The 126,311-nt window shown below is 42.1% G+C and overlaps 4 protein-coding genes across 6 annotated transcripts in view; 2 read left to right on the plus strand and 2 right to left on the minus strand.

Annotated features, from left to right (window-relative positions):
- Positions 1-20,535, plus strand: part of DLC1 (DLC1 Rho GTPase activating protein) — a 206,540-nt gene extending 186,005 nt beyond the window's left edge. For all 3 annotated transcript variants that reach the window (XM_051965913.1, XM_051965915.1, XM_051965916.1), the window contains 10 exons: positions 1-878; positions 1,403-1,570; positions 3,834-3,993; positions 4,096-4,294; positions 4,597-4,810; positions 10,065-10,179; positions 10,493-10,711; positions 16,445-16,662; positions 18,207-18,380; positions 18,921-20,535. The exon at positions 1-878 is cut by the window's left edge and continues 456 nt beyond it. In XM_051965913.1, coding sequence (XP_051821873.1) covers positions 1-878; positions 1,403-1,570; positions 3,834-3,993; positions 4,096-4,294; positions 4,597-4,810; positions 10,065-10,179; positions 10,493-10,711; positions 16,445-16,662; positions 18,207-18,380; positions 18,921-19,041 — 2,466 coding nt within the window. In that variant the 3' untranslated portion in view covers positions 19,042-20,535. The remainder of the gene's footprint in view (positions 879-1,402; positions 1,571-3,833; positions 3,994-4,095; positions 4,295-4,596; positions 4,811-10,064; positions 10,180-10,492; positions 10,712-16,444; positions 16,663-18,206; positions 18,381-18,920) is intronic.
- Positions 20,536-56,699: 36,164 nt separating this feature from the next.
- On the minus strand, positions 56,700-58,089 carry LOC127541494 (ras-like protein). Its single transcript, XM_051966733.1, has 2 exons — positions 57,987-58,089; positions 56,700-57,301 (listed from the first exon to the last, which is right to left on the minus strand). The coding sequence occupies exons 1-2, from the start codon at positions 58,087-58,089 to the stop codon at positions 56,700-56,702; spliced, it is 705 nt and encodes a 234-aa protein (XP_051822693.1).
- A 25,345-nt stretch (positions 58,090-83,434) lies between these two features.
- On the plus strand, positions 83,435-84,204 carry LOC127541495 (ras-like protein). The gene has a single exon (XM_051966734.1). The coding sequence runs from the start codon at positions 83,435-83,437 to the stop codon at positions 84,008-84,010; it is 576 nt and encodes a 191-aa protein (XP_051822694.1). The 3' UTR covers positions 84,011-84,204.
- A 24,225-nt stretch (positions 84,205-108,429) lies between these two features.
- TRMT9B (tRNA methyltransferase 9B (putative)) lies at positions 108,430-121,517 on the minus strand. Its single transcript, XM_051965826.1, has 3 exons — positions 121,217-121,517; positions 118,874-119,047; positions 108,430-112,223 (listed from the first exon to the last, which is right to left on the minus strand). The coding sequence occupies exons 1-3, from the start codon at positions 121,446-121,448 to the stop codon at positions 111,214-111,216; spliced, it is 1,416 nt and encodes a 471-aa protein (XP_051821786.1). The 5' UTR covers positions 121,449-121,517; the 3' UTR covers positions 108,430-111,213.
- Positions 121,518-126,311: the final 4,794 nt, after the last annotated feature.

Genomic DNA, 126,311 nt, shown 5'->3' on the forward strand with positions numbered 1-126,311 from the left:
CTGGGCCTGGTCATCAGCGGCCCCGTGCTGCAGGAGGGCCAGGAGAAGCTCAAGCACCTGCCCTGCGTGGAGATCTCCAGCCTGGCCGGCGTCCGCAAGAGGAGCATCTCCAACTCCACGCAGACCAGCAGCAGCAGCAGCAGCCAGTCGGAGAGCGGCAGCGCCGTCAGCACGCCCAGCCCCGTGTCGCGGACGCGCAGCCTCAGCACCTGCCACAAGAGGGCCGGCATGTACCTGGAGGGCTTCGACCCCTTCGACCAGGCCGCCTTCGACAGCGTGCTGGAGCAGAACCTGCGCAACCGCGAGAGCCGCGGCGACGACGCCGTGTTCTACATCCCCGAGGACCACAAGCCGGGCACCTTCCCCAAGGCCCTCTCCAACGGCCGCTTCCCCGCCGCGGGGAAGGAAAGCGCGGCCCCCGGCTGGAGGGCGGGGAGCTTCCACGGCCGCGAAGGGGCCAAGGGGCTGCGGAGGCGCAACTCCTCCTGCTCCGTGAGCAGCCGCCTCAGCGTCTACGACAACGTGCCCGGCTCCGGCCTCTACTCCAGCTCCGGGGACCTCGCCGACCTCGCCGACCTCGCGCAGGAGGACATCTTCCCCGAGCTCGACGACATCTTGTACCACGTGAAGGGGATGCAGAGGATCGTCAACCAGTGGTCAGAAAAGTTCTCCGACGAGGGGGACTCGGACTCGGCCCTGGACTCCGTTTCCCCCTGCCCTTCTTCTCCAAAGCAGATCCACCTCGAGGGCGACAACGACCGCACCTCGCCCAGCGACCTGGACAGCGTGGGGAACTCTCTGAATGAGACCGAGGAGCCCGCCGACATCCAGGAAAGGAGGGACTCCGGCGTGGGCGCCTCCCTGACGCGCTCCAACAGGTGAGAAGGCCGCCTTGTCCGCCAAGGGAGGGTCTGGTCATCTCCAGACAGGTGTGGGTGGGAAAGGAGGGACTCTGACCCCTCCAACAGGTGAGAAGGCCGCCTTGTCCGCCAAGGGAGGGTCTGGTCATCTCCTGACAGGTGTGGGTGGGAAAGGAGGGGCTCTGACGCGCTCCAACAGGTGAGAAGGCCACCTTGTCCGCCAAGGGAGGGTCTGGTCATCTCCTGACAAGTGTGGGTGGGAAAGGAGGGACTCTGACCCCTCCAACAGGTGAGAAGGCCGCCTTGTCCGCCAAGGGAGGGTCTGGTCATCTCCTGACAGGTGTGGGTGGGAAAGGAGGGACTCCGGCATGGGCGCCTCCATGACGCGCTCCAACAGGTGAGAAGGCCGCCTTGTCCGCCGAGGGAAGGTCTGGTCATCTCCAGACAGGTGTGAGCCAAAGAAATCAGACATAGATAAAATGCTTTGTAAATGCTTGATTGCTGCTGTGACCGGCTCCTTATGGCCTCCTTGCTCGTCCCAGGCCCAGACTGAGCTGGCAGAGCTCCCGGCGGCTCAGCGCGGGCTCGGCCGCGCCCCAGATCAGCTGCCAGTCCGTGGCTCAGATGAACCTGCTGCAGAAGTATTCGCTCCTCAAGCTGACGGCCCTGCTGGAGAGGTACACGCCATCCAACAAGCACGGCTTTGGCTGGTGAGTGCAGGGGCCCAGCGGCTCCCAGTAACCGACCTGGGGGAGGATGGGTGAGGGGACAGCAGGGCGGCCGGCGTATGTGTATGCAGCGTGGACAGAACTGAGGGACGAGGTAAGGGCAGCAGAATGGCGGTCGTTGGCTCCTGGGGGAGAAGGGAAAGGTTGACTCCCAAGAGCCCAAAATTTAGGTGTCGGTTTGTCGAGATGAGGGACTTCCCTGTTTTCAGAGGCTTAGGCACCTATGGGTGCTAGAGCATAGGCTGGATCTCCAGGGAAGCAGCAGCCCCTTCCCCTTCTGGTTAATACAAAAGTGGAGAAATAAGCTTGTTTCCTATGATGCGAGCAGAAAGGTGAGGGGCGTCGGAGCTGGGGAGGGCCTGGTGGTCCCTCTTCCCACTTTCTAACAAGAAAGCTGAGAACCAAAGGTGTTGTCACTGTGGAGTGACCAGCACAGACCCGGTGTGTGGTAAAACAAGGCTTTGTGGTTCAACCCTCTACCGGATTTTGTAGAGAGAAAGGACATCTTTGGCTGCGGTGCAAATACTGGATTCAGGGAAGCCTGGATGGTTTCAGAAGCCAAAGCATCCATTGGGCAGGCCTTAGGCCATTGCTGTCAACATTGGGCCCCTGTGGGCCTGACTCAGTGGGGGCAACTTTCCTTGTAATAAGGATGTGAGCCCTAAAGTGGGGGTGGGGAGAAGAGGCCCCATTTAAACCCATAAGGGTGAAACAACAGCAGGAGGGGCCACTAATCCTGTGGCCCCCCTGGCCAGAGGATGCCCTGCCTACTGTGGCTCTCCCGGGGCCACTTCGGGCACATCACCAAGCCTGGAAGAAAGCGTCTCTGTTCCACGACTGTGCTTTGGGGAGCCTTGTGGCACACAGGAGCCGTTTGTTCCAAATGACTGAAATAAATAAGTCCTGGGCAGCTCTCCCCGTGTGCCTGAGATTCCCGCTGAAGACCATCCGCTGTGCCTCCCGAATTCCGCCCTTGACGCCAGGCGGCCTCTCTCCCCTCACAGAGCGGTCATTGTGTGCTTTGGATCAGTAATGCTCGAGGCCACACCCTGTGGAAACCCACCTCTGATGCCCCATAAACCCCAGAGATCTAGGACGGCTTAGGCTGGACATGAGGCTTAGTGGGACTTTAATGCAATGTAGTGTACCCTGAAACTCAAGAATAACATACTTTTGAAATATCATTTAAAGGAGAAAACCCTTTTTTCCTCTTCCTCCTCCCCATTTATAGTCCAATTTAAATGTGTCTCTGAATTAGGAGATCAGAAAAGTGTTCAAATGGGTTGAGATTGGGGGATGGGGTATTCTTGATTCCTTCTTCCTAATCTTAGCCTTTCTTATTCTTCTCACTCCCTCTCTCCACAGGATCATGGGTAGGGTTGACATATCTGTTTGATAATCTTATATGGATGATACCAATTTCTTGAGAGTCCCCCTTTCAGAAGCTTACAGAGCCCAAAGTAGACACCAAATATATGATGTGCTTTCTTCATTTCTGGGGCCATGAGCAAGAGACTCTTGGGTCAGTTAGCCGGGGACTTCCCCATTTTACTGCTTCACAAGAGTGAAAATCCAAAGATATAATTGGTCATTTTAAAGATGTTAAATCTTTTTTTTTTTTAATTATCTCCTTATCTCCCCTTTCCATCTACCTTGGCTCCCACGTGCATTTTAAAAGAATATTTAAAGATAAATAAATTATTCCTTCAATGGTGCTGTATAGTCTGGCAAAGCAAATTCTCATCTTGGGAATATCCAAAAATATATGAAGAGAAATAATATGTGTAAAGTGCTTTCCTATTATTATTACCGTGATCATGATGATGGTAAAGTCAGATCTAACATTGCTTAATTCATAAAATTAAGCTAGCAGGGATTTTTAGATGTAGAACTCTGGTCCCTAGTCATTTTACAGAGGTGGAAACAGACCCACCTACAGGGAAAATCAAATGAAATCAGTCACACAGGTGATATTAATGAAAACTTAGGTGTCTACACACATCAAGATTTTCAAATGCAACATATAAGGGTCATAGGAATTTTAACTCCATCGTAGAAATGAATAAGATTAGGATTTGAGAGGAGAAGTGATCAGTATTTGATGCTAATTAATAAAGCTGGGGCTTGTCCAGGCTCTATGACTTTGGATGGAATGCTGGTTCTGTCTCCCCATCCTCTTAAGTTGGAAGAATCGCTTGGGACCCGCAAAGGATAACTGTTTCTTCCTCTTGTGTTCCCAACCCAGGGCAGTGCCCAAGTTCATGAAAAGGCTTAAGGTCCCAGACTACAAGGACCGGAGCGTGTTTGGTGTCCCACTCTCTGTCAATGTGCAAAGGACAGGGCAGCCCCTTCCCCAGAGCATCCAGCAGGCCATGGGCTACCTGCATAGCCAGTGCTTGGATCAGGTCAGTTCCGTGCTCACTGCGGGTGAGAGGGTGGGGGAGGCCGGCAAAAGGAGCGTTTCCTTAGCGTGTCCTCAAACTGCTTCCCTCCCTGGGCCATAACAGGTTGGGCTCTTCAGAAAGTCGGGCGTCAAGTCCAGAATCCAGGCCTTGCGCCAGATGAACGAGGGCTCCACGGCGCACGTGAGCTACGACGGGCAGTCTGCGTACGATGTGGCAGACATGCTGAAGCAATACTTCCGAGACCTTCCAGAGCCTCTGATGACCAACAAGCTCTCGGAGACCTTCTTACAGATCTACCAGTGTGAGTGGGAGCCTGACCCTGGTGGGGATGAGGAGGTGGGCGGTCAGGGTCTTCTTCTCTCATGAGCCTTGGAGGGCCCTCTCATGAATGGCAAGCTCTTCCATAGGGCCAAGGCCGTTGAACTAAGAGCACAAAGAAGAGGAAGAGACCTTCCTGGCCACTGCTCCTTACTGCCTCTTAATTCCTCCTTAAAATAGGAGATGCATTTTGTAACTGTCCGTGTTTTTCTTGGTGCAACCTTAAACTGGGTAGGGGGGCCACTTGCTTGAGACTGATGGAGGTTAAATGTTGCTATTGCACAGATGTGCCCAAGGACCAGCGTCTCCAGGCCATCCAGGCGGCCATCATGCTTCTCCCAGATGAGAACAGGGAGGTCCTTCAAACCCTGCTCTATTTCCTGAGCGAGGTCACTGCTGCCGTGAAGGAAAACCAGATGACGCCCACCAACCTGGCCGTGTGCTTGGCGCCGTCCCTTTTCCACCTCAACACCCTTAAAAGGGAAAATTCTTCTCCGAGGTACATCCTTCCCTCATCTTGTCCCTGTCTCCCCTTCCTCGTCCTTGCTACACACACCACACACACACACACACACACACACACACACACTCACACTCACCATTGCATTATATTTTATGTGATTCAAGCAGCTGAGATGTCTCCATTCTTGGGCAGTCTATATATCTTCTGGGGTTCCCCCCTCCCTTGTTCACCTCAGACTACACCGACAGAGTAGTGCTAGAAAGTCGTCCCAGAGTGGACAGGCTCCAGAGCTGATCAGGAGAAAGGGATGCCAGGTTTGAGCCCTGTTGGCAGAGAACCAATCTCATAAGTTGGCAGTCAGCAACTTTTTTGTTGTAATGTGACAAATTTTTCTAGGAAAGTCTTAGAAGGAAAGAGCCTCAGGGGTTATTGGATGCAAACTTTTCATTTTTTGGGTGGGTTCTCCCAGGCAGAGTGAGGTTAAAAGCCTGGCCCAGCAACACCCAGGTAGGTTACTGAGGCATAATTTGAACCCAAGACTTCTTGACTCTTCACTACCTGTTTTCGTCCATGGCAATGTTCAAAAACCATAGTCTTAGTTACAGAAAGTTATAATCTTTGTGAATGGAAGGGAAGGACCCAGGCCTTTGGGATGACACCTCTGGAAGAATGCCAGTAATTTCTAGACCTGCTTTTACTATCCAAAGTGTTTGTATTGCCCCCTCTCTGCTGGCATTCTGTGACCTACATTTGACTTTCTTTTTTTTTAATTAAAGCTTTTTATTTTCAAAATATGCATGGATCATTTTCAACATTCATCCTTGCAAACCCTTGTGTTCCAAATTTTTTTCTCTCCCTTCCCTCCATCCCTTTCCCTTGATGGCAAGTAATCTAATATATATTAAAGATGTGCAGTTCTTTTTTTTTTTTTAAGCTGATAATTTTTTTAAATTAAATCTTTTTATTTACAGAAATATGCATGGGTAATTTTTCGACATTGACCCTTGCAAAAGCTTCTGTTCCAAATTTTCCCCTCCTTCCCTCCATTCCCTCTCCTGCATGACAGGTAATCCAATACGTGTTAAATATATTAAAATATATGTTAAATCAAGAAGGAAAAAAAATGAGAAAGAAATCAATTCATATTTACATATTTTCACAATACATTTGACTTTTTTTTTTTTTTTTTTTTTTTTTGCATAGCTGGCATTCTGTTTGCTCTCCTGATCTTGCTCTGGCTTATGTTTGTGTCTGAGTCTTAGCATGTTTCTAAATCACAGAAAAGTGACCCCAGAGGAATGGTCCCAATCAGGCTGATCATCCAGTCTTAGCTGAGGAACCTGGGGGATTTGGAGGCCCTCACTACCTCCAAGAGCAGCCCTTCCCTCCTCTGAGACTGCTCTCCTGGTGAGGAAGTTAGTTATTCCTAACATTCAGCCTGGGTTGATTGGCCTCCAGCAACTTCCCCCAATTGTTCCCCACTCTGCCTTCTGAGGCCAAACAAAGCATATCCAATCCCTCTTCCAAGTGACATCACCGCCTTTATTCCTGGAAGCCATGCCTCTTGATGCAATCCAAAAATCACATCAAGCATTTATTTCCTCTTCCTTTAACTCTCCCACACCCCCTGAATTGGAAAACAAAGGAAAAAGAGAACTCTTGTATCCAGTGTGAATAGTCAAAGGAACCAAATCCCCACTTTGCTCATGTCCCCGAGTGTTTGTCTCCTGCAAGTGGGGAGGGGAGGCAGACATCCTCTCTGGTCCTCTGGAATAGATTCATTCATTCCCGTTTCACTGCCAAATCACCCTGTTAACTCTTGAATTTGCAGTCAATTTAAAATCCCTACGACTTTTCAGACTGTTCTCTTTCCCTTGAGAAATTGATTGTTTGAACCCATGTGGAGGTTTTTAGCATTGATTTCTTTGGAAGTTTCTCTTATGAGATTTTAGTTCATTGATCAGGGTGAGCAGTTCACAAAGTGTGGTGGAGGGGGCTCCGAGGGTCCAACCACCAGAGATGTTTTCAGGGGATCTAGAAGGGGTCATTGATTTGAGAACCTACTACGAAGATATTTTTGGACCTTAATTATCTTAAATGGTGTTGAGAGATTCAGTCTAGACCAAGAAAATGCAAGTTCAAATCTAACCTCAGATACTTACAGGCTGTGTGATGCTGAACTAATCACTTCACTTCAGTTTTCCTTAGTTTCTTTAACTATACAATGAGAATAACAATAGCAACAAGATTGCTCTGAGGATCAAATGAAATAACAAATGTAAAGTGCTCAGCCCAGAATCTGCCACATTGTAGGTGCTTAATAAACATTTGTTTCCTTTTTTCTCCTCTATAACTTGTATCATCTTCAGATTTGATGGACATATCATCCATGTCTTTATCCAAATCCTTGATAATTTTTTTTTCTTCCTGAGGCAGTTGGGGTTAAGTAACTTGCCCAGGATCACACAGCTAGGAAGTGTTAAGTGTCTGAGACCAGATTTGAAACTCAGGTCCTCCCCATTTCAGGGCTGGTGCTCTATCCTCTATACTACTGAGCTGCCCCATTGATAAAAAAAATTAAACAGCCCTGGGCCAACCATAGAGCCCTGGGATATTCCACTAAAGACTCCTGCCATTTTCCTATTGAACCATCCAAATGTGGCTAAATTGGTCAGCTCTGAATGCATTTATTTGCATTATTATCTAGGCCATACCTCCCTGGTCTTCTTCAAAAGAATAGTCTGAGATGTAGCAGCTACTGCTTAAAATCTAAGGAATGAATCCAGGTATGTGGTATTCCACTCATCTCTCTTGTTTACTAACCCTGTCAAAAAGGGAGAGAGATAAGGTTAGTCTGGCATCTTGATGCAATTGGGCTGGCTTTTTGGAGTCTCTGCTTGCCTTTCTAACTCTTCTCCAACATCTCTTTAAATACCCATTCTAGAATTTTTCCAGGAGCTAAAGTGAAACTCAGTTGCCCATTGTTTTGAGAAGGGCGATATTCCAAAAAAAGGAAGAAAAAAGATCTTTGTTGCTTCTCCCAGTTTCCATGATCTTTTAGATGTCATTGAGACTTGTCACTTATTTTATTTCTGGATGCAAGAATCAAGTTTATCTGGGCCTGGGGACTTGAATTCATTAAGGGAAGTCAAAGTTCCCTATAGCTTTATGCTTTAAAAAAAAAAAAGAAAGAAAGAAAGAAAAGGAAAGGAAAGGGGAAAAAAAGGTGACTAAAATGCCCAAACCTTTAACTCCCAAGTCCTGAGCCTTAAGAACAAACAAACAAAAAACAAAACAAAACAAAACAAAAACAAAAACAAAAAAAAAAAAAACAGTTCCTCTATAACAAAATGCTAATGGCAGTGCTTTCTGTAGCCAAATTAATGTTCAACCATTTGGAAAATGACTAAATCCATTTTGGTGCATGCTTATTTGGAAGATTTAACACCTAATTATTAGATTATTATCTAAGAAACAATGAATGAGGATTCAGAGACAGGAAGGAAACTTTATATGAAGGAATACTGTGTACAGTTGTCTGAACCAGGAAAACAAAGTCCCTAAACCACTTTATTCTGGGGACCAAGTCTGGCGCATACTGTAAAAGGGAGGCGGTGGATCCATATTATGAATTTGAATAGGGAATTTCCTGGGGAGGACACTCCCTCTACTAAAGCAGATTAGCATCTTTTCTGCAAATTCTTGACTTGCAGAGTTGCCTAAGGACACTGAGAGGTTCAGGGTCACTTAGCCAGTACTTTCAGAAACAGACCTGAAAGCCAGGTCTTCCCTGCACTGTTTCTTTCTACATTGTAAAGGGTGAGGGATTCTGGGTGTGTAATATCAAATATATTCATTTCCAGATAAGTCAGTAGGTTGGTGAGTTTTGCTTGACTTGCTGTTTTTCTCTCTTTTTTCTTTGTGACAAATAATGGTTCCCTAAGGCATCCCTATGCGGGAACTAGAAATGAAAGAGATATAGAAGCACAAGAGATAAATAACAAGTAATTTTTTTTTTTTTAAAGGAAAGTTCTGGGGCAGTGGATAGAGCACCAGCCCTGACATCAGAAGGACCTGAATTCAAATCCGGTCTCAGACACTTAACACTTCCCTGGCTGTGTGACCTTGGGCACTTAACTCCAATTGCCTCAGCAAAAACTAAAATAATAAGGGAAGTTCTTCTGGGGAAGGAGGTATAGGAGACCTGGCTCTACTTTGATGAGAATGGGAACTAGTTGGGTCTTTAAACAGGTTACTTTCCCCTTCTAGGCTGTCTTGGATTCTTTATCTATAAAATCAGGTGGTGGACCTAGAACACTAAATGGAAAACACACCTAAATTTTAGGCACTGTGGGCTTTGGGGGAGGCAAGACTTTGGAGTCTTTGTCTATGAAATTACATATTGGGCCTAGAATACTGTTCCTGGAAAACGCACGTCCCAACTTTGGGCTTTGGGGGAGGGAGGGGAGGCTTCTGAGTTGGAGAAGATTCTGGACAAAGGCCGTTTCTTTTGGTTCCCGGAAGGTCCTGGGTGGGGGGCTCTAAGAGGAGGCCCCGGAAGCGATAAGATAAGGGCTGTAGCCGCCCACGCGGTGGGGCACACCTGGAAGGCAGCCAGGCCGCCCGACCAGCTGCCTTTGGAAAGGGCACTGTTTGTTTACAGCGGAAGGAAGCAAGGCTGGAGGGTGGGGGGACCCCCTCTCCCTTCCTCCCCTATTATCCAGGCCAAAGAAACCCGAATCCTATAGGGCAGACCGAAGGATGGCCCCCAGTCCACTTCCTCATTTGTAATGGCTTCTTTCTATTTTGCAAAAAGCCCTTGGGGATGAAATTGGCTCCCTTGGTCTCTGCACAGGAAGACACCTCCACTATTCAAGTCTCTCTGGCTCTCCCTCCTCACTGGGGGAGGGGAGGGCACCATATTGCCCAGAGTTCTGATCCAGCTTTGTGACCCAAACCAAGTCACTCCCTCCTCCTCTGCCTGCCTTGGTTTCCCCAACTATAAAATAAAAACATTAATGGCCTCTACTTACCAGGGCTGTTGTGATGAGAAGAGTAAGGTATTTGTGAAGCACTCTGCAAACCTTCAAGTTCCTATAAACGCTCGTTTTCCTAAGGCCTTCCTCTTGTTCCTTGGCGCTCTGCAGCAGTCTCTCCAAACCTGCAGCGTTGCCCAGGCCTCTGTGCCATGGGGCACCCCAGGCCCAGCTGCTGCCCTGTCTCCCAGGCGGGCACCCCTTCCCCTGGCTACCTTGCAGGATTCTCACCTCTTTTCCTTCCTTTGACCCAGGGTGATGCAGAGAAAGCAGAGTCTGGGCAAACCCGACCAGAAGGACCTCAATGAAAATCTGGCAGCGACTCAAGGCCTGGCACACATGATCGCAGAATGCCACAAGCTCTTCCAGGTGGGCCGGGGTGCCCTGGGCATGGGCGGCTCGGGCAGCTTCTTAGAAGGAAAACCCTTCTGTGGGTACAGAGTCCACCCGAGGGGTCAGCTCCTCACAAGATCCTATGCCCATTTTACAGATGAGGAAGCTGAGGCTCAGGGAACTGAGATGAATTACAGAGGTCTGTGCCCTGAATCAAGGATGGGTTTGCGCGTCTACCCCCCACCCCTCTTCCCACAAAGAGCAGCTAGTACAGATGTGAGAAGCCAAGGAAAGTTAGGGAGTTGAGGTGCTGAGGGGCTAAATATGGGCCGGGTCTCCTTCCTCCTAGGTCCCCGAGGAAATGAGCCGGTGTCGGAACTCCTACTCGGAGCAGGAGCTGCGGCCCCTCAGCCTGGAGGCCTTGGGCCACCTGAGTGGCCAGGCCTCTGCTGACTATCGCCACTTCCTCCAAGACTGCATGGACAGCCTGTTTAAGGAGGTCAAGGACAAGTTCAAAGGTTGGGTCAGCCATCCCACCTCGGAGCCTGCAGAGCTGGCTTATAAGAAGGTAATTGGTGGTGTCTCATTGCTGGGGATGGAGAGAGGGAGGGAGGGACATCCAGAGTCCCTGTCTTCAAAGGCTGGGGCTCACACCTTCAAATGTAGCAAAACCTAGTCAGCATTTCATCTTCCTGGACCTCAATTTTCCTCATCTGTGAAGTGGGGTGAATGGAAGGGCAGAGCCTCTAAGGTCCCTTCTGTCTCTCAGCCCTGTAGATTTAAGTGTTCTGGGAAGCGGGGGGAGCTTTCCCCTCATTTTAAGTTTGTCCAGGACATTAAGCATCCAGCTTCTTTTCTGCCCCATGTTTGACATCACCTTGTGCTGAGAGCACACAGGGTGAGTGTAGATAGAGCTCCATCATCCCTCAGGGATGAACAATTTCTTAAAAATCCATATAACAAATATACATAGTTTAGAAAAACAGACTCCTCCACCATCAGATCTGAAATTGTTTGAGTCGTGCATTTTAAGTCTGTCCCTTTTCTGGCAGGAGGTGGATGAAGTGATTCATCTTGTTCTCTAGCCTTATCATAACTACATTACTACAGACATGAATTCTAAAATCTTTCCAGGTTGTTTTTCTTTATAATGTTAGGCAATCAGTAAACATATATTAAGCACCTACTATGTGCCAGACATTGGATTAAGTTCTAGGAATACAAATAAAGGCAGGAGGATAGTCCTTGACCTTGAACAGCTCACCATCTAATGGAGGAGACAACACAAAAAAAAAAACTAAATACAAACAAGCTGGAAATAATCCCTCGAGGAAGGCTAGTCTAGAATTAAGGGGAATACATCATTCTTCTGGCTCTGCATCCTTTGTATTTCATCAATTTATAAGTCCACCCAGTTTCCTCTACACCCATTTTGTTATGTTGTGGTACATAATATTCTATTACATCCATTATACATTATTTAGACATTCCCCAATAGGACACTTCTTAATTATTGGTTTAGGGGACTATAGAAAGAGCTGCGATAAATACTTTTGTTTCTAAGGGTTCTTTCCCTCTTTCTTGGATCTTTTTAGAATGTGGATCTAGTTACAGCATAGCAGATTCAAAGGATATTCATAGTTTAGTAATTTAGAGGACCAAGTTAGAAATGGCTTCTCAGATTGGAGGGATTCACAGCTCTACCCATAATGCATTAATGTAGTCATTTCCCCCCTCCCCCAACAGTCCTTCCAATAATTGGCCAAAAAATTGGCCAAAGAGAAATGACCATCCATTGGGATGAGTATAAGGATGAATCTCGAGAATTTCTTTCATTTGTAATTCTCTAAATAGAGCATTTTCGGTAAAGTTGTTGCCAGTTTAGATTTCTTTCTTTTTTTGTTTTTGTTGGTGTTATACCCTTTAATAGAATTGGACCAGTTTGTTTGACAACTCAATCACTTTATGTCAGTGTATGTATTTCTAGTTCTAAATACTGATGTGTTATGCAAATAGTCAGTAAGCCTACACTTAACACTACCCACTCTGCTACTTTAGATTTCACTCTTGTGGAGAAGGAAAGCTTCTATTGACATAACAAGAAGTTTTTCTCCTACACTGTTGTAGCTGCCTTTTTTTTTTTTAATGTCAGTTTAGTTACTAATTTAATGCTTCATACTCACAATAACATTATTCTCTAAAAGTTAGAGGACTCAAATTCATCTGATATGCTATTTAAATTTTTTTTTTCATTGAAGCTTTTTATTTTCAAAACATGCAAGGACAACTTTCCCACATTAACCTTGCAAAACCTTGTGTTCCAATCCCCCCCCCCCCCATATCCCCTCTTCTAGATGGCAAGTGATCCAATATGTTAAACCTGGTGAAAACATAATATATATGCCTATATTGGATTTACATTTTTATACGGTTATCTTGCTGTACAAGAAGAATCAGATCAAAAAGGGAAAAAAAGAGAAAGAAAATAAAATACAAACAACAAAAGTGAAAATCTAACTTGGATTTCTTAATGTGAAAACTACATATTTAAATCCTGATCATTTATCCATTGGACTTTTTATTTCCCCTTTATTTTTTTCTCATAAATTTGAATCAATTCTTTATCTCTTGGATATGAGACCTTCATCAAAGAAACCTATTATAATGGTTCCCCCCACACATCTATTTCCCTTCTAATTTTAGTTGCATTGGGTTTTGAACAAAACAAATCTTTATATATTCATAATTGTCTCTTATTTGATTTTGGACTCTGCCCTACCTTTGTTTCCTTTCTCATTTGGGATGTCACCTTTTTTGTTTAAATCATGGATCATCTGGAGTTTATCTTAGTATCTAGGGTGAGAAGCTGCAAGTCAATAAGTAATTTCTGCCCCACTGCTTTCCCATTCTCTGTAGTTTGGGTCAAATTGGGAGTCCTTCCCCCATTAACTGGAGTCTTTGAGTTTAGCAAACACTCCTAGGCTTTTGTTTGTTTGTTTCTGTCTGTTGTGTGCCTGGATCTGTTTTGCTAATCACCCTGTCTATTCTTTAACCGGAGACCCTGTTGCTTTGATGATTTTTGCTTTGTTGGAGAGCTTGAGATCTGCATTTGTTTTAAACGCTGCAAAGGAGAACCCCCACCACTGTTCCTGTCTCTGTCCCTGGGGCTTTATTTCTGTGGCTCCTCCTCCCTCATTCACACTTTCTGCTCCTGCTCTAATGTGGCACTGGGAGAGTCCTCCTATCCTAGTGTATCATCTTCTTCCAGTTTTCTCCTCATGGCTGTGCCCGCCGTCCCCCAGTGATCCTTCGTCCTGCCCCTCTCTTCACAGCAGCCCATCCTCCACTATCCTAAACTTGTCACCCCTACCCCCAGGAGCTTCAGGGGCTCCCTTTAACCTCCAGGATCAAATCAAAGATCCCATTTGGCATTGAAAGCCTTTCAGAAATAACCTGGCCTCTCTCAGAATAATCCCACCTCCACCCAGATAGACACACATACACACACACACTCTGTGTGTGTCTTTCTCTTTGTCTCTGTCTCTCTGTGTGTGTTTCTGTCTGTCTCTGTGTCCGTCCTTTGTCTCTTTTTTTGTTTCTGTGTTTCTCTTTGTCTGCTCTCTCTATCTCTCTGTATGTGTGTCTCTTTTTCTGTTTCTGTGTTTCTCTTTGCCTCTCTATCTCTCTGTATGTGTGTCTCTTTTTCTGTTTCTGTGTTTCTCTTTACCTCTCTATCTCTCTATATGTGTGTCTCTTTTTCTGTTTCTGTGTTTCTCTTTACCTCTCTATCTCTCTGTATGTGTGTCTCTTTTTCTGTTTCTGTGTTTCTCTTTGTCTGCCTCTCTGTCTCTCGGTGTGTCTCTTTTTCTGTTTCTGTGTTTCTCTTTGCCTCTCTCTATCTCTGTGTGTCTCTTTCTGTTTCTGTGTTTCTCTTTGTCTGCCTCTCTCTGTCTCTTTTTCTGTTTCTGTGTTTCTCTTTATGTCTTTGTCTGCCTCTGTCTCTGTGTGTGTGTCTCTGTATGTGCGTCTCTTTTTCTGTGTATCCTTCTCTCTTTTCTTCTATGTCTGTGTTTGTCTATCTCTGTGTCTGTCTGTTTCTGTGTCTCTGTCTCTCTTTTTCTCTTTATGTGTCTGTTTCTTTCTCTGTTTTTGTGTTTCTCTATGTCTTTCTGTCTATCTCTGCATGTTGTGTGTGTGTGTGTGTGTGTCTGTCTGTCTGTCTCTGTGTGTACCTGTCTGTCTGGTCTTTGTCTCTTTCTGTCTCTGCTTCCCTCTGTATGTGTGTGTGTCTGTCTCCGTCCCCAGTCTGCTGGCCTCTCTCCTCCCTTTGTCCTGCCTAGATCTCTTTGCCCCTGGGACTCTTATTTCCCCTCACCTTCCTTCTGGCTTCTGCTTAGATCCTAGCCTTGGTGGGATGTCCTTCCAGCTAGCTACTGGTTTTCCCTACTTGTTTATATTCTCTATATATTTTGTATCATCTTATTAATACTGTTGCTTTCCCCTATTGGAATGGGAGCTCCCTTAGAACAGTATCTCTGCTTATGTGTCATAATTCCTTTCACAAAATGAATGTTTTTTCTGTGTTGATTGAGTACCCAATTTGAGGACTTCAGTACCACAGAATTAGTTTCCCAGTCTCTCTCTATACTCAACTCCTTTCCTCATTCCCAATAGTCCAGGTCCATTAGTCCCTCCTATGATCTAACCTCTCGACACACACCATGTACAGAGATGACCATACCTTGTGATCTTGCCATCTCTCCAAGGGTTTCCCTTCCATGATTAAGAATTCCACATTTCCTTTATCTCCAACCATAACTTCCTGCTGCCCCATTCCATCTTATTCCACCTCATCATCTTCTTCATCCTCCATCATTTACTTTCCTTTCCTTCATGCCCAATCTTTAGATTAGCCTTAGATGAATCAGTCTAATGTTCTGCTAGCATCTCTCTAAACTTTCATAGCTTTTCTGTCCTGTTTTTGCTCAGCTTGCTGCTGAATGTTCCTGGAAGCAGTCACTAAAGGGGCAAGTACATAAACAAGTTTTAGAAACTCTGGTCCAGTGTTAACTTCCCTCAAAAGCATCCCTAACAAGTGACGAGTGACTTTGAGGAAGTATTTTTTAGTAATTTTTTTTTCCTTTTTGAGATGAAATTTATATTAAAGACAAAATTTGTGTCTTTGCATCATTCACCCCTGGCTACTGATTCTTCCCTTATGACCAAGTCAAATGCATCTGATCCCTCTTCCATTTGACATATTTTTTGGCTCCTTGAAGATAGCTAGGATGAGTTTCTCTAGACTTATTTACCTCAACAGCATAGTCCCCAATCCCCTGCCAGGGAGGAGTTATGATTTATTAACATCATATCTGAAATGTGGTGCCCAGAATTAAGCCGAACACCTTAATATTGGGAGCATGAGATCCAGAGTTAAATATTGGGCTTGCTCTTTTCTCTGTGTGTTAACCATGAGCAAGACAGAAAAATTTTCTCAACTGTAAAATAAGAGGTTTGGATTTGCTCCTCTCTAAGATTCCTTTTAACTAACATTATGTTAATATCATTAGTCAAAGATTATGTTCCTTTGATCTCTTTTCTGTTGAATCATCGAGGTATATTTTCAGTCAGTGAGCATAACAGATATTGATCTAGCTCTTTAAAGGTTATAATGCACTTTGAAGATTTTTATTTAATTCCCACGATCATCCTTATAGGTAAAAACCATACTTAATCTCAGTTTATAGAAATTGAAATGAGAGGATAATAAATACACTAGCTTAGGGTTGTACAAACAGATAGTTGCCAAGATGGGATTCAAACTCAATTATACCAACTAGCAAGGAACTTTTTTTTTTTTTTTTTTTTGGCAATGGGGGTTAAGTGACTTACCTAGGGATACACAGCTAGGAACTGTTAAGTGTCTGAGACCAGATTTGAACTCAGATCCTCCTGACTTCAAGGTTAGTGTTCTATCCACAGAACTCTTTAATTCTTAATGCTTTTTGGTCCAATGCTAGTGATCATCTCAGGACCTAATTTCTGCTCATAATTTCTAGTTACTCCCTCACTAGAATTTTTCTCTGCCAGGTAGAAACTTTACTTTATCTCTCACTGCCTTATTATTTCCTGTGGGAAAACTAATGAATTGTCAGCTTACCAAGTCTGCTTCTTCCTGGGGAAAGGAGGATCTGAGGATCTGAATGCACTCAATTCCTTACCTACAGACCTGCCATTTCTGTTAACTTTGGCTGAGCGTAAGGGTCCCCAGCAGTAACAAGTGGGTTTGTGTTTTATTTAGGTTAGTGAAGGACCCCCACTCCGACTGTGGAAGTCGACAATCGAAGTCCCTGCCAAACCTGAGGACGTTTTAAATCGCCTCCTGAAGGAGCAACATATCTGGGATCCGGATCTCTTGGATGCCAAAGTGATTGAAGTCCTGGATAGCCAGACGGAAATCTACCAGTTTGTCCGGAGTAGTATGGTGCCCCATCCTGCCAGGGACCACGTGGTGCTGAGGTGAGAGTCCCCCCTGAAGGCCCAAACAGCCTGGTAGGAACAATAGCTTCTGTTTAGTGAAGTCTCAGGACATTGATCAAACATCCACCATGTAGGTTCTGGGGACAGAAAGGTGATCCCTGCCTTCTAGGAGCTCACGTCCTGGGGTACAGAGCCACTTTCCACAAAAGGCAGTCTGGAGCAGGAGAGGGACGGGAAGACCCGTCTACCTTGGACACCTCCTCTCCATGTAATTTGCTTAAGCTCTCAGGGCTTTAGTCAACATTATAATACTCTAAGTTCCAGAGAAGGTGCTTTGGAGGAAGGAGAGTCCCTGTGCCGAGAACCTCACAGTACAGTCTTAATCTCTGTTCTGTACAGACTATATAGGAAAGGAATACGTGGCCCTTCTAGGAAGGGCAGGAAAGGCTTCTTGGGGAAGGTGGGACTCACAGGGAGCCAGGCAGGTTGACGCTAGGGCTGAGGAGGAAGAGCATCTCCAGGATGGGGACAGCCAGGGCAAAGACGCTCTAGTAGAGAAATAGCATATTTCATGGAGAAGGTCTCTGGACCAGAGTTGATGAGAGCAATAAGGTAAAAGAAGCTTGGGAAAGTAGGAGAGTTCCAGAAAAAGCCTTAAAAAGTCAAACAGGGAATTTTAGAATGGATGGTAAACCACTAGATCTGGTTTTGGAGGGGAAAAAAGTCTATTGATAGCAGTATAGAGGATGAACTGGGAGGGAGAGAGGGGTTCCATGAAGCTGGAGGACCAGGGGAAAAGCAGGGGTGATTATGTGGGTGAGCTACTGTTCCTAGTAGACTGATGGGCTGGGAGTCAGGAATCCCACCTGTGTGCCTCCTCCTGCAGCACCAGGACCACTCACTCCACTTCTGCAAACCCCAGTTTCCACATTTTTTTTTCTTTGCTGAGGGGTTAAGTGAGTTGCCGAGAGTCACACAGCTGGGAAGTGTTAAATGTCTAAGACCAGATTTGAACTCAGGTCTTCCTGACTTTAGAACAGGTGCTCTGTCCACTGTACCACCTGGCTGGCCCAGTTTCCACATTTGTAAACAAATGATTCTGCTCACAGGGCTGCTATGGGGCCCGGTGCCCTAACATGTAGAGTACTTTACAGACCCTGAAAGAGAGCCAGGGTTGTTGGCTATTATTTTTTTCTTTTTACTGATAATAAATCATGAAGAAACTTATTTTAGAATAATTCTTTGATATACATATAATTTCACCATTTATTAAAGACATAAGTAAATCTACATACTAACATACTAATGAGGTAATAGGCTTGTTTATTTTTGCATCAAGAATTGAATATTGGCAGAATACTTGATACCTTTTACTATTGCCAAATTTTTTATAACTCCCACATTCAATTATGTGTGATTTATAGTTTAAGAATCTTTGCTCTAGACCCATAAGCCAAATCTAAATCAAATTATGTCTAGGAAATTATCATTGTAAAGTTTGATAATTGGTTTAAAAAAAAAATCAAGGGAATTGTTGGTTATTGCAATCACCATTCTTAGGTTCAAAGTTTGTGTCTCCACAGAACATGGAGGACCAACTTGCCCAGGGGGGCCTGCATGCTGTTGCTCACCTCCGTGGATCACGCCCAGGCCCCTGTGATTGGGGTACGGGTAAACGTGCTGTTGGCCCGATACCTGGTTGAACCCTGTGGGTCCGGGAGATCCAAGCTCACCTACTTGTGCCGGAGTGACTTGAGGTACGTACTAGTGTCCCAGCCCTTGGGGGAGAAGGGGCAGAGGTCAAACCAGACCTGGTTTTGATGACATGAAGCGTCTTGACCTCCTTCATTAGATCTTCCCATTGGGGATCATTGCTCATGAATTGTGAAAGCAGAAAACCCGAGTTCTCTGCTCAATCCAGAGTACCTTTTTGCTAGATAGCTCTAAGGGCTTGACCAGTGTTCTTTAGTAACGAGGTTTGGGAACTCATGAAACAAAAAGGAAGCCTTCTGGGAAAGCTTTCTCTTTCCCCCCCATCTCATCCTCCCCTGATTGGGGGCTAATGCCCCCTTTCAAAGCAGGCATGGATAATTCTTTGACATTAATCCTTGCAAAACTTGTGTTCCAATTTGTCCCCTTTTCCCCACCCCTCAGATGACAAGTAATCCAATATATGCACACATATTCATAGAATTATCTTCATACTAAGTTTAGAATCATAAGAGTAATAAAGTGTTCTGTTGGGAATGAATCCAGACTTCTGAAGTCCCATCACCTTTCTTGTCCCTTCACTTTAGGGGCCACATACCAGAATGGTACACAAAGGCATTTGGACATTTGTGTGTAGCTGAAGTAGTGAAGATCCGAGATTCTTTCACTCGTCCAAGCACGGATCCCAAAGATGGGAAATCCAGGTGACGACACACCTACAGGCCGAGACTCTGCATCTGGCCCGAGACCGCCGAGAATTTTGTTTAGAAATAAATGGGCCGATCCTGGGCAGGATGGATTAAACCAGAAACCAGGAACCAATCTGGGCTGTGATCTACAATGGCTGTACCACACAAGAGCTGATCTTGACTGGAACACATGGCCCTGTGGAAAAACAGAAGTTGTACTAGGTGGAGATTGCTTCTGCGAAGCAGGACTCTTAAAGGGAATAAAATGAAGAGAATCTGTTCTCCTGGGATATTGCCCTTGACTGGACCCAGGCAAGCAGGACAGGAGAGCCGCCGTAGGAGGGACTATTGTTGTTTGTTTTGGGAATGGAGGGTGTCTCTGACACCAGCAATGAAAAACGAGTTTCCTTAAGATGTGTGTGTGGGTGAATGTCCCATGACTGAATGCAGAGCAGATCCAGGGAATGGGCTCTGCTAGGTTGGCAGGCCACCAAAATTGGGGAAACATTTCAAATTGTATTATTCCAGGGAGGAATGTGGGATAACCTTCGTGCGTAAGGGGGTCCTGTAAATTTCTCCAGTGAATCCCTTTCCTTCCTTTTTATTTAGGAGAGCCAGTATGGGAGATTCCATCCTGAAAGGACCCCTTCCATCCATGTCTGTTAGATGTTTCATTCTGACGATCCCATTTCTGTACTGTAGTGAATTCATTCTTACCGTAGATAATCCCACACTGAAGGTCCTCTCTCTCTCTCTCCTGATTGGCTTTAAATCACAAAAATCAGAATCCAGCAATAAAAGCATTTTGGTTTTTTGATTTGTTTTAGAAAGAGCACAGATTAAAATAAAGATGAAGACTTAATTCCAAAGCTAAAATCAGGAGAGCCATACTTTCTGATATACCCCATTTTCGGTTCTTTCATCTCTTGGGTTTCCAGAAAGTTTAGGCTGTATTCCAAAGAGCTCTGTTGGCCAAGAGCTCTTCCTCCGTCATGGCAGGATCAGCATGGGACGTTCACCTGTGAGTGAACATGTCAGGAAGGGTTGTACCTGGCTGATTGCGTGCCTCAGTTACCGTTGTCAGTGTTAACTTCTTGATGAAGAAACTTCATGTTGTGTGTGTGGATGTGTGTGAGTGAGGGGGGGAGCGGATCGGATTCAGCCACGAGTGCCGTCAGGGCTCCGGACCACGTGCTCCTTGTGAATTCCTAGATCTTGTAGATTCCGTCTAAAATCTCTTACGTGGAAGATTGTATGTTGAACATACCGTCCCATTGAGTAACACAAGTAACGCATGATACAGAGTATTATTTAAAATAGACTTGTATTTATACATCAGTCTTTGGGTTTTATACCTCAGCTCAACATGTTTGTGTTTTTTTTTCCCTTTTATTGTAAATAAAGCTTTTCATGATTACCATGGAAGTGACTGAACAAAGAAAAGGTTTATAACTTGCTATGAATGACTGTACAGAATATAATCAACAATTGCACTATTAAATGTTTAACATGAGGGACAGTCTGGCCTTTGTTCATTTTCCCTGATAATTCAAGTCTTTAAAAAAAAAAAAAACCCTATCCCACTAGGATCATCAGCTTGGAGGATGCGATCCAAAGGGAGTAGTGGCCTGGTGGAGCGTGCTCAGGAGCCTAAGGAAAGAAGGATATAGTCTCCAAATTGAGGAGTAACTGGGGAAATTGAGAAAGGAAGAATAGTGAAGATGAACTTCAGTTTCTGCTGTTTGTCTAAAATAGAGGGCTTTGCTTTGAGCTGGCCTTTCTCGTTGACATTTGGCGAGATAAATATTCAAGAGGGAGAAATATTTAATAACAATAATACATATTTACAGCCAGAAAAGTTCTTAGGGGCCACCACGCCCAACTTATTAATTCTCCAGGTGAGGAAACGGCCCCAGAGAAATCATGTCACTTGGTCCAAATCACACAGTGTTTTGGTCAGTGTGAGAATTGAAATGGTCTTTAGCCACTTTCCACTTAAAAGTCCAGCTTTTTCCATGGCAAAAGCCTTCCTGGCAAACCGTGATCCTCATAATCTCCCCATGAAGCTGGTGTCTTGAACTGGAGCTCTCTGGGGCATCAGCAGATATGTTTTTCAGTGTGGACAAGGGGCATTTGACAGAACTCTAACCTGCCACCCTGCTCTCCCTCCTGTCCAGTGGTTAGATCAAACTACTTTGAGTGATGGTGGATCTCATTTCAGAGACCCTGTAGGACTCTGACATGACCAGCCCAGGATCTGGTGGGAGTGAGTCCTCTCCACAGATGCTCTCTTCCATTTGAGCTGTGAAACTCTTAGTGGATTGTAGAACAGATACCCTTGTGGAGACAGTCGCTAAACATTTTATCCTTCCTTTAGAAAGACTATTTGGAGGGTGGGTCATAAAGCAAATAGTATTTATTGTCATGTCCTCTAAGACAGGAATTCTTGACCTTTTTGGAGATGACAGATGGCACAGATGACACTGGTGGGCTCCTCTTCAGAATACATCAAGTTAAATATAAAAGAGAACCCATAAGGTTCTATAAGATTGCTTGAACATATTCTCAGAGTTACTAACTTCTTCAGCCCCCACTCATATATGCAATCAACAATCAGCCAGTTGATTCCATTGGCTTTTAGAAAAAGAATTAACTATTTTTTTTCCTGAGGAAATTGGGGTTAAATGACTTGCCCAGGGTCACACAGCTGGGAAGTGCTAAGTGTCTGAGGTTAGATTTGAACTCAGGTCCTCCTGACTTCAGGGCTGGTGCTCTACCCACTGGACCACTTAACTGTCTCAAAGATATGCTTTTTTTCCCTTCTTTTTTTAAAAAAAGTTAAACAGCAAATCTCACCTGCAGAATCTTTGAATGATCAACACTTCCCTTCTCTCACTATCCCCTTCCACTGTTAGCGTTTTTCCTGAGTGTGCTTTTCTGCACTGTATATCTGACATATATATGCTAGTCTAATTCCTTTAACATTATTTATGATTATATTTTTAGTTATTTTTAATATAAAACACATCTAATGTAGTGAATAGAGCTGGCTCTGGAGGTAGGAAGGCTTGGATTAAGTCCTATCTATGCAAACCTGGGCAAATCGCTTAACCTTTCATTGCTCTGGGAGAAAAAGTGTAAATCAACTAGTATTTCTTGAATGCTTACTTAACATGATTACATAATTAAATAAACTGTGGTGCATAAAGCATTTAGTATAGAACCTGCCACATGGTAGGTACTTAATAAATACTTGATCCTAGGTGGTACAATGGATGGAGCACCAGCCCTGAATTCAGGAGGACCTGAGTTCAAATGTGATCTCAGACATTTAGCACTTCCTGGCTGTGTGACCCTGGGCAGGTTTTGCCTCAGAAAAAAAAAAAAAAAACAAATAAATACTTGATCCTCTTCTTCCTCTCCCCACCTCCCATTATGTGCTAGGTACTCTGCTAAACTCTTGAGATAGATTTTTTTTTTTAAAGACAAAAACAAAACAAAACAACAACAACAACAACAACAACAACAAAACCAATAAAATCCAATGGGGAACAATTCTGTATGATAAATAAATACAGGATAAATTAGATGTAATTTCAGAAGAAACACTTTAGTGTTGAGGAGGATAGGAAAGGCTTCTTGGAGAAGGTGGGATTTTATGTGGAGCTTGAAGGAGCCAGAGAAACCAGAGGATATGAGGAGGGAGAGCATTCTAGGAATGGGGCACAGCTAATACAAAAGGCCAGGAGTCTCAAGATAGAATGTGATGTACAAGGAAGAGCAAGGAGGCCATTATCACTGCATCAGAGAACGATGGATGAAATTGGATGGAAGGAGTGTGAGAGAAGATTGGAAAGTTAGAAAAGAGCTGGATTATAAAGAGCTTTAAAAGCCAAAGAGAGCTGTCCCCCCCCCCAACCTCAACGCAAACAAATTTCTACAGTTTTACAGCTTTGTATTGTTAAATAATACTGTCAACATTTTGTAAATCAAAAAAGCTACTCTTCTGTACATATGTAGTCTAAGTCCTGTACATATATAATAGTCTTAAGTCCAAGGTTTCTTGCAGAGCAATGCAAACATGTCCCAGTGATTGATTGTCCATGGTTCAGCTTAAAATAGTTCCCTTTGATTTCTGAAGGAATGCAGATAAAGATAATGGCGAATACCGATGAGCATCTGGCATTGTGGCTTGATAATTCTACATGTCGTTTTGCTGGCAAGTCTGATCAAAGAGAGCCTTTTGTCGAGCCTGGAGTCCGGAAGACCAGAATTCAAATCCAACCTCTGTTGTGATCCTGAGCAAGTCACTTAATAGCTGTTTGCCTCAGTTTCCTCATGTGTAAAATGGGAATTTTACAACTACTTCCTAGGATGGTTGTGAGGATTAAAAGATACAGTATTTATAAAGCATAGTATCTGGCACATATTAAGGGCTATACCAATAATTATTATTTGATATTTTCTCCTGAAGGTAATAGTCACTGGAGTTGATTAGGGTGGGGACAGGCTCAGGCCTGAGGTTTAGAAAGATCAGTTGACAACTGTGTAGAGGTGACCTGGAGTAAGGAGGAACTTAAAATAAACAGATCACTGCCCCCCATCTCCCTCAGCAGGTATAATGATAGTTCAGGTAGGAGGTGATAAGGAGGGGTAGCAGGGTCAGAGGAGAGAAGGGGGCATATATAAGAAATATTTTGAAGGCAAAATTATAACAGAGCTCAAGATTTGATGGGGGAGGGAAGGAGTTAAGGAGGGCATTGTGTCTGGGGGATCTGGGAGGATGGTGTTACCTTCCACAGGGACAGAGAAGTTAGGAAAAAGAAATGGATTCGGGAAAAAACCAACTGAATTTACTGAGTTGGAAATGTCATCCAATTTGGGATATCCTTTCGGCAATTGTAGATGTGAAAATGGAAGTCAGGGGAAAGGGAAGAGTCGAGAAAGAAGGTGAAAAAGACAAGAATTTAGTATCAAAGAGCTGACAGAATCATAGCACAGAGGAAGGACAAAAGGTGGTGAAGATAGAGCCTTGGAAAGCACACACACGGTGAGCGGGCAGGAATTGGGTGGGATTCAGCAAAGGAAGCTGAGAAGCGGTGGTCAGATGAGGAGGAGAATTAGGAGAGAAGGAGATCACGAAGGCAGCATCAGGCCAGATACTAGAATGGCCCAACGTCAAAGGCCACAGAAAGGCCCAAAAGGATGAGGACTGAGCAAAGGCCAGTGGATTTGGCCGTCAGGAACCGAGTGTATTTGGTTCTTTCCCAGGCATTTAGCTATAAAAGGGGAAGAGATGTAGGACAGGAGTTTTTGAAGGTGGACCTGAGACACAGATATGTTTGTAGACAGGAGGGTAGCAGTCAGTGGCGAGTAGGATGTTGACTCTATGAGGGAAGACTATGTTTAAGAAAATGCACAATCTGTATCGGTAGAAGGCATTTCCTCACCTGAAAGTTCTCTCTGCCAATGAAATCACAGGCTCAAGCCTTATAGCTTGTCTTAAATATAGTTTCAACCCAAAGGCTTCAGTAAACATTTTGGCTTCAAATTTTAAGCCAAATTCTCAAGGAATGCTAAGGAATATTTGCTAGGACCAATCGGGCAGCTAGGTAAAGCAAAAGGGAGAGAGCTAGACCTGGAATCAAGAAGGCTCATCTTCCTGAGTTCAAATCCAATCTAAAACAGCCTGAAAAAGCCATTTAATTCTTTTTACCTCAAGCTTCTCATCTGTAAAATGAGCTGGAGAAGTGCTTCTGCTCCAGTATCTTTGCAAAAGAAAATCTCAAATGAGATTATGAAGAATTGGACAAGAATGAAACAACTGAACAATAACAACCAAAAGGACAAATCAGGGGCTAAATCCTCTAATGTTCTATACATTTCTGACCAGGAAAAGGAGTCCCAAGGTCCTAGAAGCCCAAGGTCTCCTTTGTGACTTGTCTTCAGTTTACTCTCAGGTAAATGTATGTGAATACACATATTAATACATTTCTATTTTTTTCCACTTTAAAAATAATTTTATTACTGTTTCCAGTTAATTTGCTAAAGGTACCAAACATGAGACATGAATGTTTAGAAACAGACCCCAAGTCCTTTGGAGAGGAGGTCATGACTGAGAAGGGAACCAGCTTTGGTCTATGCTTTAGAGTTCTATATACTCTCCTTTATGGTCTCCACCACAGCTGGGGATATACTCAATCTCACAAAACAAGAGAATTCAGGGGGCCATCTGATCTGTGAATTCTAACCTAGTCTCCTGAAGAGTTCAAATACAGCACTTTTCTTCTCTCCTGGGAGTTTAGCAAGACCACAATTCACCTGGAAGGTATTACTTCCCCTGGCTCCGGCCCTTCTTACCTCAGAGGCACCAGGTATAGGAAGAGAAGTCAGTTTCTAGAACTGTGGCTTTATTGAGATGAGGGATGGAGATTGGGACCTGGGAAACGAAGAAGCTGAAGGAAGCCAGAAAGGAGTTCTGGTCAAGGGAGATGTTCTTCAGCAATGATGCTGAAACTGTAACTGAAAATGACAATTCCACTTTCATCTCGAGATCCTCCCTTTGTGCAGAGAAGGGATTACATAGAAACAGGCAGAGAACGAGGGGGACAGAATGAAGAAAGGCTGATTAAGTACAAGGGGAATTTCTGATGAATCAGTGTCATTCAGACTGGCTTGCTGACCCCCCAGTCTGAGTGCTCTTCCCCAAAGTCCAGCCCTGTGATGGGTCCTCTGGGACATACAGCAGCCAGCAATGGGGCTCAGGCTAGCCCTTCCCCTCCAGGACAATCCCATGGAAGGAATTCATCTGCTAACATTGTGAGACAGTGAGGGTGCAATGCAATCGAAGGCCACAGAGTGGCAACATTGAATAGGAAATAATCAGAAACGATGGCTGTTTGAAGGTTGGAATGAGCTCTCGGCCAATCCCATCTCTTGCCTTCCTCAATTAAAAGAACCGAGTTCTGCTGGAAACCGAGTGGATGCCCATCAGTTGGGGAATGGCTGAATAAACTGTGGTATATGTATTTTATGGAATATTATTGTTCTGTAAAAAATGACCAGCAGGATGAATACAGAGAGGCTTAGAGATACTTACAGGAACTGATGCTGAGTGAAATGAGCAGGATCAGGAGATCATTGTACATGAGAACAGCAAGATTATATGACGGACTTGGCTATTTTCCACAATGAGGTGATTCAAGACAATTCCGATAAATTGGAATGTAATGGAAAGTGCTATCAGCATCCAGAGAGAGAACAATGGAGATTCAATGTGGATCAAAGCATCCACAATTTAATTAAAAAAAAAAGCTGAATTACAGCCCTACTTGTAACTTACTCAATGTGTGACCTCGTGTACCTCAGTTTCCTCACCTGTCTGATGAGGAGAAAAGTTGGACTTTGGAGGAGGATTGGGGAGGAATACTCTCCCAGGCTCTGAAGGGGCAGGGACAATCCAATCTCCAGGCCCTACTTCTGACAAAACCATGCTCGGAGCACCCATTGCCTTGCCCACTACACCCTTCCAGCCCCACCACGTCTCTCTCTTCCCAGAAATCATTAATCTTTTTACCTGTATTTGTACCCCTGCACTTAATACATCTGGCACACAGTAAGTACTTAATCAATGCTTATTTCTTTTCCTTCCTTTCCAAATCACTATCTCTTCCCAGACCCCTCACTTGCTTGCTTCCTCCTATCCCTCCCTCAGCATCTTTCCAGGTCAGTTTTTCTTTGCCCTGCCAGGACAAAGGGGGCAGTACCAATCTGTGTGCAGGAAGCAGTAAGACCAAGAGGACTAGGTAGAGGGGAATGTGTGTCTGTGTGTGTACACCCTTGCACACTTCTCTCAGCATCTTCTCTGCTTTCTCCCTGTGTTTCTAACCTCTTTTAACCAGTCTGGCCATTTTTGCCTTTGACCCAAGATCCCCAATGTCCTTGTCCCCCTCCCATCCCTCTAACTCTGCTCGAGGCTGTATGTAGCTCTCACTATCTTTCCAGTTTTACCAATTTTTTAAACCTCTCAACCAAGTGACTTACTAAAAAAGTTTGATTTTCAAGGTGTAACACTAGCAATATACCTAGAACAACTTGGCAAGCCCTCACACCAGAGAAGCTCATCCTCCTTGAATACCCTTGGTATCCACCTGCATTCAACTCTCTCCATGACTCCAAGAGAGATCACCCTTAATGGCTCACTCTCCCACTCTCCCCACAGCAAATCTACCAAACCTTCTCACTCCTGGAACCTTTCACTGCGTGTCTCCCTCAACTCTCTCAATTAAGAATCTTATACCTCATTTTTAAAAATAGCCTTTTATTTACAAATTATATGTGTGGGTAATTTTACAGCATTGACAATTGCAAAACCTTTTGTTCCAGTTTTTCCCCTCCTTCCCCCAACCTCCTCCCCTAGATGGTAGGATGATCAGTAGATGTTAAATATATTAAAATTATACCTCATTTTTACAGGAAAAAAATTAAGGGGATTCTCCATGAGCTCCTCCTTCTCTCCTCTTCCAAATCTCCCATGTCTTTTACCCACATTGGGCCTCCTATATAGAATGTCATGAGCCAGGATACTGGTGCTACTTGTCAGATGGAACAAATTTAGATTCTTGGGATATAGAGTTGGTGCTTCTCTAACTTTTCAAGCCACTACACAGCCAAATGATAATATTCTCTAGCAATTTGAGACAGACAAGAAAGGCATTTTACAGGGAAAAAAATAGTAGAGGAAAAAAAAAGGAATCAGCCAAAGAAGAAAATAAAAACATTTGGAAGATAATTGGTAAGAGTTATTATCAAGATAAGAAGAGATTCCCCATTCAAGGGCAGAGATTAAAGGAAAAAAAGACAAAGTAATTTTACAATTGTAGAAGCTATTCTTTTAGACAAAACCACAAGATCTTTTATCCAAAAGCAGCAAATATTTGCTTCAATGGTGGATAAGACCATCTGCTTTATCATATCTTTGCATAGAAGTAGGGAATTTTTCAGTAATTGGCCACCAAGTAGTTGATTCAGGCAAGGGGGTCATCCATCCAAATATTATAAAATGATTGTGCTTCCTGTTCTTCCCCCACACCACTTTGTTGCATCACCCCTGACTAAAAAACTATGGTTTTTCAGGTAAGGGAGGAAGCCAAAAGTCCCTCCCCATATTGGGTGATTTCACTTCCCAATACTTCCTAGACTACTTCCTCCTATACGTGGATCCTAATTCTCTCCTCCCTTTGCTAGCCCCGACATGCTGGTAGATGGTAGCTTATAACAAGGTCCAGCAGGTCCATTTGATACCTGTCACCCTCTGTATCAACTCTTGATTGCTCGGAGAAGCTAAACAGATCTGTGTAGTCCATCAGCACAAAGGATAGCAAGGAGAGATTTCATCCTGTAGCTTCCTTGAAAGTTGGACTTCCATCTAAAATGACCACAATAATTGCTATCACAAACTCTGTGCCCATCTTGGATCTCTCAAAGACAAAGTAGGTGTTCTCCCTGGTCTGCCCAGAGACTTTGGTGTGGGCCATTCTACTCTGAGTCTGGGGAGTGAGGTGAGGAAGTGACAGTCAGAAAAAAATGGCTAGAAAAGAAGAAACTTTATGTAGTTCATCTGAACTAGAGAACCATGAGAAACTAGGTTTCTGCAGAAGGTACTACAGAGACCAGGAAAAGGGAAATAGATGGGACTGGGCATCCAGACCCTCCTTCTCCTGGGACCTCACAATTCTTAAGGAATCACAGGGGACTCTCCATAAAAGAGAAATTATTGGATAGAAGATGAATGGAGTTAGGTCTACTCATTCATCCACAACTTACCTAGATGGCTAGAAATTACATCTCCATTTCCCTCTTGTGTCACCTAATGACCTCATTATCAAGCACACCATGAAAATTGTATTCCTTAAAAGAAATGGAGACAAATCTAGTAAATCAGAGTCCAATTCCAGGACAGGAAGCAGCAATAGATGCAAAATAGCTCAGTCCTCTTGGTAATATCTCAGAAGGGAAGAACAGGGGTATGTGTCAACTTTGTGGGAGAAAAGAAGGAGGCAAGTTCTTCCTCAGCCAAACCAGTTACAAGCCAAGCTGATGGACTGCCTTGTCCTGGATGTGCTCCATGACAAGCCCGTGGCCACTTAATCTTCTGATCCCCACACGAAAGAGGCTAGGATGATTGTGATCTTGAGCATCAAAAATGGTGCTTGTGAACAGTAGAATATCATAACACTAAGGGCCAAGCAGGGTGGGAAATACCCTTAGCAGGCAATAGAAAGCAAGGGGATCATCCAGAATCCAGGTCTGAGGGTTGATCTATTTGCTGCGTATGACAATTTCTTAAGGAAAAACTACATCATCAGGGTTTCCTGGGTTCAACCCCATAGCAAATCATTAGCTATTTTCCTACGGAGCAGGCTGATCTAAAAGCTGTCTTTTTCTTAACTTGCTATTCTCAAAGAATGAGAAAGCCAGAGGCATAGGAAACTAGTTGTTTCCCATATATCTATATCTATATCTATCTATCTATCTATATCTATATCTATATATGATTCAAGGTTTACAGTGTTTTTTTTATCCCAAAAGATTACCCAATCTTTTATTCCATGTATTTGTCTTTATTTCACTAAATTTATTTGTAAGAAGTTGTTTTCTTCAGTTAAGCTGTTGGCTTTTTTCTCCAAATTTTCATAACTCTTCTACCTAGCCCCTTAAAAGAGAAGATTTTTATATTTGATCATCTCAGTAACAGGGAGCCACTAGAGTTTGAGAAGGGGAAGTAATCTGCCTTTCATTTCCATCAGTTGCAACATGGGAATGGACTGTAATTAGGAATTCCTTATGGGTTAGCCTCCCATGAAAATCAGCCAACAAGGCAGATGCCAAAAAATACTTTATCCTTCAGGAACCTGAGATGTGCAGAGAAAATAGCTTTTCTCTAGGGCCTGCCCAGAAACTCTAATGTAGAATCAGCCATCCCATAGAAAGAATCATAAAGCCAGAAAAAAATACTGGAAAATGAGAAAATCCATGTAGTTCATTTGGAATGATAACCATAGATGAGAAATGCTTGCAAAGAAATTTCTCCAAGGAACATTCCATTTACTTTCATATATTCTCTTTTCCAGCCCAGTTGGGCTCTAAGTTATTCTCCAAACTAGTCTTGTACTTTCCCACACCTATGAGCATTCACATATACTATTCCTCAGGCTTGAAGGCACTCTTTCTGGCCCACAAAATTCTTCACTTCTTCCACATCTCTTTCTCAAAGCCTTTCTAAATCCTACTTAAGACTGAGGGGTAGATGGAACCTTAAAGTTTACCCCTTTTCTTCTACAAGTAATGAAAATAATGTCTACTAAGGCTAAACCATCTAGATCCTAGACGAGTATAGGCAGCTGTCAGAGGGAGAATTCCAAAGTAAATCCCTGTGACATTAAATCCACTGTTCTTTCTCCTATATCATTACTGCCTCTCCTTCATGCTTAAGTTCCTGCTAAATATCCCTAGCACATAGCACAGATCATTGTGCTTGAAAATGGCATGAATTTATTATGGAATAAAGTCAGAGAGGCTGATATTGGGATAAAACCCACGTCTTTAAGTGGGAAGGGCATTACAAAAACTTCTTTTGAAGGTCAAAAGGGCTGAACATAGAAATGTACATCTCCATGAATGATACATGCATGCTTTTTCAAAGGACTCAGCTGACCTAGACACAGGACAGTCATTCTTTTAGAGACAATCCAGGATCATGAACAAAGATTAGCAAGACTAGTCACTGAAACCTTCACCTCGTCTTGCAAATGTTCTCTGCTATGGAAACAGACTATAGGAAACACTTAGTTCCTACCACTATAATAATGTTCACTGAGTCATGGACATGGATGGGGTTATGACTTCTCTTCAATTAGCCAAAGGGGAGGACCTTCTTAGTCCAATATGGTAGGACTAAAGGGAAGGAGGGAGAGGAGGGGAGGGGAAAAAAGCAAGAGAGAGAGAGAGACAGAGACAGAGAGAAGCCCTTCTAGAAGAGACGTTTCTGAACTTATTATTTTCTGGTGAAGAAGACACCAACTTCCAACTTTTCAATGTGGATAGATATTGTATTTTTTATATTTTGGGAAGTTGACTATAAAAGGTGTCTATGATCAAGGAAAAGTCAGGCAGGCCACTTGGAATTTTGATCCTTGACTCTCCCATCTGTATCCTTCCTCTGTGGGTAAAATCCCCCGTGAGTCATTCTTCCCTCTAAAGCTTCTGTTTCTGTGCTTTCCTCATTATTGTTTCCAGTTTCCCAGAAAACCCAGATTTCCCCTCATCCTTGCTTGATGACATGAATCTGCTCTAACATGGAAATAATCTGGCAGCAGAGGCCTGGTTTTAGAAGTCACCTGGATACTTAGCAATATTCTCTAAGTGTCTTGAAGTGACTAAGGACAAATTATTCTCTAGCTTTTTTCAAATCCCAGCTAAGTATCACATTCTATCAGGAGTCTTTCCTAATCCCTATTCTCCTTTGATATGTATGCTTCCCTCTATTTCCTTTTTTCAAGTCTATAATCTCACCTAGAAATGATGGCTATTCTTTTAGTAATAACTCAGGACCATGGACAGAGGCTACCCACACCAGCCACAGGAACTTGCTAATTTTCTTTGCTATGAAAACAGACTCTGTGTGTGTGTGTGTGTGTGTGTGTGGTGTGTGTGTGTGTGTGTAAATATAGACATTATACATATACACACCCATAAACTATATAATTTGTAGATAGATAATATTTGCACATAACTGTTTGCATGCTTTCTTCCTGTTTAGATTGAACTGCTTGAGTAGGGAGTGGTTTGGGTTTTTTTTTTTTTTCTTTTCTTCTCCTTGTATCCTCAGGGCTTGGCAGTGTGACACAAAGTAAGCAATTAATAAAATGCTTGTTGATAAAATCAATTGTTCAGATATGTTGCTTTGGGTTCTTTTTAATAAACATAGAGCCAAAAACATAGGGAAATGATTGAAACCAAAATTGCCATGAATAGTTCGATTTCACTTGAAGATAATAAATAAAATTCCTGTATTATATATTATGCACAAATGATAAGACAAGGAGAGGAGAAAAGTCTTCATATGAGATACTACCCTCTTCTAATGAAAACATATTGAATGGGGATGGGGAAACATGTGAGACAGAGAGCCAGCTTGATGAGAAACAGAAAGCTTTTGGGAAGTCTTGAGAAAGCTCAAACTCTAACTTTAATTCAATTAATTTCTAACTCTTAGAAACAAAAGCTCTGACTGATAGAAACATGGCTGTTGTGTATGGTATTCCAGCAACTATTTCACACAACTATTTTTAGAGCTATGGAGTGTGTAGTTGGGAAACAATTGACTGGAGAAAAATCTCTGCATCAATTATCTGTAATAAAGATCTTTTTCAATATAATCAATTCAAATATATGACAAGAGCAAATTCTGTAATTAATAAATTGTCAAGAAAACGGATAACCTAGCAGTTTTCAAAAGAAGAATCCAGCCACATGAAAAAATGCATCGCCCAAAAATTCATAAGGGATTTAAAAAAATGTTCCAAATCATTAATAACTGGAAACATACAAACTGTAATGTTCTACCTCATAGATTGACAAAAGTTGACCAAAAAAGGGAAAACATCAAATGTAAGGAACTCTATTAAAAAACTAACACAGTAACAGACTTTTGGTGGAGCTATAAGTTGGTGTAACGAATCTGTAAAGCAATTTGAAATTATACCTAAAAAGTCACACAAAAATCTGAAAGATGTGAGAACTATTAATAGGAACATGACCAATCATGATTCAAAATGACTGATGGTGAGCCATGGTCCCCACAGAGAGGGAATGGATTCAAGAATGAGACTTTTTTTCTCTTTTTACACATTGCCAAAGGGGGAAATTTTTTTTGAATGTGTAGATTTCCCCCACATATCATTTTGGGGAGAAGTAACATGAGGAGGATTAGTGATATGGTTCCTCTCCCCCAAATTAAAACTTATGAGAAGAAAGACAGCCAGAAGGAACTACAGATAAATAGGACAACTTTTAAAATTATGTTTAAATTTATTATAGTTTAAGTAAAAGAGCAAACTCTGCAAAGAATCTTAGTTTTAAGACAGTCTGATACTCCAGTATATAGAAAAGTATTTGGGAAACACCTCAGAGGCTTGTCTTAATTGACCTTTAAAGTTCTTGGTAGCTTGAGAAAGAAAAAATCCTCAAAGCCTTAAGAGTAGACCCCAAATCTTTGCAAATCCCAGGCTCAGCAGACCTGCTTTCTGCTTAGAAGTTAAAGTTGTCTTAGTATCCAGTAGCCAAGAAAGCTGAGCTGGGCTCAGAACTTCACATGAAGGCTATTACTTGGTGAAGGAGCTTAACCCTACTTCAGTGATCCCTGGGTAGCAAAGGAGTGCCTTCATTAAGCAGGTGATCAGCGCAATCCAAAAGAACAATTCTACCTCAGAGTTGAACACTTGTTGTTTATTCCCAGAACAAACCAAGCACATGAAAGCCTTCAACCAATAGTAGCACTTTGCCCTGGACACATGTTTCTACTCACATTTCTCCCTTTTCGGTTTCCGTAAAATTTGTTGTATTCTCTCCACCTTAGAAATTCTACCATCATGGGAATGACTCAAGTTTACAGTTCGACTACCACAATTATCACCTCTTTGGGTCTATAAAGTAATTTTTCATAATTAATTACTTCTATTAGGGCATGTTTCCTGAACTACATATTAAAATAGTTTAGATTACAACAGGTGATAGAGGACTGGAGGGTGGAACTTAGAAAGAAAAGTCTAGATCCAGAGAAGAAAGCTCACTATGACTCCTGACTAGCATTTATATAGCTGTTCACAAACATTATTTCATTCATCCATTACAGATGGATGAGCCATAATTATCTAGGAGGCAGCTGCTGTAACACAAAGATCCTGATCAAAGGCTGAAGGACAGGATTTGTGTTTAGGCTCATAGGAGAGTCATTAAAGCAAAAGTTTATGTGATTGGGAGGAAGGAAGGTCATACTCAGAGAGGCGAGGTGAGAGGAAAAAAGCAAATATTTCATATTGTGGCTATTTTTCATCTGCAAGTGCAGATTTTATTTATGAGGCTCAGACATCTCTTGGGACTCTAAGCTGCACTCTGATGAAGTATCATTTGTGGGTTCATCTGGTAGTCCCTGATTTTCCAAGAATGGATGGAAATTTAGGATTCTTAAAATGCTTCAGTAATCTACACTCCTGGGAACAAAGCAGACCTGCCATAGTCAGATACACCTTCTTAGGTGAAGATAAAAGAACAAGAAGCCACATCAAGAAAAATGCTGAAAGAGAGTATGAGAAAAAGGAGTCTCTATTAAAGGCAATCAAGGAAGAAATTTCTAGGCAACAGATACTCAACAAGCTGATCTGCCTCAGAAATTAATGGGTTTCCTGTCATTTGAAGTATTTAAGAAGAGCATTACATAGCTAGAGTACATATACTCTAAAGTGTCCTATAACTCTGTAGATTTCCATGAATCCCTGTAATGAGAGGGAGCCTCTATCAGCTCTCTAGGCGTCCCTCCTCCAGTGCGGCCAGCTCTATACTCTTCCTTGAATCAAAGTCTCATTTCCCCAGTCAGAGCTGCTTACAGAGCTTTTTAAACTTCGTTCCTGGAAACTTGCTTTCTCAGACAGTCACAAAGATGAATTGCCTAACAACAGATTATTCTAGGAATTCTGAGAAAACACACTTTTTCCCATCTCTTCAACTACTGTTAGTCTGAGAACCCTCAGTCTCAGTTTGTTTTTTCCAATCTTTGAGTCTCCTTCTATAAAGAACATTAAAGTCACTCAGGAATCAAGGCAAGTTTATTTCCTTAGGAAAAAGGGAAGAGAAAAATGCCAGCCTATCATCTCTCTGCCCCCCTCCCAACACACAGATAAAGGTAACAAACAGGGAACAAACAGACCTGCTTAAGAGGCATTTTACTCAGATGAACTCTAAAGAGACCTACAAGAAAAAAAGAGATTTTATTTTGAACTCCAAAGGACTTTTTTTTTAATTTAAACAAATACAAAATAGAAAAAGAAAAATATTGCCTTGTGCACAGCAGAACATAAAAGGGCATTCAAAATACAAAGCAAATAATTTCCATTTCAAAAAACCTATAAATAAATACCATGCATTGTGTTAAGAAACTATTCATCTTTTCTTTGCTTCCCAGTAGGTTTTCTTTTGTTCTCTATTCTTCCTCCCCTCATTTTCCCCAAGAGGGCTACAATTAAGCATGTATTAAGCATATACACATATATACACACATTATGAAAATAAATTATAGTTTTCATAATTATTGATATGTGTAATAAATGCACTAATAATTTAGAATTTCTCAAAGTTGTCTTTTCTGACTTGGGAATATGCAAGGTGAAACAATTTCTTGACAACCTTCTCTTGTCTATGTTAAATGAAGGGAATCAAAGATTGCAGAATCTATTTCCTTCACAGAACTCTTGTCCCGTCCCCCACCAAGTAACAACTACTGAGATTTGAAGTCACTTAACCGTTCCCATAGGACTGGAGGAAAACCTTCATTGTCCTATACTTTGTGGGCTTGTCCTGAGAAACCACTGAAAATGATTGCTTTGTAATCCACCTTCCCCCTCCCTTCCCGTTTATGATTTGTGTATAAAATCTCTTCTTTTACTCCAACAGGTGGGTCTGTTACCTAAGAGAACTTCCAATTTTCAAACTGTCTTCCTCATTCTGTTCGTGATTAATTAAACTGCTACTCGAGCTCTACAACCTACCTCAAGCCTTTTAGGTAGATAGATAAAAAAAGCAAGCCCCCAGGGCATCATGGTCTACAGGTGGGCTTAGTTCTCCCCCCTACCTCCCCCTCCTCTATTCTGCCTCATTATTCCTATTTTTAAAGGAAAAGTGGCTTTTAAAAAAATAAACAAACATGCAAGTGAACAAATAAACAAATGAAAGCAAGCTCCAGGGGCACCACAGTCTGCAGGTGGGCTTAATCTTCACCACCATTCTCCTCCCTCATCTTTGTAACCCCGTGTTCCACATGCCCCCTTCAGCTTTCTCAGGTGAGGGGCTGAGTGTGTAAAGGGGGTTGGAGAGGAAACCACTGAAAAGGGGAGTTCCTGGGAGCCTATAAAAGGGTGAATTAGAGGAAGACGTTCCCAGAAGCATTAGGGGATGGGGAAAGTGGCTATGGCTTTCTGCTACTTTGCTCCTGCACCAAGTTTTAGCTATAAAAAAAAACCAAACTTTCCTCTCTCCCTTTATATTACTAGGCTAGACATTCTTTGACCTTTTTCTTTCAAGCCTTATTTGGAACTCTGCCCCAACAAGCTTAGGGTCCTCTGGACCTCTGAAGCAAAAATACTTCCTCTCCTTTCTCTAAAAACAAACTTTTCTTTAGAAGATAAGGGGAGAGAAGTATTGATAAAACCTCATTTGGGAGGCAGAATGGAGGTAGGAATTTTTTTTTTCCTTCCCTCCCCCCTTTTTTTTTCCTGAGGCAATTGGGATTGTGACTTGCCCAGGAATATACAGCTAAGAAGTGTTAAGTGTCTAAGATCAAATTTTAGCTCGGGTCCTCCTGACTTCAGGGCTGGTGCTCTAGGGACTATTCTTTGTTCCTGAATTCCCAGCTCAGTGTGTCCTAGCAGATGTCTAATAGCTTCTGGTATGTGAATGGACTTAAGTTAATCGGGCAAACTCCTTTTCCTTTCTAGGCCCAGTATTTCTCACTTCCCAAAGGAGACTGTTGGAAATAGATGGTCTTTAAGAACATTTCTCTCTCGCTCCCCAAACCCTTCTAGTTCAAGCAGAACTTATTCAAAGGATTATTTAAATGCCAACTGGCCCAGTTGATTGGGGAGAAATGGGTGGGCAGGAGTGAAAGGTTACCATCTGGGCTATTCAAGGTTGTTTTTCCTTGTTGCTTTTTGAGTTGATGACTTATTTAGAGAAGGCTGATAAAGGAGATACCTTGGATTTTGAACCTCCACTTTAAAGAACTATTAGGTCAGTTAGGCAATCCAGTACAATTGTTTTTGCAGCTGAGAATGAAGGTAAAGTGATTAGGGGCAAGGTCACACAACTTGGTAAGACCAGGGATCTTAACCTAGAGACACCCCCTTAGTAAAAATCTAGCATATCTAGTTCTGTAACACGTTTGAATTCCTTAATTCTCAAAATTATTTAAGGAGGTCCCCCTCCTCAAAAAGTCAAGAGCTGGATATCCCTTGTTTAGTCGGATATGGTGAGGGACCCTAACTAGGGATTCCACTTCCTGAAGTGCCTCTGAGTGTCTTCTGGGATTGAGGGGAGGGAGTCATTCCTTAGTTATCAGACACGACAGTGGCTACCTAATCCTTGCCAATTTAGCCAAGTAAATTATGGGAAACTCATCTGTCAGAGGATCTACTTAACCCCTGATATGCTGAGATAGCCAATATCCCCACAATCTGAGCTTTAGATTTCCCTTGGTGTAGGAAACTTCTAGTATGGAGACTCCATCTGTAGGAACAAATTGATTACCCGTCTGGCTTAGTTTAAGGGCAGCTAGAAAGTGTAGTAGATAAGAATGCTGGGCCTGGAATCGGATAGACGTGCCTTTGAGTTTTAAATCCAGTCTCAGACACTTACTAGCTGTGATCGAGTCACTTTACCTCTTTTGCCTCAGTTTCCTCATTTATAAAGTGAAGCTGGAAAAGGAAATGGCAAAACTACTGCAGTATCTTCCCCCCACCCCCCAAAAAACCTGAAAATGGGGTTATGAAGAATCTGCTGAAATGACTAAATAACAAACTAGCTTAGTTTAAGGGCTTGGTGTGTCCCTGAGGAATAAGACTATGGTTGTACAACTAGGTCGTTAGCAGGATTTTTTTTTTTTGTTTGTTTATGAAAACAAAAGTCCTCCATTTTATTTTCTGACAAATAGGTTTGCCCCATTCATTCTTATATCACTAGTCTTTTTTCAACAAATTGGGTCAATTGATACTTTATGCTCATTTCTTCCCTCCCCATTGGATGTCCTAGATGTTATGTGTTTTTTTTTTTTTTTCTGGGTCATGTGTTAGCAGGACTTTGAATCCAGTCTTCTCAATTCCAAAGCTGCCCTTTGGTACTAAGCTTATGCTGCCTCCCTAAAAGCCCTTGATTTTTCTCATTACCACTGTGTGAGAAAGATCCTTATATTGAGCTCACAGCTTGAAAAGGGCATTGTCAGGACTGTGATGGAGGGTGGGGAAAATCTTCAAGGGAGACTCTTACCTCTCAGAAATGAGGTACCCAAGTGATCCTGTCCCCAGCAAATGTAAGGAATTCAGTACAAGGCACAAAGGGGAAACAATAAAACCAAAAACTTCATCTCCTTCCCTATGTAGAAGAAAAATATATTCATTTTCTTGGCTTTACCCAACTCCAGGGTTTGGTGGGAAAAGGCCTGGGTTTTGCCTTCTGCTTTAAACTTTAGTAGTCATAGCTCTTTGGTGGAGAGCTTTTCCCCCTGCTCTAACATCCCAAGAGATACTTGAAAATTTCAAAATAATCCTCTTGTGTATGAGCCAAGACTTCTGATCCACTTTCATCTCTGAGCCCCCATCTTGCCAAAATAAACTGAGAATGTCCAATTTCCCAAAAGAATGAGCACAATTTTTTAGGTTATCACTTTTTAAAATGCTAAGTTCAATTTTCCCATTTTCTATTTTCTATCCATTCTATATGAAATCAAGTAAAACATTTCCATACCTGCACTCAGTTTCAATTCTCTCTCTGAAGGTAGATAGTATATTTATCATGAGTTCTCTGGAATTGTTATTGATAATTCAAATTTTTTCATAGTCAATAAAAAAATAGTGTACAATGTTCTCCTGACTGTTCATTTTGCTTTGTTGTCAGTTCATATAAAATTTCCCAAGCTATCATGAAACTACCCCCTTTCAATATCTTTTTCTTTCTTTCTTTCTTTTTTTTTTTGCTTGAGCCAATTGGGGTTAAGTGACTTACCCAGGGTCACACAGCTAGGAAGTATCCAAGACCAGATATGAATTCAGGTCCCCCTAACTTTAGGGCTGATCCTCTTATCTTACTGCACCAACTAATTGCCCCCTTTCAATATTTCTTTTAGCAAAACAGTATCTCATATCATAACTTAATCAGATTCCCCAACTGATGGGCATCTACTCATTTTCTATTTCTTTGCTGCCACAAAGAGCTGCTACAAACATATTTTCACATGTGGATCCTCTTCCCTCCTTTATCATTTTCTTGGGACACAAACCCAGGAATGACACTACCGGGTCAAGGGGTATACATAGTTTTATAGCCAATTATCCATCTTTCTACAATCCTTTTCTGCTTGGTTGTAAATTCTTCCCCCATCCATAGATCTGACGAGTAAACTCCCTAACTTGTTCATGATACCACCCTTTATGCCTAAACCATAGTCATTTTGATCTTGGTATCCAGTATGAAATCCTGTTCTGCCATATACTGCTTTCTTGTTTTTCTGGAAGTAATTCAGGTAGAAATGTGACTTGAAGCATATTAAATTGGCCTATTCCTAAGCAAATTGACTTTTTTTTCCCATTATTCTGTTTTTGTGAGAAGTATTATGTAATCATGCGTATATGTGGTTCTCCAGTATCTTAGCAGGTGGACTCCTAAATATTTTATACTGTCTGAAGGTATTTTAAATGGAATTTCTCCCTCTTTTGGGGTTTTTTGTAATATACTGTGAGGGATGTAGAAGACCCTTACCCAAAATGACTACACGGATCTCTCAGTAGAAAGCAGAAAAGTTATTTATTAATAAATTCTCATGAGAATGAGCAATTCTACTGCGAGGAGGAAGAGAGCTCGCAGTAGAAGGGCTAAAAATTTAGGAAAGACATGGTTTTTATAGGTTTGGTTACAGAGGATTAAATCATAGGTTGGGGAGTATTAAGAAATAGGCGCCCTCTCCCCTAATTGAATGTTAAACATTGGTGCCAAAGGCAGGTTAGAACAAAATGCTTTGTCTCCCTGATTCAGAGAGGAATCATCAGTCAGGCCTTCAAACTTCAGATTACTGAACTGACGGCATTTAATAATCTAAATATTGATAACATTGAACAAGGATAAATGTCATCATTTCTGGTTAAGTAAATATATCTAGTTTTAAGTAAATATTGCCTTGTAAGCACTGTACTTATGCAGGTCACAGAGACATAGAAATAATAAAAAATACAGAAAAAGAATTTAAACATTCCTGTAAGTTCTTCACTTTCTCTCCCTTCCACACAATACTGAATTGCTTAATGAGTTCTCAGAGTTGGAGCACTGATCTCATAACTGGAGATCCCTGTTCCCAGAAACCCCTGTTCCACACTAGCCCTTCATCCATTCAGTGGCGGTGTAATGTCAACCTCATGGCTATAGTGCTGCCCTGATCTTTGTTAGTATTTGCAAGACCGTTGTTCTCCAGAGACTTGTTATCCTTGCTGCAGCCCCAAAGAATAGTGGTGATAAGCTCTGAGTGTCCTTGGTCCTACAAGGATAGGGGCAGGACATTTCTTTCTAGCTCTCAGGTGTTGGATCATTTCTCTGCTAAACTGAGATGCTGGGTCTTTATATGCTCCAGAATCCATGGGTCAGGAATGGAATGTTAGGGCTGTATGTGCACAGGTGTGGAGAGTGTTTAAGTACTTGCTGTGTATGTCTGAGGCACTTCTAAGTTCTTTTTTGTTTTTTTTTTTTTAAATAGACTTTTATTTACAAGTTATATGCATGCCTGTTTGTAGTGGCTAGAAGCTGGAAAATGAAAGGATGCCCATCAATTGGAGAATGGTTGAGTAAATTGTGGTATATGAACGTTATGGAATATTATTTTTTTATTTTTTATTTATTTTTTTTTAATTTTAAATTTTATTTTATTGAATAATAACTTTGTATTGACAGAATCCATACCAGGATAATTTTTTTTATAACATTATCCCTTACACTCACTTATGTTTCGTTTTTTCCCCGCCCCAAGATGGCAAGCAGTCCTATATATGTTAGATATGTTGCAGTATATCCTAGATACGATACATATTTGCAGAACTGAACAGTTCTCCCACCGCACAGGGAGAATTGGATTCAGAAGGTAAAAATAACTCGGGAAGAAAATCAAAAATGCAAATAGTTCACATTCATTTCCCAGTGTTCCTTCTTTGGGTGTAGCTGTTTCTGTCCGTCATTTATCCATTGAAACTCAGGTCTTTGTCATAGAAATCCACTTCCATCAGAATACATCCTCATACAATATCGTTGTCGAAGTGTATAATGATCTCCTGGTTCTGCTCATCTCACTCAGCATCAGTCCATGTAGGTCTCTCCAAGCCTCTCTGTATTCATCCTGCTGGTCATTCCTTACAGAGCAATAATATTCCACGTTACGGAATATTATTGCTCTGTAAGGAACGACCAGCAGGATGAATACAGAGAGGACTGGCAAGACTTACATGAACTGATGCTGAGTGCAATGAGCAGAACCAGGAGATCATTATATACCTCAACAACGATACTGTTTGAGGATGTATTCTGATGGAAGTGGATCTCTTCGATAAAGAGAGCCTTAATTGATCAAAGATGGACAGAAGCAGCTACACCCAGAGAAAGAACACTGGAAATGAATATAAACTGCTTGCATTTATGTTTTTCCTCCCGGGTTATTTATACCTTCTGAATTCAATTCTCCCTGTGCAACAAGAAAACTGTTTGGTTCTGCACACATATTGTATCTAGGATATACTGCAACCCATTCAACATGTAAAGGACTCTTGCCATCTGGGGGAAGGGGTGGAGGGAGGGGAAAAATCGGAACAGAAGTGAATGCAAGGGATAATGCTGTAAAAAAAAATTACCCTGGCATGTGTTCTATCAATAAAAAAATTATTAAAAAATTTAAAAAAACCAAGTTATATGCATGGGTAATTTTTCAGCATTGACAATTTTAAGACCTTTTGTTCCAACTTTTCCCCTCCTTCCCTCCACCCCTTCCCCCAGATGGCAGGTTGACCAATACAAGTTAAAGTATAGCACTTTAAGTTCTAAGGTTAGAAACAAAAATGCAGTTATGCAGAGATCTAATGGAAGACAATAAAAGGGAGACTTGGAAAAGTGATTGTAAGAAGGCTCACTTTGAAATGGAAAGTGGAGATCAAGTTTGGGGTTTAAAACAAGCTCAATTTCAATTAAGGATGGACAGAAGCAGCTACACCCAAAGAAAGAACACTGGGAAATGAATGTTAAACTGCTTGCATTTGTTTTTCTTCCCGGGTTATTTCTACCTTCTGAATCCAATTCTCCATGTGCAACAAGAGAACTGTTCGGTTCTGCACACATATATTGTATCTAGGATATACTGTAACCTATTTAACATGTAAAGAACTGCTTGCCATCTAGGGGAGGGGGTGGAGGGAGGGAGGGGAAAAACAGGAACAGAAGTGAGTGCAAGGGATAATGTTGTAAAAAATTACCCTGGCATGGATTCTGTCAATAAATAAAACAATCTCAACACCCAGAAGAGACAGCTTCTAATCATTTGGGCTCTAATTCTCAAAAGGGAATCCCCACTCCTGCTCACCGAGATCCAGAAGTCTGGCTCTAGAGAAGTCCTAGAGCCACAAAAAATTGAACAAGTTATTGTACATGCTGCTATTTCTTCACAGAATTGTCTTCTGCCTGCCAACTGGGGGCAAAAGGGGTGGCAGGGGCATGGAGAAATCTCATGCACAACTCAAATTCTGCTACATATGGAATTGGGATCCAGAAAAAGCTTGGTCATATGGATGGAATAATCAGCTGTCCAAATGCTGGGCTGAGGCTTCTGGTGGCTCTGTCCCATTCTTTCTGTAAAATGAATAAACTCTGCGCTTTCCCCAGAGACATTCAGGGATGGACATTTCTAATGACTTGGCTTTGGGTGGCTCAGTGACAGCACCTCCTGCTCTGCTTTTGGGGGCTTTTGCCCATGTAGGCAAGGCAAAACTAGCCACTTTTGGCTTTGCATTCTGGATACAAGTCTGCCCCTGTATAAAACTCCTGATGAGGCTCTACAGGATATTACTGAAATGTGCTGTTCTATTTGGGCCAATAGCTCACAACCTTACTACTGCTGCTACCTAGACCTTTTTACGTTCTTGTTCCTCTTCCTTTTCCATCTTCTAAAGACAGTAGCCAGATTAAGGCTACTCGGGCCCTAATTCACTGACCCACTGAGGAGGCACCTGCTTTTTTCTGATTCCTAAGAATGGTCCCCTGGACCCAAATGCTGACAGTGTCACTGTTTCACCTCCCTGATTATCTGCAGACTCTGTCCTTCATCTCTTATTCCACCTCTGCTGAAAGACCATGTCACCAGTATTATAGCTGAGAGAATGAGTGAATTCCTTTGCTGAAATAATGGATCTTGAGAGGAGATGACTGCTGGGTTCAGGCCTTCCTTGTTCATGTCCATTATCTTGAATATGTCTCGTTTTTATTCATCTGGGACGCCCAGAGCTTCTGCAGTGGCTGCCAAATCAAGTTGAGAATCCATTTGCTGAAAGGCACAGAAGAACAGCTTTCTAAGTTTTCTGGAGGAAAAGTAGGTATTGGTACAGGCTGTGACCCAGGGTCAACTTGAGAAGTATCTGGTTCCCTTCCCCACTCTCTGCTCTGCTGAGGACAGTCTGTTAGCCCAAAGAGAGCACAATAATGGATAACGGTTATTTTGCCTTGGGGGCTAGGAAACCTGCTCTAGGGACACAGATGTCAGCCCTCCCAATGAGCTACTTCTGTCCTTCCTCCCCACCCAGGGGTGTTCTCTGAAATGGTTGTAAAGGTCTTTGGTAAGGAATGTTTGACTACCAAAAAGATGGGTGTGCTTGAAATTGGACCCCACATTGATGGTTTAAGTAATTCAGGAAAAAAAAACACAGGATTTGAATTCCTGTCCCAAATCAAAAATATAATCTGAAATATCTAGTCCTGGTACAAACCAAAGCACATTGTTGTACAATATTTGTATCTGACATCATTGACCTTCTTTTAAGATGACCCATAAGCAGAGGGCACAAAACGACCATTTGTTAACTATATTAGTCATGATTGATTTGGTGGGGGGGGGGGTGTTCCCCCTTAGGTAAGTGCTACATTGATTTTTTTTTTTTAAGTCTCCTCTAACGCCTGTATGCTAGAATCTTTTCTGAGGGGAAAAATGCTTCTATGCCCAGACCATCTAGGAGCCACCATAGTCCCTGTCTCTGGAAGAAATTTGGAGATTTTTTTCCCTATTTAAGGTGTTCAAAGGTCATCTGTTCATCTCAAGTGCACATTTGTCACTTATTCTAGGACCATCTTGAAGGAAATGGGTAAAGCAGGGAAAGTTGTTAGAATGAAGATTTTGCTAACAAGGTGTTTCTGGACCTACGAGCCCTTTAGGAGAAAGGTGAAGTCTGTTTGCCATGTGGCACAATGGCTAGAGCATCCGGGGTGGTCAGAAAGAATCAAGTTCAAATCTGACCTCAGACACTTACTATAGATATGACTGATCAAGTGACTTAATCTGTTTGCCTCCTTTCCTCCTCTGTAGGAGGATAACCTCTGTAAATAAGAATAACCAACTTTCTAGAATTGTGAAGATCAAAGGAGATTATAATTATAAAGCATTTAGCACAGTGCCCGGCACATAGCAGGTACTTGATAAATGCTAGTTATTAAGTGATATAGCTATAAAGAGACCAGAACATGGTTCTCGCACACGCCCAAGCCTATTATTGAGGCTTCTTATGGGATACTTCTGTGCTTTGCAGAATACTTCATGGATTACTTTTCCTTTTCTTGATGACTTTTTTCCCCTTAAGCTTTATCTATCTCCTATTTGATAGTAACATCCCCAGGAAATAAATGGAAGGCTAGAGCAATTCTCCATGTATTCATCTCCTTGTAAACTCTCCAGTGGCCATTATATTGATGTGAAGATGTCATTTACCAATGGTCAGCTGGGTCCTGTTTCAGGTTCCTAACCTTTGTTGAGCATCCATTTGGATGCTCTAGCTCATTTAGCTGAGAATGGTGGGTGAAGCAGAGGCCGGTGTTGATTTTATTCCTTGGTTCCTGGTACTTTACAAGGAGCAAGACCATCCTCAGCAAGACTTTATTAAACTACCATATACATTCTCTCTATAGAAGAGGCAGGTATTCCATGGACCAGGGTAACTAACTCTTTATTTTCCACGTTTCTAGGGAAGTCATCATTTTGGTCTTTGATCCATCTTTCCTGAGGATAGATAGGCTCAGATACCAAGTCCACCAAACCCCCCCCCCCCCCAATCTAGTGACTTCTGACCCACTTTCCAAATTTGGTCTCTTAGTCCCTATTCCGAGGACCTAATAAAGCCTCAGGAAAGAGAGGGAGAGAGCCCTTTTTACTCCCAAGGCCAAGAAAGACTTCATCAGGTTTGAGCCGCCTATGCAACCAGAGTCTAATGGTACAGGGTGGAGAAAGGGTCATCTTGCTAGGGAGCAACCAGTGGGATCTCTAGTGGGGAAAATATCTATTCTATAGTCGGAGAGCCAGGTTGAAATGTCATTTTGCTTGACTACCTGTGCAACCTTATGATGAGCCACTCATCTGCTCTGGGATGTGATGGAACAACCTAACCTCCAAAGTCCCTTCCAGAGGGAGAGCTCTGATTCTATTTCCTAGGATGTTTATAAATGATCTGTATTTAGTTTTTCATTCTTGTCTCCAAATTCTCCAAATTTAGGAAGATAGAATGAAAAGTATACCTATTACCTGTATGTGCCAAAATGTTTGTGGCGGCCCTGTTTGTAGTGGCTAGAAACTGGAAACTGAATGGATGCCCATCAATTGGAGAATGGTTGGGTAAATTGTAGTATATGAATGTTATGGAATATTATTGTTCTGTAAGGAATGACCAGCAGGATGAATACAGAGAGGACTGGCGAGACTTACAGGAACTGATGCTAAGTGAAATGAGCAGAACCAGGAGATCATTATATACTTCAGCAACGATACTCTTTGAGGATGTATTCTGATGGAAGTGGATCTCTTCGATAAAGAGAGCTAATTCAGTTTCAATTGATTTGAAGCTCTCAGCTTTCCTGTGAGAATGGGCACAGTGAACTATGAGTAATTATAGGTACTAATCATGAGTCATTTAAGTATCTATTCCCCACCAAGTGCAACCTGTAGAGAATACCAGTATTCACAAAGAACCCTCCCCTCGAGCTGGGATTTGCTCCTGGATCTCCATTCCCCAATCATGGGTCAAATTCTCTCCTTGTTTTATGTCTAGTTATTGGCAGTCATCAGACGTAATTTCTGATGTTTCTTCACTTAACCTTGAATAATTTTGATTTAGGGGTTGGAGCCCATGTAGACTAGAAAAGATCTAAGATGGTATGTGGTTCTATTGAAACAACAAATGCTATTTGTGGGATGGAGAAGAGCTATAGAATAGTAGAGAGCAGGAAAGTTTTCACAAGGGCTAAAGAATGACCTCACTGGAAGGACTCAATCCATGTAGAAACGAATCCATTTGAGACTTTGTATTGATAGAAGAGACTTCTGGATCAAAATGGCCAGTCATTTCTGCTGGATTTGGGATTAAGAAGGCCTGAAATGTTCTGTCAAGGCTTTAGATCTTTCCCTCCTTCAGATAACTTGTGTGTCAGGACCTTACTGCCTTCTCAATTCTATCTTTCTCACATGGATCTTATGTATTTAAAGATAAGGAAAGAAAAGCTTCAAGCTACACGAAATCAGTGTGTGGTACCTCTGGCCCTATAACAGAAGAAGCAAGGTGGATTTTGGCAGGGATGTGAACAGGAAGATAACAGCCTGTAGCAAAGGTGAAGGGGTGAGGAAGGACAGAGCTACCTCCTGATGAAGAATGTCAGGGCTTGAAGGAAAGAGTCTAAAAATGTATTGGCTATGAAGATAGACAAAGACCAGGAAAATCAATGAGAACTTTGTAATGAAAAGTAGCTATCACTTGTCTACAAGTCCAAGTGGACTTGGACATCACAAATAAAACCTTGTGGGTCGACAGTCCAGTCACATGGTCCCCTTGAGTTTGCTGCCTCTTTCTATGGGTCTTTGTTTTGACCCCAATCCCAAAGAGTCTTCCCACCTCCTCTTCCCCCCCAGCTTGATTCCTTCTTTTTTCTGCCTAGATTAAAAAAGGCCATTCTTTATCTCATTTCCTTCTTATCTATTCTTAAACAGATCTGTTAAAAACCTTAGCTTAAAGGCCAAGGTTCCCCACTGCACCCAGGACCATCTCCAGTCCTCCCGATCTGTATCTGGCGCCTGGACCCAGAGGGCTCTGGAGGGGAAGGTGAGGCAGGTGACCTCATACAGACTCCCTCACTTAAATCCAATTCATGCGCATGTCATGGCATCTCCCTGATGTCATGGAACTCTCTGAGAATGAAGAGCAAATAGCAAACTTTACAGGAACTGGAACTGGAGCAAGACAGGGAGAGCAATCATAGCCACACTCATACATTCATTATTTCATCACATATTACTGAAAGTAGCTTTCTACCCGGAAACACTAATAATTCATATCTTCTGGGGGGAAAGGAGATTTAAGCCAAGATTGGCCATGATCCCACCTTAGGCTAAATAAGCCCTAGGAAAAAAGGCCCTTTTTTTCTTCTAAGATCATTCCCATAGTGGGAAATTCTTCTTTGTTTCTTATCACCTAAGCCTCTCCTCCTATTCATGGTAGAGGAAAATCCAGGCTGAGATGTATTTGCTTCTCTCTTGCCAATAAGCCATTTATTATGAATGGAATTCCCTCCCAGAGAAAAAGGTAACTGGAAACAAATCTTCAAAGTGAATGCTTCCACACATTTTTCCTATCCTCTGATCCTTTACTCCAGTCCTATCCAGGAAGACAAACACATCTTTCTTTGTTTACCTGGTAATTCTCAACCACCAGGTGTTAAGATCAAAAGAAGTAATATGATAGAACCTTGGGTTCTATATTGGTAAAGCTGGATATTATTTGAGGGACTCTATGGAGAAACCTGATGTTTTTTCACAAGAAAAAGTTCAACATTGCCTTTGCTACTTATGCCAAAGTTAGAAGGGAAAGGGCATGAAGCTTCATTTCAGTAGTTGGGCTCTGTCATACAAACATTCTGACCTTGAAAAATCAAGGCAATTGTCTCTATAGGATCACCTAAATCACCTTTGAAGTTTAAAGAAGATCAACAACTGGGAAAATAGATATAGGGCTAAAGTAGAGGAGGAAGACTTTTCTAATGAAATTTGCTGTCCCTGACAAATTAGGGTATACTTTTTTCCAGTCCTCATCCTAGGTTCAGAACAGTTCTCTGTGAGCTCTGAATGTCCTTTCTGTTGCTTCCTCAGAGTTATTCAGTAAAATCTCAAAGATCATATGAAATCCCACAGATAAGAGATAAAAATTACAATAATTTCCAAATACAGAAAATTAGATTTGCAGAAGAAACGTTCCACAAAGTTCTAAAAAATCAACAAAAATAAGAAGCATTTTTACAAAGTTGACCAAATTTTTCTGCTTACTTAGCTTAGGTTTTATTAGCCCTTTAGGATTTTTTTTTCAACTTACAAGTGAAAAAGAGCAAAGGCAAAACTAGCTTTCATCTTGAATGGAAACCTTGGTCCATAGAGAGATTTCCAACCTACAAAGAGCTCTCCCTACAGGAACTCTCAGCATCAATTTAGTGTTGGTTCTTTCTCAAATGAAAACTGTTGTGAATAGAATTTTTTTTTGCAGTGATTCCCTTTTTGTAAGAGTCTCCAAATAGGGTCTGTATATGTCCCTTTCTACACACATCACATCAAAATTTTTAGAGCCCTTTCTAGCAAGGCAATCCCCATAGAAGTTCAGGTAATCTCCATCAGACCTTTTAGCCTTAAAAGGCACCCAAAATTCCTCCATAGAGCTACACTTACTGCTAGAGTAAATCAGCAGCTGGACCTCAACTCTGAGGATGAGCACAAATCATTCAACTAGAGAAAAAATAAAATATGGCTATTTGTGGATTGAAAAGCATAGACTTTCTTAGCAAAACGCCCTACAGCATTTTAGAATTTCACAAAAGCAAAACAGGCTAGGATTATTTAAATGCAAAAAGAATATGAAAATTTCTACTACACTGCAGCAATCTGGTGATGTAAGATTTCTCACAGTAAACTTAATACTGGTACTTATGTCCTACATAAGAGTCCTACATATCAATATGCTAATCCTCATGCAGAATTCAATAATACTGGATTTAATATTTTGAAGCAATTTTCCTTTATAATTTCTTGAAATAGGATAACTAGTTTTTTTTGTTTGTTTGTTTTTTGCTGAGCCATTGCGATTTGCCCAAGATCACACGGCTAAGTAAGCGTTAAGTGTATAACATTATTAAATGGGAACTCAGCTCTTCCTGACTTCAGGACTCGTGCTCTATCTATTGCGCCACCTAGCCGCCCCTAGGCTTTCCAAAAAAATGACTTTCAGATAGTCCAATAATTCTTAAATTATTTCCACTCAAATTATTTTTCAGGTCATTTATTTTTTATGACATTTTATATTTTCTTTTGACTTTTGCTCTTTACCTCATGGAGTCATTAGGAAATCATTTTTTAATTTTTTTTTTTTAAAGCAGAAAAGAAACAAAAGAAAAAAAACAAACCAGAACCACTGTCATGTGCCAGCAGAACATCAGGGAGAATTCAAAATACATAACAAGGAACAGTTCAAGAGAGGATATGTAATAGTACAAGAAATTATATTTGAGTGTCCAGCTTCTTACAGATTTTGTGCTCTGTACTTTATTTATTTATTTTACTTTTTTTTTTTTCCCCGTTTCATCCCCTCCACCTTCCCCAAACAGGCTATAGTTAAGAACCATATACATATACATATATATATATACACACACACATGCACATATCTTTCCTATCCCTGCTAATTCTTTCCTTTTATTTTGCTCCTTAACTTGCCTTGATATTAACCTCCCCCCACCCATGGATCCTTCTCTTGTCTTCCCCTCCTTCATCTGTCCTTCCTCATTTCTTTATAGATTTTGGAAGTTGCTACATCCTTTATATGGTATTGTGTAGTCTTGCCTATCTAAACCCACTGCCGATGTCAATTGGTTGTCAGAACTAAAAGCCTTTCTCCCTTCTCTAACATACCTGTGTCTATTCTTCCTCTGCACCTTATTTGTATAACAATTACTATTTTTACCTTAACTGCCCCAATCTTTCTTTTGAGCTTACCCTATTGCTGATGTCAATTTTAAACATATGGTATATGTGTAAAGACATAACCAATTTATCCAATGTTCCTTGAACTTGATCTTTGATATTGAGTTTTATATGTTAAAAGTTTCTATTGAATTTGGGTTTGGTTGCTAGAAAGTTATGGAACTCTGCAGGTTCATTAAATGTCCTCCCCCCCCCCCCCCATTCAAAAATGACTTATTCTAGGAAATTTTCTTTAGCAAGTTCTTGTACCTCTTTTGCCATTTGGGCCAGTTCTGCTTTAAAGAGTGCTTTTCTTTTCTTTTTTCTTGCTGAGGCAATTGTCACACAGCTAGGAAGTGTTAAGTGTCTAAGGCCGGATTTTTTTTTTTTTTTTTTTTTTTTTTTTTTGGGAAACAGAAAAATTGGTATTTATTGGCTATGGGAGGTTTATAATGATAATAGCCCATATTTATATAGCATTTTATTTATTTATTTTTTTAAAAAAATATTATTTAAAAAAATATTATTTTTATAAATTTATTTAAAATTATTTATTTATTTATTTATTTTATTATTTATTTAAATTTTTTATTTAATAATTACTTTATATTGACACTCGTTTCTGTTCCGATTTTTTTTTTCCCCTCCCTCCCTCCACCCCCTCCCCTAGATGGCAAGCAGTCCTTTATATGTTGGATATGTTGCAGTATATCCTAGATACAATATATGTTTGCAGAACCGAACAGTTCTCTTGTTGCTTAGGGAGAATTGGATTCAGAAGGTATAAATAACCCGGGAAGAAAAACAAAAATGCAGATAGTTTACATTCGTTTCCCAGTGTTCTTTCTTTGGGTGTAGCTGCTTTTGTCCGTCATTTATCAATTGAAACTCAGGTCTCTTTGTCAAAGAAATCCACTTCCATCAAAATATGTCCTCATACAACATCGTTGTCGAAGTGTATAATGATCTCCTGGTTCTGCTCATTTCACTTAGCATCAGTTCATGTAAGTCTCGCCAGTCCTCTCTGTATTCATCCTGCTGGTCGTTCCTTACAGAACAATAATATTCCATAACATTCATATACCACAATTTACCCAGCCATTCTCCAATTGATGGGCATCCATTCATTTTCCAGTTTCTAGCCACTACAAACAGGCTGCTACAAACATTTTGGCACATACAGGTCCCTTTCCCTTCTTTAGTATTTCTTTGGGATATAAGCCCAATAAAACACTGCTGGATCAAAGGGTATGCACAATTTGATAATTTTTTGGCATAATTCCAGATTGCTCTCCAGAATGGTTGGATTCGTTCACAACTCCACCAACAATGCAATAGTGTCCCAGTTTTCCCGCATCCCCTCCAACATTCATCATTATTTTTTCCTGTCATCTTAGCCAATCTGACAGGTGTGTAGTGGTATCTCAGAGTTGTCTTAATTTGCATTTCTCTGATCAATAATGATTTGGAACACTCTTTCATATGAGTGGTAATAGTTTCAATCTCATCCTCTGAAAATTGTCTGTTCATATCCTTTGACCATTTATCAATTGGAGAATGGCTTGATTTCTTATAAATTTGAGTCAGTTCTCTATATATTTTGGAAATGAGGCCTTTATCAGAACCTTTAACTGTGAAAATGTTTTCCCAGTTTGTTGCTTCCTAAGGCCGGATTTGAACGTAAGGGCTGGTGCTCTATCTACTGCACCACCTAGCTGCCCTCTTCCTTCCCCCCTCCCCCCCCAGTGACTTTTTGTACCTTTTTTTGATGTAATTTTAGAAAATACTTTAAAATACACAGAATTAGAGTAAATGGGAATATTGACTTGTGTGTCTAACAGTAATAATCATCTGTATATTGCTACTTAAAAATTTGGCATAGTGTAAAGAATTTAAAATATGAACAAAAGTGTATGAAAGAACTTACAGGCCCTGAAGAATTACAACACATGTAGAGTGTAATCTGATAAAGTGTTTTAAACTAAGTCCTGCGATATAGGTCTTGACTGTTATTTCTAGTCCAATACTATAATTTTTGATTAATGCACATTCATTTTCCAGGAAGCATAAAATAAACCTTTTACATATTGCAATTTAGTCTACTTTTTAATGTTAGATTATAATCTAAATTGAAAGCAAATATGTCTTTAAAAGTCCCTAGAGATTTTTGGGTTTATTTTGTTTTAAATGGCTTGTGGAATTCCTTCCTGTATAACAGAAGCCAATCTGAATGAAACTCCTTTAGGGGGGAAAAAATTTTGTGTAGTTGCAGCTGTACCTGAAATAAAAACATTATATATTCATGGCGCATTTACCTTCCTCTCGTATCTCCCTTTTTCTGAAATGTCCAAACATATTGTCCTGTGCTATCCTATCTTTTATTCCATTATCTCACATGCTGTCAGTATCTCATGTCTCAGGTACGATGTTGATATGTCAGCCTCCTAACTATTCTCACAGTTCATCATCCTATGTATAATCAAAATCTGAGCCAGCTCCATATCATACTTACATGCAGCTCTACTGACTCCAAATCCCATCCTCTTTTTCCAGTGTTGGGCTCAAATATGAAGCATTTGGGGCCCTGCCTCTCCAGTTGGTCTTACAAGGTGGCAGAGACCCACATAGAAGACAGAGAGGGATCCTCATAGAGTGCTATGTTGTGTGAAGCCATAGCCAAGAGTTTCTCAACTTAAATTCTCCCTCATAGCCTTTAAATTTCCTTTAAGTTACAGGTAAGATTTATCCATTTTTATGTCTCCTTACTGTGCCTAGCCCAGAGTTTTGCCCAAAGAAGTTATTAGTGTTTAAAAAAAAATTTTTTTTAACAAGGTATTATAATTATTGCAAAACATTCAGACCCTGGGGTTGTGTGTGTACAAGAACTGGACCCATGGTTTTAGTAGCAAAGTGAACTCTTAAACCAATGGGTGAGGAAACTTCCTCTGATGATCCATCCAGATCAGCCACTTCTCTGGTACTTGCCCTTGAGAAGGGGCCTACGGCACTGAAACGAAATTACTTACCCAGGGCCATAAAGTCAAGCTGCCTTCTGGCTCCAAGGCAAGGTTCCCATCCACAAATACCACGCTGTCTCTTATGGATACGTATACTTATGCTTTAGCCATCGTTAAACCACAGCCTCATTCTGCTTGGGCCAAGAGGACAAAATCGAGAGCAATAGATATCAGTGGTAGATGTAGTTCTGAGCTAGTACCTCAGATTAAACCCCAAGACTTCTGGGATAAGAACTCACTATTTGACAAACTGAAGGGAAAATTGGACACAAATTATGTATAGAGACAGTATCCCTTACTTTATATTAAGATAAGGTCTGAAATCCCTCTATTTTTGTGTGCCTGCATTTTTGACCTCCTTCACAGGATTAGGAGGGGAAAAATTGGAACAAAAGGTTTGGCAATTGTCAATGCTGTGTAAAATTACCCATCTATATAATTTGTAAATAAAAGCTATAATAAAAAAATAAGGTCTGAATGATTTTAGATAAAAGGGGGATGACAAGCAAATTAAAAGAGCAAAAAATAATCTATTGGACCTATGAGAAGAAGAAATAGTTTTGATCAAATAGAATATTACAAAATGCAAAATTATCTTGATTATTAAATTTTAAGAGCTTTTATACAGACCAAACCAAATGCTACCAAGACTAGAAAGCAGAAAGCTGTTAATACTTACAGTATTTCTATCAGAGATATCTCATTTGTGAAATATGAGCCAAATTTCTAAGAATAAAAATTATTCCCCAATAGATAAATCAAAGGATATGAACAGGCAGATTTCAAATGAAATAATCAAAGCTATCTATAGAAATATGAAAAAGTATTCTAAATCTCTGTATTAAAGAAATACAAATTAAAATAAGTTTGAAACATCCATTTTTGATTTGGAACTATACCCAAAGAGCAACCAAAATGTGCATACACTTGGACTCTGCAATACCACTCCTAGGTCTGTATCCCAAAGAGATCCTTTAAAAAAAAGAAAAAAGGAAAAAATATAACTATATACAAAAATATTTACAGCAGTCTTTTTTTTTTTTTTTTTTTGTGGTGGCAAAATGTTTCAAATTGAGGGGAAAACCCATCAATTGGGGAATGGTTGAATGTTGTGGTTTATGAAATATAAAGGAATATTATTGTGCACTAAGAAATGAATAGGCAGACTTCAGAAAAACCTGGAAAGACTTGTACAAATTGATATAAAGTGAAATGAGCAAAACCAGGAAGACATTGTGCAAAGCATCAGCAATATTGTATGATCAACTATAAGTAACTCTGCTCTTAGCACACAATGAATGCTATCCATATCTAGATAAAGAACTGAACTCTGAATGCAGATTGAAGCATTTTTCTTCTTGTTTTTTTTTCCTATTGAAGGGAAATATAGTATCATGACTGGAAAAAAATTTTACATCAAGTTTTTCTAATAAAGATCTCTCCCATATCCTATAGAGAATTGAGTCAAATTTTAAAAAATACAAATATTTCCCAATTGTTGAATGATCAAAAGCAGTTTTCAGATGAAGAAATAAGTTATCTATAGTCATATGAAAAAATCTTCTAAATCACCAATTAGAGAAATGCAAATTAAAACAACTGTGAATCTATCGCACCACACCTGATTTATTTTTCTTTTGTCATATTAGCCAGTGTTGAAGAGAATGTGGGGGGAAAATTGGAGCACCAATGCACTGTGGATTGTTCCAACCATTCTGTAGAACAATTTGACTACGGCTAACATTCAATGGGCTCCCCATGACAAGTCCTTGGGGCACAGTTCCTTGGGGTAGGGACTTCAAAACTTTCTAAATCAGTCAAATATGAGCTGTATGAGAGAAGAACCATGGGTCCTTCATCTTGGCACCTCTTGCATTCCAAGAGGCTGGCAGACAACATTGGTGAATTATCAGGGAGAGCGCGCCAAGGGCAGAGCTTGTAACCCCCGCATTTGGCTCCACTGTCTAATATGGACTCCAAGGAGTGAAGGATCTCAAAGGCTCCCTAATCTGATCCACCCTCCACCCCTAAAGAAGAATGCCATCTACAGACACCCTGAGCAATTAAAACTAAGAACGCATTTTTGAATGATTGAAACCAGCAGCTTTCAGCAAAACCAGATAATTACTCTGCAAGTCCCAAGTGCAAAATGGAAAAGGTCTGTGTCTGTGTGCGTTGGTCTGTGTCCATACCAACCCATAAGAAACTCCGGAAACACTTATGAACAAATCAAAAACTTTTATTTGTAAGAAATCCTAGAAAAATAATCAACTTTGAATCGAAAGTGTGAAGGAAGTTCTATTTAAAATGAATCTCTCTTCCTATTCACCACCTCCCCCCCCCCCCCAAAGCCAAACAGGTAGCTCGAGAATCTTAATACTTTCAAGTGAAATGGGAGAATCTCCCACCTGCCCCTTTCTCCCAGAACTCCTGAGGTAGTACAGAGATGCCCAGGTCAGAAGGCTCCTAAGTTGGACTCCCACCTGACTTGTAGCTGTGAGGTATCTGCTAACACTTGCAGCCAGGGTCCTTTACCCTACTTCTCTTGGAGGCAATTAAAATACTGCAACTTGCAATGTCTAAAGTGGGGTTTATCTGGGAGCTAAAGCATAAATAATATTAATGGCACTTATGTCCAAAGGCACCCTCCTGGTAGAAGGTAGCCCCATTCCACCCCAAACTCATTGCTATCAAAAGTGCTCCAGAAGATATGCAAGTTGAGAATAAGGGGTGACTTACTCAATGTGAGTAACAACAACAACAAAACCCTCCAGTTTGGTCTTTTGAGGGTCACTGAATGGGGGGACCACTTCAGAGCAGGGCTCCTCACCCTCACACAACAGTCTTCTGGGCCACGATGGGGTGGTGACTTGGCCCCAGATAGCATCAAGCCCAGGGGAAGGGAGAATCACTACTACCTGGTTTCCAGAGCCAGGATCTCTGGGGAAGCAGGGGAAAGCCTAATGAAGAAAATCCCACACACAGCCTCAAGGAAGGCAGAGAAAGGAGGCTGCTGATGAATGAAAGAAAGCAGCCAGAGACCTGGCTGTGTCTGGGGCTTCTGGCAGCCAGAGAGGTTGGGGGCGGCTGTACACTCAAGGAGGGACGAAGTCTTTTTTTGCCTGGTCAGGATACCAAGGCAGTGAGGCAGTCATTCCTTCTCAAAAGGGGAAACAAAAGCAAAAATCCAAAAAGAACTTAATAACGGAGAACCGCAGACGGGGGGTCCCTCCACGAAGCTCTGGGAGAAATCCCAATAAGACCCAAATGGGCTTGGCAGTGAAGAGCAGGCAGAAGGAAAGGTATTCTGAAAGGGTAAAGGAGGGGCAGGATCGGTGTAAAGGGTGCACCTGCTCACAGGATTGTGCAATGCTTGAACACGCAGGCCTGCCTCTTCTTAGTAGTAGGGAGATTCTTGAGCTCCTTCTCCTCAGCTTGTATCCGTCGAATTTCGCGAACCAGCTCGTGGAAGGCTTGCTCCACACCTTGCCCAGTCTTGGCTGATGTCTCCACGAAAGGGACCCCAAAGCTCCTGGCCACCACCTTGCCCAGTGTGGGGTCCACCATCCTGTTGGCCATGTCTACTTTGTTGGCCACCAACACCATGGGTATGTGGTTGGTGTCCTTGAGCCTCCTCAGATGGTCCCAGAAGACATTCACATTCTTAAAAGAGTTGAAGTCATTCACTGCATAGACAAAGAGGAAGCCCTCCCCCCAGTGTATGAACTGGTCCCTCAGAGGGCGATACTCTTCAATGCCCGTGGTGTCGAGGATGTCCAGCTGGCACGGCTCTTTGTCCACCACCATTTGCTTACGGTAGGAGTCTTCGATGGTAGGGTCATATTCTGCCACAAATCGATTCTTAATAAGCCGAATGGTCAGTGCGCTCTTGCCCACACAACTGGGGCCCATCACCACCAATTTATATGTCTTGGTTCTGCATTTGTCTCTATCATCTGTGGGGGGTATAGACACCAATTAATCAGAAGCCATGAGAACTAGAAAGGACTCGAGTGGGTCCCTAGTCTACTTTCAAGGCTGCAAGGAGGGGCTTCAATAAGTCAGTCCATTTCACTGGAGGTCACCTCTCAGGAGGAAGACTTTCCTCCAGCTGACCCAGGCCGCCAGGGCGATTTGGGGAACCCTGCCCCTAAGCAACAAAAGCTCCTGGGAACCAAGCTCCACTCCTTTGGGATGTGGGGAAGCTCATTTTGGAAACTCCACCCCTAAAGAACTTGGGGAGCCCTACCTCTTACTACCCTTGCTGGAGCTTTGAAGATCCCTGTTTTTGGAGCTCAGGAAACTACTGCAACAGTACGACGATTTTCCCTCATCCTTGGGAGTTGGGTGAAACCCCACATATATACCACAAGGGTTATTAGCCCCAGTCCCCACAAGGCATACTGGGAACCTAGATAGTTATCTCCCTGGGATTCCAGCTATCATCCTTAGGTTGGCAGCCAGAGCTTCTGGACCAAAAGATAGTGCTCACAAATCTTCAGTCCTCAGAAGCCAGGCTTTGACTTTTTAGATTACACCCCACTCTTAGCCCCTGAGCTCCTCATTCTCTCTCATCCTTTTTCCACCTCCAAATCCATTCCTCCCTCCATCCTTCCCCAAAACGACTCTGGGCAATCTTACCTTTTTCCTTCCATCCACTGTAGCGTCTGAGTCTGACGTCCCTTCTCTCTGTAATCTCCTCGGTTTTTCCGATCTCCTTCAACTTCAGGTATGCTTTTTTCATGTTGTTTTCCTGGCCTGTGCCAAGCCTCTTTGGGGAGGGTTTCTTCCTCAGAACTCCTAGGACAAGACATGTTTGACCCTTCTTTTAGGGGTCTAAGTACACATCGACCACTTTTTATACTTAAATCAAGGACCAGGTGTTTTGAAGCTCCAGAGCCTAGAGTCCTAAACTCCAGTTGTCTCTTCTTAAATTAAAAAAAAAAAACACCCCTTTCTTATGTCTTTTGGCTTTGTCACATTTCTTTCACTACATTCTCCAATAAAAGTGGTACCCAACTGCTGACAACCTAAGGAGCCAGCCATCAGTGACTGACAGGCCATACACCATTCTGTACCTGCAGTCAGTCCCCCAGATTGTGTCCAAAGAAAGAAGTTACAGGCTCCATTTTCCCAGCCACAAGTAACAGTTCCAATCAGAAAAAGTTTGGTCTAATGGTCTCTGCACTGGCATTGTTGAAGTCAGGATTCATTTGTTTACTTCTCTGCTTCCTCATTCTCTGGGTCAGTCCTATGGGGACTTTTACTGTTTTTTCAGAATTCCTCAAAATCCCCGTTTTTGACAGTAAAATAATATTCCATGCCATGCTTTGAACATAATTAATGAAACAATTTGCCCAATGATGGGTGTAATGCTGGAGAAACTGAGCAAGACAGAGGCTAAAAGACAAATTTTATAGTTTATTAAATGGAGAGATACTGGGAGCAAATGGATCTTGGTCCCAGGGCTGGATGAGATAATCATCTCAAAGAATGCAGCCCTAAATATCGGACAGCAAGACTCTTATAGGATATCAAGAACAATGACATAATGGGGAGGGTACCTGGATGGGGATAACCTAATGGGGGGATGCATGTAGGATGACATAATGGGAGGTACTGAAGAGGCTCCTGATATGCTAATGATGTCTAAAATGGATAAAGACCTTTATCCCATTAAACATTAAGAGGGGAAAATAAGTATAACCTAAAGTCTAAAATATAAGACCTTTATCCTATCAAACATTAAGAGGGAAAGGTTATAACCTGAGGCAGATAGGACAATGGGGAAACTAGGTCAGGACGTCAGAAGGGAACTGCGGCACAACAATGGGCACCCACTTTGCTTTCAGTTTTTGGCTGCCATAAATGTTGCTGGGATTTCCTTCTCCAGGTGTCCAAAAAAGAATCCCCTTCTCCATCACAGGTGGAAAACTCATCTTTATCCTTTATCAAGAAAATTGTGAAAACACTTGCTGCGAATTCCTCTTCTTCCTTGCTCCTCATCTCACAACTTTTTGACATGATCTATGTTCCCATCCTTTATTCCATTCTCAAATGCAGAAGTGTCCCCTCCCCTTGTCCTTCTCTATGCACCCTCCATGCCATCCCCTCCTGCCTTCTCCCCAGACAGCCTATCATCCCTATTCTTTCTCTCCCTAATTACCAACTGCTTCCCTGCTGGCTACAAATATCCCCAGTTCTCCCTAACCCTTAAACTCTCATTAGAAAACGGAGAAGAAACAAACAAAAAAATAGGATGAAAAGAAATATAGTAATCCAAACTGCATGTTAAGGCAATGAATTCATTCATAAAATAAATCAGAAGTAGAAACCATTTTTTTTACCCCCTTAATAAGACACCCTTAAAACAGAGTTAAAATAAGGGGCTAGGTAAAATCTATTTGGCTGAAACAAAAAAGGGTAAGTTTAACAATTGAGCTCAAATGAAACAAACAAAAATAGATCTAATGAAAAGAGGAAAATTACATTTTGTTAAAAGTTACCATAGACAACAAAGTCAAATTAAATACTTTTGTATATCGACCTTTTCAAATAAGCCTCACCTCCTAAAGAGTATAGAACTGAATCAAATTTACAAATTGACATTCCCCAATTGATAAATGGCCAGATTTAACAATCGGGCAACTTTTAGAAGGAGAAATTAAAACTACTTATATAAAAGGCCTCATTTCCAAAATATATAGAGAATTGACTCTATAAGAAATCAAGCCATTCTCCAATTGATAAATGGTCAAAGGATATGAACAGACAATTCTCAAAGAAATTAAAACTATAGCCATATGAAAATATGTTCCAAATCATTATTAATCAGAGAAATGCAAATTAAAACAATTCTGAGATACCACTACACATGTGTCAGATTGGCTAGAATGACAGGGAAAGATAATGTGGAATGTTGAGGGGATGTGGGAAAAGAGGAACACTGATACATTGTTGTTGGAATTGTGAACACATCCAGCCATTCTGGAGAACGATTTGGAACTATGCTCAAAAAGTTATCAAACTGTGCATACCCTTTAATCCAGCAGTGTTTCTACTGGGCTTATACCCCAAAGAAATACTAAAGAAGGGAAAGGGACCTGTATGTGCCAAAATGTTTGTGGCAGCCCTGTTTGTAGTGGCTAGGAGCTGGAAAATGAATGGATGCCCATCAATTGGAGAATGGTTGGGTAAATTGTGGTATGTGAATGTTATGGAATATTATTGTTCTATAAGAAATGACCAGCAGGATGAATACAGAGAGGACTGGCGAGACTTACATGAACTGATACTAATGAAATGAGCAGAATTAGGAAGATCGTTATATACCTCAACAACAATATTGTTTGAGGATGTATTCTGATGGAAGTGGATCTCCTCTATTAAAGAGAGCGGAGTAATATTGTGCTATATGAAATGAAGGTTGTTTCAGAAGAACATGGCAAGACTGAATGAACTGATGCAAAGTGAAATAAGAACCAAGAGATTATTATATGAAGTAATATCAATGTTGTAGTGATGATCAACTATGAAATATCTGATTACTCTGATCAAAACAATGATCTGAAGACAATTCCAAAAGTCTTTAATGAAAAAATGTTGTTCACTTAGAGAGAGAGAACTGATGGATTATGTACATAAAATACAATTTTCTCACTTTATTTTTCTTGGTTTGGCTAATGTGAAATCATGTAAAATTTCCATGATTACTATATTGATTGCCTGCTCAGTGAGTAGGGGAAAGCATAAGGAGAAAAATTGGAACTTGAAATTTAAATAGAAAAGGTTTAAAATAAATAATAAATTAAAAGATTTTTTAAATCTCTCAAATTTAACTATTTCCAAAATGGTTATCCTAATTTTTTTTTAAGTGAAAACTATTTGAAATAAGATCACTCATTGCCTGGGACTTCTCTTCATTCCTCTATTTTGTCTGTTTCAACTGACACTGAACCAGAGTTATCAATGATCTCCTGACTCCAGACTTAATGGCCTCTTATCAATCCCCTCCTCATTGTTGATGTCTCACAGCATCCAATGCTGTCACCCTCTTCTATTGGATACATTCTCCTCTCTTCTGATTATCCTCCTGCCTGTCCAACTGCTACCTCTGAGTCTTATCTCCCGGCTCATCACTTAAGTTTCAAGCATTATTACTTATTGGTATCCTCCATCCCAGGTCTCATTATAATCAGTATTCATTTATTTATTTATTTTTATTTTATTTTATTTAATAACTTTTTATTGATAGAATCCATACCAGAGTAATTTTTTTACAACATTATCCCTCGCATTCACTTCTGTTCCGATTTTTCCCCTCCCTCTCTCCACCCCCTCCCCCAGATGGCAAGCAGTCCTTTACATGTTGAATAGGTTACAGTATATCCTAGATACAATATTCGTGTGCAGAATTGAACAGTTTTCTTGTTGCACAGGGAGAATTGAATTCAGAAGGTATAAATAACCCGGGAAGAAAAACAAAAATGCAAGCAGTTTATATTCATTTCCCAGTATTCTTTCTTTGGGTGTAGATGCTTCTGTCCATCTTTGATCTATTGAAACTGAATTAGCTCTCTTTATCAAAGAGATCCACTTCCATCAGATATAATCAGTATTTAACAATATTCTGTCATTAATAATTTTGTAATTTGCCCCATCCTTCCCCCCCGCCATATATCCATCTATGTTTCAAACTACTATTTGCTTTTCTTAGTAATAATCTTATTTCTCCTTTAGGTTTTATTTTATCTTGGCGAAATATACTGAGGCAAAGGGATTATTTGATTAAAAAACAGCATATTGTGTGTTGCTCTAATGAACTTCTTGGAAATGTTTGGAACTTCCAGCTTCTCTGTGAGAGAATACAGGTAACTGAAATCTTTGTGTCCAGAGACAATTGAATAATGGTTTTCTTTTTTTAATCCCCTGGGGAAAATGACAACAGGCAATCATTCTGCCTTTGACAAGACCAGGGTCCCTATGACCCCTGCTTAATCACTGGTCATAACTGATAACGTGATGAAATGGGATTTCCCAGTTTTATCTAAAGAGAACATAGAGGCAGAATGTTTTACTTTGAAATTCTATGCTTGGTTTGGGGTTCAACAGATGGACCCCGGGCCATGGCTACCATCCCTCTCTTTGTGTATGGGAATATACACACAATAATTGAAGACAAGAAACAATACATTGTTTGAAAATGGACATTTTGACGATTTTCTACACATTTCTATGCATTTTCTATCTGACTCTCTTACTGTGAGATTTTTACATTAGGGTGTAATTTTAGAAATCAGAAAAATAAGTATGTGGATTGAAATCTTCTACTTATTTGTGATGGCTTAAGGTTTTTGGTGTAGGTTTGAAACTATTTGACCTGAGACTTGGTTGAGAACTCAGCCATCTTCTCTCCCAAAAGACTGGCAGGCACATGACCTAGGCTGCCAATTTTCCCTGTTTTGGGCCCTATGCTGTGCCCTTTGATCACCCGTTCTATTTAACCTCTTTGACCCACTTTCCTTAACTGATGGTCCCAGAGACACAAACTCGAACCCCTGTAGACATGCCTATCAACTGTGAGCTTTCCCCACAACTTCTTATGGCTCAAGATCCAAACTGGCTTCTCTGTCCCCTGCTCCTGTTGTCCTTTCCATTCTCAGGAGGTTAGAATGCTTTTCTATTTCACCTCTGCTTAGCAGGTAACTCATAATATCCATGTGTTTGGATTGATTAATGTGCGTACAACCAACATGTAGCTTTTCAGTTTCAAATGTATTTTTTTCTTTTCTCCCTCCAAGAAAGTTATGTGCAATGATTTATAGAAACTTGATAGAAGCCAATCTGTCAGGTAAGTTGTTTTAATATTTTATTTTTCCCAAATACTTTCAAAGATAGTTTTCAACATTGACCTTTGCAAAACCTTGCGTTCTAATTTTTTTTAACTCTTCCCTTTCCCCCCTTCCCAAACAAGCTGATATAGACTAAATGTGCAGTTCTTCTAACCATATTTCTATATTCATCATTCTGCACAAGAAATCGGATCAAAAAGGGAAAAACATGAGGGGGGAAAAAACTGCAACCAAAAAAAGGTGAAAATGCTAGGCTTTAACCTACATTCAGTCTCCATTTCTGTGTGCAAATGGCATTTTCCATTACAAATCTATTGGAATTACCTTGACTCTACCTCATTGTTGAAATTAGTTGATCATCATATTCTTGTTACTACGTACGTTGTTCTCTGCTCACTTCAGATCAGTGCATGTAAGTCTTCCCAGTTTTTCTGAAATCTGCTCATTTTTTAAGAACAATAATATTTCATTACATCCATATAACGTAACTTATACAGCCATTCTCCATTTGAGGGGCATCCACTCAATTTCCAGTTCCTTGCCAAGGTAAGTTAACTTTAAAAAAGCATAGATGTAGATTCTACAACTTCGTAATTGCGCTTTTTTTCCCTAAAACGTTGTATAATTTGGTGGAGTAATTTTAGTTGCTTGATAATGGTGTAATGTAAGGAGAAGGTACCAGTTCACTGAAATCGCATGTCAAACATATGAACAAACTTGAGTATTGATTGGTATTGAAAGTTGGGTAGCTCACTCTTTCTGTTTGCTTGCATTTGTATTTTTTCAGGTTTTTACCTTTCTAAATACGACTTTGTGTGTGTGTGTGTGTGTGTGTGTGTGCGCGTGCAATAAGAGAACTGTATAAATATATGCACATATATTGTATTTAAGATATACTTTAACATGTTTAACCCGAATGAGACTGCTTGCCATGGGGGGCGGAGGGGGAAGAAGGAGGGGAAAAGTTGGAACAGAAATGTTTGCAAGGATCAATGTTGAAAAATTACCCATGCGTATGTTCTGTCAATAAAAAGCTATAATTTTAAAATTTCAAAAAAAAAGTTGGGCAGCTTCTGAAAACTTTGGTGAATTGAAGTGAATCAGGAGAGCCCAAAGTAGAAGTCGATTGATGAGCAGATTTCAGGTTGTGGTAGTAGAACAGACACTTGGCTAGGATTTTCAGATTGAGTCTTTATCTTTTTTTTTTTTTCTTTTTTTTCCATTGAACCAAGCTGCCCAGTGTCCTTAAAGGAAACAGATACACTGTCCTGGGATCCCTTTTGCTTGAACTTTGGAGTCCTGGGAACTTAGCATGGTGCACAGGGCTGGACCAGACCAGATTTTTCCTGCTTGAAAGAGAGGCTGTTGGGCTGAAACATGGGGGAGGCTGTAGGGAACTCTGCCTGATCCTAAAAAGTTCTTGGAAGCCATCAGTTTTTGGTAGAAAAGTATCCCTGAGCCTTACAGTATGGGCATATTAGGAAGTAAAACTAGTACTATTGAAGGCAAACCACTTGGAGTGAAGATCTGGGCCTTCTTCCCTCATCCCAGTGAAAGCATAATTAATTTTTATTAATAAACATTAAGTCCTATGGAACGAAGGGGGAGGCCCCTGAAACAAACCTTATGAGGGTCCCAGAATTAGAGCCTTAGTGGGGCAAAAGGAAACTTCTGCCGTCTTGATTTGTCCCTAAATGCAGATGCATTATTTGGGCCAGACTATGAGAGTCCCCAGGGATTTCTCCAAGACTTCATTGGTAGAAAAACTCCATTTGTGTCATCCTTGCTTTTCTAGGCCATACTTCTTGGATAGCTTGTAGTTGCTCTTTTCCAGGGTGTTGGGCTGGGAGCCAAACCCCTTGTTTACAAAACATTAAAAGAGCAAGCCTGGAGGGCTGAAGTACCAAGTCCCCCACCTCAAGGGCAAGTACACTCCTTGTTGTCCCCAAGCTCCCTGCCTCCCTTAGCCTGGCAGCCTTAGGCCAAAATCACAGGATCCCACAGACCCAGCTACCTGGAGACAAGCTCATTCCTTTCATCTTTTCCCTAAATGCCAGAAGACTTTTTTTTAAATTAAATGAAAATAAAAACAGTGAGAAAATTAAATTATTGGATTTATGTTGTTTGTGAATCTTGGTTCCTGATTTTCTAGGCAATGAGTCTGCCTTCTTTTCCCAAGAACAGTGGAGAGTGCAGGGCCTGTAGCCTGAAAGGTCCGAGTGCATACTCAGACATGAATTGTGTGACTTTGTGGAAGTCCTCTGTGTCTCCATCTGCCTCAATTTCCTCAGCTATAAAATAGAGACAATAATAATACCTCCTTTCCAGAGATGTTCCAAGGCTCAAATGAGATATTTGTAAAGCACTGAGTACAAGTGCCTGGCTATGTAAAAACAGATTTATTAATGTTGTCTGTAGTTGTTAGAACCTGAACAAGTTCCTCCTTCCGGGCTCCTGCTCTTCTGACTGCCATCCTGCCCACAATGTGACTCAGAAAAGGAGAGGATCTAATTAATGATCCCCAAATGGACAATAACAAGTTGTACGGTAACATTCTTAGTAATGTGTGTGTGAATTGTCCTAGTTAGAGCCCTTTGCCCTTCCAAGATGGGAACTCTACATTATTATTAAGACCAGTTAATATTCATGGAGGAATTTAACATTAACTCATTGAATTCTCCAACAGTTCTGGGAGTCAGAGTAGAAATTTGCAAAATAACAGCACTAAGGTAGAGGAGAAATGATTTGCCCAACCAACTAGGGGACTACCCGAGACATCATTCTAACCAGGGCCTTCCTGGCACTCTGCTAGGCCCCATAGCTGCTGCTTTAGGTATTTAAGCATCTGAAATGGTATTTCTCTTGTTCAGAGACGTGTAATGGTCAGAAAACTTGGCAAGAAGCTGTCACAATTAGCAGCACCGAGACAGACACCTCCACACACTTTTCTCTCCCATAATAAAATAATATTAACAAGAACGTGAAAATCTTGCTACTTTATTGGGTGACTGTGTCGAAGTCATGTTGGTAGGATTAGTCATACTATGTATCTATACTGTTATATATGTTACATTGAAACTTCAGCACTGGGAGTGAGTCTGCAGGCAGGAATATGCCCATTTAAATGAAGGAAGAAATTGAAGCTTAAATACACGTTTTCGCACATCTTCCAACACTTAGCAATGCTTTCTTCGGGTCCAGTACCACACTTCTAGATTTCATGGGGAAAAGTACTTTTTTGAAAAACATTCAGTGCTCTTTAAGAGAATCCTGTTGGATAAGATTTAACTGTATGAAGTTGAACTTGTAGCCATTAATAATTGATTCTCTTCCATGAAACCCTTCTTCATGTAATTTTTTTTTTCTTTAGAATCTGATAGTCCAGCTGGGTCAGGAGAGAAACCAGAAACTTGCTTGAATTAGGGAGTGAATGGAAGATGAGCTTGTAATTCAAGTTTCACACAAATTTTCACATTTCACTGGGCTATTCAATACAGAAATTGTTGGATATTAGAGGAAAACTGCATCTGACTAGTGTTCTTCAGCCTAATTTCTTTCTTTATATTTTGTACTTAGGAATCAGTGCAAGAACTATGGGAAGAACAGCCATCCTCTGAAGTGGGTACTAGATCATCTGTCTCCTCTGAAAGAAGATCACCAAGGGAAAGAGGTATTCACTGATACTTGAATTATAGATCTTTTTTCCCCCCAATCTGAGCTAGTAAAATCTTCAATGTTTATCATGGTTGACTTCCAATCATTGCTGGAAGGAGACTTGATAGAATTTTCTTATTTTTCTGTTTTGATGTTTAATTGGGAGCAGGGTTATTTGCTATCTTTCTGAGTTTTATTTTCCCAAGAAATTATCCATATCCTCTTTCCAATTATTGTTTGCATGTCACTGTTACCTTTCTTGGTCCACAGGCCTTTAAATATAAATCTTTTGGTGAAACTAAAGAGTTGCTTTAAATAATCCTAACTTTGTAATTTCTTATATTTGTCTGAATTGACTCCATTTTTTCCTTGCAGAGAAGACAGTGTAGATGAGTTGCCTTGTTTACAATCAAAAAATCAACAGAAATCAGGGAGCCAGCCTTGTCTTCTCATTGAATGGATGTGATGTGGTCAGTAGCACATGTCCTAGATGGAGCAGTCGAGTCTCTCGGGATCCATCACTTTAACTCTGGTAATCATTGCTTGAGTCAAAGAGATAAGCACTTTGAAGTCAAAAGGGAGGGGAATGGTGGAGAAGCAGGAATGGTTATTTTTTTTTTCCCCAAAGGACAAGTGTGAGGTTTTAAACCAAAGGTTCTTTACCTTGAGTCTGGAAATTTGTTTTTAATATTTTGAGTAACAAAATTACATTAAAATGGGATTCTTCTATCATACATCCTTTATTTTATGCATCTAAACCCATAATTTTGAGAAGGGATCCTTAAAAGTTCTGTTGTGCTTTACCAGACTACCAAAGGAAAGTTTTTAATAAAAAAAAGTTTCACTAACACCGTTAAATAAAATGGCTGTATAAAAAAAAAATGTCCTTTTAAAGAGTACAATGGATAAATTGGAGTGTAGAGTTGAAAATATCCTTTTATAAATGTGGTGATTGCTTCCTTATGTTGAACCAAAATCGTTTTTCCCCTTTTGGTGACTAGCCTTCATTCTGCTCTTTTGGTGGCCAAGCAAAAAAGGATCCCTCACTCAACCAGATGGCCCTTCTCGTGTCTGCAGATCTGATGGGTGCTCCTCCTCTGTGCTCAGTGAAACTTTCCTAGGTCCTTTCACTGGTCCTGGAATAATGGCATGGTCACTTTCTCAGATTGCCACAGTTGGAAAGGACAATCCCAATAATTGCTGACAGAGGCAGAGGATGTTGGAGTTTTCCCTTTTTCTGTGGAAAACTCTCCTTTGTTCTCTCCATTGGTCTGAATGCATGAGCCATCTATGAAGACGGATGGGCAACTGCTCTGCAACTTGGGGATCCTGATGGCTCCAGAGACTTTCCTTGGGTCAGAGAACTTCTGCGTGTATGTTTGAAAACAGAAGGAATTGAACACCTAAAGGAGACCTCTACAGCTAACTGGTGTTCTTCAGCCTTGTTCTCCAGAGTCAGCATGAGAACCATGGGAAGAACATCCATCCCCCATTGTGGACACTACACCATCTACCTCTTCTGGAAAAAAACACAACTGAAATGGGTATCCCCTGATACTCGCATGAATTGGGACCTGTTGCTTCATTCTGCTCCCAGAATTAACTTTAATTTTTTTCATTGTTGATGACTATGATCATTGCTGGAAGGGGGCTCTTGGTGGCTAGATCTCTGAATTATTTTCTCCCTCTTTTCATATGTGATTTGTCCTAAGATGTATGACACTATTTGTATAACATTGTCCAATTTTTGTCACCTACTGTGTTTCTCCAATTGCATTTTGCATCCTAAAATTGGTTTATAGCACACAACTTCTCATTTAGTTAAAATGAAAGTATCTTTCAATTAAAAAGAAATGGATAGAAATGCTGAGAAATAGAAAGATCCAAAGGAAGGGGAGGGGAAAATTTGGAACAAAAATTTTTGCAAGGGTCAACATTTGAAAAATTACCCATGCATGTTTTGTCAATATACTCAGAAATGAAAAAAGACAAAACTTAAAGACAAAAAGAACAATTTATAAATATTTTCTATGTTGTAATTGTTTTTCTTCTTTTCAGTCAAAAAAGACAGTTTGAGTTGTCTTGTGGATAGCAGACAGCTGAGAAAATTGAAGCAATCTGATAGCATTTCTTCCTCATTTGATGGATGTGGTATATTTAGTGGCATGTGTGCTGGATAAAGAAGTAACTCTCTGTGACCTTCCCTTCAACTATGGTAATTGCTGATTTTGGGGTTTTGAATTTTATTTTTAGATTAGATTTTTTGTTGTTGTTAATTCAAAAATTGGGGAACGGGTTGGCAGGGAAGCCTTTATCAGAAACAGAGACTGCAAAATTTTTTCCCAGCTTTGTGTGCTTCTCTTTTATGTTGCTTTTGTTTGTGCAAAATTTTTTTAAATTTAAGGTAATCAAAGTTGTCCATTTTGTATTTCATAAGGCTGTCAAGTTCTTCTTTGGTTATAAATTAGGGTGGCCAATTCTTTTTTTTCAAAGGCTAATAAATGTGAGTTTTTAAACTAATGGTTCTTCACCTGGAGTTGGAAACCTAATCTTTTAATATCTTGGTAAGTAGATTACTTTAAAATTAATCTTAAAATTAATTTTGAAAAGGGATCCTAAAGGGATCCTCTCATGCTTTACCAGACTGCTAAAGGGAAAATTTTAATTTAAAAAATTTCATGAATCCTTTTAAATGAAACAGCTGTATAAAAATGGCCTTTTAGGGACAGCTAGATGGTGCAAGGGATAGAACGCAGGCCCTGGAGTTCAGGACACAAGTTCAAATCTGATCTCAGACACTTACAGCAGTAGTAAGTAGCTGAGTAATCCTGGGCAAGTCAATTAATCCCAATTGTCTTGCAAAAAGAAAAAAAGATATTTTTAAAAATTAAAATGTCTTTTTAAAAAGAGTACAATGGATAGATATCATGGCATCCCCTCCCTATGATCTCATCCCCTTGAGAACAAAAGACAAACAACAAAGTCCCAATAGGAACAAAGTTACTGTTGAATTTTACTTGGTTCTCCATATTCTGATATAGTCTACTGCAAAGAACAGACTCATGGAGGGAATGCAATAAAATAGCAGACATTTAATAAACGTTTTTTAATTATTGCTATGTGCTGGGCATTGTGGCGAGTGCTTTTCAGGTATCTAATCCTGATAATACCAACCCTGGGATATAGATGCTATTGTAATGCTGGTTTTACAGTTGATCCTGAGTCAGATTGTGATCAGCCCACGATCACACAGCTTAATATGTGTCTGGAACTGAATTTGAATTCAGGTCTTCATGATTCTAGACCCAGCATTCAATCCATTGAGCCACCTATTTGGGAATTAATGGCAAAGATTAATCCTTCGGCCTCTAGTTTGGGTTGGGAAACACATCAATATCCACCAGGGTCTGTCAGTGATTGGAAGGTGAATACAGAGTGAGCCCAAAAAATCTGCATTTGACTATAATGTTCGTAAACACGAGAAGGGGTCGGATAACTACAGGAGGCCCTGACGGGCATTCTTTAGCCTCAATTATTTAGTTTATTTGTGTCCTATGCACAGGAATCTGCCCAAGAAGAGTGGGAAGAGAATCCATTCCCTCATGTGGACACTAGACCATCTATCTCCTTGGGAAGATTACTACTCGAAATAAGGATCCACTGATCTTTTTGCCTGAACAGGAACCTTTTGCCCCAGGTTTGGGTTTGAAGGAGTCCAAGCATTCTGCTCAATAATGCTTTTCTGATTGCACCTGCCCTTCAGTAAGAAGCACCCAAGCCAAAGTTCTTTTAGAGTCTAGGTACAAGGACTGTGAAGTTTCTTTTAGTCCTCAGGCCTCTGAAGGTTCATGTACATGAACCCACCTTCCCCATTTATTGGAAATTGTTTTAATTTAACTATCTTTCTCTTAACAGAAAAAACCTTCCTTGTGAATGAGATGGCTTGTTGGACCAGTAGGAAACCTTAAATCGGAGAATAACCATCTCCCACCCATGTGAATGAGGATTCTGCGCGGCACTGGCCCTCTCTGTGGCCTGCATTTTTCAGTCCGGTAAGCCCTGTCCTCTTCAGATAGATTAGTCAGGAGAGGGGGAATGGAGAAGAGCTATTCTCCTAAACCCTGTCCTCTTCAAATAAATTAATCAGAAGGGGAACTAATGAGCATCCTTCCAAAGAGGTGGGCAAGGAGGAATTATGGGCTCCTTATCTTATGAAGGGAGAGAATCTGATCTAAATGGATGTAATATAAGCTGCCCAACCTAGACTGCCATGGGCAATTACTTTGTTACTCTTTCCTGTTTTCTACAAGTTACTCTATGAATGGATATCCCCCTGAAGACTGGCTTGAGACCCCAGCAACAGGATTCCTTCTAATTAGCCATTTTGAGCCACAAGGCTTCAATCCTTACCAAAGGAATATAAGCAAGCAAATAAGTGTCCTTGCTAACCTCATTGTGCTTTTAAGGGATTTTTTTTTAGTTTTGCAATGTCATCTCTATATAAGAGGACATTCCCTTTTTTTTGTGTGTCCCTAATGTTCTCTGCAGTCTTGTGAACTTTTTTTTTTAATTTAAAACAATGAAAGTGTCCATAGGCTTCCTTCAAATGGTCAAAATACAGAAGCTCAAAACTTCCTTTTTAAAACTTTATGACTTCATTTAATAAGGTTTTAAAATAATATCATTTTTAAAAAATGTATTATGCTATGGTGCTCTTGAACACGGGAAGGTATCAGGTACCTAAAGGAGACCTGTAGCTAATTCACATTCTTCAGTGGTAGTTTTTGTCCCATATTCTCAGGAATCGGTATAAGGACCATGGGAAGAACATCCATCCCCCATTGTGAACACTAGACTATCTCCTTCTTCTGGAAGAAGACCACCAAGAGAAAAACAGGTACCCATTGATACTCTCCTAACTGGAACCTTCTGTTTCATTCTGTCCTCGGAATTAACTTTTTCATGGTTGATAAATATGATCATTGCTGGAAGGGGGGGATCTTGGTGGGGAGAAAAAAGGGAAATGGATGGAAGTGATGAGAAATAGATAAGATCCAAAGCATTACACGTAACATTCCACTTGACAGGATAGAAATGCTCAGCCCCTAAATTGTCGTGCCCTTTTCCCTTGAGGCAATTGGGATTAAGTGACTGGCCCAAGGTCACACACCTAGCAAGTGTTAAATGTCTGAGGTCGCATTTGAACTCGGGTCCTCCTGACTTCAGGGCAGGAGCTCTACCCACTGCATCATCTAGCTGCCCCTGTGCTCTTCTTTGGATGCCAGATGTGTGAGTTGTATCTACTTATGAATTAAGTCTGTTATAAAATGTATTCTAAAATTTAAATATAAAAAGACATCATGATGAAATTAAGAAGTTTATAAATATTTATTTTAACTTATCAGTAGTACTTAGTTTTGCTTTGCCCTAGACATGATAAATAGCAATTATTACCATCAAGAAATTTTTAATGAGAACAGTGTGATTTGAATGGGCTTTGTCTTTTTTGAAAATCTGGGTCTAATCCAAGAGTTCTTAATCCTTGATAATCATATTAAATCTCTGACTCATTCTCTGAAGCATGTTTTGAAAGGCATTCATGAAAGGAAAACTAATGTGATTATCACGATATTTTACAAAACCATGTCTTAGAATTTGGATCAGGAACCAATGAGCTAACCCACACTTTGGGAAGCCATAGAGTAAAGATCTGCTTTAAGGGTGGGTGGGATTTGATAATCTGTTTATCAAATACAAAACTGTTTAATCCCTACCTGCCCTACCCCTTACCCCCTGCATTTTTTTTATTTTTATTTTTTCCACTTAATAGTATTTTATTTTTTCCATTTGCATGAAAAGGTAGTTTTCAACATTCATTTTTGTAAAATTGAGTACCAATTTCCCCCCCTTGCCTCTCCCCTCCCCAAGATAAGAATCTGATATGAGTTATGTGTACAATCATTTAAAACGTATTTTAAATCCTATTTAAATATAGTCATATTCTGAAAGAAAAAAATCAGAATAAAAGCGAAAAACCATGAGGAAGAAAAATCCAACAAAAAAGTCAAAGTAGTATGCTTTGATCTGTATTCAGAGTCCCCTAATTATTTTTCAAGACATCTGCCTCATTATGAAAATGCACTTTTCAGAATGTAGCTAGGAAAATTGGCATTTTTCATGGTGTTAGCCAGTTCTCTTGTTATCGTAATTGGAAGGTGTTTCATGTTTGTTTGTGGCAAGTCGAAAACCCATAGAAACTCTCCACTCAGAACACTTGTCAAAAGGCTAAAAGTTGTCCAAATTTTTCCAGTGTAGTAAATCTTTCTTAGGGTCTTTCTATTTGTGATGACTTCTTAGGGTCAGTGGTTCATGTGAATGAGGGATGGAAATTAAATTTCACATCCTTTTGGTAATTTCCAATGTGGGGGATTGACTTCTTGTCCAAACTGATCAGATAGATTCTTATCATCTTTACCTAACATGGCTAATTTAGAACTCGGTCTGGTTGTCCATATGTTACAAGTGTTCTTTGCCATCATTTCAAACTTGAATATTTTGTGGGGGAAACAAACTCACAGTATCATCTCCTTTCCCTATTATCTATAGATTTAAACAGGTCTTGTGCTGAGCAGGAAAGGAGGACCCTCGTTTTTTTTTTTTTGTTTTTTTGTTTTTAATATAGCTTTTTATTTACAAATATATGCATAGGTAATTTTTCAGCCTTGACAATTGCAAATCCTTTTGTTCCAACTTTTCCCCTCCTTCCCCCCCATCCCTTCCCCAGATGGCAGGTTGACCAATACATGTTAAATATGTTAAAGTATAAGTTAAATACAATATATGTATACATGTCCAAACAGTTTTTTGACTGTATAAAAAGTCGGACTTTGAAATATTGTACAATTAGCCTGTGAAGGAAATCAAAAATGCAGGTGGATAAAAATAGAGGGATTGGGAATTCTATGCAATGGTTCATAGTCATCTCCCAGAGTCCTTTCACTGGTTTAGTTCATTACTGCTCTATTGGAACTGATTTAGTTCATCTCATTGTTTAAGAGGGCCACGTCCATCAGAATTGATCATCATATAGTATTGTTGTTGAAGTAAATAATGATTTTCTGAGGACCCACATTGTTACTGTCATGGGGAGGTACCCATGGTGTCAGTGTCATGAGCATGACATGTAACTGGCCAGCTGGTAGTACCAGCCATCAAGGAAATGGTAAGAAAGTCTCCTTCCTTTTTTAAAAAAAGTTATTTTTTAAAAATGCAAACAATCCATTTTACATCCCAGTGTGGAGCATCTTACACAAGCCACTCTACTAGACTCCCCAGGGCTAGACATTACAACCCCTAGAAATCAGCCAGGCTCTTTTTTGTAGAGTCCACCTATGCTGGTTTCTGGGGCTAAAGAATTTCAGTCTTTAAAAATACATCCTCAATATGTGACTTGAGGATGGGGACATTCTTTGTAGGCCACCAAAAGTTGCTTTCCCAGAGTACTAGATTGAGTTTTGATGTTGAACATTTAGGAGTCTTTAGAGGAAAGGAAAAGGAAATGAAAAGGATATTCCTAAATCATCATTTATTAAATATCAAACTCTTTGAAGGTGATGAGTCTTAAAAGTCTCACCCTGAGAGATTGTTACAATCATTTTAAACATATTTTAAATCCTATTTAAATATAGTCATGTTGCAACAGGAAGGAAAAACAATTAAAAAGTGAACTTTTTTTTTCTTTTAATCACTATTTGCATGGCAAATTCCTAGATTTCTTTTAGGACCCAGGTCTCTTATGTCAGAACCATTTCTGTTCAATATTTACTATCACTAAGTCCTATCTTTCCAGGTCACTGGCAGTTATCTAAATTAACTTATTTTTCATACCAAAAAAGTAAGCATGGACAAACTGCCTTGTGGACAGTTGGGAGACCTTCAGAAATCACAAAGCAACAGTTCTCATGTGGCTGCTCTAGAAGCTGTGAATTCTCCAAAACAGCAGCTGTGTGTCAGTGGCCACCCCTTCAAGTCTGATAATTGTTCTGTTTTAATAGACTAGACCCCTTGTTAAATCATTAGTGAGAAGTAGACAGAAGTGGGGGAGAGGGCCTAGGAAAAGCTGTTCTTAAGTGTACAGGTGAGTTCCTAGACCAGTGACTCCTTAAATAGTGTGGGAATTTTTTTTTTTAACTTTAAAATTTTTTTTAGTATTTTGATGACTTGAAATTTCAGCATAATGAATTTTTTTTCTGTAATCCTATGTATCTACAACTGTAACTTTGAGGGAAAAGTCTGTACTTAGCACAGTCTGTCATAGTCAGCCCAAAATAGATGCTAAATTCTGATGATGGAAATACAAGCCCCCCCCCCCAAAAAAAAAGTCCTTATCCTTAAATGAGAGATGACTGCCTATAAGGAGCTAAGGAGCTGAGAAGCAGGAAGGGCACAGGAGACTATCTCTGAACCTGAACCAAATTGGATTCAGAGGCAGAGCCAAGACGGGGAACGAAGCCTGGCTGGCCTGAGCCTCCCTAAGCCACCATAAAACCCAGGACACAAGCCAAGCTGGGAATTTTTGTTCTCAATTTGATTAGTTACCCCTTTTCTTTGAAATAGGACACATACATGGGGATGGACAAGCAAAAACATTGCATTATCAAGCAGGTGTCAAACGTGCCTGTTGAAATAAGCTGCTTCTTAGAAGTCTAGGAGCAGTTTGTCTAAAGCACAGGTGTGTCAAGATGAAATATGTTCATTTTCTTATTTTTATTTTTTTATTTTGCCTTTTTTTTTTACTGAGGCAGTTGGGGTAAATTGACTTGCCCAGGGTCACACAGCCAGGAAGTATAAAGTGTCTGAGGCCAAATTTGAGCTCGGGTCCTCCTGACTTCAGGGCTGCTGTTCCATCCACTGTGCCACCCAGCTGCCCTTCCCTGCCCCCCCCATTTTTTTTAAATTAAGGGTTAAGAAATGCAATTTATTAAGCTAACTATTCACAAAAAGCCAAGGTTTTCTGTTGTCCATGTCAGGGTGACAGACATGTCATGAAACCTATTGAGCGTTGCACACTGGTAGGTCTTGGGAGAGATTATCCCCAACTCATCCCATTTCTGAAGATGTTGGAGGTCTGTCTTCTGTCTCTTTGAAGTGACCAGGATTCTCCTAACACATCTCCTGTGACACTTATCAAAGAGAGCATCATCAGCCTGGAGTGGAACACCTGCCAGATCCGCCAGCCCAAACGATGCCCATCGTGATTTCTTGTACTCTGTATCCCCAGGAGGAAGCCCCCCAGCCAGAGCCCCTTCATCTCTAAGTCGGGACATGCTGCCTCTGATTATTTGGAGGTGCTTTTACTTCTTGTATTCTCCAGCCTTTGGATGTGACCAAACATTACAGGGCACTTTGGAGTGAGTGGATTCAGTGGGATGGTGAGGTCAGAAAAGCCAGACGGAGGAAGCAAAGGCAGCTCTTGTAGATGCCCTCAAGGAGAGTTACCCAAAATAGGGACGACCGGAGGTAGAAAAATGAGAAAGGATGAGGCAGATTTGGGCACGTTTATAGCCAGAGACAGGTGGGAGGCAGGGTAACGGGCTCACTGGAGTGACCTGACTTCCCAGAAAAGCTTGTTAATGGAGGGGGGGTTCAATGCCTAGGGTTCAATGTTAGCAGACTTTGAATGACCGAAAGAATTGGAGGCTAGAGCATCATCTTTATTTCAGATCACTTCTTATAACTATGTCTACTGAGAGCATCACCGTGGGATGGAGGTTTGGGAATGTCCTGGAGGAAGCCAGGGTTTCCCTTATAAATTAGAATAACAGCTGGTCTTGACTGGACATGAGGTTTTATATCTGAATTATTATATATTATAATATGGAAGGTGGGTTCTCATCTCATCCTTGCCACAGCCTTCCCGCTCAGTACCAGGATACGTTTAAGTACCTTGGCCCAGGTGGTTCGGCTAGTAAGAGTTGAAGACGAGATTTGACCATAAGGCTCTGCTGATCCGAAATCTTTCAGGACATCCAGGGAACAGGTCAGTGGGAGTGAGTGAGGAAGATGGAGTATTGAACCCATTTGCTTGGGAACTGATTAATGGGATTGCAGCAATGGGGTTACTACAGACCTTCAGGTACCTTTAGGAGTCCAAGATAAGCCAAAACTCTCTAGTGGGCTTCCTGCCATGGACAGGAATCGATAGAAGGGAATATTTTAAGGCAGCCAGCTAATGCCGTGGAGCCTGGAGCTGGACCTGGGGTGAGCCCGCATTCACCACTCTTAGTAGTTGTGTGACTGGCCAAGTCATTGGTACCAGCCTGCTTCAATCTCCTCATCTCTGAAAGGGGGATATTATAGCTTTTACCTTCCAAGATTGTTGGGGGGTCAAATGAGATCCTATTCCCAAAGGGCTTTTCGAGTCTTAAAACACTAGAAATGCTAGTTCTCTCCCGCCTCGGCGTGGCCCCCTATTGGATATATAACGTTCCATTCTGCGGCCCTTCCCTTTTCCCCCAGCAGATGCACAACGTTCCATCCATCTGTAGCTGCTAAAAGTAGATCTGGGCCATTAGGGATCCAGAGGCCCTGAAAGGATTGGGGGAAACCCTGACCCACCAAACTTGGAGTCCAACAGGGTTAGATCTAGAATCTGGGACTAAAAGTAGATTAGAGATCCAGAGGCCCTGAAAGGATTGGGGGAAACCTTGACCCACCAATCTAAGAAAGATCCTTGAGCTGAAAGTATAGGAAGAATTAGTGTCTTACTTGGTGTCTGAAAGTAGGGCTAGGAACTAGTAAAGAATGGGAAGAGAAGTACAAACGGGTCAGCTAAGATAACTAAGACTGAGTTATTTTAGCTGTTATAGCAGGGGTCCTGGCTGCGCTTCTTAGGGATCTCCAAGCAGAAGTTGGAGTACCATTTGCATCATTTCTACAGCACATGGTTAGGGGGGAATGGCCCCTGGGATCCCTTTAGTTCCTAAGCCAGAAGACCCCTTGTTGGGTCACTTTAACAGCACGTGGGGAGGTATGGGTGGCCACTGAGGTCCCTCCAGCTCTCATGGTCCTCCCTTTGGTGTCACATCCCCAGGTAATCGGATGTGAAGGCCAGATGCGGTACAAATTGGTTTTGATGGACAGCTGTGGCGTGGGCAAGAGTGCACCAATCATCCAACTAGTCAAGAATCACTGTGTGACAGACCATGACCCGGCCATTAAAGACTTCTACACCCAAATAGTGGTGGCTGGCGCTGTAAATCCTGGACGCCGCAGGCAATGAGGAGAACCCAAATGGGTTCCTGGAGTTCACGCGCTGGGGGACGGTTTCCTGTGTCTATGCAGTGGATGACGTCAAATCCTTTGTGGATGGGAACCTCCACTGGGACCAGCAGCAGAGGGTAAAGGACACTGACCTCGTTCCCCTCGTCCTGGTGGCCAATGAGACCAACATTGCCAACTGCACAGTGACCCCCACGCGAGGCTGAGCAATGGCCGAGAACTTCTGGTGCCCTTTGTGGAGACCTCGGCTGTGGCTCGTCAGAGCATGGAAGGAGCTCTTCATGAGCTGGTTCGCGAAATTTGCAGAATGCCGCCAGGAGCTCGGGCACCTCCCTAATGCTGAGCAGGACTCGGGCTGTGGGTTCAGGCACTACAGTCATGTGAGCAGTTGTACCCTGCGCCCGCAGCCTCCCCGCCTCCATCGGGAGCCTTCCTTCTGCCTCCTCGGGGGCCAGGCCCTTCTGGGACTCACCAGGGTTTCTCCAGGAGCTTCTTGGGATTCAGTGTTTCTCCACTAGGCTTTTTTAGAGTTTTGCTTAGAAAAGACTCCTTCCCTGAGCCTGTCTGCAGCCTCCCCTGGCCTCTTTGGCCACTGGCACCATCATTTTCAGGAGCTTCCTCTCCCCTTCAGGGGTCTTTGTGCTGCCTTTTCTTTCTTGGGCGGGAAATCGTGTTCCCCCAACAGAGAGACCCTGCTGCCAGAAACCAGGACACTAGTGATTCTCCTCCTTGCTCTGGGCTTGGTACATTTGATTGGTGCTCGAGGACCTCATTGTTGAGGAGGAGGTCCCGCTCAGGAGTTCCCATTCAGTGTTCCCAAGACCAGACTGGGAGAGAGCTCAGTGTCATACTTGCACTCGCCCTAGCAGCGAGGAGATGAGGGGTCTGCACTGGCTTGTGCCCCTCAGGAGAAGAAGAGGGGGATTCAGGCTGTGAATGTTCTTAGCAGACACTCCACAGCTGCAGGTCAGGAGGGCCCTGGACCCTCCTTAGGGTTTTCTGACATGAGCATCTCTGTATTACCTTGGGAGTGTTGGTGAAAAGGGTTCCTCCAAAAGCCGCTTGCTTTGGGGTGGGGGATTCATTTGAAAGCGACTTCCCTCATCCTCTCATCCAAAGTTGTAAACCTATAATTTCTTAAGTTCTAGAACTTATTACAAATAAAAGTTGCTGCTTTGTTTAAGTGTGCTGCTGGGGGTCTCTCTCAGGGGCTTGGTGGGCTTTGAGGTAGGAATAACTGGAGTGTAGAGAGGCCTAGTGGAGAGAGAGCTGGGTTTGGGAGCTATCAGCTCTTGGGCCTCAGTTTCCCCATCAGTAAGATTGGGGATGAGGGGAAAGGGTTTAGGTGGCCTCTGTTACTTTCCAGCTCTGAGTCAGTAGGGGCCTCAGGGTACCTGAGCCTGAACTGTCTGACACATTTCCTTGGTCTTGATACATCAGTCCATGTAAATTAAAAAACTTGGCAGAAGTTAATTCAAGCGATACCTGACCAAATGTGGATCCCACCCAAATAAACCCCAGATTGTCGAATCAGTCAATTTAACAATGATTGTTGAAAGGCCCTGACTGATTGGGGAGGGGGGAGAATCCACCATCTTCCCGGAGATGACCCTTCTTCCCTTTCGAAGTGACCTGTGCTATATCAGTTACCTATTGCGTCTGGATTTTCCCTCAGGAGCCCCCTCCAGCTGTACCCCAGACACAGCAGTGACCACAGTAAGGAGCTGGCCTGGGAGGGGGTAGCAGGGTCGGGCCCTCAGCCCTGACCACAAAAAGCTCCATCTGCACCCAGGGCCAAACCAGTGTGAGCCCTAAAGCTAGGCTAGCCTAAGTCTGGTTCATTTTTTTTTTTTTGGGGGGGGGACGGTGTCTAAATCCACCTTCATAAGATGAGGGCAGGACAGGGGATAAGTCAGAATCCTTGGGAAGCCAGTAGCCAGTTCAGATCAGGAGGCAAGTGGGAGGAAGGGCCTTCTTTGCTCATCAGGGCCCCAGAAAGGAGATACCTGTGATAGATGATTCTTTCACCCTCTAGACCTGTGATGTCTATCTCATTGATTATAATTCCCTCCTTTTAATCGATTATCTCCAATTTTTATTTGTAATAGTACAATAAACTGCCTGGTGCTTTGGGAGATTTCTCCTTCAGTCACATAAAAATGACCCTCTACTTCTAATTACATCCTCCTCCCCTGTCTCGACCTGAAAATTTGGTTTTCTGTAAAATAGCAACTTGATGAGTCAGTCATCTGAATATGAAAGCTTGGTGTTCCACCCACTCTGCTTATTAAAAAGGGGATAGAAATCAGCTGTTCTATCCTATATTTGTTTTTGTTTGACCTTCAAGTCGTGTCCGAGTCTTCACGTGATTCCATTTGGGGTTTCATTTGCAGAGGCGCCGGAGTGATTGGCCATTTCTTTCTCCAGTTCATTTTACAGGATGAGGAAACTGAGGCAAATGGGGGTAAAGTGACTTAGCCAATACATCCAGTAAAGTTCAAGTCCAAGTCTTCCTTCAAGCCTGGTGCTTTAAAATCCATTTCATCACCTAGTTGCCCCTCTCCCACCTATAATCCATTATAAAAGTGTTTTATCTACAAAAGCATTTAGATAAAAAAAGGTAAACAATCCTGTTTTTTTCTGTAACAGGATTCAAGTTGATAAGGTGGGCTTCCATCCTTTCTAAGCAGTTTATGAGCAGCTCTATGACACATTCCTTGGCCCTGGTGCCCTTTCAGGCCAGAGAAATTCAATAATACCTGGGAGAGGCCAAAGTGATGGCTCAGGTAAATAGGGAGGGTTTTCAATGTTTAAGGACCACCCATATTCTAACTGGGATGTGCCTCTTTAGAGAAGCTGTCCTTAGGGGTTGGGAGAACTCAAGGTGTTCCAGATGGACTCCGTGACCTGGGTGGGGGAGGTATCTAAAATGGCAGCACTTTCTTCCCTCCCAAAGTGTGGTTCTTAATCATGGACGCAGTCGTGACAGTCTTGGAAAAGGGGAGAGGGCTGTCTGCTTTCAAAATAGGGCCCTTTTATTTAGTATTGGTGAAATGAGGACCTTGAACTGAGGGTTTCAAATTATAGTCCACAGCAGCTGCAGCTTTCACAAAGAATTTGAATGAGAACATCAAATAAATTCCTATTTGTCAGGCCCATATTAGGCACTTGATAAAGGTTTATTCTCTTCTCCTTAATAAAAGCTGAAAAAATTAATGTATTAAAAAAAAAAAAAACCTTGATAAAATTTTGGCATTAAACCCAAATTAACGAGAGGAATTAGAAAATGACCAAAAAAGGCACTGCTAATTTTGACAAAAGGCTTAGAATTAGTGTTTACTAAACTTTGCACATCTTATGTAGCTGAAGTTACCACATAAAAGAAATATTGGAAAAAAAAATCCCCGGGTCAGGGGAATGAGATGGGATTAGGGACTGAGGTGGGGTCCAAAGAAATTAAGCAAACTGCCCATATTATACAGATGGCAAGGACTGGGGTGGGATTTGAACTCAGCTCCATCCACAATCTACTAATAAGAAAACTGTTGCAGCCTGAAAGCCTCAACTAGGGTCTACAGCAGTCCTAGGGTCCTTCTGGCTGTGGGAGTGAGGGTCGGGACGGAGAAGTGATGATTTGGCCCCCAACCGGATATATGGGGTGAAGGAGAAGACTTAGAATGATATCTAGTGGGAATGACCGGAGAAGTATGTTAAGGGATGGGAGAATCTGGGGAGAAAAGGGGAGGGGGCACGGGTAAGGGGCACCCCTGCCTGAGGATGGCCTGCAGGAGAGAGAGGGATGCGGTCCAGAGATGAGCAGGGGGAGTTCCAGGCAAATGGCTCCCAGTTTCTTGGCAAAGCGCAGAGCTGAAGTTCCCCGCTGAGACTGGGAGAAGGGGATGCTGTAGAGTTTAGGGGAGAGAAGAGAATGGTCCATCCCTGTTCGTTTTGGGGCAATTCTGAAAGAGGCTGGGGAGCAGAAGCAGGGGAAGGAGCAAACGGACCCGACTACAGTAAGGCCTGTGCAAAGGCCGTCAAATCAAACTCACTGGGACCAGTCGGGATGGGAAAGTGGAGCCCCAACTCCCTCTGGGGCAGCGAGTTGGGGGGTGCTGCGGGTGCGGAATAGCACGGGCGGAATAGCGCGTGCTCTATTATATGGCTTGTGCATGGTACTTGGGGAGGCGCTCTGATTCCTTAATGCAACGGGGCTGTTAGAATGCCCCGAAATTGTTATAGGGCTCCTCAAGGTCCCAGGCGGGAACCCTGAGAAACCCCGGCGGTCTGAGGGGTGGGTTTCCCAACTTTCCTGAGGGGGCGGGGCTGAGATGCGAGCGGTGGGTGTGGGGAGAGGGCGGATTTCCCGGGAGGCTCCGTGGTGGGTGGGGAGGGGTGGGGGATTGGGGGATTGGGGGCCCTCACTCAGCCCTTCAAGTTGGTGGGAGTGCAGGGTTCTGGAGTCTTTCTGCAGCCGGCTTGCTGACCTCTGTGTCTCTACAGCCTCTCGGACCCGGGATCCCGACCCCCAGCCAGGCTTCCCCACCAGCCCCATTAGCAATTCGGAAAGGGTAAGTAGAGGCAGTAAGAACTGGGGCAAGACTGGGGAATGAAAAACGAGGTTAGCCAACAGGTAGCGGTAGTGGCTGGTGGACACGTAGCCCGTGTCCCGGTGGCTGCCTTAACGCAGGAATAGAGATGTCCTTCACCCTCTTAAAGTCCTTTCCGAAACCCAGGCTCCGTCCTGGGAGTTAAGAAAAGTACTTTTTTTTCTTAATTTTTTTCCTTAGCGATTGGGGTTAAATGACTTGCTCAGGGTCAGGCAGCTAGTAAGTGTTGAGTATCTGAGGCCAGACTTGAATTTAAGGGCTTAAGGATCCCTTAAGGATAAGCGTCAAAGGGTCCGGTAGAGGCAGCGGGGTTGAGAAGAGCTTGATGGTCAGCGAGAGCCCATGGGAGCTTCTGCAAGGGTCCCAAGGCTTGTTCAGGCTAAGGGGATTGCGGAAGAGTTACAGAGAGACCCAGTGAGGCAGGGATTGGAGAAGGGTATCGGAGCCTCTCCCACCGGGGCCTTTCTTAGCCCCTCTGACTGTGTCCCTGGTGGAGAGAAGTCTGCATAACCTGGATTCAAGTCCAGCCTCAGAGACTCGGGACAAGCCGCCTAACTTTCCATCTACCTCAGTTTCATCTGTTAAATGGGGACGAGGATAGCATTACTGCCCGGAGTTGTCCCCCGCTCAGTCAATGCTCATTTCTTCCCCCTTCCTCCTTCCAACCCTCCCAGGCGACCCGCCAGGCAGGACCAACATGCTGTACAAGTTGGTGGTGATGGGCAGCCCCGGCGTGGGCAAGAGCGCGCTGACCATCTGCTTCCTCCAGAAGCGCTTCGTGGCCGAGTGCTTCCCCTCTGACATGGGCCTGTACCACAGTGAGGTGGAGGTGGACGGGATCCCCTGCGAGCTGATCATCTTGGACACTCCGGGAGGCGAGCAGCACCCCGACCGGTGGGAGGACTTCATACGCTGGGGAGAGGGCTTCCTCTGTGTCTACGCCGTGGACTACATCAAGACCTTCGTGGATGTGAACTTCTTCTGGGACCAGCTCCAGAAGGTCAAGGGCACCAGCCGGGTGCCCATGGTGCTCGTGGCCAACAAAATTGACCAGACCCACTGGCTGGTGGACTCGGACTTGGGCCAGGAAGCAGGCAGGAACCTCAAGGTGCCCTTTGTGGAAACCTCGGCCAAGACCCAGCAAGGGGTGGAGCAGGCCTTCTATGAGCTGATCCGGGAGATTCGGAGGATGCGAGGGGAGGAGCCCCAGAGCTGCCTGAGGCCTCTCAGGTGGAGGCAGAGCTTCGGGCTCAGGAACTGCTCCCTCTTGTAGGCCCGGTGTCCTGGGCCCGCTCCTGAGCTCTTGGGGGCCTCTCCCAGCCCTTCCCTAGCCTCCTACAGCCAAACCCTGCTGCAGCTCCTTGGGAGCTCTTGGTGGGTCATCCATGTTCTTCCTTAGGAGTTTTCTGGCCTGGGCATCCCCGCCACCTTGGGCAAGACGGGCGATTCTCCTGTTTCATTTGAGAGTACTAGGAATTCTGGGGAGGGAGAATTCCTGTAAGTTAAAGGGACTAACCCCCTCGTACTCTGATTCAGAGTTGACTATTTTCTTGTTTTAGGATTTCTTAAAAATAAAAGTTCTTGCTTTATGAATGTATTGTCGGTGCTTTCTCTGGGGCTGTGCTTGGGGAAACAATAATATGAATTAATGTAATCTGATGGAGAAAGCTGAGTTTAGGAGTTAGGAAAGTGGGGCAGTTTATCTATAGGATCCTAGGCCTCGGTTTCCTGATCTGTCCATTTGTACACACACAGATGTAGATGGTCCCAACCAGCTCTAGATCTCATTCTAAAGCTAGACTGAAATCCTACGAATCCCAGAGGCTACCAGAACCTCAGTTTTCTCATCTGTAAAAATAGGGCAGTAATGGCACTTTACACACCCAGTTTGGGGAAGGTTGCCATTGGAGTGAGGAACACCTGAGTTAAAAATCTGACATCACCTCTGTTTGCTACAAAATGGGGATCACAACATTCCCCTCAGGTTTACTATGAGGATGATGGGAGATGAGCCCTTAGCAAACCTTATGGCCATTATTAGTCCAGCAAGCCAAAGTATCGCTGTAGCTGGGCCTGGGACGTTCTGCCCAGAAATGAGTGCCCTTCATTCTGTGCCTCTTGATGTTTATCCCATCTAATTCTCAAGTCTCAAAGGGATTCGTCTTTAGAATTATCTACCATAAATAATGAAGGAATATCAATACTAAACATATGCCCCAAGTGGTATGGCATTCAAATTACTAGAGGAGAAGTTAAGAGAGCTGACATTTCTATAGCTCATAAATCAGCAGAGCCCTTTCCAGCTACTATCTCATTTGATCCTCAGCCCCTTTTGGAGGAAGATGTTATTAGCCCCATTTTACACAGAAGGAAAATTGGGGAACTGATACCCCCTCTCTGGAACTTCCTTGCACTGCCATGGGCTAACTTTTTATTGACAGAACCCATGCCAGGGTAATTTTTTACAGCATTATTCCTTGCACTCACTTCTGTTTCTATTTTTCCCCTCCTTCCCTCCACCCCTTCCCCTAGATGGCAAGCAGTCCTTTACATGTTGAATAGGTAACAGTATATCCTAGATACAATATATGTGTGCAGAACTGAACAGTTTTCTTGTTGCACAGGGAGAATTGGATTCAGAAGGTATAAATAACCCGGGAAGAAAAACAAAAATGCAAGCAGTTTATATTCATTTTCCAGCATTCTTTCTTTGGGTGTAGCTGCTTCTGTCCATCCTTGATCAATTAAAGCTCTCTTTATCGAAGAGATCCACTTCATGGGCTGTTTCTCTACTAGGTCTCAGCATCTGGCATCTTCTGGGCACTGCCAGGAGCTGCAGATTTGCAGGGTCTTTTGATGTAATAAATCATTCTCAGAATCTAGTAGTTTTATAATTTCTCTTCCTCAGTTGTGAGGAGGGGAAAGAAGTTGAGAACTCCCAATGTGGGGATGCCCTTTGCTGAGACAAGTCAGCACCCGCTCTAATTCCTGGTCTCAGAGCAGCTGGGGCACTATGAGGTTAGTGACGTGGCCAGGAGGTTGGGAGGGGGCAAGTCTGGAGCTGAGGTCCCCCTGAATCCCTGTTCCCTCTAGCCCCATCCCATGCTGCTAGCCTGCCTACAATAGTCATATAATGGATCATGCTCAGGTTCCCTCCTGGGCTGGATCATTCACCATCTTGGCAGCCAGTTTCTCTGATCCAGGTCTCCTGGCCAAGACAGGAACAGGTTCATATTTATGGGGACAAGACCATTGTTTCCCCCAACTAGTGATAGGGTACAGCTTCTAGGGAAACATAGCAATGATTTTCAGGGTCCCTGACCTTAGAGTGCTATTGTTCTAACAATCTGTCAATGATTCTAAAGTCTTCTGGCTTTAGTCAGTGATCCTGAGGTCCCCTAACCTTATAAGAGTGCTATTATTCTAACAATCTGTCTGGCAATGATTGTAAAATCTTCTCGCCCAGGAATATAATATTTCTTCCCTTAGGCTTTAGGGAAGATGTATTAGTGATCCTGAAATCCTGAAAAGACTTAACACCCTTTCAGCAAGAAGAAACTTCCATGCAGTATAGTTAGAACGCTGGCAAGATTTCTTAACAGCTTTGACTGCCACCTTAGAAAGGGGAAAAGCCTTTTTCCTTTGAACTTTAGCCCCTTTTCCTGTGAACTTTAGCTCTGGCCAATTGGAGGCTACAGAAATAAAGTTTAGCTAATTAAGATTAACTTAACTTCTTAGCAGATTCTCAAAGTCGAGAGCAATGATAGGAAGTCTGGTAATTAGTTATTTTAAGATTGCGAGAAAAATTCCTGAACCACTGGGGATAATTGCAGGAATTTACCCCATTCCGAAAGAAAAGAAAAAACCAGACTAGGTAAATCGCGACTTTTCCCTAAACCTTCCTTGATTGCTCTCTTGCCCGGAGTCCCCCTCTGCTCCTTTGGGAAAGTCCCCAAGGAGGTGTCAAAGGACCCATCCACACTCCACTCCCGGGAGTCCTGGGTGTATCTCAGTTGTGGGGATTGTTAACAAGATCAATACAGCCCAAGTCCCTCGGTTTGCTAATTCCTCTCAAATCAGATCCAATTAGGAGAAGAGAATGCTAAGGAACTGTAGGGAAACACAAATTCTGCCTCACTATAGCAATAGGGGAAGCAGCCAAGGCTGTAGGGTCCCCATAACCTTGCCCAAAGACCTCCCCAGCCCAGCTTGGGGGGACGGGGATGGAGTGGGGGTCAGACTCCGGGGTCAGCCTTCCCTGAGCCCTGGCACCAGAACTGCCATCAAAGGGAGATCCTGGCACCGGTCCCCCAGTCTTCAGCAGGGTCTGTCCAGCAGCCGCCTGGGAAGAATCCGGTGCCCCCGGCAGCACCCAGCATGGCAGGGTGAGGCGAGGAAGCCGGTCAGCCTCTGTTTGGTAACCCACCCCCCCCACCTCCGTTTCAATTGCAGGAAGGTATTAGCTAGGTGATTTGTGGCAAAGTATTTTATCTCTGCCAGCCTTCTGATTTATAAAGAGAAATAGTTGTTATGAAGATCACGTGATTGCAAAAGGGCTTAGCATAAAACATGCTCTATGAATGTTAAGTGCTTTATTGTATAAATTAAGATCTCCCTGGACTAGGAGGATAGTGCAAAGAGTTAAAAGCATCTTTCTCTTTCTTCCCTCCTTTCCTGCCCGCAGCAGGGATACGTGGGTGAAATTTGTTATTTCAGATACGATAGTAAAAGCAATTTTAGAGGAACTCTAATCAAAGCTCACTAAAGGGATCAGTAAATTTTAATCCATTTTCACTGAGAGTGTTTACAGAAGATTTGTTTGGGAACTTCAGGACAACAGAAAAGCAGTTTTCTACTACTTTAAAAACTCTGGCAACAAACAGCCTGCTCTGGAGTTATCAGAGTCAGATTTCTGAGTGTCCTGTCAACTAAAAGAAGTTTATTTAGTCTTGTTCATCCCTTTAATAATGTAATCTGTAATGTAAATGTAATCTAGGGAATTAGGTATTTTTCACTTTTGCTTAAAAAAACCTGAGAGGAAATTGCAGCTAAGACCATTTGGCTATTACTTAGGAAATTCTAAAACTGTTAACTAAGTTACTTGGAGTCATTGTCATCACGTTGAACCTAAAATTGGTAATTACTGTGTGTGGAACAAGAAGCATGAGGTGAAAGCCTTATCAGTTCGCCTCCAAGGATGAGGTGTACAACACCTTTCCCCTTCACAGAGTGTGTGTGTGTGTGTGTGTGTGTGTGTGTGTGTGTGTGTGTGTGGTAATCAAACAGCACAGTCCACAAAAGCACTAAGAATAGTAGAGTGGGCAACAGCCAGCTCAGCCCCCTGGGATCTCTCAACTCCCCTTAATCTGTAAACTTGCCAATTTTCTTCAAACCCTCAGGGTAAGCAAGGTCATCAGCCCTGAGAATGAGCCTCTTTATGGATTTATAGTTTTTAAAGGAGAAATGTGTTTACTAAGAATCTGTAAACTTGTTTAATGAGTGATCCTTTGCACCAGGATAAGCTTAAACATATCAAACATGTTAAACAAAATCTCCTAGGGTTTAAGTCCTGGTAAACTTAAAAACAATGTATCTAGCTCTAAACTGAGATTAGTAGAATTTGCTATTAGAGAGAAAATCTCTTGACTGTAATCATCTTTTGAGTTTTGAATTTGATCAATAAGTCCAGCAACCCCCCATTCCAGAGAAATGCTTTTCTGGGTAAGAGCTGGGAGGACAACCTCGACCTGTGCTTGGGATCCCCCTGACTCAGTTTCCCAGTTCTGTTTCTTTGTTTCCCACTTGAGGCTGGCTATGAGGTGGAATTGTTACTGCAGGATCAGCTGTCAAACAGATGTAAGGATGCTTCATCCTATCCTGTGTGTGCTCAAGCTCGGGCCTGAAGGACCTGCTTTCACACTATTATAATCATGTCCCTGCTTTTTCCTCTTATAGCAAATTTCTATAATCAGAGTAAATGATCACAGAAGCCCTGAGCCCAATACAAGTGTCCTGGGGACACAGAGATTTTCTCCCTTTATCTTAGATGCTTGCCTTTGCATACCACTGCAAAAAGACTCATTCTTTTTGCCCTTGAAGGGGCAAATCCAGGGGAATAACCCTACAATTAACTGGACAGTCATGTCCAGAACATGGAGGTAGCTCAAGGCCTCTGTGGCAGCCCCCACATATTTGGGCTGGTCCTGACTACCCGTATGTAGATGATAATTCCCTCTGTACCAGAGAGGCTTCCTTGGAGGCAGCCACAGGAACCCCTAACCTAATCCTGGGGCAATGGTTTCTTTGTCCAAAGGCCCACATTGCCTTTCAGTCTGTTAAGTGTTTGAGCCATGAATTAACTCCCACTCCCTTATATTCACAGTGGAGAGGAAGCCATCTTTTCACTCCCTGAACCTTCCTCCAAAAAAAAGAGCAAGTTTGGGTTTTATCCCTAACTGTAGTTATTGCCAAGCCTCTCTGAGATAATATTCAGGGCCCTGACATAATTCCCCTTGAATGGGGCCTGATCAGGCCAAGGCTTTACGACCTTGAAAGCTAAACTGCCATGGCCTTAGCCCTATGGGGCCAGGTCCTAGGGACCGTGGCTCAGTCCCTGTCACCCTATCCCAGACCCCTTTCTTATTTCTCAAAGAAACTGTGCCTTTGGGGCGACCCTCCTGCCTTACAGCAGTGACTGCCGTACTCTTCTAAGTGGGAAAGCCTCCAAGCTCACTCTAGACCACTGAAGTTCTAATTCCCCATCAGATTCAAAGTGCTTTTGCTTTTGTTGAGGTTCAGAAAGAGACCCCAAAAAGGTCTGATAATCAGCTCAAACTGCTCCCAGCTCTCCCCTCCCCCCCAGATCTGCTCATAAAGTAGGTTTCTGTTTACTCATTCCTTTGTAGAATGTCCAAAGCAGAACCTGCCAGGACTTCTGCCCTGTGGAGAGACCCTCTTCTTAGTGAAAAAAAAAAAACCTTTTGTTATTTCTCTGCCGAGGAAATTAGTCTCCTAGCAAAGCTGACTTCTCATCTCACAATAAACTTCCGTTTTTGCCTCTTAAAACTTTTTGGGTTTGTGAATTCTTTCACTTAGGACCTGCAATGACTAAAAGGGGATTCCCACAACAATCCCATCAGCCTGCCCTTCTGACTCCCTCCAGAGGAACGGATGCTTCTGCCCAATGCAGCTCTGCCCACATTGTATAGAAATCTTTTTTTTAAAATAGCTTTTTATTGACAACATATGCATGGGTAATTTTTCAATATTGACCCTTGCAAAAACTTCTGTTCCAACTTTTTCCCTCCTTCCCTCCATCCCATCCCCTAGAAAGCAGGTACTCCCATACATATTAAATATTCAAGTATATGTTAAATACAACATATGTATACATATTTATACAGTTGTCTTGCCGCACAAGAAAAATTGGATTTAGAAAGAAGGTAGAAATCTTTAATTGTTTCTCTGGGACCCAGAATAAAATTCCAGCCTGCATCCAGTCAGTAAGGCACTAGCCTCCAAGCCCCTTCTCTGTTTTCTTTCATATTTTCCCTTTTCCCACCTAAATGTGGCCAAAGCAGGCTCCCACTTTCCCCTGTGATCCTCGGCCTCCTCCCTGGGTATGTGCACAGACTACCCCATTTTGAGAATGCTCCATCCTCAGCAGAGCCTCTTTGGGTCCTTTCCAGATAGTGCTCAGATACCGCCTTGGACTAAGGGCCCCTACCCCCCTCCCCTGCCCCCCAGAAAGTTATTTGTAAATTCAGTGCCAAAAAATCATCAATACTTCCTTTGTATTGGCTATGTATTAGGGCCCCCCTAGGCTGAGCTCGAGCTTCTGGAAGGCAGACAGTTGTTTGCTTTTGTCTCTATACAGTCACTTAACATTGTCCTGCAGCAGGGGAGCACCTGGAAGCCCAGCTCTCCCTAGCCCCCTCCCCTTTTTGCCTCCAAATCATTTACAAATTGCTTGTCCATATAAGCATTTATTTGTTTTTCTTCTTTTCTTCTCCCAAGGAAGCACTCCATGGTAGCTAGTGTTTTTATGCCCAGTGCAGATCACTACCTGGAGAAGCTGGAACTATTGAATAATTATTGACTAATTTAGGGACAGCCATCCTGGCCCTCTGTGAACTTCTTACTCTAAAGTCTCAAGCTTAAAAAAGGAACCTGGGCCACTTTTCAGCCTTCAACTTCAGCTCAGAAGTACCACAGCTTAGAAGGAAGACCCCAGTCTGAAGTCTGGTCCCTACTCTGAGTTCAGAGAACTACCTTAATCACACACACACCCTCCTCAGTCTCCCCTGCTGTAAGTGAAAGCACAGAGCTCTAAACCTGGGAAAAAGATAGGAAAGAAGTCCAAAGTCAGCTTCTGGGTTCAAATGGAGTTTGAGTTGTAAATTCTTGGGTTGCAGCCCTGAAATGTGGGTGGGAATGCTGGTCAGGCCGTGGAAAGCCTTCTGGGGAACCTGGACCACGCCATCCCCACTTGACCTCAGTTTCCTTCCTCTGTCAAATAACAGTTTTGGCAAAGTTGGTGGATTTCAGTTAAGCCTCCGTGATCTCTCCCAGTCCCCCCCCCCATTAATCTCAGAAAAACATTTTTGTTGCTATTACTTGTTTTTGCATAACTTAAATGTCTGCTGACTTCACCTTGTCTCCTCCACTTTTTTAAAAAAAATTAATCCGAAAATCAGCTATCAAGGAAAACTTATTAAAGAAGAATCTTAAGGAATTGTCTTTGCATTTTGTTGTGCCACAATTCCCTTTAATTGTCCTGCCTCGGTTTCCCTAATTGTTCTGCCTCAATCCCCCTGAAACCCCCCACCCCCTGGCCATTAGGACTGAAGGTAATTAGGGCTGTACCTGGCTAAGTTCAGACGTCCTGGCTCCTAACCCCTCCTAAGTTACCAAGAATTCATGGTCCTCACCCCCCAGCCTGTCAGACTCCGATTCCACTCCTTTGCCTTTGTCCCCCTATTACTCAGAGCCAGAAATATCTTTCGCTGGAACTTGCTGGATTCTTTGAGACATCAGCTCTGGGACCAAAATGGATGTTTTAGCCCCGTAAAATCTCTCCCTCTCAGAAAAATAAAAAATTAAGAACTCTCTAATCTCTATCTTGCCCCAGTTTCTCAGGCATTGCAGTTACTGGCTGGGAGCAGGGCCCCTCCTGGGGAAGAGGGAGCCTCCCGTACAGAGGTGGGGGAACCTTTATACTTGCTCTGGGGATGCAGCTCCTCCCTTTGGAGAGCAGATTGGTCCGTTTTATCTGAGTTATACTTTCTGATACTCCCATTTTATGTTTTCCTCTTACTATGCATAAAATATGCTGCCTCCCACTCCCCCCATCATACATCCCATGTTCAAAAAACGTCAGAAAACTCCTCCTCTGGGGTGTGTCGGTTAATATTCAATTAGTCCATTAAGCAGGGGCAGGAGTGATTTGGTCAAGTCAAGTCACTGACCCCAGCTAGTTTGGGCTGGATCAGCTACTATATTAATTTTGTAGTTTTCTCAAAACCACAAGACCCTTTCTCATTGGCTGAATCCACCTGTGCCTTTCTAGGCCCCCAATTCCTTGCTTGCTCAAGGTTTCTATTGATCACTTAATTGTTCTGTGGAATCTTAACTTTCCTTCACCTCTCACACCTTGAAAACCTCCTGGTCAGTGGTACCCACTGTCTCAAAGCTCACAATACTGTGGAAAACCAGCTTTTCAGCTTTCTCACACATTTGAAACATTTTTTCCCACATTTTCTTTTAAGATTTTTGAGTTCTAAGTTCTCTCCCTTATTCCCACCCACAAGGAAGAAACCACCTGTGAAGTTACACAAACCATTTCCATAAAAGTCAAGTTATGAGAGAAAACAGATCCCCCCCCCCCCGAAAGAAAATTAAAGCTCAAGAAAAATTAAGTTAAAGAAAAAGAGAGAGAAGTAGCGAATGCTTTCTATCTGTATCTAGACTCGCTCAGTTCCTTCTGTGGGTATGGGTAGGACTTTTCATCATAAATCCTTCAGAATAACTGGAAATGATTCTACTAGGGAGAATAACAGCCATTTGCAGCTGGTCATCCCAGAACATTGCTATTACTTTGTATACAGTTTATTTCACTTTTTATTCAAGAGGAGGGGTTTGCTTTGCCAGGTCCCCTGGGCTGCCCCCAGCCCTGGAAGGCTAGCTGGGTACTGTTCCCTTGGCACAGAGGTGAGGTGATCAGCTGGCCTGGGTCAGGACTCTCTCCCACGGAGCGCCCTTCAGTCCACAGCTGAGCCTGTGCTAGCTGGGCACCCTATGGGAAGACCCCAGAACTCCCGGGCCCTGCTCACAGGGCTGGCCTAGACATTGGTGTCTGGGGGCTCCCTCCTGGAGTCTCACTTAAATGAGGAGCTCCCCAGAGGGCCCCCAGAAGAAGGGAATAGGGATTGTTCTCTCTCTTCCCTATTGTCCCACCTAACCTTGATTCACTGGAACCTGAGTTAGTGCCCGAAAAATGTGGCTAGTGCCCAGAGTCCCTATTCAGTCTCTCCCACCCCCACTTCATTCTCCGGTTTCTGGAAGTCCCTCCCAGCCTTGTTTGTGAGTTGTTTAAATCTCTACAAGACCCTCCCCCAGTTCTTCAAACTGATTCGTTGTTTCTCTTACAGAACACCCTGCTCCCTAAGTCAATAAGTTGACTTGATTACTCCACAGACCTTTGTATCCATGGACCTCTCAGGTTTCTGTGGTTTGGGGGTTTTATAAGTTGAAGACTCTGCTTACATCTTAGGGGGGCTTATTCTCCTTTCTTCCCCTGCCCCCAAAGCTTTTCTTGCTTTGTTCACTGCCCCCTTATTTTCTTTGCACATTGGGCTCTGGAAGTAGTTGGGGCCCCAGCAAGAGCTCCTAGACTTTTTGGGGAAAAAAATAGGGATAAATAAAAATATGGCCAGAATTTACATAATACTTAGAGGCTTACCAAGAACTTTACAAACATGCTCCCCTTGATCCTTTCATCTGCTTTGGGTGGCAGGTGCTACTGCAATCTTCATTTTACAGATGGAGAAACTGAGGCAGGCTGAGCTTCAGTGTCTTGCCCACGTCCATATACAAGGTAGCACTTGCACTCAAAGCTTCCAGAATGTGGCCCTGCAGCACCATCAGTTCTTTGCCTTTCTTTTGGAGGGTATAATGTGGGGTCTGGCCCCCATTTCCTCTCAGTGGTTCTGTAGGTTTGTCTTCACAGGAGTGTGGAGTAGCATCAAAAGACTTTCAGAGACCCAGATTGAGCCTTCACTTCTCCACCTGTGATCCTAATTTATTTTCTTTTAAATAATAGCTTTTTATTTTTCAAAATACATACTAAGAAAATATTCAACATTTCAGCCTTGCAAAACTCTGTTTCAAACTTTTCTCCCTCCCTTTCTCTACACAGCAAGCAATCCACATAATAAACATGCGCAATTCTTCTAAACAGATTTTTTCACATTTATCATGCTGCACAAGAAAAATCAGACAAAAAGGGAAAAAATTAAGCAAACAAACAACAATAACAATTTAAAAGGTGAAAATGCTATGTTGTGATCCACATTCGGTTCCCATAGAGTGGGGACTATGGGAGAGTAATCCCCACTCTCTGGGTGCAGATGGCTCTCTCTGTCACAAGTCTGTTGGAATTGGCCTGAATAACTTCACTGTTAAAAAGAGCCAAGTCTTGCACTTACGTGTGAATTCTACCAAACATTTAAAGAACAATTAGCTCCAATGTTATATAAACTATTTGAAAAAATTGGAAATGAAGGAGTCCTACCAAATTCTTTTTATGACACAGACATGTTACTGATACGTAAATCAGGTAGGATGAAAACAAAGAAAGAAAATTATAGACCAATCTCCCTAATGAATATTGATGCAAAAATCTTAAATTAGCAAAGAGATTACAGAAAATCATCCCCAGGATAATACACAGCAACCAAGTAGGATTTATACCAGGAATGCAGGGCTGATTCAATATTAGGGAAACTATTAGTATAATTGACTATGTCAGTAACCAAATTAACAAAACTCATGTAATTATCTCAATATAAGCAGAAAAAGCATTTGATAAAATCTAACACCTATTACTATTAAAAACACTAGAGAGTATAGGAATAAATGGATTTTTCCATAAAACAGTCAATAACATCTATTTAAAACCATCAGCAAGCATCATATGTAATCGTAAACTGGAACCATTCCCATTAAAATCAGGGGTGAAACAAGATTGCCCACTGTCACCATTACTATTCAATACTGTATTAGAAATGCTAATTTTGGCAATAAGAGAAGAAAAAGAGATTAAAGGAATTAGAGTAGGAAATGAGGAAATTCAATGATCACTCTTTGCAGATGATATGATGGTATACTTAGAGAACCCCAGAGAATCTGCCAAAAAACTATTAGAAATAATCCACACCTTTAGCAAAGTTGCAGGATATAAAATAAACACACATAAATGATCAGCATTCTTATATATCACTAACAAAATCTAACAGCAAGAGATATAAAGAGAAATTCTATTTAAAATAACTGCTAATAGTATAAAACATTTGGGAATCTATCTGCCAAGTGAAAGTCAGGAACTATATGAGCAAAACTACAAAACACTTTCCACATAAATAAAGTCAGATCTAAGCAATTGAAAAAATATCAAGTGCTCTTTGGAACAAAAAGGTTTTACAAGGGTCAATGTTGAAAAATTACCCAAGCATATGTTTTGAAAATAAAAAGCTTTAATAAAAAAAAAAAAGGGGAAAAAGAGCTAAGTATTAAATGAATAAAATTTTAATAAAATACTGATTTATTTTTTAAAGTATTTTATTTTTTTCCAAATACATGTAAAGATAATTTTAAACTTTCATTTATTTTCCTGAGGCAATTGGGATTGTGACTTGTGCAGGGTCACACAGCCAGAAGTGTTAAGTGTCTGAAGCCATATTTGAACTTGTTTGGGACAAAAAGACCTATTCAAATTGAGTACCACAGAGATCACTCATAGAAAGCAGAATTATTTATTAGAATCTCAAGAAGCAGATCCCAACCTGATCTGTGAGCCAAATTTCACAGCAGGATAGGGCAGAGCCTTGAAAATGCTTACAGCTTTTATACATTTCAGACAAAGAACCTCCAAAATCCTGCCCTCTATATGTTGTGATTGGTTATGTAGGTCTACTGTTACCCTAGTTGGTCAGTGGAATGTAGTAGAGAAGGTGATATACAGCGTCTTCGCCAAGTCGGACAATGGCATGTAAAGTCCAGGCTTTATCTAAAATCATGTGATTCTGGAGAACCTGAAACTGAGGCCTATAGGCTTGATCTACTTTAGTTAACAGTCTCAGATCAGTATGTGCTTAATCTGTAAGTTTGTCACCTTTTCCCACATAATCCCCCCCTTCTCTCCCTCCTGACTTCAGGGCTGGTGCTCTATCCACTGTGCCACCTAGCTGCCCCTTAAATGTTTATTTAGAACTTTCTGTTCCAAAATTTTTCTCCCTCCTTTCTTTTCCTGCCCTCTCCCCAAATTAGAAAATGTAATGCTGGAGAAACTGAGGCAAAATAGAGATTAGAGAGTTTTTAATATTTTATTAATTGGAGAGTTTCATTGACTGGACAGGACTCTCATCTTAAAGTATCCAGTGGCGAATGTGAGAATCCCAGGTTTTTTTAAATTGGACTCTTGAAACAAAGGAAGAGAAGAACGGGAAATTTCTGGACCATAAATTTGGTTCTAGGAAGCCAGAGTCAGGATGTCTGAATAAACAGAAGTAAAGATGTCAATGAAGTATCCGAGATAGTCGTATCTTTTGGAATATTTAGAGGGAGTAGTAATGCCACAAATTCTTGAGGACATAAGGAGTTAGGAGCCAGGAAATCTGAACTCCCCCTTTTCTTGAGTCTTACATTAGCAATTTATAACCTTAGAGCAGTGGCCCTCAGTCTTAATGAACTGGAGGCAGGGTTGGCAACTAAGGGGATTGAGGCAGAACAGTTAAGGCAACTGAGGCAGAACAATTTAAAGAAACTCAGGACAATTAGGGAAAACTAATGCAGGGAAACTGAGGTAGAACAGTTCAAGGAGACTGTGGCATTAACAAAAGCAATCTAATTTAGGTTAAATTTGAACAATTCTTTCAATATTTTGTCATGTTATGCAAGAAAAATCAAACAAAAGGGAAAATCACAAGAAAGAAAAAACAAACAAACAAACAAAAAACCACTATGCTTTGATCTACATTCAGTCTCCATAGTTCTGTCTCCAGACATGGACGGCATTATCCATCTCAAAACTGTGTGGGATGGTAGCGACCACAAGAATAATCAGAGATTCTCAGAGTAAGAAAAGCAAAAAGAGATTTTTTAGGATCTCGAGAAAAAGGCAACTCCCCCCACACAAAGTGTTTGTCAGTAAAGGGATGCAAAATATAAACAGCAAACACAGGATTATCCCCTACAAGTCCATTGGAAATGCCTTGAATCACTGCATTGTTGAGAAGAGCCAAGTCCATCACATCTTTTAACAATTCTAAAAAAAAAAAAATTGAGTGAACACAAATAGGATATTTTCATGAAAAAACAGCTATTTTTTGAAGCACAACAATTTTAGTGATAAGAATATCATTTTATTTTATATCTTTATGCACATCTCTTTAAATTATACCTTAATAGAAGATAGCTGGGTTTTCTTGGCTGCTCCTGCCTTCAGTCTATTGCTCTATACTTTGAACATATAGGGTTAAAAATCTCACTTCACATCATTAAGTAGCTGGAAAAGGAAGAAGTATTTTCATGGGCAAATAACATCATAGTATTTGACATTATTTGAGAATAATTTGAAATAGTTTGACCTCACAGACCCCCTGAAAACATCTTAGAGTACACTTGTTGAGATTCAAAAAGAGACCCCAAAAGTTTGGGGTCACAGACCAGTGTTACACGGTTTCTCAAAAGAATTTTCAGGCTTGACCCCACCTCCAAGTCAAGGAGCAAAGTTTATTGTAATTGTAATGCCAATTGAAGCAGGCTAAGTTCCAAAAGGATATAGCAAAGAAACAGTGGCAAGAAGACAAATTTATATGAAAAGACAAAAAGATCTGGTTCTTCATGTCACTAATATGCTAATTTTATGACCCAGAAGTAGAACTAAGGAATGGTCTGATATGCACCTTCCCATTTGTCTCAGAAAACCTGCTATTACTGATCCAACAGATTATTTGGCAGTGGGGAAAGCTTCTAGGACTATGCTATAATTTTCCTAAAGCCAGGATCATTGACAAACAGATTTGTTAGAACAATAGCACTCCTAAGGTCTGGAGGCCTCAGAATTACTGCTGTATTTCTCCTAGAAGATACACTCCCATCATATTGATTACTATGAGAACGATCTGTTCTAATCCAACCCTCCCATTTACAAAGGGAGGAAATGTGACGCAGACAGGTGATGAACACAGTAACTGCCTTTTTCCCAGCAAACTGATCCCCTGGGTCTATAAAGTAATCCTTTGATAGTTTCATTGGCATGACACTGAATAAATATAGTAATTTAAGTAATATTTCATTATATTCTCTGCCTGCTGGAGACAATGAACAATTCTCCAATTATTTTCTTTACTGCTTTAGTGTTATATAGTTATTGTTTATGAGGATGTAGATAAGTAGATCTGAGTATATTTATGTTTTGTGTATATTTTGTGTAAATGGGTATAGCTGCAATACAACCATCTTTCCACAAGATGATGACATTTTTTAACAAAGATAAATGTAGGTAAACATGGAAGGATGAAGGAAGAAATTAACCAAAATATTTTGGTCCATTTTGGGTAGCTTCCAACAGTGGACAGTCCCAAGGTCCCTGAAGCCTGTCTGAATTTCAGTGAAGAAAACAAAAATTGACTACTACAAAAATAAGCAAAAATAAAAGTTAGATTGTTTTATGTTTGAGAACCCCTTCCCTCATCTAAAAAGTTTATGTAATCTTCTGCCTAAAGCCCTAAAAAGCTTTTGGTATTTCAGTTTTAAAATGACATTTTCCAATAAAATCAATACTACTTCTATGAATTGGGTTTGTTTTTTTTTTTCCCTGAGGCAATTGGGGTTCAGTGACTCTCTCAGAGTCACATAGCTAGGAAGTGTTAAATGTTTGAGGAACATTTGAACAGGTCCTCCTGACTTCAGGACTGGCGCTCTAACCACTGTACCACCTAGCTGCTCCATTTCTGGGAGCTTTTAAAGGATTTTTGTGAGGATCAAATTATATAACATTTGTAAAGTTCTTGGCGCAGCACCTGGCACATAGCAGATGCTTAATGACTGTTCCTTTACCCTTTCTAATATATGAGAACTGCTGAGAGAAAGAAAATAGAAGCATTTTCATGAAGCCAACGATTTTTAGTTGCAAATTAAAGTACCAAAGTGTCATCATAATTTGTTACTTAAGTTTGACAAAATAACATTTACAATTTTTTCATTGCATTCAAAAATTTAATTTTCCCTATTCTGGTATTTCCTGAAGAATCAATCATTTCACAAACTCAGCAATTAAGCAGGTGATAGAGAGCTGGCAGATTTCCCCAATTCCTGTACTCCGTACACATTTAGGCTTCTCCAACTAGAAAAAGCCTTTAGATCTGAGCAATATCTCCGCCAAAATAGAATAAACCGAGAGATTTCCTCCTGACATCTTTATCTGGTGAAAAGACATCTACCACACCAATCCATCAATAAGCATTCCTACTACATCAACTGGGGAAGGAGAAAACTTTTAACCCTGGGTAAAAATGAAATAATGGATACTGGAAATATATTGGGATTGGCTGAAAAGACTTTGTCCCCTGTGGGCCTAATCCTAACACCCTGGCCACTCTCCCCAGTGATCAAAACTGCCTACATTCATTTATTCTTAAGTAATAGGTTTATTATTCAGTTATTTTTCAGTTGTTCGTGACTCTTCATGAATCTAATATCAATAAAGATATTGGAGTGCTTTGCCATTTCCTTCTCCAGCTCATTTTACTGATGAGAAAACTGAGACAAACAGGGATAAGTGACTTGGTTCACATAGCTAGTAAGGTCTGAGGTCAGATTAAAATACTGAAGATGCTCCAGAACTCTATCCACTCACTAGCCAGCTGCCCAGGTAATAGGCTACCTTTCTTATTATGCTTGAAAAATAGCACCATCTTGTGGACAAATCCATCTGTGACCACTGCATTGTCGTGTTGGAGGGTCTTGCATAGTTCAGTGAAACTATGAGCTATGTTTGTAGGATTGCCCAAGCCAGGCCATAGTAAAGTGCTGACAAAAGGTGATTTACTGAAGAAGAAAATAACCACTTCAGGATATTTCCCAAGAAAACCCCATAAAAAGTATCAAAAGGATAAGAGACGATATTGAAAGATGAGCTGGATTATGGAGAAAACACGGGAGTTCTAGAGAAACATCTACTACACTAAAGCCTTGGGTAGATCACAATAAAATGGGATGAGTTCTCAACAACATGGGAATACCAGATTATTTTCTTTGCAAGCAAGAAGCAAATTAGACAAATATTTAAGGAGATGTGGAAAAATTGGAACATTAGTTCATTATGGATGGAACTGAACTAATCCAGCCATTTTGGAGAGCAATCTGAATTATACCCAAAAAGTTATTCAAATACCTTCATCCTTTGACTCAGCAATACGATGATTAGATCTTTTGCCGAGATGATCAAGGGAAAAGGAAAAGAACCTATCTAAAATATTTATAGTCACTCTCTATGTAGTGGCCAAGAATTGGAAATTGTGGGAATGTCTGTCTACTGGGGAATGGCTGAACACATTATGATGTATGATCATGATGGAATACCAATGTGCTATAAGAAATGATGAGATGATTGATTTTAGAAAAACATGGAAAGACTTACATAAAATAATGAAAAAATTTTAGTGAGCAGAATCAAGAGAACATTGTACACAGTCAAAGCCATGCTGTTTTAAAAACTGAGCAACTTAGTCATTTTGACTATCATAAATTCCTGAATTAACTAGAAAGTTAAGAAAGTTAAATGATAACTTTATTACATACCTAAAAGAAATAGTAAGCTGTACGTAATCGATTGTGTATAGTCATCATTATTATTCTACTACATTATAAAAATGCTTGTTTTATTTTACAAATTAAAAATAATAAAATAAGAGGTAAAAAAAAAACAGAGGTAATCAGAACAGCTGATTGGTTGAAGACTGGGAAGTAAGTATGACAAGGTTGTATATTGTCATTATATTTATTTAACTTATATGAAGAGTATATTAAGCAAGTACCAGGCATGTTGAATTCAAAGCCTGAATCAAGGTTGATGGGAGAAGTATTAAAAATCTCAATTATACAGACAATATCTTGTGGATGACAGAAAATGTAAAGAAACTAAGAAGCTTCTTAATGAAAAGAGAAGAATGTAAAAATTGGCCTGAAGTTTAATCTAAAAAAAAAAAAAACTAAGGTCTTGGTAACTGACCCCATCACTTCCTGGCAAATAGAAGAAGAAAAATTGGAAATTGTGTCAGATTTTAAATTCTAGGGCTCAAAAGTCACTGTAGACAGAAGTTAAAAGATGGTTGCTCTTTGGAAAGTTATGACATGTTCATCATTTTTATAAAACAATAAGATTCTATTACATCCATATACCACAACTTATTCAGCCATTCCCCACTTGATGGGCATCTATCCCTTTAACAATTCTTTGCCACCACAAAAAGAGCTGCTGCAAACATTTTTGCCCATGTGTTCCTTTTTCCTCCTTTATGACTTCTTTGGGATACAGATCCCGTAGAAACACTGCTGGATCAAAGGGTACACGCAGTTTTATAGCTCTTTGGGCATAGTTCCAAATTGCTCTCCAGAATGGTCGGATCATTTCACAACTCCACCAACAATGCATTACACTAAAAAGCAGAGATATCAACTTACCTGCAGAGGCTCATATATTCAAAGCTTTGGCTTTTTCAGTAGTGATGTTTGGCAGTGACAGTTGAACTATAAGGAAAATTGAGTGCCACAGAATCAGTGTTTTCATATTGTGGTGTTTAAGAAGACTTTTGAGAGTCCTTGGACAGGAAAATGATCAGATCAATCAGTACTTAAAGAAATTAATTCAGGGTCTTCACTGAAAGGCCAAATATTAAAACTGAAACTTAACAGCTTTGACCACATAAAGAGAAGATAGAACTCATTGGAAAAGAACCTTTTGTTGGGAAAAATTGACGGCAAAAGGAGAAAGGAACAGCAGAAAATGAGATGGAAAGATAGTGTCATGGAAAGAGTGAACATGAGCTTAGACTGGCTTTGAGAAATAATGGAGGACAGAAGGTTCTGGCATGCTGTGGGCAAGAGAGTCACCGGATATTAGACATGACTGAACAATGACAACAACAAAGGACAACCATGTTCCTTTTAACCCTTCCTTCAGTCAGGGATTTAGTGTGGTTAATTTTCTTTTTAGTTCTTAGTCCAGTCTGCTGACCTCTCTTCATCATCAACTAAAAATTTGTTTGTGAATTAACCCTAAATTCATCTCTAATACTAAATTTATTTCTAACAATAACCCTAAACATTTTTAAACCCAGCACAAACTCATTTCTAAACCTAATCCTAAATTTGTTTCTAATATTAACCATAAATTCTAACCTTAATCCTGAATTCATTTTTCCCCCTGAGGCAATTGGGGTTAAGTGACTTGCCCAGGGCCACGCAGTTAGGAAGTGTTAAGTGTTTGAGGTCACATTTGAACTCAGATCCTCCTGACTTAAGGGCTGGGATTCTATCCACTGCACCACCTAGCCGCCCCAACAAATTCATTTCTAATCCTGACTCTAAATTCAGTTCTAACCCTAACCCAAATTCCAAGTTACAAATGGGCAGTTTGGGGAAGTTGATTCAATATCCTGAAATATATACTATGTTTCCATTGCAAAATTATCATACCTCCTGTGTTCTATAATAGATCTTTACCTTCTGATTTTATATTTCCCCTTGTGATGCTAACCTTCCCTTCCCTTACTCCCCCACAGAACCATCCCATATTGCAATGAAGTGTTTAAGAAGATGAAAATAAATGCTGGAAAACAATTCAGGACATCAACAGACTCTGACCTTTCATGTCATTCATATTCACTTGCTACCCAATAATCTGCTCTGCCTTCCTCCTCCCCATCCCTGAAAAGGCATAGGGAAAAAGTGCCTTTTCTTTTCTCTTCTTGGGGACCAACATGACCTTTATAATTTCATAACATTCACTTTCATTGTTTTGAGTTTGCTATTCATATGGTTGAATTGTTCACATTCTTTTCCTGACTGCTTATTTCATGTTGTGTCATTTCATAAGTTTTCCAGATTTCATCAGGTTCATCATTTACACCAGTCCCATAATATTTGATTACATTTATGTGACATGATTTATAATTGTTCTCCACTCATTTGGCACCTACTATGTTTCCAGATCTTTGATAATCACAAAAAATGCTGCTATAAATATATTTTTTAAACTTTTTAATTTTATTTAATAATAACTTTATATTGACAAAATCCATGCCAGGGTAATTTTTTTTACAACATTATCCCTTGCACTCGTTTCTGTTCCGATTTTTCCCCTCCCTCTGCTACAAATATTTTGATGTAAGTAGGAACTTTTTTCCTGCTCTATGCTTTGTAGGATATGTCTAACAGAATACTCTTTGAGTCAGAGAATATAGCTACTTAAATGACATTTTAGTATAATTCCTAGTTACTTTCTAGAATCCTTGGACCAATTCACAACTCCACCAATAATGTACTAGCAGGTCTGTGTTAACACTACTCTTTCAACATTTGACTGTTTCCATATTTTGTCATCTTTGCTGATTTGCTAAAAATCACACGATTGTTTCTATTTACATTTCTTTTATTATTTGTGACCTGCAGCATTCTTTCATATGGATGTTAACAGTTTGCACTTCTGTGGGAACTGTTTGTTCATCTTAAACTTATTTTCTGTAAGTTGTCTCTGTATGTTGGATCTGAAGCACTTTCATTTGATACAAAGATATTTTCCTCAATTGATCTCTTCCCTTCTTATTCCATGAGTTAGTTTTGTTTCAATTTTATATAATAAATATGTTAAATATAATATATAATATAATAAATAAAATATAAAGTGATAAATATGATAAATATAAATATATAATAAATATGTTCAACTTAATCCTTTGTATTTATCTCTAATCTTATTTGTTTGTGTATTTAGAATCCACTTCCTACCCTTTAGAATGATCTTTATTATTCAGGGCATAGATTCATTTTGAACTGATTGTGGAGTGTGGTTTAAAACTTCCGTCTAAAACCTTGTTTCTGCCCCTGTGCTTTCCTATTTGAAAAGAATAGGGAATTCTTTCCTAGAAAAAGATGCTTGGGGATTTACTGAACACTGAATGAGTAAGTTTTTTTTTTTTTAAGTTTTCATCATTCTTTGTTCTTAGGCAGAGCAAGAGATTTTTCCTTTTAGACTGTATTCTTCCCAAACTGCCTCTGTGGGGAGGCATAGGGAATTCTAGGGAGGAATCCCAGGGAGTCTCAGGTATGCCTTTGTGTAAATTTGTTTGCTGAGAACTTTGGAACGTGCTCCCAGTTATCTAATAGATCTCAGGAAGCTTTAGGAATATTGGCCATCTTCCTGGTGCCTTAATTAATGAACATCCTTTATGGTAGGCCTGTGTTTATCCTGGACACCTGGCCAGTTCCTGGAGTAAACATCATCCTCCTAAAGGAATAAGCAAATATTCTCTTTGATGGACCGTTTGTGATAGAACATCCCTGTACCTAAGAGGGGCTGTTCTGTCTCAAGGGTCACGTATCAAGTGAGAATAGTTAGCTCAGTGGTTTCTTTATTCTCAGCCTATAAAAATCCCTTAGTGAAAAGAGACTCTGAGAACTCAGGAGGTTTGGTACCACTTGCCTAACAAAGCTTCCCACACAAGACTCTGGGTTGCTGTAACCCAGGTTCTTCCAGATGTTGGAATTCAGATGCTTTAGGCTTCCTCATAGTGGTGATGATGTATGTTCTAGGCTGCCTGTTGGTTTCTTATATTGTCTTGGTGACCACCGTGTTTATTAATTGCATATAACTTTTATGCTATGTTTCCTCTTTTTCTTATATGTTTAAATCATGGTTTTGAGCAATAATAAACTTCTGTATTTCATCTTTTTAAGTCTGTGCCTTTGAATGCAAAATCCTCCAAATGTAGATTCATCCTACAGGAGGGGAGAAAAAGAATAGGATTATAAGAATGGGGTGCTAGGCTGCTTTGAGTCCTTGAGCAGAAGATGACACAGACCCTCTGAGGATTCTGAGAGGGGACACAGAACCCACTGTTCTGCAACAGCAGGATATGATGTAGCTCCAAAACTGGGATATTGTCAAGGAGGCAATCAATTAGCAGTCCATAAGAGAGATGGTTAAAAATGCACCATGTGAGTTTGGGGGATACAAGAGATGGGGAACCCCATCCAGAACAGATTTGCAGATTCCCTAACTATATCTGGTACCCTGGAGTTCCACTTCCCCAGCCCATCTGAATTAAGTTTCCTTCTGTTTCATTTTCTCCAGCCTCACTGCTTACAAATGTGTAATGGCACCTGTTACCTGGCTCCTATTCAGGTGGTTTGCTTGTCGTTCAGTCATTTTCCAGTTACATCTGATTCTCTGCCACCCCACTTGAGTTTTGTTTTGTTTTTGGCAAAGATACTGGAGTGGTTTGTCATTCCTTTTCTAGCTTGTTTTGCAGATGGGGAAATTGAGGTAAACATGGTTAAGTGACTTGACCAGAGTCACACAGATACGAATTGTCTAAGGCTGGATGACCACTGTATCACCCAGCTTCCCCAGTGATTTGCTAGTATGGGTTAATTTCTTCCAGCTGAGCCACAGGCCTTCCTTCCAAGGGCTACCCCCAAGGCTCAGGTCCCTGCCAGCCCAGAATTTGTCCCCTTACTTCCATTAACACAATTTCCATTGTTTGCAGTCAAATGTAAGCTCCCTGAGGGCGGCAGTATCTGTATCCCTAACACAGATTATCATGGGCAGTGAATAAATTCTTCTTGAGTGACTGACTGGATGAATGATGAAAATAAGTTACCTTTCAGTGATAACTACTCTTTCTAGAAGTTAATAGATCATCTCCTTAATAAAATATTAAGGTCTTTATTTGGCCCATATCTCCCCTGCATTCAAGTTGTTGATTCACTACATAGAGATGGTCTGGATTCTGCATCCTGAGCTCTGTAATTAACCCCAGGATTCCTATGAAACATTCCAGGGGCTCCTTATTTAATCCAGTGAGCCATGAGCGGAATGCCTTCTGCTGACAGATCATCCTCTCCGGATCAAACCTTTTGGCAAGCAAAGAAAATGAAAGTGTGAAATTCAGGCTCCTTTCAGTTCCTGCCATCTGGACTCCCTAGAGGTCTATCCAAGAACAGGAGAGATGCTGCAACATGGAGAACCTTAAATCTTACACCAATTTTCCAAAAGTGAGAAAGGAGTCAGGTCTGTGGGTAACAGGGTAGTGAACTTGACTTTGACTCCTACAAACATTGGGGAATATTTTATTAAGGAGATGATCTATTAACTTCTAGAAAGTGTAGTTATCACTGAAAGGTAACTTATTTTCATCATTCATCCAGTCAGTCACTCAAGAAGAATTTATTCACTGCCCATGATAATCTGTGTTAGGGATACAGATACTGCCGCCCTCAGGGAGCTTACATTTGACTGCAAACAATGGAAATTGTGTTAATGGAAGTAAGGGGACAAATTCTGGGCTGGCAGGGACCTGAGCAGCCATCTGGGTATACATAAGCAGAATAATTGTGGTGATAGAGTGGGGGTTTATTGATAACTGGGGGGAATCAGGAAAAGCCCTCTTGAAAGAGAAGGTATGTGAGTTAAGCCTTGAAGAAAGTGAGGGACTTTACAAATTAGAGGCCAGAAGGGGGTCCGTTGCTGGGACAATGTGCAAGGAGAAGAGATGGAGTGTCATGTGTGTGGAACAGCGGGTGAGCCTGCTTGGATGAAGCATAGGGGTAGGAAGAGATTGCCTGGGAACATAAATTAAAACTGGATTGAAAAACAGGAATGGCAGGTACAGGGCTTCTCCTCTCACATTAGGTAGACTCAGAAATAATCAAGTTTCTGGAATAAATGAATAGTCAATGGATCATGTGACCTTTGATGACAACCCCTAGTAGAAGGTCCTTGGTCCTGTGGAATTGGACATTTTTATCAGGGCTCACCAACTGATGGAGATGACATTTATCACCTGAGGAAAGGAGACCCAAAGGAAAGCTGGTGGAAGAAGAGAGATTGTTGGGGATTAAAATCCTCTACTGTTCTACCTACAGAGAAAAGTTGAGTTCTGGCCTTGCCTCTTAATGAGAAAACGTAGACCCAATTACCCCTGAGAACCCTTCCAACTTTAGCTATTAATTCTGTAATCTAAGATTTATCTCTTCTACTTCATCTTAAAAAAATACATGATGACTTATTCATTCCCTCTACAACCTAGCCAAAAATTGTAACTTAAAAAGTAGGGTAGACCAGTTTCCATATTTGGTTCTCTCCTTCCTCCTGAAAGGGCAGACTGGAATCATATGCTGAAGGATCCTGGGAGGGACCCTAGAGGTCATCTAGCCTGATCTCTTCATTTTTCAGAGAGGGAAGCTGAGGCAGTAGGTACTGACCTTCAATAACAATCATAAATCATATTCAACTTACAATCCAATGAAACTGCAGATCTCTTTTTAAGTGAACTACTGCTCCATCTTATACTAGTGAAGTAAATGTACCTAAATATTAGAATTCATGTTTACTACTAGTAAATGTCACAATATTAGATTTATCATTATTATGTTTACATAAATATAATAAAATTTATATATAAATATATAACACATTTATATTATATTTATTGTTATAGCTATTAGATTTATATGTCTATTCTGACATTCCATCTATTCCTCCTAGTATGTCAGATGCAAGTATGGTAAATGTGTCATTTCCATCAGTTGGTAATCCTTGATTAAAAAAGAAAAAAGTTAGGCACCCCAGGATCAAGGACCTTCTACCAAGCGTTGCCTTTAAAGGTCACATCAAACCACAAGCTGTTGACTATTCTGTTCCAGAATCCAACCATTTCTAAGTCCATATAATTTTCTCTTTCCAGCCCATCTCTCTTCATCTTGGCCACAAAGGTAGTATGAGACTCTGTCAGACCCTTTTCTAAAATCTCAATAAATTATCACCAGTCTACATTGCTTTACCAGTTTAGTGATTGACCGTATCCCCAAAAGAAAAGCAAACAGGTGAATCTGACATGACCTGTTCTTGATGAAATTTCGCTAGCCCTCAGTAGTCTGCACTAACAGTTAGCTATAGCAGCTGCTCTGGACTTTGGCTGCACTAACAGGGAGCACATTTAAGACCAGGGAAGTGGTGGCTTCTGACATATCCATCTCTGTTCAGATCAGACCTGCAATATCATGTCCAAGTCCGAGCATAGAAGCCAGAGAGCATTGGGGTTAAGTGACTTGCCCAAGACCGTACAGCTAGTTCAGCAAAGTTACTTTTTTTTTTAAACAATTAACAAGGATCAGTTCTAGAAAAATATCTGAGTGAATTAATGAATGAGTCAGCATTTATTAAGCACTTACTGTGGGCCAAGCACAGTGATGTTCACTGGCTCTACAAATACAAAAAGCAGGACAGACCCCACTTTCAAGGAGCTTTATTTCTAAAGGGAGAAGTCAATGGAGAATGGTGATTCCTCCATGGCAAGTCTCATAAACTGGTTCTAGTGGAGGGATTCTCCCCTCAGAGGCTATGAGTAGGACAGGTTTTTCCAATAGTTTGCTGGTATGTACATGAGCACACAAGATTCAAGAAACACAAAGGCATGATGGGTACAGCCAGGTAACTCTTCATGGCTAAGGAGAACATCTTGGGCTCTGGGAAGTTTTGGGAAGAACTAGTGGCTCCGACCTTCCCTTCCCCTCCATCCAGGCAGGAGCTTGTAGAACTACCTCCAGGTTCAAATTTAAAGTCCTCTGGCTTTTCAAGTCCTTCACAACCTCCACCCCAACTGTTCCGATCTTTTTATACCTCATTTCCTAACTAGCCAGTGACATCAACCTCCTGTTTCACAAATATTTCACATTCACAAACAAAAATTTTGAGCATTCTCTCTGGCTCTCCCCCAGGTCTGGAATGCTTTTTCCTCTGCTGTGTCCACTGACCTTCTTTAAGTCTCAACTAACCTCCCACCGCCTACAAAAAGCCTTCTCCAGCTCCTCCTGTTTCCACTCCTCCACTGTAAATTGTTTCCCCTTTATCTTGTATATGGTTGTTTGCATGGTGTCTTCCACGTTGGACTATGAGTACTTGAGAACAGGGACTATTTTTCACTCATCATAGTAACTGTTTAATAACTGACTCACTATCTGGATTTTGAATTCAAATTCCAGGTCTCTTGAGTGTCTCTGAAGAAAAATAACTACCCCAAAGTCATTATTTAGGTGAATTTGTTGGACAAAAATGGCACTTGCCTTGCCATCCAGGATAGCACCAACCCATTGGGTAAGGGCGCATTGTTAACTGGCAACTTTCTCCTCAGGAAGGGAACCTCTCAAATCACATTGATGGCAAAGTCTGTTTCTGCTGCCCTCCATTTAACCCAGTTACAGCCTTATTCCAACTTAGATTTTACTTTAATAAGATGAACAAATGTGTTGACAAAATTCCTTTTCATCAAGCTGGAAAGAGGCAAATCTTCATTACCTTCTCGATAAAAGACAGTTGTTTCCTCACACATCAAATTCTGTGGAATCAAGTATCACTGGAATCTTAACTGTGAGGGTGAATGAATGGATGGATGAATAAAACACATTTATGAAGCTCTATCTTTGTGTCAGCAACGTGGCTTGGTATACAGATACCAAGCCACGACAGCGCCTGCCCTCAGAGAGTTCTGAGAGGAGGAGACGCGACTCGTAGGTGTGGGGGGGAATTTGGGGAGTAGTTTTGCTTGCTAAGTTATAGGGGACTGAGTAGAGACACAGGGGACGAGATGATACACCTTTAGCAGTTGTTATGGTAGGAATAATTGTATGGAGGTTCTAGAACTTAAGGGAGATGGCGCAGGATATGAGTGCAGCAGAGACCATGAGGCTGACCAGAAGATGGTTAAGGAACGAGACATGACTACAGCTCTCTGAGAAGAGGGTGGAGTGGGAGGGACTGGCCGGGCCGAGGATCTGGCCAAAAAGTTGCTGAATGCCCAGTGCTCAGATCTTTTTTTGCAAAGTGAGTCTAGCTCCATGTCTGCTCAATGGTTCACCTGAGGAGAATCCAATCTGGTTTTCACTTATGAATTCACATCCTTCTGAATTCTCATTAAGACATGAGAAAAGTACATAAGGCAAGTATCCCTGGGAGTAAAGGAGAAAAAATACAAATCTGCCAAATCATCTCCCTGATAAAAGCCCAGAAGACCACGAGGGCCACAAAAAAGTCCCACAGCCCCAGTGGTTACAGACATGGAAATGATGAGAATCCACACCCCAAAATGAATCCTGTGCAATTATAATGATTAAACTAAGCCCCCCAAAAGAGATGAGAAATGGGCTTCTCTCCCTCCTTCTGGGTAAGGGTGCGGGACTATGGGTATGGAACACTATTTCCAGCCTCAGCTGGGGTTTTTAGATTTCTTTGAGTCTTCTTTTTTTCATTCTTTGCTACAAAGGGTGGCTCACTGAGTGGTGGAAAAAGGAGAGAAAGATTCAAAAATAAAAGCGTAGTTTAAAAAAAATCAAAAGTCATAATAAAAGTATGAATGATGCTTCACGGCTTCTTTAAAGAAAATCTAACTCCCAAGGTCTCCAGTCTCCAAGAGACTTTGTTTCGGGGCAGAGACCTGGGTTTGTTGTTGTCCGGCTGTCTTTCCTAGCTCCCGCCAGTGTCCCTGCAGACCTTGCAGGCAGACCTCTCCTGCCCCACCCCCACACTTGGGCATCTGCTACACCCCCTGCCCCTTCCCGCCCCATTTACCCTAACTCACTCCAGGCCAGGGCACTGACTCTAGTCCCATTTCTATGTGCTCCCTGGGGCAGTTCTGGCAGGGGATTTGTAAAAGGATTCATGGTGGACTAAAGGAAAAATCCCAATTTTAAAAAGAGATGCTGATGGTGACTGAAGGAAGATGCTGGTTTTTAAAGGTAACATCCCTATCTGAGAACTAGAGGAAAAGGGGAATAAAGGAGCCCCTTGCCCATCTCCTCACCCCTACCCCCTGCCCACGTCTCAGTGGAAAAACCGCAGCAGGCAGGCCTTTATAGGAGCCGCCCCTGAAGCAAGCCCCAGGCCTTTCTTTCCATGAGCGTCTTCTCTAAGCCACCTACTCATTGGGCCAACATCTCAGGCTTCTTCTCTGCAACGATGCACCAGTTACCATGATCGTTGGTGGAACTGAGGACCTGGAGCTCCGGCACGTGCTGCTCCAGCAAGCGGCAGAGTTCCCCTTCTCGGAACACGTGGTAGTAACGGGTGAAGGAGCTCAGTGCCTCTGGCTGGGAGGCCCCGGTGGGCACGGCGGCTGCCAGGCTGAGAAAGGGAGGGGGCAGGGAAGTCCTTTGGCAGAGCTGGCCGGGGGCCGGTTTGCCTGTGCCCGCAGAGTGGGCTGAGCTGCAGTTCAGCTCCGCTGCCCGTTGCCTGAGAGAACGGCCCTCTTGTTGCTGGGTCTGAGTGTCTTTGTGGGTCTCTCTGAGTCGGGGCCTTCCTGAGGGACTCTGTGGGGTTTGTACGAGCCCAGGGTCAGTGGGACCATCTTGTTCTTTTGACAACGGCTCCTGATCCCTGAGGTCCAGGTGATGGAGCTTTGACGGCTGGACAGACACGGGGTGACACGGGGCCAGTTCCTCTGTGGCGCGTCCAGCTATCTCCACCTGCTCCTTTAGGGAACATTCATCCAAGGATCGGGAGAAAAACCAGGAGCGAAATGACCTCCCGAGGATGCTGTAGAAACCGCCGTCCTCATCCCTCACCTCTGCCAGCTTCCCGCAGCAGCCGGGAGGCCCGGAGCCGTCCAGGCTGTGGGAGCGCCGGGACACCGGCCTCTTCTGAAGGCACAGGGGGTAGCCACAGACAGAGCAGGCCAGGCGGCCGGGGGGCCCGCTGGAGGCGGGCCTGGGGGGTGCGCACCCACACTTCCGCCCTGCGAGAACCGGCTCCGGCAGGAACTGGGAACACAGGGCGGGGTTCCAGGGGATGAACACGTCCTGCTTGTCAAAGTGCCGGTGGTTCTTCTCCATGGCCCAGACGTAGATCATGACGCGTCCCCCGGGCGCCAGCACGCGGGCCATCTCCTGCACAGCGCGGGTCCGCCTTTCCACTGTGGAAAAGTGGTGGACCACTGTAAAGGAAGAGAAGAGCACTCAGAGCCCCGCGGGGATGTGAGGGAGGTGGCTGATCCCCCTTCTGCACACCTCAGGAACACTGCAGCACCACTTACATGCGGGAGTAGGGAATGGGGTCCATGTAATTAGAGTCTGACAGACTCCCCTGGGAGGGTCTCCCAGCTTCCTAGAGAGGGGCGCCACTCACTCAACACCCCAATGAACTCCCTGACTCTCATTAAGTTCTTTCTCTCTCTGAGCTTAAGCTTCTGCCTCTAGGAAACAAGGAAGCTGGGAAAACACAGGAAACGGGGAAGCTGGGAAAATATGGGAAACAAGGAAGCTGGAAGAACATGGGAAACGAGGAGGCTGGGAGAAAGTAGGGAATGAGGAGGCTGGAAGAATGGGAAACGAGGAGGCTGGGAGAACGTAGGGAAACAGGGAGGCTGGGAGAACGTAGGGAAACAGGGAGACTGGGAGAACGTAGGAAATGAGGAGGCTGGGAGAACGTAGGGAAACGGGGAGGCTGGGAGAACGTAGGGAAACGGGGAGGCTGGGAGAACGTAGGGAAACGGGGAGGCTGGGAGAACGTAGGGAAACGGGGAGGCTGGGAGAACGTAGGGAAACGGGGAGGCTGGGAGAACGTAGGGAAACGGGGAGGCTGGAGAACGTAGGGAAACGGGGAGGCTGGGAGAACGTAGGGAAACGGGGAGGCTGGGAGAACGTAGGGAAACGGGGAGGCTGGGAGAACGTAGGAAAACGGGGAGGCTGGGAGAACGTAGGGAAACGGGGAGGCTGGGAGAACGTAGGGAAACGGGGAGGCTGGGAGAACGTGGGGAACGGGGAGGCTGGGAGAACGTGGGGAACGGGGAGGCTGGGAGAATGGGAAACGGGGAGGCTGGGAGAATGGGAAACGGGGAGGCTGGGAGAATGGGAAACGGGGAGGCTGGGAGAATGTAGGGAAACGGGGAGGCTGGGAGAATGGGAAACGAGGAGGCTGGGAGAATGGGAAACGAGGAGGCTGGGAGAATGGGAAACGAGGAGGCTGGGAGAACGTAGGAAATGAGGAGGCTGGGAGAACGTAGGAAATGAGGAGGCTGGGAGAACGTGGAAAACGGGGAGGCTGGGAGAACGTGGGGAACGGGGAGGCTGGGAGAACGTAGGGAAATGGGGAGGCTGGGAGAACGTAGGGGAACGAGGAGGCTGGGAGAACGTGGGGAACGAGGAGGCTGGGAGAATACATGTCTTATGGGGAAAATTGTTTATTGGATGAAAAGTGCTGGGAAAACTAGAAGGCAGTCTGGCAGAAATTAGGTTCCGACCAGCATCTTCCACCACATGCCATACACGCAAAGTAAATACGCTCTAAATAGGAAAAAGAACATAAGCACAGATAGGGCTGGGGGATAAGAACCTGGTAGATATTCACTAATTAGGAAACTCTACCAATGCTTGTTTGTAATTTCTAGTTTAGAGAAACTTGCCTCAAATCCAAGAAGATGACACAGCCAATGCATCAGTGGCAAGAACTGAACTCAGATCCTCTTGAGTCCAAAGACAGCCCCTAGGCCCTCCCTAATATGTTGCTCTTATGATACCTCTTAAGTGCACTAAAAGAAGTATAAAATACTTTGTGAAATCAGATGAAGGAGAAATAATCTGGGAAGACTTCATGGAGAAATTAGCATTTGAAATAATGATGAATGTTGGAGGGGATGCGGGAAAACTGGGACACTGATGCATTGTTGGTGGAGTTGTGAACGAATCCAACCATTCTGGAAAACAATGCCCAAAAAGTTATCAAACTGTGCCTACCCTTTGATCCAGCAGTGTTTCTACTGGGCTTATACCCCAAAGAGATCTTAAAGAAGGAAAAGGGACCTGTATGTGCCAAAATGTTTGTGGCAGCCCTGTTTGTAGTGGCTAAAAGCTGGAAAATGAATGGATGCCCATCAATTGGAGAATGGCTGAGTAAACTGTGGTATATGAATGTTATGGAATATTATTGTTCTGTAAGGAATGACCAGTAGGATGAATACAGAGAGGCTTGGAGAGACTTACATGAACTGATGCTGAGTGAAATGAGCAGAACCAGGAGATCATTATACACTTCGACAACGATACTGTTTGAGGATGTATTCTGATGGAAGTGGATTTCTTTGACAAAGAGAAGATCTAATTCAGTTTCAATTGATCAGTGATAGACAGAAGCGGCTACACTCAAAGAAAGAACACTGGGAAATGAATGCAAACTATTTGCATTTTTGTTTTTCTTCCCGGGTTATTTCTACCTTCTGAATCCAATTCTCCCTGTGCAACAAGAGAACTGTTCGGTTCTGCACACATACATTGTATCTAGGATATACTGTAACCTATTTAACATGTATAGGACTGCTTGCCATCTGGGGGAGGGGGTGGAGGGAGGGAGGGGAAAAATCGGAACAGAAGAGAGTGCAAGGGATAATATTGTAAAAAAATTACCCTGGCATGGATTCTATCAATAAAAAGTTATTATAAAATAAAAAAAATAAAATATAGGACAACTATCGAAAAAAATTAGCATTTGAATTGGGCTTTTAGAAGTCTCAGAATTCTGCAGCTGAATGGATAAAGAAAGAAAATCCAAGCATAGGAAAAAGTGTGAGCTGTCACAGAGATGGGAAATTGCAATGCCTATTCGTGGTTTAGAATATTCTGGTTTTGATTAAAGAGAATACCAATTATGTGAAATTGGAAAGTTATAACAAACAAAATCAATTCTACCAAGATGAGAAAAGAAACTATCAATAAGAGAAAAAAAAAATTTTTTGGTAAAAGGTTTGATACACAAATAATACATGGGGGAACCAACACAAATACAGTCCAAGAACCATTCCCATAATGGAAAACTGATCAAAGATTATAAACTGATCAAAACAATCTGATTTTTTTTTCCTGAGGTAATTTAAGTGACTAGCACATAGCTAGAAAGTATTAAGTGTCTGAGGCCACATTTGAACTCAGGTCCTCCTGACTTCAGGGCTGGTGCTCTATTCACTACACCAGCTAACTATTTCTAACAACTCTGATTTTTCACCTTCTATTCTGCAAATTGGCAAAGATGAAAAAAGATGGAACTAATCAATATTAGAAGAGTTCTAGAAAAATTTATCCAACCATTCTGGAAAATAAAATTTGGAATTTTGCAACGAAAGTACTAAATGTCCATATTCTGTAGTGCAGAAATTCCATTCTTATGTATATGCCCAAAGGAGATCTTTTTAAAATAAATGTTCTGGTATATAATAATAGCAATATTGTATAATGATCAATTGTGAAAGACTTGGTTACTCTGATCATGGCAGTGATCCAAGACAATCCTAAAGAACTCATAAAGAAAATTTCAATTATATTCAGAGAAAAAACTGATGGATTCTGAGTGCAAACTGAAGCATATGTTTTTTCATTTTATTTTTCATGCCCCTTTCCCCAAAATGGCCAATATGGAAATATGTTTTATATGGCTTCATATGTATAACTGCTATATTATTGCTTGCTTTCTCAATGGGTTGGGACAGGGGTTGGAAGATAGGAAGAAATTTGGAACTCAAATTTTTAAAAAGAATTTTTTAAAATGCTCCATCTGCAATAAAATATTTACAGCAGCAATTTTTGTGGTAGCAAAGAATTGGGAACAATTAGGGGATTGCTAATTGAATTGTGGTGCTAGAATATAATAGAATATTATTGTTCCATGAGAAATGATGTATGTGATGGACACAAAGAAGCTTTGGAAGATCTACATGAATTAATGGAAAGAAGAGAGAGCACAACCAAAAAAACAATATAAGCAATGATACCAATAACAACGTGAATTGAAAAGGCAACAATGGCAACTGAACAACAGAAACAGAATCCTGCTAAATTGTAGGATGAGATGTGATACCTCCCTTCTCTTCATTGCAGATGGAATATGGAATATTATATTTAACATCAGATCATTCTGACATCTTGATTAGTTTTGCTCAACTCTTTATTTTTTCTTTCTTTATTTTAAGAGCTGATTCTTCCTATTCTTCCTATCCTCTCTGGGAGAGGAAGAAGAAATACAACAATAATTATAAAAAATGTGAAAGGTTTCTCCAAAGCTCTAATAAGAAGAGAAATACAAATCAAAACAACTCTATAGTTTCATCTCACACCCAAGAAATTGGCTAAGATGATAAAAGATAGACACAGTTCTTATTGGAAAAGCTGTAGTTAGATGGAATATTAATACACTGCCGGTGAAGCTATCAGTCCGCAGTGGAGAATTAAGGTAAAAATAGCCTTAAAATGTTTGTGTCCTTTAACCTAGAGATCACAGTGCAAGACGTATATTTCAACAAGATCAAAGACAGAGAGAAAGGTCTTATGTTCTCCTAATGAATCATAGATATATATTTTTGGGACTGAAGAGAAAATAAATTACATGGCCACAGCTGGAAAACAGTTCAACAAATGGTGGCATGTAAGTGTAAGGAGAGATGAAACAATAGGAAATGATGAGTAGGAAGTATTCCAAAAAAGCACAAGAAGACAATATAAACTGAGAAAGAATGATGGAAGTGAGGAAAAGTGTTTCTTCCCTCCTCCAATTTTCCTACATTGGTTTATCATCATATCTCATTTTCTGTAATACCTAAATGTGAACATGTGGATAACCCCAAGAAGATTAGAAACTCTTGAGGGCAGGGACTGTTTGAGTTCTGCTTGGTATCCCTAATCTGTTGGATGTAATAAATGCTTCATATCCCAAACAGCTTATTATCTACCCCCATTTCTCTCCTTTATTCCATACTCTTCTGTTTCTGGTGAGTGCATCATTACCCTCTCGGTTATTCAGGTTGGTCTCATCATCCCTCTTTCTTCCCCCTCCTTTCTAATCAATTGCCAATGCTTAGCGATTCTACCTACCCCAATGTCCCTCAGGTGTGTGTCTCTCCACCACCTTCTTTCACCTGGGCTACTGCAATGGCTTCCTAACGATGTCCCTGTCCATCTCTCCCTCTGCCTCCTGCACAGCTGCCAACATGATACACAAACGGCTCCAGGGGCTCCCTCTTGCCCAGAGGGGAAGACTCCAACTCCTCTGTTCTGGACAGCCCTCAGGCTGTGGTCCCACCTCCCTCTCCATCCTCATTACTCATGTCTCTCCTTCCTATGGTCCACATTTCAGTCAGTCTGGATCATTAAATGTTTCCGGAGCATTTGGACAGCTTGTCCCCTCTGCCAGGAACACCCATCCTTTCCTCCTCCTCCACGGATCCCTGATCCTCCAGTCTCAGCTCGAGGGCCACCTTCCACTGCGAAGCCCATCGTAAGCCCCCTCACTAGTGAAAACTGCTGCTCTCAGTTGATTTTATTTATATATGTGGACATACGTGCTTATATCTATGGGCATATATATGTATGTATATGTGTGTATGTGTGTGAATATCTATGAGTATATTTATTTTTAAATCTGTATGTCCTTTCCCCCAAATTGAATGTAAGCTCCCTGAGGGAAAGGTTTCTTAAGTTGTTTTGTTTTGTTTTTTGTTGAGGCAATTGGGGTTAAGTGACTTGCCCAGGATCACACAGCCAGCAAGTGTTAATTGTCTGAGACCAGATTTGAATCCAGGTCCTCCTGACTTCAGGGCTGATGCTCTATCCACTGCACCACCCAGCTGCCCCAGGGCTCTTAAGTTTTTGCATTTGTCTCTGCAGTGCCTAGCACAGTGTCTAGCACATGCATCCAGTGTGTGATTAATAAATACGTATTGAATGAATGCGATGTGTGGATTATTATCAATCATTTATTAATATGGTTTGAACCTGACGTTACGTGGCTAGAGATCGTCTGAATGCAGAATGTTGTTGTGACCTCGGTATTTCTCCAGGAATGCCAAAAATATCTACAAAGACCCCAAGTTCTGGAATGTTTGGGTCCATCTAAGACAGAACTTTGGGTTCTTAGGTTTGCCCAAATTGTATTAAATGTTGACACTCCTTGGGCGGCTACAGACAAAAAGGCTGTAAAAAGGACAAGGATTTCTTCTGGCTTCAGCCAGACTCCATTTCCCTGAGGTCCACCCCCCTCTACATTGTGGGGTCCTAAGGAAGAGCCAGTGAATGCAGCCCTCTCTGCCCTGGTGAATGACCCGAGGAAGCCATTCACCTCCTTAGGTCTCAGGGTGGACTCAATGACTTCTAGATTCTGAAAAGGAAGTTGGGGAAGAAGGAGAAGGAAGAGAAGGAAGTCTTCCCTCCTAGGGAAAGTCGGGCTTGGGGAGAAGCTTGGGGAGAGCCTCAGCTCTGGAGTGGGAGGACCTCTGCCACTTACTACTATTTGTGGAACTTTGTCCTCGATCCCCCTGAGTCTCAATTTCCTCCTCTGTAAAAGGTAGAGGTTGGGCAGGATGTGCTCTGAGGCCCCTTCTCTGGATCGGATGAATGTCCCTCTGGGGAGAACCTTGACACACCCTGAGACTCTTTTCAGCCTCTCTCCAGAACCTCCGGGTCCACTTGAGGCCCTCCTATTTTTATCTTTCCAAGGGCACGAGCCACGAGGAATTTCTTTGGGTCACAGATGCTAAGTTAGCTAACTGACCTCTGGGGGGAGGGGTCCATCAGGAGGAAGGGGGTCCCGTCCCCCTCCCTTCCTCACCGCCGATGGAGATGATAGCGTCGAAGCTGCGGTCTCGGAAGGGCAAGCGCAAGTTGTCGCACACCAGGACCTCACATCCCCTGCTGTGGGCGATGTCCACCAGAGGCCCGCAGTAGTCGCAGCCCAGCTTGTACACCTGGCTGTTGACACGGAGATACTTCCCAGTCCCACAACCTGTGAAAGATACAATCGGCGGGCTTATGGCCTGTGCTTTTTAGGGAGAAGGGTGTCTCAGGGGATGCCCCTGTGGAGATCCAAGAATAATCAGGGCAACTCCACACAAATGGTACACAATGTGACTGAGGTCGTCAAAGAAGAAATCAGAAGGCGGAAGTCCGATCCAAGGGGCCCCTCCCTTAAAGGAATTAATGAGTGATGTGCAAAATAATGCTTAGTGACCATGCCCAGGAGAAGTCTCAGAGAGACAGTGTGCCCTCGTGGAGTGGGCCCAATCTTGGATTCATTCTGGTCCAGGTAAGTCACATTCTCCTTGGAGACCTCCAGCAGCCAAGAAAGTACCAACAAGCACCAGCAGAAAGGCTTTCCTCACCTGGGGACACCGGTGAAATCTCAGGAGCAGGGAATGGGGAGGTGGGAATCAGACAAGAGAGGCAGGAAGGATGGGCATTCTAGAAACAGAAAAGTACTAGGGAGGGGATGGGCAGGAGGGGTGGGCATTCTGGAAATAGAAAAATACCAGGGAAGGGGATGGGCAGGAGGGGTGGGCATTCTGGAAACAGAAAAGTATGAGGGAAGGGAGGGGGCAGGAATCTTGAGGGCCTGGATGGGGGGTAGGGAAGTCAGCTCTGGTTTGTCCGGAAGGGACGTAGTATTAGTCAGTGAACAAGTATTGATTAAGCATTAACTGTGCCAGGCTATTTACGTTCACTCCGGCTGGTGACTTTGCACAGCCTTCCCTCAGCCAAATCCAATTCATTTGCCTGCCACGGCATGCTGTGTGGTTCTGCCTTGTTTCATGGGTTACTATGGAATGACAAGAACAAATCTGGCCTAAGGAAGCCCATCTTGGGTGATGGGTGGGAAGAGCCCTCTCATCTCCAGCTGGCACCCACCAGCATTCAGCCAAGGGATGGCTTGCAGGATGCGAGAGTCAGAGAAAGACAAAAACCGCAGAGAAGAGGCGCATTTGCACTTGTGGGGGATGTGAGGACATGCACATGGGGACAGCATCACGGCCCCATGGAAGGGTACAATGAGTGGTCACTTTGCTTTTATCCGCAAGGGACTGATCTAGAATGATTAAAACACTCAACAGAACCTGCTCAGGTTTGCAAACGCAGGTCACTGAAGAAATGACTCTCTTTCCAACGCTTTTAAAACAGAATTAGCTGAGGAGCAGTGAGTGAGAGTGAGCTGGTCAGAAGTTCTGAGTGAGGCAGTGGAGGATTCACCATCGCCAGTTAGAGGTCACTTTATCATCCTTAAGAGGCTCCATTCCTGTCCCTCCAGTCTGTGCCCTGCCCTCTCTATCATAAACCCTAGCGTCAGACAGAGGGACGAACCTTGTTCTGGAAAGGCCTGACCCAGGGATCCCAGGGAGGAACTGGACACTGCTATTCTCGAACCATCATCTGACTAAATTGGACCATTTCTTCAACAATACGATGATTCAGGCCAGTTCTAATGGAACTGTGATGGAGAGAGCCATTTAAACCCAGAGAAAGGTCTGTGGGAACAGAGGCTGGATCACAACATAGCATTTGTTGTGGTTTACTTAAATTTTATTTTCTTTCTCATTTTTTGTTTTTACTTTTTGATCTGATTTTTCTTGTGGCACAAGATAATTGTACAAATATGTATGTCTATATTAGATTTAACATGTTTTTTCCCATGTTTAATATATACTGGATTACTTGCCATCTAGGGGAGGAGGTGGGGAAAAGGGGAGAAAATGGGAGCACAAGGTTTTTCAAGGCTCAATGTTAAAAAAATTATCCTTGCATATGTTTTTTAAAATAACTTTTTATTGAGACATATGTTTTAAAATAAAAAAATTTCAATAAAAATTTTGATATACATAACAGGAAAAAAAACGGACCATTTTAAGGTGCCTTTGCCAGCTGAGACAAGAAGTTCTCAAGATAATCTTCTCTGGCTGGAGCAAAGATGGGGGCATTGAGGAGGAAAAGGAATAAGCAATTATCTAGGACCTAGAAGGGACCATGTACAGAGTCTGCTTCCCTTTCCTACAGAGTCTTCACTAAAGACCCGTGGATTCCTCAGAGAGCATGTACAAAAGCCACAATCCACCAAATGTGGATTCCCACCACACAAGGTTCGACTTCCGCCAGCCCCCCTCATCCAGGGAGACCCCAGGCTTACCTATGTCTGCAACGAGGCTGCCGGGTTTCTGCTCCAACAGGAACTGGCGGACCCGCGGCCAGGCTTTGCCCTGCAGGTCGCTGAAGCAGGCTGCTGTGCTTTCGTAGACTTCGTGGACGTGCTGTCTTTCCAGCTGGGCGGCAGCCTCAGACTCCATCCTGGGGGAGAGGCAGAGGGGCTGAGAAACTGGACAGGCCACCCTAAGAAAGACCCCAGGACTCCTAGAACCCATTATCAAATGGTCAGTGAGCACCGATACCTCACTGGTCCTACCCTCCGGGGCTCATTTTGTCAACTTCTAGATTTGAGAAACTGCTGGAGAAAATGTCACTAATAGTGATCAAGCTGAAAAGTGGGTTTTATGCACATTTTTTGGTGGACAGCTAATTGTTAAACATTTACCAGCACACCCCAAACAAGCATTTCTAAAAGGGAAGCTATTCTTCCTGAGGGACTTGGAGGATTGCAGAGTTTTTTCTCTGGTCATTGATGGCACCCTCATTCATCCCCTTGACTCAGTGGTCCAGGTGTGGGAGTGGAGATGTGTCTTGATCCTCAGTGCTACTTCTAGTTCTCTCTCTACCCAAATCATCACACTCATGCTACATCTGCCACCTAATCAATTCTGGTCACAAACTGTCCATCAACTTACAGGACACCCCTCTTCTTTCCTCCATGAGCTCAGTGCAGGCTCATAGTGTTTCTCCTCCTTCTCACTCCTCCTGCCCTCATGTTAGGGGGATTTCACATCCATACTGGCAGTGCCTCAACCTACCTTCTCCCTCACCCCAGTTTTGGAGACCTTGCTGGATTACTTCTTCTAATTATAGATTATCCCACGTAAAATATTCATAATTAATTTAATAATTTTTATATTTGGAGTTTTCATAATAGGTGGAATATTTTATACTTTATAATGACAAAATATACATTTTAATTGGGAGATTTGGGGAGGGCAAAAGTGATCATTGCAGTTATTATAAGTACATAATGAATAAATATAAAAGAATATTACAAGTAGTCTATTAGGTTCACCTGAGTAGTGTGTGATACATTTTTTCATTTTTGTTGAAAGGGATCATGGGACAAAGCAGTTGAGAACCACTGTTCCAGACCATTTTTGGCTTGGTGATTTTATCAGCTTCCCTGGCTTAAATTTTCATCTCTATGCTGATGATTCTCAAATTCCGATATCTATGCCCATCAGTTGGAGAATGGCTGGGTAAATTGTGGTACATGAATGTTATGGAATAATATTGTTCTATAAAAAATGACCAGCAGGATGAATACAGAGAGGACTGGAGAGACTTATAGGAACTGATGCTGAGTGAAATGAGCAGAACCAGGAGATCATTATACACTTCGACAACGATACTGTATGAGGATGTATTCTGATGGAAGTGGATCTCTTCGACAAAGAGACCTAACTCAGTTTCAATTGATCAATGATGGACAGAAGCAGCTACACCCAAAGAAAGAACACTGGGAAATCAATGTAAACTGCTTGCATTTTTGTCTTTCTTCCCAGGTTATTTCTACCTTCTGAATCCAATTCTCCCTGTGCAACAAGAGAACTGTTCGGTTCTGCAAACATATACTGTATCTAGGACATACTGCAACATATCTAACATATATAGGACTGCTTGCCATCTAGGGGAGGGGGTGGAGGGAGGGAGGGGAAAAATAGGAACAGAAGCGAGTGCAAGGGATAATGTAAAAAATTACCCTGGCATGGATTCTGTCAATATAAAGTTATTATAAAATAAAATAAAATAAAATATATATTAAAAAAAAAAAAGAACCTGGGGGGGAAAAAAATTCAGATATCTAGTCCTACTTTTTTTCCTGATCTCCAGTCACGGCACCACAGATTACTTCTGACCATTCACATGAATGCTCCCATTCAAGGGTCCTATGGGACTCCTTAACCTAGTAGAGTCCCCAGTAACCATAGAATGAAGTGGAGAGTAACAGGGACACAGCGTGGTGTGGAGACTTTAGTCAGCAAGGTCAGCAAGGTACAAATCCTGCCTCAGCTACTTTTCCTGGCTGAAACTCAGTTACCTCACCTGTAAAATGAGAACACTGGACTAGATGGCTTCTGGTCCTAGTCTAGAGTCCCGGGGATGGCACAGGATGGAGTCACAGATAAGCCCCCAGGTCTCTCCTTTCCCCTCTCCCTCTCCTTTCCTTGTACATTGACCCTCCTGGTTCTGTCCTTCCCCTCTTGGGCCCCCATTTTTACAATTGTGCTGCAATCCCAAGTGCTGGAATCATTACTTCTCTCCCCTGACTCAAGGCCACCAGACAATATCCCCAAGCCCCGTCTTCTGCACAGGGTGTCTGACCAGAGCCAACAGCCTCCCCCAGGCCTGAAGGCCTGCCCCCTTTGCTCTTCATCTCAGGCCCAGATTTGCACTAGCTTGTGCCCAAGCCCCGGGGGTGCCCAGGCAGCTTTCCTAGCCAGCTAATGCCAGGAGCTAATCCTGCCTGATAGATGAGCTGTGACAAATCTCTCGCCCACATCCCAACAGCTTGCATCTCACCCCAACCAGTCACCACACACACACACGTCCGGCTTCAGCTGCCCACGCCCCCCAACGGCCAAAGCAGCTGATGGTGTTTTCTGTGCAAAGCTCCAGGAAGCTCAGGCACATTCATCAGTGCCTCCCAGAGGACTTAGTCAGTCAGTGTGCATTAAGCACCTACTATGTGCTGGGGATACCAAGAGAGGCAATTAGCCCAGAGAATGGCACACTGGCTAGTGGACAGAGGGTCCCTTAGTCCCCAAATCACTTCCTTCAGTTTACATTCATTAAAGGGACACCTCCAGCTTCAAAATCAGACTTTCTACTGCTTTTGTAATTGTCCCGTCAAAGATAAGCCCTAAAGCTCCATCAATTCACCAAGTTTGCTCCTTCCCTGCTCCACTGAAATTCGGAAATGTCATTGTGGGCTTCAGATACTCCAGGTGCCTGCAGGGCACACCCACTCTCCGGGGCACCCTCGGGACTTCACCAGAGCCTGGTTTGCCAAGCAAGAGCTGGAAACAAGAGCGTGAATGTTCCAGGTTAGCACGACAAAGCCGGTATTTTTATCTTTTCTTATCTGTCTATATGGATAAAAATACATATATGGTAATGTATATAGATAGTTATCTCCTAAAAGAATCATGCTCACCCAGAAGGAAGAACTAGGTCTTTTAGCTCCCACACAGAGCCCATCTTCAGACTGCTCCACCACAGGGAGAACAAGGGGCCGCAGAGACAAGAGCATCCTTTGGATGATGAAGGATGACAATAAAGGGAAATAGCAAAGGTCCTGAAGGTTCATAAGGGTCAGGTCAGGTTTAAGCAGATAGAATTGAGCCTGGGGCTCGGAGAAAATGAGTGAAGGTGGCCCTTTCCCCATGAAGGTCAATCATTACTGATACATTCATGGTCACTGAGCATTTGCCCTTTATGATAAATGGGAGGCTGAAGAATGAGGACCCACCACGATAGAACCTTCTTGTTTTGTGTCTGACTCTTTATGACCCCATTTTGGAGGTTTCTTGGCAAAGATACCAGAGTAGTTTGCCATTTCCTTTTCCAGCTCATTTTACGTAGGAGGAGACTGGGGCAACAGCTTTCTGGAGATTATACAGCTGGGAAGTGTCTGAGGCCAGATTTGAACTGAGGAAGATGAGTTCCTGACTTCCAGCCTGGCACCCTCTCCACTGCATTAGTTGGCTGACCTTGGGGACCACTATACATCCTTGAACAGAGGAAAGAAAGAACTTTGATTTGGAGGTGACTAAACAAATAAGTAGGGGGGTGAAGCAGGAGTGTTCCTGAGACTGTCACTAACCTGGTGATGCAAGCTCATGATAAACGGAGACCCAAGTCTCAGGTGAGTAAAGACAGACGTGTGTGGGGAGGGGTTCAAGCCAAACTGGGACCCTTCACAAGTTACAAATGAGGAAACCGAGAGTGGGTGAGCTAGGGTAACACAGGCATGAGACAGAAGTGAATCAGGAGGCAAGGTTCCTGAGTCTGAGCTCCTGTTGGTCTTTTTTTTTTTTTAAATAACTTTTTATTGATAGAACCCATGCCAGAGTAATTTTTTACAGCATTATCCCTTGCATTCACTTCTGTTCCGATTTTTCCCCTCCCTCCCTCCACCCCCTCCCCCAGATGGCAAGAGTCCTTTACATGTTGAATAGGTTGCAGTATATCCTAGATACAATATATGTGTGCACCTGTTGGTCTTTAGGGACAGATGATGTCCAGGGCTTTGCAAACCTCCAGTGCTTACTGCTGCTGCCCCACAATGATGAAAGAAAGGGAGAGGGGTTCCCTGAGCAGGCACCTAGCTCTCACTGCTGCACAAGGGCCACTGCCCAAAGGACGGTCTCCCTTTTGTCCCCATTGCTGGGGCAGCCACAGCAACTTGTGGCAGAAGTCGGTGATGGGCAGAGGTGGGCTGGGCGTTCCTATGGCACCCGGCAGCTGTTTTCTTTGCTCCAACTCTCACCACACCCTGGGAAGGAGATGATTTTTCTGTTTCTGTTGTCCTGAAGGTGACTTCTGCTACCAGCCCCCCGAGGGATCACATTCTCACTCCTGGACCCCGGTGGGTGAGGGATAGGGGAGGCAGAGAAGTACAGACCTCTCCCTTTCTTTAGTGAGCATCATCACTTTGATGGGAAAAGGGCTGTGAGACAACAGGCTTGGAGGTGAAGAGGGAGAAGAAAAAAAAGGAAGGATGTTCTAGTGTTCCAGAGTGGAGGAGAAGCAGAGAAATGTGAGAGAACAGATTCAGGGGAGGTGGGGGAAAGTCCATGGAAGTGATGAGGAGGACAAGGGGAAGGGCATAGGTCTGGTCTGTAAGAAGATGCCCTAACCTCCCATTACCCCACTAAATGGTCCTGGAAGAGCGGGCAAGAATGACAAAGAACCAAAGATGAAGTGAGCCAGGATTTTTAAGGGTCCTCTCTGTGCCAGGGGATCAGAAAGACAAAAGCAGGTCTCTGCAGTCCAAGAGCCAACATTTCTTCTGGGGAGACGTCCACGTGCACCTATGTGAAGCACGTCTTCTCATCGGATACAGAGAC

The sequence above is a fragment of the Antechinus flavipes genome, chromosome 6, assembly GCF_016432865.1.
Source record: "Antechinus flavipes isolate AdamAnt ecotype Samford, QLD, Australia chromosome 6, AdamAnt_v2, whole genome shotgun sequence".
Lineage (NCBI taxonomy): Eukaryota > Metazoa > Chordata > Mammalia > Dasyuromorphia > Dasyuridae > Antechinus > Antechinus flavipes.

What these genes read in the sequence shown, in the direction of transcription:
- TRMT9B (XM_051965826.1), bottom strand. Translation starts at nt 121,448, where the DNA reads ATGGGTTCTAGGAGTCCTGGGGTCTTTCTTAGGGTGGCCTGTCCAGTT. An exon ending in CAGCCTCGTTGCAGACATAG is followed by an intron (nt 119,048 to 121,216) that starts GTAAGCCTGGGG and finishes TATCTTTCACAG; the next exon opens with GTTGTGGGACTGGGAAGTAT. An exon ending in CGCTATCATCTCCATCGGCG is followed by an intron (nt 112,224 to 118,873) that starts GTGAGGAAGGGA and finishes CTTCCTTTACAG; the next exon opens with TGGTCCACCACTTTTCCACA.
- LOC127541495 (XM_051966734.1), top strand. Translation starts at nt 83,435, where the DNA reads ATGCTGTACAAGTTGGTGGTGATGGGCAGCCCCGGCGTGGGCAAGAGC.
- LOC127541494 (XM_051966733.1), bottom strand. Translation starts at nt 58,089, where the DNA reads ATGAAAAAAGCATACCTGAAGTTGAAGGAGATCGGAAAAACCGAGGAG. An exon ending in CAGTGGATGGAAGGAAAAAG is followed by an intron (nt 57,302 to 57,986) that starts GTAAGATTGCCC and finishes TACCCCCCACAG; the next exon opens with ATGATAGAGACAAATGCAGA.